This window comes from Micromesistius poutassou (assembly GCF_964030765.1).
Source record: "Micromesistius poutassou genome assembly, chromosome: 16".
Lineage (NCBI taxonomy): Eukaryota > Metazoa > Chordata > Actinopteri > Gadiformes > Gadidae > Micromesistius > Micromesistius poutassou.
This window is the reverse complement of record NC_140286.1, coordinates 2,670,448-2,814,626: the sequence shown is the minus strand read 5'-3', so window position 1 is coordinate 2,814,626 and position 144,179 is coordinate 2,670,448. Positions and strand designations below refer to the sequence as shown.

The 144,179-nt window shown below is 48.8% G+C and overlaps 3 protein-coding genes across 21 annotated transcripts in view; all 3 read right to left on the bottom strand.

The window, feature by feature from the left end:
* The window catches only part of dhx9 (DEAH (Asp-Glu-Ala-His) box helicase 9), a 15,630-nt gene extending 486 nt beyond the window's left edge, over positions 1-15,144 (bottom strand). Inside the window, exons 1-28 of one of the 2 annotated variants that reach the window (XM_084481273.1) lie at positions 15,068-15,144; positions 14,112-14,242; positions 13,792-13,932; positions 13,298-13,412; positions 12,867-13,021; positions 12,426-12,574; positions 10,798-10,844; positions 10,462-10,598; positions 10,142-10,231; positions 9,050-9,214; positions 8,684-8,761; positions 8,056-8,247; positions 7,725-7,866; positions 7,549-7,631; positions 7,010-7,166; positions 6,812-6,909; positions 6,206-6,419; positions 5,899-5,993; positions 5,537-5,610; positions 4,979-5,131; positions 3,694-3,854; positions 3,162-3,273; positions 2,538-2,699; positions 2,157-2,284; positions 1,337-1,566; positions 1,034-1,149; positions 448-648; positions 1-53 (exon numbers count right to left, since the gene is read on the bottom strand). The exon at positions 1-53 is cut by the window's left edge and continues 486 nt beyond it. In XM_084481273.1, the coding sequence (XP_084337399.1) occupies positions 1-53; positions 448-648; positions 1,034-1,149; positions 1,337-1,566; positions 2,157-2,284; positions 2,538-2,699; positions 3,162-3,273; positions 3,694-3,854; positions 4,979-5,131; positions 5,537-5,610; positions 5,899-5,993; positions 6,206-6,419; positions 6,812-6,909; positions 7,010-7,166; positions 7,549-7,631; positions 7,725-7,866; positions 8,056-8,247; positions 8,684-8,761; positions 9,050-9,214; positions 10,142-10,231; positions 10,462-10,598; positions 10,798-10,844; positions 12,426-12,574; positions 12,867-13,021; positions 13,298-13,412; positions 13,792-13,932; positions 14,112-14,222 (3,559 nt within the window). In that variant the 5' untranslated portion in view covers positions 14,223-14,242; positions 15,068-15,144. Of the gene's footprint in view, positions 54-447; positions 649-1,033; positions 1,150-1,336; positions 1,567-2,156; positions 2,285-2,537; positions 2,700-3,161; positions 3,274-3,693; positions 3,855-4,978; positions 5,132-5,536; positions 5,611-5,898; positions 5,994-6,205; positions 6,420-6,811; positions 6,910-7,009; positions 7,167-7,548; positions 7,632-7,724; positions 7,867-8,055; positions 8,248-8,683; positions 8,762-9,049; positions 9,215-10,141; positions 10,232-10,461; positions 10,599-10,797; positions 10,845-10,957; positions 11,065-12,425; positions 12,575-12,866; positions 13,022-13,297; positions 13,413-13,791; positions 13,933-14,111; positions 14,243-15,067 lie in introns of those variants that run through there. The other variant, XM_084481274.1, reaches the window with a different exon arrangement.
* A 682-nt stretch (positions 15,145-15,826) lies between these two features.
* Positions 15,827-55,257, bottom strand: rasal2 (RAS protein activator like 2). Its single transcript, XM_084481272.1, is given in 19 exon segments — positions 15,827-16,927; positions 19,486-19,573; positions 19,748-19,950; positions 20,295-20,501; positions 20,632-21,790; positions 22,430-22,614; positions 23,667-23,868; positions 24,872-25,111; positions 25,689-25,833; positions 27,214-27,358; positions 27,707-28,261; positions 29,115-29,213; positions 29,935-30,088; positions 34,205-34,317; positions 36,751-36,857; positions 46,098-46,173; positions 46,175-46,222; positions 46,685-46,809; positions 54,603-55,257. Coding segments are annotated over 19 exon segments (4,527 nt in total). The 5' UTR covers positions 55,111-55,257; the 3' UTR covers positions 15,827-16,759.
* A 16,045-nt stretch (positions 55,258-71,302) lies between these two features.
* dlg1b (discs large MAGUK scaffold protein 1b) lies at positions 71,303-136,749 on the bottom strand. 18 transcript variants are annotated; one of them, XM_084480746.1, is made up of 26 exons: positions 135,922-136,749; positions 135,108-135,239; positions 125,086-125,249; positions 102,639-102,803; positions 99,534-99,722; positions 90,946-91,038; positions 88,729-88,782; positions 87,658-87,708; positions 86,160-86,284; positions 84,806-84,975; positions 84,007-84,143; positions 83,264-83,408; positions 82,312-82,438; positions 81,610-81,808; positions 80,972-81,074; positions 80,513-80,627; positions 79,917-80,093; positions 79,674-79,773; positions 77,295-77,394; positions 75,378-75,419; positions 74,452-74,502; positions 74,110-74,211; positions 73,601-73,773; positions 73,212-73,321; positions 72,711-72,802; positions 71,303-72,613 (listed from the first exon to the last, which is right to left on the bottom strand). In XM_084480746.1, exons 1-26 carry the CDS (start codon positions 135,938-135,940, stop codon positions 72,507-72,509), a joined length of 3,042 nt encoding a protein of 1,013 aa, XP_084336872.1. In that variant the 5' UTR covers positions 135,941-136,749; the 3' UTR covers positions 71,303-72,506. The 18 variants fall into 18 exon arrangements, with proteins under 18 accessions (XP_084336872.1, XP_084336882.1, XP_084336887.1 ...); XM_084480756.1 differs by having other exon boundaries at positions 77,295-77,391; XM_084480761.1 differs by lacking the exon at positions 77,295-77,394 and adding an exon at positions 76,907-76,940.
* Between the last annotated feature and the right edge of the window lie 7,430 nt (positions 136,750-144,179).

The window sequence follows — 144,179 nt, the reverse complement described above, 5'->3', positions numbered from 1 at the left end:
CTCCACCTCCATCCAGACGGGCCATCTTCGGAGGCCGAGGGCCATCTCCATACCTTCAGAGAGATATTATAAATAAATACATAGACATGTTTTGGCTTCACAGTGGCCGCCATCTATCATCGAGTCGTTAAGCAGATGCTTTTATCCAAAGTGGGTTAACGGTTCATTTTTAGATACTGTTTTTCGGTCGCTTTGAAAAACACCCTAAAAAAAGGTTTACATTTGTACTCGTAATTCTAGTCTGCTGTCGTTTTTTGTGAATGAACAAACTGACCTGGCATGCCTATTTGAGCGTCTTCCACTACGTTTACAGATTTTCTATAAAACTGTTGGAACGGGCAGGAGTTTTGGGGCAGTTTTCTTAAACCTCTGTGTGCGTGTGGGGGGGGGGGGGGGGGGGGCTTCAGTCCCAGCCGTTGGTACACTATGAACACGAGCGTGACGTACCGCTGGTTGCTGATCATGAGGTTGAGTCCCGCGGCGGAGGGTCGCGACACGTGACGGATGACGTTGAGCAGCGTCTGGTTGACGGGGTCCAGCTGACGGATGTACTCGGGGTCCTTGGTGACGGAGACCACCAGGGCCTCCAGTGCCGCCCTCAGGGAGGCAATGGCACCCGCCACGTGGTGGGGGAGCCTCAGCTTGATCCTGGAACCACACACAAGACCGGGTCAGACCGGACCGGAGCCTCTGTTCCCCTTGAAGCCTGACAACGTTACATTGTAGTGCTACTATCTGATTAGTAGCACTACATTCATACAGGCTCATAACATTAGCCCGTAGAAGGTTCTTTAGACCTGACCAAATATACTGAATGATACGACCCTGAAACTAAAGGCCTGACAGTGTCCATTTAATCATATTCTTCTGAATAGATGTCCAGATAGTCAAAGTGCATCTACTGCATGTCTATCCCCGAAATGTTCCAGAACATTTCGAGCATGGAGTCATGTGAACAGGAACAGGGATCCAAAACCCCCCCCCCCCAAAAAAAAAAACCTGTTCAGCAGTTGACCAGCAGGGGGCGCCTCACCAGTCGTCCAGCTCCACCACGTCTCCGTTGGACGTGATCTTCTTGGAGCCGAAGAGGATGAGCTGCAGGGGGCTGACCAGGGTCATTCCCTTGGCCGAGATGGCTCTGGTCCGGATCTGAACACACACACAAAATTTGAACTTGTCGATCAAAATCGAACAACTTTTATTGATACATTTGTAGACCAATAATGTGCTGCAACATTTGTACCGATCTCAGCAATTTTGATGACATACTTTCTGATATACATTTAATAATACATTTAGACATTTTGTAATTTTGAGAGCGCAAATGTCTGCTGACCTTCTCCCCGAAGACGAAGAAGGGAGAGGGGTAGGTCATGTCCTGGCTGCTGAAGGGACAGTTGACGGAGGTCTTGTGGATGAGGGCATTGCGTCCCTCCGTGGTCAGGATCTTCCGCTTCTCCTTGTGGAAGCACACGTTGGGGTAGGAGCCAAAGGTCAACAGGCTGACCACCACGTCCAGACCGTTGTCCGGCCCCACCGCGTTGAACATCTGGCTCATCAGACTCTCTGATAAACACACATGGTTCTCAGGTTAGACACACATGTAGCGTTTGGGTCCCTTGCAGGTATCACTTTCATTCAAAAAGATTTACATTTTTCAAATAATGTATAAATTAGTTAATTGTTATTGTTGGTTTATTTAAAAAATAAATGAATGCTTACCAACATTTCATACCAACTATCTGAAGACTAATACTGGAAAGAAATTAGAATGTGATATAAAAATTCCAGGCCTAATGTTTATGCAAGAAATGCAAGGGAGCTACGATATCTGTGGATGCAGGGGTTTGACTCAGAGCAGAGCAAGCAGGGGACACTGAATGGGGAGGGGGAAAGGAATCGATTCATGCGAGAATCTGGATTCTTTGATCATTCAGTGTTGTCAGGTTGACTTAAAAAATCAGTCCTGTCCTATAGAGGGCACTATAGTGTATTCAACAATAGTCCATTTGCATTGAGGACCAGTGGAACCTACCACATACCGCAATCTCAGTATTTACACAATGGCTTTTAATATTGTATCGTGGGGTCCCTGCTAATTGCAGACCCTAGAGGAGCCCGTGGTGGGCGGGGCAGGGGGGATGTGAACCAATCACCTTCTGGGAAGCCAGAGTTGATAAGGATGTCCTTCAGCTGGACCTTGGCCTCCCAGGTCATCCTCAGGGTTGACATGTTGAGGCGCTTGTGTTCACAGAAGTTCCTCTCCGCTTCCTCGCCATTCAGCCTGGAGACACACACACACACACACACACACACACACACACACACACACACACACACACACACACACACACACACACACACACACACACACACACACACACACACACACACACACAGTATTTGGCAAACTTCATATTGTGATATTGTGATAAACCTCAGGTTGTCTTGAGATAACCATGTGGTGTTTTATGTGGTTAAGATCAGATGTCTGTGGGATGTAGATATGAACATGTGGACGTGAGGGCGCTTCCTACCGGACGTCGTCCCAGGCCTGGAACACCGACAGCAGTGCCACATGGTCCGAGAAGCGGGTGCCGGCGAAGTTGCGGTGCACGTAACCAAGGCGACGGCCCTCGTTGACAAAGGGCTCCGGGAAGCAGGAGGCGGCCGAGATGGTGCACACTGCGTCGCCGACACTAGAGGGTGACATCACAGACCGTCATCACATGACCACGGACCCTGCTCCGTCTACCAATTAGACGAGAAGACTAGAATAGAGTTGATTTATTTGGTTTGGTCATATAATGCTTAATTCATAACACATCGTATAACTTTTAAAGCGACTAGAAGGGCTGCAATAGTATGCAGCCCTTCTGGATGCATTGCTCAAACATAGATATGTCCAGGCCTCTGGATGCATTGTTCAAACATAGATATGTCCAGGCCTCTGGATGCATTGTTCAAACATAGATATGTCCAGGCCTCTGGATGCATTGTTCAAACATAGATATGTCCAGGCCTCTGGATGCATTGTTCAAACATAGATATGTCCAGGCCTCTGGATGCATTGTTCAAACATAGATATGTCCAGGCCTCTGGATGCATTGTTCAAACATAGATATGTAAATGCGCGGTTGTGGTGGGAGCAGGACGCTCACTTGAAGATGCATCCCATGATCATCATCTTGCCCAGGCGCGGCTCTATGGGCAGGCGGGCCAGGATGCGGCCCAGAGGGGTCAGCTCGTCGTTGCTGTCGAGAGCGTCCAGTTCTGGTGGAACATCCCCGAGGGAACATCATCAACAATCCCCAGAGGCTGCTCACTCTGTGCTACACACTAGCCAACCATCGTCTCAATTGTTGTCAAAAACATCCGCTGCTAAAAAGTTACAGCTGAAAACTGTCCAACAGTCAGCTAGAATCTAGATAAAAATTTGCTAAAAGTTTGCAAATTATTCGCTAAAAACGTAACAGTCCAACAGTGCTAAAAACATGCTAACATGCTAAATTGGACTCTTTACCAAGTTCCTGAAACTGAAACGTGTGTGTGTGTGTGTGTGTGTGTGTGTGTGTGTGTGTGTGTGTGTGTGTGTGTGTGTGTGTGTGTGTGTGTGTGTGTGTGTGTGTGTGTGTGTGTGTGTGTGTGTGTGTGTGTGTGTGTGTGTGTGTGTGTGTGCGTGCATCTCTCTACCTCTGAGGGTGAACTCGGCCTCTATGACGGCGTCCAGCGGCGGTGGTTCAATGGCTTTGGACAGGAAGTGACCGATGGCCCCCAGACGCAGCAGCTTGATGCTGAGCGCCACCTCATGGAGCGGGGTCCGGAAGATCTCTGGAGTCATGTGGGGCTCCAGCCTGACGGGACCACAGACATGGGTCATAACTACTACAACCGCCAGGGTCAGAACTACTACAACCGCCAGGGTCATAACTACTACAACCGCCAGGGTCATAACTACTACAACCACCAGGGTCAGAACTACTACAACCGCCAGGGTCATAACTACTACAACAGCCAGGGTCAGAACTACTACAACCGCCAGGGTCATAACTACTACAACCACCAGGGTCAGAACTACTACAACAGCCAGGGTCAGAACTACTACAACCGCCAGGGTCAGAACTACAAGCACCAGGGTCAGAACTACTACAACCACCAGGGTCAGAACTACTACAACCGCCAGGGTCATAACTACTACAACCGCCAGGGTCAGAACTACTACAACCACCAGGGTCAGAACTACAAGCACCAGGGTCAGAACTACAAAGACCAGAACTACTACAACCAAGGTGAGAACTACAAAGACCAGAACTACTACAACCAAGGTGAGAACTACAAAGACCAGAACTACAACAACCAGGGTCAGAACTACAAGCACCAGCGTGAGAACTACAAAGACCAGAACTACAAGCACCAGGGTGAGAACTACAAAGACCACAGCTACAACAACCACAACAACCACACTGGCTCTATGTGTATATTGACATTCCAAGACTGATGAACTCTAATAATAATATATTTTATGATGATTGTACATGGATGAACTATAAAAGCCTTTCTCAAGGTGGAGAATAGTGAACTATGGGTAGCGTTTGATGGGGTAGAGGTGGTGTACTGTGGGTGGGGGTAAGCAGTGTTCAGGATGGAGGTGAGGTGGTGTACTGTGGGTGGGGGTACACAGTGTTCAGGGTGGAGGTGAGGTGATGTACGGTGGGTGGGGGTACACAGTGTTCAGGGTGGAGGTGAGGTGGTGTACGGCGGGTGGGGGTACACAGTGTTCAGGGTGGAGGTGAGGTGATGTACGGCGGGTGGGGGTATACAGTGTTCAGGGTGGAGGTGAGGTGGTGTACGGCGGGTGGGGGTAAGCAGTGTTCAGGGTGGAGGTGAGGTGGTGTACTGTGGGTGGGGGTAAGCAGGGTGGGGGTGAGGTGGTGTACTGCGGGTGGGGGTAAGCAGTGTGTAGTCGGGCGGGGCGTACTTGTCGAAGCGTGCACGGGAGCACAGGTGGAAGCAAAAGCCGGCCCTGACCCGGCCCGCCCGCCCCTTCCTCTGCTCCAGGTTGGTCCTGGAGGCCCAGACCGTGGCGTAGTTGGTCATGTTGTTGTGGGACGTGAACAGCTTCACCTTCTGCCTGCACACACACACACACACACAGGGGTACATGGTCAACAAACACATCAATATAGTTAATACCAAACCAAGTACATGAATACACACACATGTATCGTCAATAAACTCACACACGGTCAAAACCCAAAGTAAATACAGTCAACACAGACACACACACACACACACACAGGGGTACATGGTCAACAAACAAATCAATATAGTTAATACCAAACCAAGTACATGAATACACACACATGTATCGTCAATAAACACACACACGGTCAAAACCCAAAGTAAATACAGTCAACACAGACACACACACACAGGGGTACATGGTCAACAAACACATCCATATAGTTAATACCAAACCAAGTACATGAATACACACACATGTATCGTCAATAAACACACACACACAGTTTCTTACTTGCAGGAGTCGATGACGTACACCACGTCGTTGATGGTGATGCTGGTCTCTGCAATGTTGGTGGACAGGATGACCTGCAGGGGGCAGCAGGGAGCTTTACACCGACCTGACAGCACCATGGCTCAAGGTAAAGTAACATAAACAAATTTGCTGGTACTAAACTGCAACCAAAGGTTTTACACTAATATTCAAATACATAGATTATTTTAATATTTAGTGCCAGCTTTTTATTTTGACTTGACACGAAGGTCAGCATTTATTTGATCATTTGATTCGTTTAACCGTTTATTTTATGGTGTGAATCAGTTAGAAAACGATATTGTGGGTTAACGGTTAAGCGGAGGAGGTTCCCGGGCCCCCACCTTGGTGACTCCGTCAGGAGCGGGGTCAAACACGCGTCTCTGCTCCTCCCGCGGGATCTGGGAGTGCAGCGGGAGGATGCGGTAGCGGTTACTCCCTGGAGAAACAAAGAAAAGAAGATCTCAAAAACTACAAATGGGTCATTTTCCAGCAAATCAGTTAATATATTGATGTGTGTTTGTTATTATTCTCCACTGAGGAGGGGCGTGTTCAAATCCAGGTCAAGAATTGAATGCGTCACATCAGAAAGTAAATAAATGTCGAGAACCAGTCTGTGGGCGTTGGGTGCCCTTTTTTCGCGGTGCGTACCAAAGTGCGGGTTCATCTCCAGGTGCCGCTGCATGGAGTAGATGAGGTTCCAGCCGGGCAGGAAGACCAGCACGGCGCCGGCCACCTGCAGGGTCTCGATGTAGCGGAGCAGTGCCTCCACCAGCTCGAAGGGCGTTTCCTTCTCGCTCATCAGGCCCATGGACCGCTTGGTGTCCACCGTGTACTCCGGCCCGCACAGCACATTGCAGTTGGTCTGGAGGGCACGTGGTAACACATGGTAACACATGGTAACATGCAACAGTTGATCTGGAGGGCATGGTAACACATGGTAACATGCAACAGTTGATCTGGAGGGCATGGTAACACATGGTAACATGTTACAGTTGGTCTGGAGGGCATGGTAACACATGGTAACATGTTACAGTTGGTCTGGAGGTCATGGTAACACAAGGTAACACACAGTAACATGTTACAGTTGGTCTGGAGGGCATGGTAACACATGGTAACATGTTACAGTTGGTCTGGAGGGCATGGTAACACAAGGTAACACACAGTAACATGTTACAGTTGGTCTGGAGGGCATGGTAACACAGTGACATGCCCTTAGATGGTATTTCACGTCACATGGTACAGAGGTTTCCTTACGTCCTCGTCTCCTCCCTCCTCGTCCTTGTCCTTCTTCTTGCGGTCGTTGGGAGGCGGGACGAAGTTGGTCATCTGGATGCAGTCCTCCAGGTAGTACTCTGAGAGGAGAGACCGGTCCACACGTCACACACACACACACACACCCCCACCCACACGACGCTCAGCCAATCACGGGACAGTGCTGCGGCGCGGCCCTACCCTGCACCTCGAAGGTGCGTCCGTGCACCTCGATGACGGGGCAGTTGAAGAAGTAGTCCTGGAACATGGTGGTGTCGATGGTGGCCGACATCAGGATGACGCGGACCTCCGGGTAGGTCTGCACCACGTCCCGCAGGACCACCATCAGGAAGTCCGTCTGCACGCCCAGACAAGAGCTCAGTGGTTGTACTCCACCAGGACGGTGGACACGGGAACAGAGACACCGCGTGGACGGCTATGGCGCGATACTAAAGATACGTCAAGGTGGCGGCCATATTGAAGAGGCCAGGACTGGCCTGGAATCACATACACGTACACAGGGGCCCTGCAGTGTTTCAGTCTTGGCCTCTCCAATATGGCCGCCACGTTGACGCATCACAGCACCGGTCAAAGCAGTCAATGATGAGTCTGTGTATATACTGTACGTCTATGACTACGACACCTGGAGCCATATTGACCTTTATTGATACCAAGACAAAATGAAGAGTGTTCTCAATCTACTTTATGATCACAGTGAGCTCCACTGGATCCAGACTCACGTTGATGTCTCTCTCGTGGATCTCGTCTACGATCACATGACTGATCCCTCGGATCCCCGCCTCCAACTTCCTCAGCAACACACCTGCACACACACACACACACACACAGTCAGTCCAAGGCGGTCCTGCCAATGTGGGTGAGCCCCAGGAGTGGCAAGGACCGGCTCAGACCGTACCCACGGTGCAGAACATGATGCTGGCGTGGGGTCGGGGAAGGACCGACTCGAAGCGAACGCTGTAGCCACAGCTGTTCCCTAGCTCCTCCCCCCTCTCGTAGGCCACGCGCTCCGCCACCGACACAGCGCTGATGCGCCGAGGCTGCACACAGGAAACAGGAAACGCATCACAGATTGCCCGAAACTTAATTAGCACAGATCACTCAGATCAAATAATTAAAAGAAATGTATTTGATCGTTAAAAAGGTTGCCCTCCTGTTGAATCCTCATCTCCTAACCCATCACAAGCCCCCTTCATGTCGGATCCAACGGTCGCCTTAGTGACGGTTACCTGGGTGACCACGATGTTGCAGTCTGCGGCGTGGCTGTTGGTGATGCAGTGGTCCAGGATGTACTGGGGCACCTGGGTGGTCTTCCCGCAGCCCGTGGCCCCCCTGATGATCACCACGGAGCTGCCCTCCAGGGACGACAGGATCTGCTGCTCAAACTTCTTCACCGGCAGGACCTCCCGCTCAGAGAGGATCTGGACATCACACACACACACACAGGTCAGTAGTAGAACACACACACAGGTCAGTAGTAGAACACACACACAGGTCAGTAGTAGAACACACACGCACACACACACACACACACAGAGGTCAGCAGTAGAACGCACACACAGGTCAGTAGTAGAACACACACACAGGTCAGTAGTAGAACGCACACACACACAGAGGTCAGCAGTAGAACGCACACACAGGTCAGTAGTAGAACACACACACAGGTCAGTAGTAGAACACACACACAGGTCAGTAGTAGAACACACACACAGATCAGTAGTAGAACACACACACACACGTCAGCAGTTGAACGCACACACACACACACACACACACACACACACACACAATGGACCTGTCCTGTCCACACTATTTAAGACTAGATTTCCCATGATGCATTAGGAGCGGTGAACTTACCTTGTGCAGGCTCTCGTTGTGCTCACGCTGGTAGCTGAGTTCGTGCTGGAGGTCAGTGCTGATCTGTTCTGGGGTGCACTGGGGAGGAAACACAAACCATCATCATCATCATGTTGACCAAACTTTATTTAACAACCCATGGATCACAGAGAGAGGCTCTGCTCAGCCATCTTAGCTCAACAGTAAAGAACGAAATGATGGTAAAAGGAAGCATGTAAACACAAAAGAGTACAAAAACAATAGTAACAAACATAAATATATGCATATATTCACAAGAATGGCCATAACATTGACATATTCTGTAATTGTATAATATAACAACTGTATAAAGTGGCCCTAGCTCAAGGTGTGGGACGGGGGACTCACGAAGGCCAGGGGCCCCTCATCGATGTTGCTGCTGGTCCAGGGGTTCCAGTTGACCTGGGGGGGGGACCAGGGCACCACCCCCGCCCCGGCCTGCCGCTGGGACGGCTCGAACGACGCCATCTTACCCTGGATCAGAGACACCGGGGGGGCGGCTGGGTCCATGGGCTGAAGACCACAACACACACAGATTAACCATCCAATAGGAGACCAGAACACACAGATTAACCGTCCAATAGGAGACCAGAACACACAGATTAACCGTCCAATAGGAGACCAGAACACACAGATTAACCGTCCAATAGGAGACCAGAACACACATCACAGATGAATTGTCCAATAGGAGGCCAGAACACACATCATAGATGAACCGACCAATAGGAGACCAGAACACACACAGATGAACCGTCCAATAGGAGAACAGAACACACAGATTAACCGTCCAATAGGAGACCAGATATAAACATCACGTATGAACTGTCCTGACGTGTGGTCCCGGGTTTAACTTTATAGTGACATAGTGGAGGTGTGGTCCCGGGTTTAACTTTATAGTGACATAGTGGAGGTGTGGTCCTGGGTTTAACTTTATAGTGACATAGTGGAGGTGTGGTCCCGGGTTTAACTTTATAGTGACATAGTGGAGGTGTGGTCCCGGGTTTAACTTTATAGTGACATAGTGGAGGTGTGGTCCTGGGTTTAACTTTATAGTGACATAGTGGAGGTGTGGTCCTGGGTTTAACTTTATAGTGACATAGTGGAGGTGTGGTCCCGGGTTTAACTTTATAGTGACATAGTGGAGGTGTGGTCCCGGGTTTAACTTTATAGTGACATAGTGGAGGTGTGGTCCCGGGTTTAACTTTATAGTGACATAGTGGAGGTGTGGTCCCGGGTTTAACTTTATAGTGACATAGTGGAGGTGTGGTCCCGGGTTTAACTTTATAGTGACATAGTGGAGGTGTGGTCCCGGGTTTAACTTTATAGTGACATAGTGGAGGTGTGGTCCCGGGTTTAACTTTATAGTGACATAGTGGAGGTGTGGTCCCGGGTTTAACTTTATAGTGACATAGTGGAGGTGTGGTCCCGGGTTTAACTTACAGGCGGAGGGATGGTGACTCCCAGCTCCGTCACCAGACTCATCAGCTGGGGCTCCAGGTCTGGGGCCAGCCTGACGTCGTAGGGCTCCAGCTGGGAACACAACAGACCAGAGATCAGGTCGGAGAAGCAGAGACTAAACCTTGAAATAGCAGACCAGCTGACAAGGAACATGCCAGTGAAAGAAGCAGAAGAAGAAGAAGAAGAAGAAGAAGAAGAAGAAGAAGAAGAAAAAGAAGAAGAAAAAGGCCAACAAGCAGCAGTTGGACTAACGGCCGGCTGGCCCTCAGAGGGCTGAGGTGTGAGGAGGAGGCGGGACCTACGTGTTCCCCCTCCTTCTTCTTGGTGATGCCGGTGTAGGCCTCCACCACGCCCAGGTGGTACAGCTGCCTCACCAGGGACAGAGCGCAGGACTGGGCCGCCAGCTTCTTGTTGGACCCATGCTCCCGGCCAGTCACCTCTGGGAAACACCACGACCACCGTGGTCATCATCATCATCACCATCATCATCACCACCACCACCACCACAACTACCGTCATCATCATCATCATCATCACCACCACAACCACCGTCATCATCATCACCACCACATTCTGAAGTTGTATACAATCAAACTTGACTGGATTTAAATAAACCTGAGTGGAAAAAACTGACTTACTTCTGCCCAGCTGTCTCACAAACAACTGCATCTCTGCTATGAAGCTCCTGAAGAAGGAAAAACACCCACGGTTCATAGGGGGATGCTTAGCGTGCTCCTGTTACACCAGCGGCATTAGCGGTTGAAGTAGAAATAAGAAGGGTGGAGTGGATTCACTCACCCACTGGCTGTCTGCAGCCTGCAGCGCTCCGGTCTGCCCACAGGGGGCGCCTGTATGCTTTTCTGCCAGACTTGAAATCACCAATCATCATCAAGCCCCTGACTGCCCTACGACGAAACGGCCACACCAGAAGTCACGACCAAGCACTGATGGAGCGCACACAAACACCCATGGGACACATTTAGTCCATATAAACGTAGTCCCATGTCTGATTGGCTGTGAGTTCTGGTGCTCCGTCCGTCTTCTCCGTCTGCCTGGGAGAATAAACCTGACTAGCCTCATTACTTGCCACTCCAGTTTGAAATATTTTATATAAGCAAATGTGTATGTTGGGTTTAGTCTGAATTAAGATCATCTGCTAGGCGTACAATTAGCTAACAAGCTCGCGTATGAAAAGCGTGAGTGAGTGAACATTAGCATAAGTTTATTTAAAATAAGCATGTATGTGGGAATTCAAAAGAGCTGGTGTGCACACTTAGTTCAGTGTGAAATAAGATAGCATGCACATTGCAATCAAAGTGCGTGTGATTGGTTTGGTATAAAATAAGCTAGCTTGGAGTTCTGACATCATACGTGGGAGCTGGAGCTTGTAGCTCCCAGAATGATGAGATTGTGGGTCTTGTTGTGCGCTCTCAGTGGTGTGTGTGCAGTCCACACACACACACACACACACACACACACACACACACACACACACACACACACACACACACACACACACACACACACACACCACTGGAGATCTCAAACTCAGTAGCAGTCCAGCAGAAGAACATACAGGCCTTCTCACCCAACAACTGTGATGTGATTATCTGTCTCTCACAGTCTAGAACACACATTTTGTTGAGCTCAACCCTTGTAGTAAAACAAGGTGCTGTAAGTAAGAGGGGTATAGCGATAAAAATGATTGATCGTCATAAAAGCTACTTAGTACTTATTTATGTACTACTACTACTTATTAAGATAGTCTAAAATAACATCTACAATTATTTAGAAATTGCCACAGCGCTAGTAAGTACAATTTGAGAGTTGTAAAGAGAGAGGAAAAGAGTATGATTTCAAAACTAAACAGGAGAAACGTCCTCCTCCCCTCTTCCCCCCCCTCCCCTGGGGATGCACTGGGACCTGTGTACTGTTGGCATTGTACTGATTTGTACTGAAATTACAGCATATACGTTTCCACCTGGCAACTCAGCCTAAGAGTACAGAATCCAAACTGGCAACCAAGCCTTAGAACTAGGCCCTATTTCTAAGGCTAAGGCTAGTCTAGTCTAGTCAAGCCTAGTTCTAAGGCTACCCTACTAATAACTAGAGTTAACCTGACAACCCAGTTTTAAAACAAGAGGGTATTTCTAACTAATTACACTCAGGTGATAGCTCTTAAATCTGACCTACAGCACCGTAACAGTATAAACTCTGCTTGAAGCTGACGGTACGCTGAGGGGTCGCGACCCCGTGCCCTGCTGACCTGTTGTGGTCGGGGCCCACTTGGCTGTATTTATACTCAGAGGTCATCTTCTCCTTCTGGAAGAACTGATTCAGCCGAGCCTTGGCATTCTCCAGGGTCCAGTTGCCATGGAGACCAGCGTTGAGGTCCACCTCCTCGGACTCCAGGGTCTGAGAACACAGGACACGTGTTGATGATTCTACGCTACGCCCCATTGGCTGCTGTTGTCAACCAATCAAAAGCTTGGAGACGAGGTCTGGGTAAGTACAACTGCAAATCTGCAATCTACAATCTACAATCTGCAAATTGAACTGGTTTTCAAGTCTTGGAGAAAGTCTAAACTTGGAAATATTCAGAGTTCCATAATGGATTCAATGAATATTTGATCAATCAGTATGAATCAATGTGTCAATATCAATGTACTTCTGATCTGGCTGCAGTCTTAAACAGGTAGTGACCTACCGCATTGGCTTCCTGTTCGTCTTTTCGAGCGTAGTACTCCTGCAGGTTGGCGCCTCGCTCCCATGGAGCACCTCCTCCTGCTCCCCCTGGGTAACCTGAACCGGGAGCTCCTGGACCACAACCGGGAGCTCCTGGATCACCACCAAGACCTGGACCTGGACACACACACACACACACACATGTTGTGTACCAACAAAGTAAACCATGCACAGAATAACTTTTAGCTATGGTTTTTTATGCAAAAGTTTGTGTGTGGAGATATCAGGATTTTGAATATGGTTACATGAATTTAGGACATGAATTTCCGAGTGTGTGTTTTTGTGTATTTAAGCAAGGGTTAGTGTTAGGGTTAGCAAGTGGGTGTATTTCAGCATGTGTTTTTTTTTTTTTTTTTGTGTATTTGTGTGTGTGTTTGTGTGTGTGTTTCCTACCCGGTTCAGACTTCACCATCATGTGTGGGGGCAGCGGCCCGCTGGTGGGCAGGCTGCCGTATGCCCCTCCATCACCACTAGGGGGCGGAGGGCCGTCCGGTACGCTAACACTGGCCTGACACAGACACAGACACACACACACACACACACACACATTAAAGCCCATCTTTAAGCTGAGTGCTCGACTCACAGAAGTCATTAGGGAAGTCTCAGGAAAAAAGTAATTTCAAAGGATTAAAAATAATATTGTATATTATGAATAATATCCTTTGAACTACTGTATACTTATTACACTGTCATTTTTCATTGGTTGAAATTGAGCCCAGTGATGTCAGAAGCGTTGAGCAGTACTCGTCTGCATAGCGCGTACATTTCAATGCCCAAAGTCGTGACGAACGCATTAGTTATGATCTTCACGATGAATCCTGATCATGTCCATTACTATTAGGACTCGTTCATTCATGAATGAATAGGAGACAGAAGACGAGCCTCACCCCGTGCGCCGGGACATCCGCCGCGTTCATCTCTCCGGTCCGGACCAGGTAGTTGACGAAGTCCCGGGCCGCGTTGGACTGGGCGTCCTTCTTGTTGGTGGAGTTCCCCATGCCGGTGTAGTTGAAACTCTCGATGCGGACCTGGGGGAGGTTGGTTCAATAGGCTGAGCTGTGACATGCACACGCTGAATCTGTGGAACTCATACTGGCCGACAGCGACCACGGAGCGAGTTGAAACAGGAAGAGGGTGGAACATGAAAGGGTTGGGAGCTAATGACCTGAGTTTATAACTTATGTAACCAACCACTTGGTGACCTTACCTCACAGAGAAACTTCTGACGGTTCTTGTTGCCCGCTGCCCGGATGTCGTAGGTCGGGGTGAGCTTCTTCTTTCCGCACCAGGCATACAGGAAGTTCTTGATGTCCGCCATTCTGCGATGGGGATGCACACCTCTGTGGGGAGAACAACCGTAAGCTTCAGCAGCTCTCTCTATTAAACCTAGCAGGTTGGAGCACCCAGCCAGAGTTGGCTTGTTTTCAAGCCAACAAGTATAGCGCAATTTTTAAATCCCATGGGTCTGCCTAGCATTGTGGAAGACCTGTTTGTCTAGCCTGGTAGACAGACAGGTAAGCCATTCACATTGAGGCTGAATGACTATTATTATTACAGTATTATTACATTATTATTATTACAGGCCTGCAACGGACACCGATCCTTTTCCTTTTTTGCCTTCCCAAACTTTAACCATTGCTTTCATTCCTATCGGCAATTGCGCCCTACAACGCACGCATCAAAAAACTGAATAATGACGCCGCAAATACAATATAATAACAGCAGTACCACCTAGTGGTCCAGTTTAGGCTACTGGCATACATCTATGGAATCTTCAAAATACGTGCTAAATACAACAATTAAACACCGCTTAATCCATTTAGAGTTAGGCTAAGATAGAATGAGTATGGGGTCAGGTATAAAATAGGATAACAATATACATAGCTATATTAGTTTATTAGGCTTCAACAGACTACATCATGCAGGCGCGTTCGACCCTAAATCTGATCATGCAAACTGAGACAAAAAATGTTTTGTTACAATGCCTATTCTCGATTAAATTGGGAAAACTAGCAGTAGAAACGAGACAAACAAGATTCATGAACATTGTCCGAAGCGAAGTGGAGAACCTGATGTTTGCATCTTGAAACCCAAACACTCATCTCATGCAGCCCACTTATCTCATGCTACAGTCCATAACAAAGACAACACCATACAACCTACCTTAATATGCGTTCCGATAACTTATGTTTTGCCTTTTACTTTGCTATGCAATCGAACCATAAACAAACAGAACCACCATGCAGACCTTCTTCTGGTGTTCTTTGGTTTTTAATCGCAGTTGGAATAAATTGTCGCCTGCATATCGCCACCTACTGGACCGGAGTCTACAGTTCAACATTATGTTCATACATTCAGATCATTCCGTTATTCAAACCTCTGTTATTAGCTATATATATTAAATTATGTAAACTAAAATATAAACAAAACATTCTGCAGAGCCTTGGTTCTTGATGTATTGTTCTTCCCACTGGGTTTTTGGAAGTTATCCCTGAGAGTTATGAGGGCTGGACACTTCACAGTTCTCACACTTTGTTGGCCAGTGTGCACTCACTTTTGCACTATTAAAAATTCATAACATCAACTGTTTCAATAAATATCAACATAAGTGATCAAATAAGCATCACACAAAGACAAGTCGTTTTCTTGTTTGTGGTTATGAATGACCCCATCATTATCCATAAACAGGAATATGTAACCCAACATCTTAAGATTTAAAAGCTATGGTATGGTTTAAAAAAATATGTATAAAAATCAGCATTGGGTATCCCGCACCCCAAGGTGGGGTCACGACCGGAGGCTGAGAGATGCATGGCTTTAGTCTTACGTCAGCATAAACGGTATAATATAATAAACTATAAGTGACGCATAACCTGAGTACGTGTGGTGAGACGGAGACAGAGAAACAACCGGAAAAGGCGTACAGGCAGATTTTATTCTAAACACCAGACTGTGCGTGGGTTAAACACAGAAACAAAAGTTCATCGGGGAGGTGTCTTGTGCAACGGGGAACAGCGTGTGCCGTGACGCAGCGTAATGACTATGGAAAGCAAAGTAGTTAAAAAATAACTCAACATTTTAACACTTTGACTACGTGTTAAATACCGCACATTTTGCATATTTTTAAAAACTATTTGGCTTTCCACAGACAGACAGACGGACACGGTGACAGTAGTTAGCAACAGGTACAAAATCCACTCGCTGGACTCGATAGCGCGTGACAACATAGGAATAAATTAAAACCTCTAATCAAACGCTTCTCTCGCCGCCTTATAAAAACGTTGAGGAGAAACGTGAGCGGACGACAGTTTGTTTTGTCAGTCGTTGTTCAACCCTCAACGACAACAGAACAAAAAGCACAACTTTGAAATTAAACATAACATAGACATAAAAAATAGTTGATATAAAACAGCTCTTGCGTTGATTTGGTTTGTGTGTAGTTTCTTTTTTTTTTTTAAACACGTCTTCTTGCAGCATTCACCGCTGTGCTTTTTCTTCTGGACAGGAAGTCCAACTCCCCCAGACAGGAAGTAGCTTAACAACAGTCCGCGGGCTGAGTAATAAAGTCTGTTTTCCAGGAGATCATCATCATCTCTATACACCACCTACACCACCTATATACATACATATATTCACCATATATATATAGATATATATATCTCTATCTAGACATTCTTTGTGTGCCCAGTCCTGTCCTAGAGCCCCTCCCCCTGCTACTATCCAAATAGGGGCGGGGCTTCACTGAGATTACACCACGCCCCTCCCCCCTCGCATAGACAGGAGGGTGTGTGTGTGTGTGTGTGGGGCTGCAGGGGCAGAGGGCGGGGGTCCTACACCCTGGAAGACGTGGACCAATCAGCAGCTGCTGTTCTTGAACTCTCCGTTCTCGGTGATGGACAGCTTGGTGGGGTTGGTGGGCGAGAGGCCGTTGCGGAGGTTCTGGATGCTGTAGCGCTCCTTCACCTGGGTCAGCGCCGACATGAGCCGCGAGTTCGCCGCGTCCAGAGAGCTAATCCTCTTTTCCTGGGGGAGAGAGCAAGAGAGCAAGAGAGCAAGAGAGCGAGAGAGAGAGAGAGAGAGAGAGAGAGTAAACGAGCAAGGGTTACACAGGTGAAGCGGTCAGGTACGATGAATCACTGTTGTCAGGTAGGAACACTGTCTGATGGACAGGTGGAGACACGCCCCCTGGGCTGCTGAGTTGCGTCACATGACGCGCTAACGACTAACGGAACACCTCAGTGTTATTTTTCGGTTGTTACCGGACAGCAGCGATTGCTTCGCCTCAAACCGACACTCTCAAAACAGGTTTTGCCTCAAAAAAATGTGAAGGCAGTGAATCATCCACACACCCAGCTGGGGCGGAGCCAGTGAGCCAGAGCCCTGTGATTGGTCCACATAAAGAAGGCCATTAAAACGTCGCCAAGCTATCTTCTCATGCTAACGATTTCAAGAATCCCATCGTCAAGAAATAAGTTTCCAGAAGAGTCTTGCATTACGGAGTAGTGAGCTAGTGTAAGCGTTGTTGCACGTTCCGTTTGCTCTAAATCAAAGTCGAGTTATGTGCGTTCAGTTTCCATTGGCTACGATACCATAAATTAATCGGTATATGCACTGCTAGACACTGGGTGCAAACGAGTTTCAATTATAAAAGCCTTGGCTCAGCAGCACAACTATTACCTTGGCCCATCGTAAAACTTTCGTTGGGTTGCATAAACTGTTTCCGTTTGAACTTTATCGTAACTCTCAACAATACCGGACCTCCGGGGGGGGGGGGCGGGGGTCAGTGAGCCAGCCAGGTCAGGGGTCAACAGTGAAGGGGAAGAGCAGGTGGGGTGAGGTGGGGGGTTAAGCAGTGGAAGAGGACAGGCAGTAAACAATCATAACCAAACAACACCCCCCCCCCCCCCCCCCCAACTGGGGTCTGAGACAGTTTGACATATCGAAACAACCAATACCATTGCATGGGTCAATCAACACATATAGACCAATCACTGCATACTTCGCCCCGGGTCTAGTCTTGCTCCAGCCAATATAGAAGGGAAGAGAGTGTGGGATGATGCCATCACAGTTTGGGATTAAAACCAGTGAAGAGGGGGAAAGGTGGGGGGCGGCGGGCGGGCATGGGGGAGGGGTGGTGGTCAAGCGGGCTTGTGCAAAAAAAGGAGGGGGGGGGGGGGGCTACGTTCTTACTTGCCTGATTGGTTAAGATCAGATCCCCTACTGACCTGTAATTCAGCAGGACACAGGGATCAAAATCACCTCATCTGACCCACAGAACCGGCCGGGTTCCCCCGCCACAGGAACCCAGAGTGGGCGGTTCTGTGGCAGGGAACACCCTCTCAGGTAGCGCACACCTGAGTTATCATGGAGTAGAGGGAGGGTTACGTGGTAGAGTTCAGCCATCTCTGTTAGCCACGCCCGCTCTGTTAACCACGGCCACTATGTTAGCCACACCCACTCTGTTAGCCACACCCACTCAATTTAAAAAAAAGTCAATTAGCCCCATGGTTGGGGTTCTGCCATGTTCCCGTCGTGGGGCTCAGAGCTGTCTAGTGTGCGTGGTGTACTGGGGTTAGGGAGGGAGTGGGTCAGGTGTCTCACAACAGACAGTACACTGTGAGGCTCTGGCTCCCTCTACTCACAATAACCCTAAAGGGAATTAGCTTTAGCGTTAGCATTAGCGTTAGCTTTAGCATTAGCTTTAGCTTGCAACTGAATCCTGGTCTGCACTTGAGGAGAGGGGGGCGGGGCGGTAACCTCCCAGGAGAAGCCCAGGAAGAGGGAACGTTGGAATGAACACCGAGCAGGGAGACTATCTTCAGGTCACACATTTAGATTTAAATGAGTTATGTTCAAATGTGCCCTCTTCTCTGTGGTTTAATCACGTAATAGAACAAGACAACAGACCATAGGACACCAACAGGTCCAACAGATCAGTATTTATATCGCTGGCGGGAAACACACTAGGTGTTCTAGTCTAGTTTCATCTGGTAGGATAGCCAGAAGGTCTGCTAGCTGGTCTACATGAGGCCCTGATGAGACCCAGAGTCCTGGTCTACAGGAGGCCCTGATGAGACCCAGAGTCCTGGTCTACAGGAGGCCCTGATGAGACCCAGAGTCCTGGTCTACAGGAGGCCCTGATGAGACCCAGAGTCCTGGTCTACAGGAGGTCCTGATGAGACCCAGAGTCCTGGTCTACAGGAGGTCCTGATGAGACCCAGAGTCCTGGTCTACAGGAGGCCCTGATGAGACCCAGAGTCCTGGTCTACAGGAGGCCCTGATGAGACCCAGAGTCCTGGTCTACAGGAGGCCCTGATGAGACCCAGAGTCCTGGTCTACAGGAGGTCCTGATGAGACCCAGAGTCCTGGTCTACAGGAGGCCCTGATGAGACCCAGAGTCCTGGTCTACAGGAGGCCCTGATGAGACCCAGAGTCCTGGTCTACAGGAGGTCCTGATGAGACCCAGAGTCCTGGTCTACAGGAGGTCCTGATGAGACCCAGAGTCCTGGTCTACAGGAGGCCCTGCTGTAACCCAGAGTGTAGCGACGCTGAGGTGATTCCTCTCAGGGGTCAGGGGTTACCTGAGCATCGATGATCTTCTGCTTGGCGTCAATCACGGCCTGCATCTCTGCATGGTCCCTCCGTAGCTCCTCCTCCACTGCCATCAGCCTGGACACACACACACACACACACACACAATAAAGTTTATGACGTTTCGCAATAAGTGGCGGCTGCGTTCCATGATGGTCTCCAGTCCATCCACAGGAGTGGAGCTAGAGAGCCTCCTGCTCAACCCCCACCACCTCCTGCTCCTCCTCCTCCTCCTCCTCCTCCCCCTCTCACCTGCAGTTGATGCCCTTCATCTGGCTGTCCTTGTCGTCCTGCTGCCTCCTCAGCCGCTCCTCGCTGTCCTCCAGCCGGCCCTTGTACTCCTGCAGGAGGCGCTGCATCTGCTGCTCCTGCGCAGCCAGCCGGCGCTCGTACTCCTCCAGCCTCCTCCCGGACCCCCGCAGGCGCTCCTTCAGCTTACAGATCTCCTGCTCGTACTGGAGGGAGGGAGGGGGAGGGAGGAGAGGCAGATGAGGAGGAGAGGGAGGGAGGGAGGGAGGGAGGAGGAGATCTGAGAACGAGTGACTGTAGCCGGTACTGGACCTAGTTTGTAGTCCAGTGCTGGAACCACTGGTGCCAGTCAGAGTAGAACCAGTAGAACCAGGACTACTGGGTCTTTAGAAACCCACCCCGTCTCTCACACAACTTTATAACTTCCACCCACTCACACACCAGTCTCTCTCTCTGAGGGGAGAGCTCCCTCTCTCGCTGAGTGAGTGAGTGAGTGAGTGAGTGAGTGTGTGTGATGGTTTCCAACACCACAGCACCCAGTTCTCCTCACCTTCTCAGCGTTTCGGCTCTCCTCCTTGCCACCTCCTACTCCTGCTGCTGCTGCAGCTCCTCCCCCTGTTCCTCCTCCTCCTCCTCTGGCCGCCTCCTGCTCCTCCTCCTCATCATACTGTCCGTTGTTGAGGACCCAGGCGGCGGTCCGCTCCACCGGTGACATAGTGACCGTTTCTATAGCAACCGCCTCCACTGGAGACTGGACCTGAGAGAGAGAGAGGGGGACAAGGCTGCTGTGAGGCTCCGGTTCTGCGGGTCCGCTTCCCTGAGGCGTGGATGTATACACATGGAGTGTATATATGCAGTGTATATGTGCATGGCGTGCCTGATATTACCTGCTGTCTCCTGAGTGCTGGGACCGGGCTCTCCATTGTGCCCGGCTGCCTGGGGGACTGACCCGGCAGCGTCTGTCCTGCTGGGGACGCCGACGGCGCCGCTGCCACCGCCGCCTGCCCCGACGCGACCGCCTGCCCGGGTACCATCTGCCCCGGCGACGCGTCGCAGGGCGAGGCGCAGGCGGGCTCGGTGTGCGTGCTGCAGCTGCTGTGGGCGGAGCCGCTGGGGGGGAGGGGCCTGGCCGTGCGCGCGCTGGCCGGCCGGCTCTGCTCCACGCGGACGATGTGGGCGGTGCCCGTGGCGGTGCTCTGCCGCGGCACCGCCACCGCCGTGAGGGGCGAGCCCTGGGCGGGGGTGTGGGCGTGGCGCCGGGGGGCGGGGCACTCCTCGCTCTGCGTGCTCCGCCTGCTGCCACTGCCGCCGCCACCCCCGCGGCCGCCCCCGCCGCGGCCGCCGCTGCCCCCCCCGCCAAAGTCCTCCAGGCTGCTGCTGGATGCCACGCGACCCCTGACCCCCAGCTGGCTGCCAGCGGCGCTCAGCTCCTCCGAGCTCTCGGTGGGGGCGCGGCTGCGGGAGGTGTGGGAGCTCCCGGTGCTCAGGTTCTCCGAGCTGGAGTCCTGCTGCTGCTGCTGCTGCTGCAGGGGCTGGGCGTGGCCGGGGGCGTGGCCGGGGGGGGCGTGGTTGCTGAGGTGGTAGACGGGGTTCTGGAAGGAGAGCGGCTGCAGGCTGCGCTGCTGGCTCAGCGGCTGGTGGAGGGGCCGCCGCACCTGGGGCGCGCTCTGGGGGAGGAGCCCCAGGTCCCGGGCGGGCGGGGCGGGCCGGGCGTGCGGGCCGAGGGGGTGGGAGTGCGGCGGCTGGTGCCCCACCGGGTGTCCCACGGACACCTGCGAGCCGGCCCTGCTGAGCCTGGGCGGGGCCTCCTGGAGGAGCAGGGGCCCCTGGGAGCCGGTGCTGGCGGGGTGGGGGTGGGGGTCCTGGAGGTCCACCAGGGAGAGGCTGCGGGCGTTGGGGGGCAGCGTGGCCTCGCGCTCCTCCTGCTCTGAGAAGCTCATGCTGAGGGTGGAGGGGTGCTGCTTGCCCAGCAGGGGGCGCTGGCCGCCGCGGCCATAGGCCGGCTCCACGGGCTCCGGGGGAGGGGACTTGAGGCTGCGCACCTCGCTGTGTGGGGACGGAGACATCGTTAGAATGCTGGCCATGGAGTGACATCACTTCCTGTTTGTAGCCCGCAAGCGAGTTGAGGAATGTTTCCAAAACCAAACTAAGTGCCATATTAACAAAGTGCATATAAATAAACGAAGTGTCCAATAGCGTGTTGATGCACTGAGGGCCAATAGGAATGGACATGTTGATTGAGTGAATGATGCTCTGGCCAGTAGGAATGGACTTTGATAAACAGTATTGGACCAGTATAGTACAGCACTGAAACTTTGGTGCAGTGTGAATTTATTGAGCACTTGATAAATTAACAATGTTGAAACTTTAACAGCCTCTCATTATTATCAGTGCCAAATTGAATCTCCAAAGATTGCTCAGATCTCTCCCAACGACATGAATAGAACCCATGTCCTCATGACATGGCGGTCATCAAGTACGGAGCCTATATTTAGAAGACTCAGTTATCTTTAGAAAGTGTCAACGGAGCCTGTACCAGCCATCAAATGAATCTATTCATGCTGGAAACACACACGTCAAGTGGTCCCCTAGACACTGAACACACAGCGTGTATCTGCCTTCAGCCGTGTGTCTGTCCGCCCGCATGTCTGTCCGCGCACACGCATGTGCATGTGTTTTGTTTACCTGTCTGTGGGCTCCTGGAAGATGCGGTGCAAGCCAGACGATAGGCTGCCGCTGATGTTGTGGGCGGAGCCCCGGAGCGGATGCTGCATGGGGGAGGGGCTGGCAAGGCAGCGGCTCATATCTCCCAGTATCCGGGGCAACGGGCCCAGCTTTGCCACAGTGGCCTGCAGGAAGGAATTTTCACCCTGGGGTTTCCGAACGAGTGTGTGCGTGTGTGTTTTCAGTGTTTATGTGTGTGTGCGTTTTTACAGTATGCGTGTGTGGTTTGGGTTTGGCAGAAACGGAGAAGCACCAGGATGCGTTGGTGACAGGGTAGGGTAACCATGGTAATGAGGAGGGGGGAGAGGGGATGGAGGGAGGGGGAGGGGAGGGAGAAGGAAGAGGAGAAAAAAAAAAAGGAATACACAAGGAGAACTTAATGGAGGTGTGGTCAACAGACAGCCATGCTGCTACAACTTCACAGAACCACGCAGAACCGTATAGAACCACAGCAAAGAACCGCACAGAATCAAGACTCAAACTCAAAAGGCACAATACGATCATGCTGGTGATGAGGGCCCGGTGTCATCAGACTTCCTGGTAGTCATGGCGACCGCCAGAAAGTCTACCAACACCAGATCCAGGCAGGCTGTCTCTGATTGGTCGATGACTAGCAGTTGACTCAAATTGCTTCACATAGAAAGTCGCACACAGGCACGCAAAATGCAAATATACAGGCGTGCACACCAGACATGCACACTAACACACACACACAAACCAAAGCACACGTGCACAGAAAATTACACAGAGGGACACAAGCACTAACATGCACGTACACACATCCACACAAGCCACATGACAACACAATGACAACAAACAAGATGTGTGTTGATGTGCTGTCGTTGTGTGTGAGTGTGTGTATATGTTTGTATACATGTGTATATGTGTGCATACGTGCGAGTGTGCGTGCGTGTGTATATGTGCATGTATATGTGTGTATATGTGTGAGTGTGTGTACATGTGTGAGCACATGCATGTGTATATTTGTGAGTGTGTGAATATGTGTGCGTACGTGTATGTGTATATGTATGAGTGTGTGCATGTGTGTGTGTGTGTGTGTGTGTGTGTGTGTGTGTGTGTGTGTGTGTGTGTGTGTGTGTGTGTGTGTGTGTGTGTGTGTGTGTGTGTGTGTGTGCCCGTGTGTGCGTGTGCGTGTGTGTACGTGTGCCCATGTGTACGTGTGTGTATGTGCGCGTACCTTGTCCAGCTGCGTCACCACGTCCCAGAGCAGCGTGTGCAGGGTGGACAGCTCGCGGCCCAGGTCGATGTAGCCCTCGAACCCGGGCATGTTGGACAGCGTCTCCGCATTGGAGATCTCAGACAGGAAACGCATCATCCCCGCCCACTCGTGCTCCAGGAAGTCATTCATGAAGGCCATGTACTCCTCCTTGTTCCCAAACCTGAGGGAGGGAGGGAGGGAGGGAGGGAGGGGGGGGAGAGGAGAGAGAGGGAGGGAGGGAGGGAGGGAGGGAGGGAGGGAGAGGGGAGGGAGGGAGGGGAGAGAGAGAGGGAGGGAAGGGTGGGGATGGGAAGGGAGGGAGAGAGGAGGCGAGAGAGAGAGGGAAGCACGGGGGAGAGGAGGGGACAGAGGGATTTAGAGAATAAATAGAGACAGAAAGAGACAGCGGTGAGAACAGAAAGAGAAGGAGACAGAGAGACAGAGATACAGAAATAGAAAAGAACGAGAAGCAGAGCAGAGGATGAGAGTGTGATGTGAGACGAAGAGACACAGGGGGACAGGGAGGGAGCACAAAGATCTCTGTTTCACTCTGAGATTGACCAGCGTTGTGTAATCCAATGACCTGTAATCACATCTAAACACATCTGATCTGCGCTCAAGAGATCTGATCCAATCATGTTTCCTGCTGCCGTCAATAAAACAAACCAACAGCCCATCTCCCCTCAGTTAAAAGTTCACTGTAAGTACGGTGAGCCCAATAAACCGAGGTTACCCTGTAAGCCCCGCCCTAATAAACCCAGGTGACCTGTAAGCCCCGCCCATTCAACCAGGGTGGCCATGTAAACCCTGCCTTCATTAACCCAGATTACCATTTAAGCCCCGCCCTGAACCGGCTGAACCTGTCAGCACCGCCCATCAAACCCATAGACCTCTTCCCCCCCACTCTGTGATTGGCCAGGGACCTATTCTTTATTCTTTATTCAGATCCCCATTAGCTTCCACAGCTGCGTTCACTAGTCTTCCTGGGGTCCACATAAAACACAAAAACAATACACACATATAAACATACATACTGTACAAAATCCTATAAATATCACAAAAGTTAAAAACACTGTATATATATATATATATATATATATATATATATATATATACACAACACTTCAATACATTGTACAAACATCATTAACCTCTCAATAAAAAAACAAAGTCCTAGGACCTACTTGGTGAAGTTGGCCAGGTTCTGGATGACCTTGGCGATGAGGGTGAGGTTGCGGGAGGTCTGGTCGTCGGGGTACTCCTGCATCAGGTTGAAGAGGGAGGGCGCCATGATGGCGGGGCACAGGAAGCGCAGGAAGAGGGAGGCGCTGATCAGACGCTTGCTGATGTCCTGGGAGTGACCGCGGGCCACGCAGCGCTGGCGCCACGACGCAAACACCTCCTTCAGCTCCCGCGGGAACACGCTGGGGGGAGAGAGAGAGAGAGAGAGAGAGAGGGGTGAGCACATCACAGTACACAGACAACACATGGAGATAGAGAGAGGGGGAGAGAGAGAGAGAGGGGGAGAGAGAGAGAGGGGGCGAGAGAGAGAGAGGGGGGTGAGCACACAGTACACAGACAACACAAGGAGGGAGAGAGAGGGGGAGAGAGAGGGGGGAGAGAGGGAGAGAGAGAGAGAGGGGGGGGAAGCACACAGAACACATAGAGGGAGAGAGAGAGGGGGGGGGGACGCAGTACACAGACAACACATGAAGGAACACATGGAGTCACCAGCAATAACCAGAAACCTAATGAGTTTACAAGGGAAAAGACTGTTAGCATGTTAGCTTTGCAAGGCCAGCTCAGTGTGTGTGTATCAGTAGGAGTTGATGATCTTGCAGAAGGCCAGCTCAGTCAGTCAGTCAGTCAGTCAGTCAGTCAGTCAGTCAGTCAGTCAGTCAGTCAGTCAGTCAGTCAGTCAGTCAGTCAGTCAGTCAGTCAGTCAGTCAGTCAGTCAGTGTGTGTGTGTGTGTGCGTGTGTGTGTGTGTGTGTGTGTGTACCAGTAGGAGTTGATGATCTTGCAGAAGGCCAGCTCGCAGCACATCTTCAGGTTGCTCTGGTGCTCCGGCAGCTCTCCACTGGAGCAGCGACCCGGGTCCACCTCACAGTTCTCATCCGACTCATACAGAGCCTTGATGAACTCTCCTAGAGAGAGGGAGAGAGAAAGAGACGGGTAAGAGACAGACACCTAGACAAACTCTCCTAGAGAGAGGGAGAGAGAAAGAGACGGGTAAGAGACAGACACCTAGACAAACTCTTCTAGAGAGAGGGAGAGAGAAAGAGACGGGTAAGAGACAGACACCTAGACAAACTCTCCTAGAGAGAGGGAGAGAGAAAGAGACGGGTAAGAGACAGACACCTTGATGAACCCTCCTAGAGAGAGGGAGAGAGAAAGAGAGAGAAAGACGGGTTATAGACAAACATCTTGATGAATTCAGAGAGGGAGAGAGAAAGACGGGTTATAGACAAACATCTTGATGAACTCAGAGAGGGAGAGAGAAAGAGAGAAAGACGGGTTATAGACAAACATCTTGATGAACTCAGATAGGGAGAGAGAAAGAGACGGGTAAGAGACAGACACCTTTGAAGACGACATATCTGGCAACGCCTGGTGACGGATCCTTTGTGTCTGAATGTGGAAGCTTACAGATGTGTACTCTGTCCCTGGGCTCAGAGAACCTGACAAGGCTCAAACCGTGGCCACACTCTTTCCCACTCTCCTCATGCTACTGATCCAGAGCAGTTACTTAGCCGTTACTTAAGTATCTCCACATCTGAAAGGGGCTTCTAGGAGCAGCGAAGTGGACCAACTGCTCAGCATTCAGTCAACATCTAAATCCTTATCACAATCTTCATTCTAAACCGAATGTCAACGTAATCTTAAATCAAATCAAATCCAAAATCGGTTAACATGGTTCTAACGAAACCGACGTCCAAAGCCGACCCTCTAAACATCTTCTTAAACGCTCCGACAGGAAATTGTGACATCTTCCGCTGCCAAGCCGATCAATCAATCACTTTGATTGGCTCGGCTCCACGAGGCTTCTCTTCATGTCATGTCACCTCTGATACAACCACTAGCGGTGCCCGCTGGGAAACGATAGAGTGACATCATAATAAATAACCCTCTCTCTCGTCGATCAGAGAGTTCAGGTGGTTTCCTCTCCCAGGTAATCAATGCAGTATCAGGTAGGGATGCAGGCAGTCCATACTGGGGACCGGGGACAGATACTGGCCTAAAATGCTGTATCGGGTATCGTTGGCTGGAGTCTTTTTGCATAGCTCCAACACTCGTCCTTGCATCCCTCTTTCACACAACGTTCCTTAAATTGCTAAATCAAAACCGGCTTTTCAGCCGAAAGATAAAAATAAAATAAAAAGGCATCTCTACATCTCTAAAACGTTTGGAAAGGGGCTAGCCTAATATTAAGATATGTAGTTTAGGAAACTCGGATCGGTACTTGTTATCAGCCAATATGAGGAGGTTGCTGTCTATGAGGTTGTGCGGGTGGTGGCCCTGCTCACCCAGCGCGTCGTGCAGGTACTTCTGCCCCACCAGCTTCAGGTACTCCTCGATGGCCTTGGTGGCCAGCGTGTTCTCCCTGAAGATCAGCACGTCGTGGTCCGCACAGCGGTCCACCTCCGACATCACCAGGTCCGTCAGGAAGTCCTGCGCACACACACACACAGGAGCCACAGGAAACTCACAACACTGAGCAAAATATTAATCTAAGTACATGGTAAAGTACAGTAATTTATATTATGCTAGTTTACTATGCTACATATTAACACAATGCTAGTATAGGTGCTTGCTAGACCACGATGCTATTACACTGTGGTAGCTCTAGGTAGCTTATACAAGGGTAACATTATACCATGCTACACAGTAACCGCGTGCTAGCTCTATGTAGCCTCCTCGTTAGCTTTAAACCACGCCACACAGTCACACCGTGCTAGCTCTATGTAGCCTCCTCGTTAACATTAAACCATGCTACACAGTCACACCGTGCTAGCTCACCTTGGCGCGGCCGGTGCTCTGCAGGATGTGCACCAGGGCGCAGGCCATCTCCTCCTTGTTGCGCACGCTGATGACGGGCTCCAGCACGGAGCACATCATGCCGTAGTTGTTGGTGATGAACTCGGCAAACTCCTTGTACTGCTCCATGGGCAGGATGCTGATGCTCTGGTAGCGCGACTTGATGCGGATGGACGGCCCGCCCCCCTTGGCCTTGCTGGTGGTGGGCGTGCTCACCGGGTACCACTTCTCCACGAACTGCCGGCCCGTCACCGTGGAGACGGGGATGTTGACCAGCCCCACGTAGTTGTTCTTCTCCTTCTTCTTCTTCTTGTCGGCGTCGCGGTAGATGTGCACGGTGAGGCTGTGCACGGGCGGCAGGCTGGAGAAGTCAAAGTGCTCGCCCCAGAACAGGCTGTCATGGCGCATCTTGCTGGTGGTGCGGGCGTATAGCGTGTCGTCCAGACACAGCTCGCAGAAGTACTTCTTCTTGGCCGGGAGGTCCTTGGCCTCGATGATCCACAGGCGCAGCAGGTTCTCCACGCGCCGGCAGTTGTCCTGTCGGCCGGAAAACGTCCATACCGCTTAAAATGACAATCTCCCTTACAGGGTCGTTCCAGGGAGGTCCCACATGGCACCAGTCCTATGCTGACATGCATAGTACCTAGGGAGGTCCCACATGGCACCAGTCCTATGCTGACATGCATAGTACCTAGGAAGGTCCCACATGGCACCAGTCCTATGCTGACATGCATAGTACCTAGGAAGGTCCTGCGCAGCACCAGTCCTATGCTGACATGCCTAGTACCTAGGAAGGTCCTGCGCAGCACCAGTCCTATGCCAACATGCATAGTACCTAGTAAGGTACGACGTTGCGACGGTCCTATGCCAACATGTCGTTCCTTGCTCTCTCCTACGACCCAGTGCCCGCCTTCACTGTGCTGTCCATAAAGGACCAAATCCGACATTAAAACATACTAGACAAAAATGATCATGTTTAGGTCGTAAAGGGAAACCCTCATCGAATTGGTTCCATTTCCCTGATTCCATTCTGTTCTGGTGATCCTATTGACTCAATAATACATGTTCCAGATGTCTGTTCTCTGTGTGAAGGGTGATGTTTTGATTTGATTTCCTTTTGCAAAATGTATTGATTCAGTTTTATGTTTTTACAGATGTCTTCTTCCTAATACTCTTGTTCCTTCCTTCACCAACATCCATCTCATCCCTGATCAAGTTAAACCCACTTCAGCTACTATCGACAAAGAGGCTCTGTTTGTTTATCAGTGTTCTAGCTTTATTAGCATTCTGAATCACTCTCAAAATGGAGGACAGTTTCATTGCACCGACTCATGCTGTGTTGTTGGCACTGTATGCATACGATATCCTGTGTTTTCTAGACATCTCCTACCTTGTTGGGCTGGATGGTTCTCCTCAGGTTCTCCATCCATTTGTCCCTCTCAGACATGGACGTGCAGCTGAAACACTTGGTTCCTCCAGAGTAGGTCACCTGTCACCCAGAAACACGTGACTGTTAGTGTTATGCGTGTTATAATTTACTGTGCAATTAACCTGCAGCTAACGATCCACATACACCTAGCTGGTGACAGTACACAATGCACTGCACTCTTGAATACATCCCTTCTGGTTGTCAAGGCAAAGTCGATAGCTTTTCATTATATTTATTTTATCAGTTTGTACGTTTGTGAACGTACAAGTTTGTACGTTTGTATGGTACAGTAAAACCATACTACAGTAGAACAATCTCACAAAGCTCAAAGAGACTTACCTAAATAAATAAAAGTTAAATAAAAAGAATACATATAATATACCTGTGATTCTAAATTGTTCACCACACAGAACCCAACCATTCATTCTCCAGATGCGTTCCCCTTCAGCTAGAGAACACCTGTGTTCACGAGCGTGCCAGACTAACGAGTGAGGTACGCAGGTGAGGTACCGTCCCATTATGTACCTGCCCTGGGACCGCCAATGGAAAGTCAGCGCGTGAAGGGAGCAGAAAAACATAGCCTCACTACATTCACGCTCTGTATGCTTTGCTCCGTGGATACAATAGGATTGCAGTTGTTGTTTGCGTTGCAAATCCACTCTGTGTGTGCTCTGGGGGTTAATGCCCTTTGTACATTGTCCTCTGAACAAATAATCAAAATTGAAGGAAACTGAACAAAACCAAACTGAAGGTCCAGCGGGGCCAGGAAACGGAGTGGTACCTCGAAGCAGAACTCCTGCCCCAGGATGCTGCTGTGCAGGGGTTTGATGTACACGTGGTCCTCCATGGCCAGGTCCAGAGCCTCCACGGCACTCCCAGGGCTCAGCAGAGACTCATGGGACGAGGTCTCCTTCAGTTTGGGCAGCGCCCGCGACCTGCAACACCACACCACACCACCGCCGGTTAGGACCAGGCACACAACAACACAACGTAGTACCAGGCCAGAGACCGAGGCGGAGCTGGTCCACACCAGAGGCCCCACGACATGCTAGAATCGGACAGGGACAATAAACTTTAGTTTATTGGCGCTGTGGCGCTGGTCGACACCACTGGAGGAAGACGAGAGGAGAGGAAGCCGAGACGAGTCGGGAGGAGTAGTAGCGAGGGAGAGGCTAAGAAAAAAGTGTCTCCTGGTCACCAAACAAAACTCGACAACTCTACTTTAGTGGTCAGAAGCAAGAGACGGCAGCAATACCTACGAAAAACAAGTGCAGAGCCAGGAGTACGACGCTCCCCAGAGCATCACAGCGTATCCCACGGCAACCTCCTCCTCCTGCTGGCGCCACTGGGAGACCACGTCTCCCACCTCCCGCCCGCCCACCCCCTGCGGTGCTCTGCTCCTCCTGTCAGGACCCCCTCTCAGAGCCTCCAGCAGGACACGGTGCCTCAACCTCCTGCTCTCATCTGCTGCCTCCAGCACCGCTCCTCCAGTAAACAAGCCCATCGGCAGGCCAATCACGCGCACCCGCGGGGGGTGGTTACCATGGGGATCGACCCAGCTGGGAAACAGATGCTAGGCGGTGGGATGTGACGTGCAGGTGAAGCACACCCGGGGATGTTCACCTGACTAACGAGGCTGGACTAAGACTGAACACACCTGGGAATGACTGACAACTCTGAACTGGTCCTGCTGTGTTGTTATGATGGGAACTATTGAAGTGTTGGGATGAGCCAGCAATAACCACTGCCTTATCTGCTTGTGATGTCACGTAAACACAATTAAGGCACTGAGGTCAAACTAACTAGACTGATTCAAACTTAGAACTGACAACTGACCAAAACAGAACCTACTTCATCAACCCAACACAACTAAACTGACATTAACTAAAGCAAGCCAACTGATTGAAACTAACTTAGTCAACAAACACCAACCAAACCATCTCAAATCAAACAAAATCAAACAGAACCAATAACTAACTTGTTTTTGTCGTAGCATCAGCATCTGGATTATGTAATGTGGGATTAGTGTCAGAGCAACACACACACACACACACACACACACACACACACACACACACACACACACACACACACACACACACACACACACACACACACACACACACACACACACACACACACACACACACACACACGGCTACTGCTGTATTCTCTGTATACCTCCTCTGATGTATGAACTTCCTGCTCCGCCCGACGCCGCTGTGGCGAGGGGAGGCGGGATTTAAGAGGACCCCACCCCTCTGTGTCCTGCGACATTGTCTCTGCTAGCAGCGAGAGGTCGGGCGACAGCCCTGAATGCACAACCTCCTGTGTGCCCGGCCCAGATCACCAGTAGCGAGGGGAGAGATCCCTGCATGCACATTAGACCTCCTGCATCCCTGGTCCAGATTACTACAGACAAAAACCCTCAAAACTAGATGGACTCAGGAGAACACACACGTGCACAATACATCCATCCATCCATCCATCCATTAATCCCTATACCCATTTATCTATCCAATCATCTCTCTCTCTGTCTATGTGTCTCTCTCTCTCTCTGTCTGTCCATCTGTGTGGTTCTCTCGCTCTCCCATATCATTCCAGCCATGTATCGATCTCTCTATCTTTAGCGGTCTATTTGTCTTGAACTATCTATCCGTCTGTCATCCATCCATCCAGGTCATCAACTACTGTTGTCTGTGTTGACGTGTGGTTGTCATGGTGCTGTATCTAATGGGAGGGGGGGGGGGGGGGGATGCTGGGCCCGGTCCGGTACGTCCGGCTGCATTAAGACAGAAACCTGATCTGGTCTGCTGCAAAGAGAAGGACGCACTTCTACTGCTACCGAGACACACACAAACAGGCATACACACACACACACACACCTATATCCGCATCAACAGAACCTCTAACTCAATGCAACAATCTGCAGCTCACTTAGCATAACCAGCGGTACCAACTCTCAGACTCGGCTGACCAAGCTCCAACAGTACTGACCCCAGCCCCTAACCCAACAGCAAGAACAGGAACCAGGAATGGAGCTCAGCACGAGTCGGCCCGGTTCTGGCCAAACCTAACCCCCCTGTCCCCCCTCCAGTGCCAAGCTACTGGTGCTACACAGAACCACATCTCACTGATGTCCCCATCATACTCCCAACTGCCGCACACGCACAGACAGACACACAGGGTCCTACCTGAGGGACAGCTGGGCGTTGCGAGCCCTCCTCAGCAGAGAGGAAGTAGCCTCCATCACACACTGCTGCTACACACACACTGCTGCCGCAGGCACTCACTCAGAGAGAGACACACTCAAAGAGAGATAGAGACTCAAACACACACTGACGCGCAGAGCGAGAGAGAGAGAGAGAGAGAGAGAGAGAGAGAGAGAGAGAGAGAGAGAGAGAGAGAGAGAGAAAGGGGGAGAGACCTTAGATCGCAGCTACCGGAGAGCATTATCCATCCATCTGACATGCTCTCTCTCTCTACCTTTCTGCCTCTGTATGTGAAACACACACACACACACACACACACACACACACTAAACAGGACTGCGTGCCAGTGATGGACTAGCTCTGTTGTTTCTACAATTATCTGCCGCCCGTCAGATCATAAAACTTGCCTCCACCCCAGAATGCCCCACCCCACTACCTGCCCTGAGATGACCTCCGTCATGCCTGTGACAGATGAACACAGAGGAGGTCCCACAGAGGTCACACAGAGACACAGAAGCCTGGGTTGTAGATTCAAGACAGAAGCACTCTGGGTGGCCAGTGTTGCTAAAGTAATATTTAAACATAATGTTGATTTATTTATCTCTTTATTCATAAAAACGTTTTCACCAGGTTAGTCCTGGGTTCTTTGATTTGAATATTAATATTAATAATGAATTAGTATTATTCGATTAAGCTTTGGTTTTATCCACAGCAACTTTGGGTTCGAACACGGAACATTTCGGTTAGGTTCGAGAGACTAAAAAGTAACTTCCGCACAAGATCAAGGCTGGCTTGTTTGTGGCTGATTGAGTAAAGTGTTCCTCCTGTTGAGAGGAAATAACATCCTGGCTTCAGACCAGCAATGGCGAACCAGGAGCCTCTTCCTTTGTCATCAGCTAACGAACAGGAAGTGGAGCAGGAAATTAAACTTCAACTTCCTCTACAGTGACGTACCAGTTATCAAACAAGAAACTTTCTAATTACCACAAGATCCTCTCTATATGTCTTGCTCATTATCGCTCCTCCTCCCTCTCCCTGGCTTTCTTTACAATTATCGTTCTCCCTCTCTCTGAGTCTTTGTTGAGCTCTCTCGCCCTTACTCTTCACCTTAATTGACATCCAATAGCGCGTTTGCTGCCAAATATGGATCTGATGGGAAAAGTGTGATTACAGCAGTGAAACAAACGAGCTTCGTTAACGAAGAGGCGGTGCCGCATCCCAACAGCATTTAACTTCCTGTTTAGGGGCAGACCCTGAGAAAAGGAGCCATGTGACCTGATTGGATGAGAGCGGGAGCACCCTCTGCAGTCAGCTGGGTTATGATTGGTTAGAATGTTACCTTGTTATTTTCCTGCTCATCCTTGTCGATGCAAACTCAGACCAGAATGTGTTTCAGGGGAAGTTAGGATGATACGATTGCAGGTCAAATAGAATAACGAATGAAATGTTGTCTCTCAACATTTCCGCATGGATGCGTGTCAGGCATGTACCGGGTGTGTATTGGATGTGTGTCCTGCGTGTACCGGGTGTGTATTGGATGTGTGTCCGGCGTGTACCGGGTGTGTATTGGATGTGTGTCCGGCGTGTACCGGGTGTGTATTGGATGTGTGTCCTGCGTGTACCGGGTGTGTATTGGATGTGTGTCCTGCGTGTACCGGGTGTGTATTGGATGTGTGTCAGGCGTGTACCGGGTGTGTATTGGATGTGTGTCAGGCGTGTACCGGGTGTGTATTGGATGTGTGTCAGGTGTGTACCGGGTGTGTATTGGATGTGTGTCCTGCGTGTACCGGGCGTGTATTGGATGTGTGTCAGGCGTGTACCGGGCGTGTTTTGGGGTACCTGTCTGGCTCAGCGGGTCTCAGTGACGGGAGTCTGAAGCTGGTGTTGCGGTCCAGTTTGGTCTGGCTCCGGGTCCTCTTGATGGAGCCCTTCAGACGTTTACTGAAGAAACCCTGGAGGAGGAGGAGGCAGAAGAGGAGGAGGAGGAGGTGGTGGCAGAAGAGGAGGAGGTGGAAGCAGAGGGGAGGGGGGGGGATAGCGGAGGAGAGGGGGAGGAAGAGGGATGAGGTGGAGAAGAGGGGTGAGGTGGGAGGAGGGAGAGCAGAGGGGGCAGGAGAAGAGGGGTTAGAAAGAGAGAGGAGGAAGAGAAAGAGGAGGGAGGGGGGGGAGGAGAAGAGAGGTGAGGAAGAGGGAGGAGGCAGAGAAGAGGGGTCTCTTTGTCCCCATCTCTTATTCTGACTCTTGAATTGTATGCTTCTAGAATGTTTCACTGTGACTTTCTAACCACTGACTTTGTCAAGTGTCTTTGAGCAGAATGAAAAGTGATCTATAAATAACATGAATTATAAGCACAAAACCTACTGTGTAACTATTAATACTACCCTAGATAGTACTCCATGTATGACATTACACCTTGTAGTACAAACATACAGGCCGGCAGACCCAGAGAGAGAGAGGCAGACAGACAAACACGTGCCTGACAGACAGACCGTTTTCTAACAACTAGGCCATTGTTGAAAAGTAGAGCACAATACATCTGGGGATAGGTGTGTGTGTGTGTGTGTAACTTTATTGTTTTACCTAGGAGGTGAACCAGAATAATTACCGTTATGACTCACACTGGCGCTACTGATGTCCCTGTGGTGTGTGTGTGTGCCAGTCTGTACGGTAGAGCTGTTAATACTGTAGTATTACTGCAGTATTCTAGTAGTATGGGAGTACTGTGTAACATACTGTGCTACTATTGTAGTACTATGTTAGTATTATTTAAGTTAATACTGTAGTATTATGCTTGTACTATGTTAGTAATACGGTGCTCTGTTAGTACTGAGGTACTTTATTAGTCTGCCTTGTCCCTGTGCGTGTGTGTGAGTCAATCTGTGTGTGTGAGCCTCAGTATGTACTGACTGTGCCATTATGTTAATGTGGAGTGTATTCTACCAGTACGACCTGCAGTGAGATTGCTTTTGCGTGGTCTTGTGTGAGTGATGAGGCTGGTTTGTAGATAGGAAGTGGTAGATAACCCTAAAATGGTAATCCATCCTGTGGTTGCATGATGGGAGTGCAGTCTGTGTCTGTGTGTGTGTCTGTGTGTGTGTGTGTGTGTGTGTGTGTGTGTGTGTGTGTGTGTGTGTGTGTGTGTGTGTGTGTGTGTGTGTGTGTGTGTGTGTGTGTGTGTGCGTGCGTTTGTGTATGTGTCTGGTTATGTATGTGTCTGGTTATGTGTGTGTCTGGCTGTGTATATGGCTGTGTGTGTGTGTGTGTGTGTGTGTGTGTGTGTGTGTGTGTGTATATGGCTGTGTGTGTGTGTGTGTGTGTGTGTGTGTGTGTGTGTGTGTGTGTGTGTGTGTGTGTGTGTGTGTGTGTGTGTGTGTGTGTATATGGCTGTGTGTGTGTGTGTGTGTGTGTGTCTGGCTGTGTGTGTGTGTGTGTGTCTGTGTGTATATGGCTGTGTGTGTGTGTGTGTGTGTGTGTGTGTGTGTGTGTGTCTGTGTGTGTCTGTGTGTGTGTGTGTGTGTGTGTGTGTGTGTGTGTGTGTGTGTGTGTGTGTGTGTGTGTGTGTGTGTGTGTGTGTGTGTGTGTGTGTATATGGCTGTGTATGTGTGTGTGTGTGTGTGTGTGTATATGGCTGTGTATGTGTGTGTGTGTGTGTGTGTGTGTGTGTGTGTGTGTGTGTGTGTGTGTGTGTGTGTGTGTGTGTGGCTGTGTGTGTGTGTGTGTGTGTGTGTGTGTGTGTCTGGGTGCGTGTTCATGTTCCTATGATTGAATTTCAACTGTAACTGCAGCACCAGACATACTGAATCAAGCGTCTCCAGAAGCTTCTAGAGACACAGACCCAACCGGGCCGATCCGCTGGCATAACCCGATAAAACACTAAACATGAAGTCACAGAGACGCCGGTTCAATACCAGCGGGCAGTCAATTGAAACATTTTCTGCTCTCTCTCCCTGCCTCTCTATAAACGTGGGTGTCTCTCCACCCTCGTTGCGGGCCGTTTAGCATAAAGCCCCAGCAGAGTCAGGTTCTGAATCTTGATTCCTACGTATCGAGATATAACGCCGGCAAACACGACTAAATAAAAGTCCAACGCAGAGCGCAGTGAGAGACGGTCATCCTCATTGATGACTATGTTTCTTTTATATCATATTGGTACTAGTTTGGTTTGGGTGCTGGTATGGTCATTGTACCGGTGATACTGGTAAACTAACTGGTATGGTAGTTGTGCTGGTTTGATGTATTGGTAATGTCATTGTACCATCATTGTAGTGGTGGAACTGGTAAAGGAGCTGGTGTTGGTACTGGTATAGTTATTGTAGTGCTGATGTCGTTCTGGTTAACAAACTGGTATGGTAGTTGTACTGGTGTTGGAAATGGTAGATACTCACTGGTACTTTGAAGGGGGATGAATTGGGGTTGTCAACGGCAACACTCTTCTCTGAACCCCCCAAGCCGGAGATGCTCCTCCGTCTTGGAGAACACTCCGAAGAAACTTCTTGAGAGAGAGGGAGTGGGAGAGAGAGGACACTTGTCATTTATAATAAGGTCTGCAAGGAATGAATAAGTCTTTCAACATTGGTGCGGTGAAGAAGAGGCAGACAGACAGACCAATCGACAGGCTGACATACAGACGGACAGACAGAGACGAGAGGACAGACAGGCAGATGACATTGCACATCAGTAGGAGCGTGGGCCCGCGGTGGAGATATCTTCTTTTGGGCCGCAGTGGATATGGTGTGCTTAGGATTTGGTTAGCCCTTCAGTTAACATAACTGCTATTACTAGTACAGGTCTCGATGCCATCTTTCATTCCTTGCCGTCAGGCAAAAAATTATATTATTGAAAAATGTATCATGATAATTACCTAATAATGTGCTGGTGCTGTTAGCGCAAATCTAGCAGGTGTTTAGCACAAGTCTGTCTGGAGTTTAGCTGGTGCTTTTAACAGGTGTTTAGCTTAAGTCCAGCTGGTGTTTAGATGATGCTGTGAGCAAGTGTTTAGTTAAAGTCAAGATGGTGCTGTTAGCTGGTGTGTAGCTGTTAGCCTGTGCTAACAGCTACGCTGTTGAGCTGATGATGTTGGCCGATGTTTAATAGCAGTAGTTAGCTGGTGCTTTGCAGGGTCTGTTAGCTATTGTGCAATTCTGTTCAGCTGGCGAATGAGGGAATGTGATTCTTCAGTTTAAGTAGCACCATTAGCAGATATTTGGCCGCTAGCTGTTGTGTAGCTGCTGCCGCTATTTGGCGCTAGTAGCTGCCGTTCAGCCGATGTAGAACGTAAAGCAACACTCCGCATGGATCCTCCCTGCTGCTATTTCTGCCTTTCCTGTCAGGAGACCACGGCTAAGTGTGTCAAGGTCATCTGTGTAGCCCAGACGCCCGGCCCGAAACCAATTCCCCACCCCCACCCCGGTCGTGGGGCCCCTGAGCAAGACAATCTATCGGCTGGCAACTCAATCAATATGACCTCTGCAGTCCCCTTGACAGGTAAGGGACAGGGAGGGGGTGGGGGGGGGGCGGGGAAAGCAGAACAGACAGATGAGACCCCCAAACAGCCGCACCATCATTAGCCACCCCAGTCCTCCACAGCCAGGTTTGGGGGAGGGGGGCAGCATTACAAACAACAGTGTGCGAGTGGTGTGGTAGAATCCAGGAAACCAGGCTGTGCACAGGGACCCAGGGATGGAAGGCAAGTAGTATTGATTGGTGAACGTTTTTCCATTTTTGAAATCCAGTCTAAGTGCTGGCTGGGCCTCTCTAGCTGGGCACCTTCCTGCCCAGGGTTGTATTTCTGGTTCTGGCTCTGGTTCTACTGGTTGTGGTCCTACTGGGTCTGGTTCTACTGGTTGTGGTCCTACTGGGTCTGGTTCTCGTCCAGGATAAGTGTTCGTGTCTGGGCAAGGCTCCAGGACCGTATCGATCCAGGGGTCTAAATTTAGTCTGCCGGTTCTTCCTTGGAGCCGAGGGAAGGGCCGGGATGTCTGGGCTGGGAGGGTTGACCTGAACACTCCTCCTCCTCCTCCTCCTCCTCCTCCTCCTCCTCCTCCTCCTCCTCCTCCTCCGGTGGTGGTGGTGGTGGTACCGCTGGTACCCAACGCTTTCACTCTCCCAGGGGCTCTTCGACTTTTTCATCCCGGGACCTCAAAGGATTTCCCCAAGGATTTTGTGGGTCAGGTGGGCCCAGCCACCGAACACTGTGAACCCTTGGGAGCACGCCGGACTAGGTGGTCCTTGCGTTATGGTTCCGAGGGTTGCCCGGCCTCGACCCACCTCCGACTGGCGTGCTCAAGGTTTGATGTTTCTTTGGGATACCTTCTAGTGTACGACTAGAGGTCGGGGAGCACTCTCCTGCCGGAGACGCAGCCGGGCAGAAACATGCAAGAGATTTACGGCAAGAGTTCACGGCAGGACGATGGAGGAGCAGCCTCATGAAAATATGGAGCCTCAGGTGGCGTTTGTGCTGAACACTGCATGCATCAGGATGCAGCAGCCAGGACACAGAAGCTACGACCTCATGCACACAGTGCCACGTTTATCGCCCCCAGAGAGAGAGCGAAAGAGAGAGCGAGAGAGAGAGAGAGAGAGAGAGAGAGAGAGAGAGAGAGAGAGAGAGAGATAGAGATAAAGAGGCAGAGAGAGACAGAGGGCAGAGCAGAGAGCAGACAGAGAGAGAGCGACAGAGGGAGAGAAAGAGACGGCAGAGGAGTAGACAGAGAGAGAGAGAGAGGGGGAGAGAGACAGAGAGAGGGCAGAGAGCAGAGAGAGAAACTAACAGCAGAGACACAACAGAGAGAGGGGGAGGGACCCTTGTGGTTTGTCCCATACTGCCATGCCTGCATCCAGGACATGCACACAGACTGCTCAGGCATGACTAGTCGACCAGTTAGTCAGGATACTGACAATGACACGAGAGAGTGAGGGAGATATTTGTAGAGAATAGAGCGAGAGTTGGAGTGATGGGAGAAGGCAGAGAGAGGTTGAGGAAGACACAGGACGAGTTGGAGACGGCAATGAGATAGAGCTACAGATGGAGGATGAGAGACACAAGAGGGTGACTGAGTCATAGGGTCTAGAGAGAGAGAGAGACAGAGGGTGCAAGCAAGTGAAGAGGATGAGGGGGAGACATAAAGAGAGATAAGATTATGATAGAAAGACCAGCGGATGAGACAGAAAAAGACAGATGACCGAGACAGAGAGAAATAGAGAGACAGGGAGAGACAGACAGAGAGAGACAGAGAGACAGGCAGAGAGAGAGAGAGAGAGAGAGAGACAGACAGAGAAAGGGTACCTCGGTCACAGCTGTTCCCCATCATCTGAGGAGAGACGGACAGAGAGTGGTGCGTGATTGGCTAGTCCCAGTGTCCCGCACAAGTCAGGCGAGGGGCCAGTCCTGCGTGCGAGGGGTCTCTGAGACCCCGACCGGCTTGTGTACCAGAGAATCCTGCTGCCGTGGTCCCCACATCCCGCCTCCACCTCCACCTCCTCCTGTACCACTCTCTCGCTGCTCTCTCTCCAACTCCCTCTCCCTCCAGCTCTCCATTCAGCAGTAATTCTAACCCTCCTGCTACCTCGCTCCTCTCTCTCCCTCGCTCCCCCGCTATCGCTCTTCCGCTGTCTCTCTCCCGCTATCTCTCTTCCCTCTCTCTCTCTCTCTCTCTCTCTCTCTCTCTCTCTCTCTTTATCTCCCTCACTCTGCTGTTGGCTGAGGGGACTTTACCGCATTTATTCAATCAATTACTGGAACAGTACTATGCCCTGCTCCTCCTCTCTACTCCTCCTCTCTCCTCCTCTCTCCTCCTCGCTCTGGGTCTCTGACTGCAGAACTGTGCGTGCACTCGTTCTGTTGCTCTCCCTCGACCCGCCTCCTCCCTCTCTCTCTCTCTCTCTCTCTCCTTCTAGCTCTCTTTCTCCCTGTGTAGCTCTCCCCTTTTTTTTCAGCGTCTCTCCTCCTGTGTGCCGATCTTTCTCTCTCACTTACTCCTACTCCCTCCCCTCTCATTCTCTCTCTTCTCCCCTGCCGTCCCCTCTCTCTCTCTTTCCCCCTACCTTCCCCCCTCTCCCTCTCTCTCTCTCTGCAGCTGAGTTGCGGTGGACCTCAGTCGACCGACACGCAGACAAGCAGGACTAGCGAATGCTTACTGATGATAACTTCCTGTCCGGTTCTGATGTGGGATGCCCGGGGTATCCAGACCCAGCTACACTCCCTCTGCTGAAGATGGTATGTGTGTGTGTGTGTGTGTGTGTGTGTGTGTGTGTGTGTGTGTGTGTGTGTGTGTGTGTGTGTGTGTGTGTGTGTGTGTGTGTGTGTGTGTGGGGGGGGGGGGGGTACAGTGCAGCATCAGGTAGCTAGTTTATCAGCTACTAGTTTGGCAGCTTGGTCCGGTGGTCCTCAGAATATTGCTGACGGATCACAATCTCTCCATCACTTAAGCCCCGCCTCACAAACCCCCAATGTCAAGCACCGTCAGCCCATCTGATTGGCTGGGGACCAGGGGAGTTCATTGGGAGAACCAATCAGAACACGGTGTGAGCGTGAGCCAACACTAAAGCCAAGTTTATTGGTGATGTATTTGGGAACAAGCGATTGAACAGTACAATTAAATAGAAACTATTGGACGCAGCCAGTTGGGTGTTTATGTAAGGACCTGAGTGAGAACAGGCTTCTCCCTCGTTAAGATGAATTCATTAATTAGGCCGGTGGAACCACAGGACCAGAAACAGCTGGCCTCAGCAGAATAGAACCACCAGCCTCCAGTGCTACCCCACCTCCCCTCCTTAACGGGACTCACTGACGTGCTGGGTGGGTAAGTATGTACTATGTATTATGGTAAATGAACTATAATAATAGTCATTTTAATGAATATTCCATTAGTCATTTAGCAGATGCTTTTATGCGACTCACAGGAGAGAGTTCAGATACTGGTCATTAATGAGCAGGTATGAGTAATGGCATCTTTGCTCTAGGATGCCTGCAGGTAGCAAAGTCATCAGGGATCGACCCCGGTTGCTTTCAACTGGGAGTTAACAACACCATCCTGACCCCGGCATTTGTGTAACAAACCCCAAACTAGACAGTTATTCCTTCATTATTGGCCTGGTGGGCCACCAGGACACAGATGGTGAAAATGATGTATGAGAGAAAAGCTGAGATGAAAGGAGAGGAGACCTCATCAGGGCACCTCTAACACGTCTCCCTGCTGTGGTACCATCAGAGTTAACCAGCTGCATCAGCAGCCCCTCATCAGCGTATCTCCAACACGTCTTACAACTGCGGTACTATCAAAGTAAATGTTGAAGGATAAAACCAGCTGAGCGGAGCCGTGTCCAAATGACGGTATTATCATCACCAACGTTTGAAATAAGTTGGTGTCATAAAATCCATGAAATATTCATGTTATGTCTCTTAATGTGTGTTTTTGTGGGCCTGTCTATCAATGTTTTGTTTAGCAGACAACTACTGAAGTTCCCTCACAGCAAGGATAATCAATTATTCATACTCCATTTTCCTATATTCTAGATCATTTATGACATCTATTTTTTCCCCACCTTGTGCAGGCTACAGAAAGAGCGGAGGATTCTGGGTAATTGAGTATTTTTTTAACCAAGGGATGTGGGATTTAATAACACAGACAAGGCCATCCTCGTCGCTACATTGCCCTCAGAAGACACTTTTAACTTTTAGCGCGCGCACACACACACACACACACACACACACCCCATCACTGTAACCATATACGTGCCCAACCCTCATGCAACTGTGATTGAACTCACTCCTTTGTTCGGGTGGTTGTTTGTTTGTTAGTCAGGCATCCCATAATACTGTCTGGTTTGTATAAGAGCGCTGGTATCCAAGCGTGGGATTAACATGGGTGGATGCGTCTCTGTAGGAGTATGAATGGACATGATGTCACAAGGAAGGAATGCATGGAATTTTAAACGGGCCAATGGCAGAGCTCCAATGTAGGCACCTGTCATGCAGTGGCTACAACCATCTGAAAAATGGAAGTCCAAGTGTAAACAATCCACATATCTATGGAGGTTCACAAGCAGGTTAGGGGTTTGATTCCCTGTGAGGATGTTGGAGCAAGGCATTGTCTGGGGAATCTGTTGTTCCAGCAAAGTGTAGTTACCTTTTATAACTAGTACATTCCAGGGACACAAGAGACTCGAAGATAAACAACAAGTTGAAATACTCAGTTAATAATAAAAGACAACAAAAGTACTTGTGAAGCTGTCCATCTTATGTTAAGTCAACTCACTGTACCAGACATACCCGTTGAATCACAATTCTGCAGCAGACTAGGCTGGACCAGAAATGTTTATTTTGACGGACCCACCTGCTAACGAAGCCTTACATTGTACTTAAATGAAACGGTCATTGTCACAGCGCATTAATCTGCTGCTAAACGACGTATTGTGCTTGATTAAACATGCAGGCCCACGGTGGGCATTCAACCCAGTGTGTAGGTCGCCCAGTCCTGGTAGTTGTGACACAAGGACCTTATTGTTTGTACTGGAGCGACAGATGCAGGCCAGTCTAACTGCCGCGGTCCGAGCCCATTAATACGGTGCAGCCGACCGAAGATATGCATCATCAATAGCAAACACGTAAAGACTAGTATTGACTGATATGATGAGATTTAGGACGATGCGGGATTAAAACCACACACAACACAAAACACACACACACACACACACACACACACACACACACACACACACACACACACACACACACACACACACACACACACACACACACACACACACACACACACACACACACACAGTTTTGCAATTCTGGACGCGTTTAGTGAAGAGTAGGCTCCAACCGGCTCGGTGTGCACAAGTGCAACGCGGTAGTTTGCCATCCCCCCCTCAACATGGTGCTTGTGGATCAAATCACGGATACACGCTGGATATAACCACCCCCAGTCTGATCCTATTATCGTAGTGCGCAACACGTCGCAAAATACACTTTATAATACCCGCGAATATCCGCGCGGTGACGCAACGAGCGCGCTAACCGCTGCAGGTTGTTCGTGGAAAACCACAAAAGTTTTTGCAACCTGCAGCCCCGCATAGATCCACCGCGGGCATTCTGTGGATGTCGGTTCTCACTTATGTACCCACTTCAACAATAAAAGGGAGTTACTTACCCCAGAAATCCATTTTCCAAAAAAAAAAAAAAACACACCTCGTTCACATGCCTGTTTTAACCCACACCGCAACTACTCTCTCTGCGTCCGCCAGAGACCTGAGCCGTAAAACTCCTGTCAAGTCAAAACACACAGGAATGCAGAAGAGCCAGCGTCTCCGCCAAGACGTCCTAAGCTAGCCCTCTCTCCCACCCCGCGCGCGTGTGCGCGTGCATGCGTGTGTGTGTGTGTGTCTTTCTCCTGGGCTGACAACAATGGACGCCTTTTCATCCCAAGACACCGCGGAGGAGGACAGATAAGACCTCTATTTCAGCTCGTTGGTGTGGACTAGAACAACAATAACCCGGATCTGCAAGGACCCGTCTGAGCTCCCAATCACTCATTTATTTATTTTTAAAAAGTAAGCCTTCAACTCAGAAGAACCAAAACTAAAGACACCAACGATGAATCTCGGTTATGGAATATTTCACAGGTAATGACCGGTCTCGGGTCTCTCGGCGTAGCATCGTAATTACAGGCCGCTCTGTACAATTATATTGTATCACAACAATGGACTGAAATGACACGTCTCGAGACTCTAGCCTCTGTGGGCTGAAAACGAGTCGGTTGGTCGTTTCTCCGCGGTGGACATTCCAGAAAGGGTTTGCTTTAGAAAGACCTGCTGCCCGATTAACATAGAAATAAGACGGGGGGTGCGGGTGGGAGTGACGGGGTCAAGGCTGAATGAATGGTCTGCCTGGTTACAGTTGTTTCACACACACACACACACACACACACACACACACACACACACACACACACACACACACACACACACACACACACACACACACACACACACACACACACACACCTCTCCCCAAGATGTTGACGGTTTTTCTTTTTACTTTACTCCCCTTCCCCCGGCCCTCCAGAGAAAGTCCCATCTCTCCCCCGGGGGGTCATCCCAGGGCCCCCCACACCCTTGTGGGCACACAGACTAGCTTTGTCCTGGGTTGACCTGCTCGCCTTGCTCCACTCGCCACAGGCTAGCTAACCCACGGCCTGGGACCCAACCCACGGCCCCCCCCCCCCAACCACCACTAAGTACAGCCTCTGTCTCCCAGTGATTCAGCACTCCCAGTCCCAGTGTCTCTGGCTCCCAGCTGATGCCCCTCTATACGGTCCCAGGCTGGGTACACAGGTGCTTTTAATGTGCGTTATGAGAGAGAGAGAGAGAGAGAGAGAGAGAGAGAGAGAGAGAGAGAGAGAGAGAGAGAGAGAGAGAGAGAGAGAGAGAGAGAGAGAGAGAGAGAGAGAGGTTGACTTTAGAGGGGGATCTCCGTTTTAGTTCCAGGGGATTAGCTGCGAGAGAAAGAGGGAGGGACTTCTGTTACATTTGTCAAATTCCCAGTGAGATAAACTCTTACTGCTCCTGTTGTTTTTCTTGTCACGTCTTATTCGTCTCGCTCTGGGGACAGCGGTTAACTGGTGTACAGCTCATAGGAAGTAAGAGACCGGGGACTGTGAACTGCTCCACACAGCTCATAGAAAGTAACAGTGTGGTCTATCTTTATAGTCTGTCCGTCTCCAGCATGGTTTGGTACCAGATCTACCAGGATACAACACTAGAACTCATGACCTCGGCCCATGACCATGGGCCCCAGATAGAGAGGAGGACCCCAGATAGAGTGGGGGGCCCCAGATAGAAGGTAGGGCCCCAGATAGAGGGTAGGGCCCCAGGTAGAGTTGAGGGCCCCAGATAGAAGGTAGGGAGGGCCCCAGCAAGGGCCCAGCAAGGCCCCCAGCAGACGGAAACAGAGGTGTGCTGACTGAGTTTGTACAGTGACCTCATCCGTCCATCCTTCCTCAGCAGTAATCCAGTAATCCAGCCGCTGCAGTAAAACTGCGAGCATGGCAGGTTTCAGGGTGTGGTTGGAATGTTTGCGCTCAGATCTGCTTCCTAAACTCCTCTTATCAAAACATGTGAGTGGAATGTACACTAATAAAGAAAGGATCGCTAAATAGAGCTGGGACTTATGTCTGTGATGCTTTTTACATTTTTAAAAAACACACATGACCACAAGTCCACGTTTGTGAGCGTTTCCGTGAAAATGCTCGATCACTGAGCGTGTTGCTTGGTAATACTACTTGTTCAACTAACAGTATCCAGGTTATTTCAGCACAGAACAGCAAGCAAGACAAGACACGGACAGCCAGCAGAAGAGAGGGTCAACAAAGGGACATTTACGGTAGCATTTGACCAATTAGTTCATTCATCCAAAGTGACTTCATTGAATTCAGATGCAAGTCATTATGGAGCAGAAGGTTAGAAGGTTACAGGACATCTAGCTCAAGGATGTCTACAGGGAGACTAGGCATTGGGAATCTAATTGAGTACCTTTGGCTACAAGTCGAACACAATAGCCACTACAATGTAATGTTGAGCTCTCCAATTTAAAATAAGAATTTCTTCAACCATTTATAGAGTGAGCTCACCGATACAGCAGCTAAACAGGTCTCTCATTAAAGATAAACAAGGAGTTATTTTCATTCAGCAACTGTAGGACTGGCGGGGCCGGTGGCAGCAGTCTTACCTGGCATTGGGGCGCCCTCTGGCGGCTGATCAGGGAACTGTCCATCAGACGGCACGCTGACTGTCCTCCGCAGACCTCCTGCTCCTCGTGGAGTCGGTAGGGCTCTGCAGCCCGTCTGATTGGCCCTGGAGGATATCAATATCATGTATTAAATAATCATCAATATAAGATCTATTAAATATACATCCTATATTTAATATACATTTACAATATGCAATACAATATGTCATGTATTAAAATATACTCATTATATCATATAATAAATAGACAACAATATGTAATATATACCATATATTAAATATACATCAATATGTCAGTATGTATTAAATATACTCAATATATTGAATATTAAATATACATCAATATGATATTTCAGATTTCAGAGAGAGAGAGAGAAGAGAGAGAGAGAGAGAGAGAGAGAGAGAGAGAGAGAGAGAGAGAGAGAGAGAGAGAGAGAGAGAGAGAGAGAGAGAGAGAGAGAGAGAGAGAGAGAGAGAGAGAGGAGAAGGAGAGGAGAGAGGAGAGGGAGAAAGAGAGAGAAGCTCTGTCTCTCATATTAAACATGAGAGACCGTGGCCATGTGTTACCTGGGTCTTGTTGAGCAGCAGCAGGTGTGTGTCTGTGAGGATGCAGAACTTTCTCTCCCAGGCACCAGGCTCCGAAACGGACGGCTGACCACAGGACAACCGGTAGGCGACGGGCCCCTTCACATCTACACACACACACACACACACACACACACACACACACACACACACACACACAGGAAGAAGAACACAGTGGTCAATATCCAAGAGTAGAAGAGTATTTGGAATGCGCACGAATGCGCACAAATTTCCTAAGAAACTAACAGCAAGTAAGAGGGTCAGAGGTAATACAAAGACCGGTCATGCGAGAATCAAAGGCCAACTAGGTCTATTCACGCATCAAAGGAAAGCCAGCATGACTTCCTCCATCCTTGTGTCGCCACGACAACAGTCAATCCAACTCTACTGGCAATGGTAGTGAACCCAGTGCTGGTAGAACAACTACCACCCATAATGCATCACTCCACACACTGGGAGCTATGCCCTAGAACAACCTGAAACCACCTGACCCCCCGCTGGGGCTTAGAACCCAGCATGCCCATTTCGAACACCAAAACCAACAACAACCCAAAGGCCTTGAACAATATCTTTTTGACGGTCGGAGTACCGGGACAGGACCAGCATGGGATTCACCAATACGCACAATACTGAGGATATGATTAGAACCGTTGGCAGGGCAGGACAGAACTCAGAAGACCCAGCCACACAGAATCACCCAGAATGAGTGATTATTCTCAGAATGAGAGATATTATTCTCAGAATGAGTGTGATAGGATGAGAGTGAATACTCAGAGTGATTATTCTGCATGGTCTCCTGTATCCTAAGACCAGAGGGTGCTAACTTTGATGTGAATCAGCCGTCTGCATCTTAAACCCAGGATCACAAGATCCTCAGCAGTGGGCCCGCCTGCCTGACACGCAACACACTACACTGCCACTCAGGTCTGCCGTTAACCAACAACAGACCGCAGTACATGCTGTCCACCTGCAGAGGGCAGTGTGGCGCATGCTCACCACGACCGCGTACTTCTGTACTGGCTGTCTTGAGCGATGCAGAGAACAGAGGGCGATGGTCTTAGGTTGGAGGTCACGGACCTTTCGTCAAGAAGCTGCTCTAGCGAGAAGTGAAGTGGATGTTAAACATCGTTGTTTTATTTTACTAACGAGATAAGATAACATCCCAAGATCCCATAAGGTGAATGTGGGTGCCACTGCAGAAAATACAGCACAGTAGTAGACATTTAAATAAAGATAAGAGAAAATGTAAATTATCTAAATAAAACTACAAAAGAAAAACGCAGAACATACAGTTGGGTGAACAGGTAGGAAGGCAGACAGACGGACACAGTGAAACATGCAGATGGACAGGCTGGTCTGACTTATACTGCTGACTGGATGCTCTATGATGTTGCTGATGATGGTGGTGGTGAGATGGGCCTAACCCGTCCTAGGTTGACCTGCTTCGCTGAGTGTCACCATGGCGACAGCGGAATGTTCCATCATTTATTAATACCTTGTGGCGAGGCTTTGAAGTCTCAGCAACACGTCAATGGAAACGTGAGTGAGTGAGTGGGTAAGTGAGTGAGTTGCCTGCTGTTTGAAATCGAAGGGCAGTCAGTCAAGTTTAAAGCCAGGCAGGATTGTAGCCAGTGTGATGTGGCTACGTAATGATGACTGGCCATGGATGCCATGTCCATCTGACAACACACACACACACACACAACCTCAGATCAGACCCCCCCGACACACACACACACACACACACCCATACATACACACAGTACACAAACACATACTGGTCCGGTGTGAATCTTCATCCTAATTAGCTTATGTCTCCCATATTAAACCAGCAGCCTGTACACTTCCATATACTACAATACGCCCTGGTTCTCCCCCACAGTGGAGGCCTGGGTAGAGACGCAGGCAGCTGGCCTATATACGTGTGTGTGTGTGTGTGTGTGTGTGTGTGTGTGTGTGTGTGTGTGTGTGTGTGTGTGTGTGTGTGTGTGTGTGTGTGTGTGTGTGTGTGTGTGTGTGTGTGTGTGTGTGTGTGTGTGCGTGCGTGCATGCGGATGTGTCTGTGCTGTGCATTTGATGAGAGCGGCCTATTTCTGTCCGCATAGTAAATCACCCGAGTGGTCCTGCAAGACACTCACGCACGCACACCAACACATGCACACCCACACAGTCACACCACACACACCTGCTTTCATTCCCAAGGGACGAGCCAGCAGGACAGCTGACAGCCTGCAGCGCACATTTCTCACACCCCCCTCCAGCGGTAGTGTGCGGGCCGGAGAATTCAAGTGTTCGCCCGCACAGTAAAAACTACAAACGTTGGAAACGCCACACCAAGCAGCGACGCCAGAGGCAGTTGTTTTGACCGAGCGACAGCAGGACGGTTTTTACTGTCGCTCAGTCGAAGAAGCGGGAAATTAAACGTGCGTCCGAGTTTCTATAAATCTCACTTGTCGATTCGCGACACGGCGCCGACAGTGTTTTGGAAATGTTTCAGTGACGCTTTTAGGGTTTAGGGTTCAGGTGTGGTTTCCAGGACGGGGCCTAGGACTGGGTCCTGACGAACGAAACCCAGGAGGACTTTGGACAGGGAATTGTACCAGGACCGTCGAACCGGTCCTAGGGTCCGGTAGGGGCCTGGATGACTTCAAAAGTATAGTATTTGTTGGGGTCATGAAAATGTAAGACCTTAAAATGGAGTTGCGGGTCAAAACAGCTTCAGAACCCTCGGCCTAGCCGTGACAACATCCTACCACCGAAATGTCCTCTTTCTTCCTTGTTCAGGAGACCAAACAGTGACTCTATAATTTGTTATTGTTGCTTATTTCTCCTTCTCGTATTCAACTGGTTCCTATTCCGCACACCATGCAGAAACTCTGTGGTTTATACAAACATAAAACGCAATCTCTCCCTCTCAAACACGCAAACGCAAGTGGAGTTCTGCGTAACCAGTGGCAACACCGACGTCCCACCTGACCTCGGCGAGTGTTGGAAATACAAGGATCCACAGTCCTTCCTGCCCAGGTGTCATGTGTTCGACCCGCTCGAAACCATGGCAACCTATTCTCCCATCCTTCGATCGGAACCCACCAGAAACGGCACTGGAAAAGGCCAATGATTTAACACAAAACACGACAGTTTGAACAGGATTGAACATTCTCCATCTGTCTGTCTGTACAGAAAACATGAATGTGATTCAGAATATCACAGATTGATGCAGAGGAAGTTGTTTCCGTTTAAATTGTATGGGGTTTAATTTCATTCTGAAGTGTAGTCAGAATTTTTGTGGATTCATAAATCGTATACGTTTATTTCAGTTACAAACATGACTCCACTTACAATACTTTAGAGTTGAGTTAAGCTCCATACAATTCATCTGCACAAAAATAATATATAATAAATAGAGGTAAGGTGTAAAAATATGAAACGTAAAAGTACGGTAAGGCAGTTTGAGGGCAGTGATTTTTGGCTCAAGGTTCTTGGTCCAAATGCAGTACGTTGTGCGAGTGTGTGTGTGTGTGTGTGTGTGTGTGTGTGTGTGTGTGTGTGTGTGTGTGTGTGTGTGTGTGTGTGTGTGTGTGTGTGTGTGTGTGTGTGAGCTTGTGCGTGTGCGCTTGTGTGTTTGTCTGGTAACCAACAGTGCCCAGTGTAAGCCGGAGCTGGTGCCCTGTGAGAGGTCGGAGGTCGTGGGTTATTAATAGCGTGGTGACTGGGGTTTCTGGGCAGAGGTTGGCGTTGGTGTGACCTGCTGCCAGCCGAGAGGAGCTGAACAGGAACATGGGAAGAGCTGGGATGAGTCCCACTGACTCACTTGGTGGGAGGAGCCAGGTGGGAGTGGGAGGAGCCATGTTTGAGTGGGAGGAGCCAGGGTGGGAGGCCCCTGTGTTCAACATAAAGAACAACACTGGGAAAGCATTGTTTTCTGGGTATTTTTTCTAGGTTTAATCATTAGGTTGAAGCATTGTTGGAAATGGTAATGAAGTTGATCAACGCTAATGCTATTTCTAACCCTAAAAATAGCAGTTTGTAGGATTATTTCTAATCCTAGAAATAGCAGTGGGACAAAGCAGTGGGCGGGGCCATAATCAGAGTGAGAGCCGTCCAGTTGGGAGTGAGGGGCTTCTGTTCATTAGTAAAAAGAAATTTCGGATAGGTTTAAAGATTTAAATGCTGTAAGCAGCAACTATTACCACTAATAGTTGATGAATGACTGGATGTAAGTCATGATGAATGTTGCACCAACCAGCTGATGAATGACCTGGTGGTGAGCAGCACAGGTGCAGACTCACAGGAACCAGACGACACTGGAAACCCCCACAGGTGAGTGCAGTGAGGTCATCACCGCTGCCTCTAATTGGTTCTAAATCCCTTGGGGGCGGGGTGGGCAGGTAAAGACCACACCTGCCTCCCACTGATCCAGTCCCCTCTACAAACACACAACCTCGTCTCCATGACAACCGTGAAACACAACAATCCCTCATCAGCTTTATCAAGATGGGCCCAGCCAGCAGGTGCTCTGTGTGTGTGTGTGTGTGTGTGTGTGTGTGTGTGTGTGTGTGTGTGTAGGGAGAGAGAAAAGGGGACAGAAAAAAGAGAGACAGAGAAAGGTAGAAAGACAGAGATAGAAAAGGAAGGTGGAGGAGAAAGATGTAAAAAAGGAAAGGTAGAAAGAGAGAGAGAAAGAGAGAGACGTAAAGAAAGAGAAAGGTAGAATGAGACACAGAGAGACAGCGACAAAGAGAGAGAGAGAAAGACAGACATAAAGAAAGAGAGCCAGAGAGAGAGAGAGAGAAAGAAAGAGAAAGGTAGAATGAGAGACAGAGAAACAGAGAGACAGAGAGAGAGCCCCAGATCACACGGCCTCGTGTGATAAGTAAATCCTATCTTCAAGGGGAAGAAAACCGCTGATGTCATCAGATGTTCCCCGCAGCCGTGGGCGGGGACAGTTATAGGTTAACCGGGACAGACCATTAAGCTCCAAGTCTGCTCAACTTCTCACACCAAAAACCAGGTCGAGCTCTGCGTCGTCTGCAGAGGGTAAATACCACCGAAAAGGATGTCTAGGACGTTGCGGCCAAGTCAAACACGTTGAGGTTTAACCCATCCCAATCATCAAGTGACACCTCAAACAAAGACAGCTAGTAATGACAGCAAAGTATAAAGTTGATGGTGTGATTCCAACAGTTTCATTATACAGACGAGAAGAGAGAAATATGACAAAGCAGACAAAAACAAGCCAAACAATCCTTTTTTCTTTGGAAGAGAACTTGACAAAAAGGAATGAGGAACTGGACTGAACTAACACACGCTCTCGGGTTAGACCTGCCCTCATCCTGGTTAGGTCTGAAGTCCTTCATATCATGGCTCATCATTGTACCAATGTTACTGAATTGCTAATTCTGGATTTCATCCATTTTCAAGCAGCACAGCACAGCACATTGTTAAATGTGCTCCATGATTAAATGTAAATGTTGACTCGAAACACAGACTCTAAATAAACCGGACCCCATTCCTCCATGAGTTAGATATTTGGCACCACCATTCTGGCAGCTGAATCTGACTCCGGGCCAGCAACGGCTGGTGGTCTGCCTGGCTGGGCTGGTCCCCGGCCAGAACCGTTAGTCCACCCGGGACCGTCTGGTGGGGGGGGGGTGGGGGTCAGAGGACCAGGGCTGGCCCGGTGCCCAGCAGGGCGGAGTTAAGCTTTGTGAGGTAAATTACCAAGTGCTCCCAGCCTCCCCTTTTGTGAGGTCACTGGCTTTTTCTTTCACTCTCTGGCCGGGGTCATTTGCATACAAAAGAAGCCTAGGTCAGCTCCTCCCCTCCCTCACCCCGGTTCCTGTTGTGTGTGGTTGTGGTTATCGGGTCGGCATTGAAGTCTTGCTGAAAGAAGGTCGGTAGCACGACGCTCGAAGAGTAAACACACACACACTGCCGTTAAGCAATAATTAAAAGCCTGGTCTGTTTACCAAGACGGTGAAATGAGTGTGGTGAGCTAAGCACTGTTCAGCCAGCTGAAGGTGTGTGTATCCAGGAAGTTCTGTTTACAGAGAGAAGTGAAACGTGTCCTCAGGTTTAACTCTACCCAGCATGCATTGTGTGGGGAGAGGGAGAGAGGCAGAGAGAGTGGTAGAGAGAGACGGAGGGAGAGGGAGAGAGAGAGAGACAGAGAGCCTAAATAACAATCAGTCCTCATAAACCACTAACTTCTCACTATTTTCATGAGGTGCAGGATACACACACACACACACACACACACACAGTTAAAAGTTAAATATACACATAAAAATGCCCAAGCACAAAGTAAACGCAGCTAAAGCTAAAAAGCACTATACACACACAACAAAGCACGCTCAGCAACTCACAGTAAAACAGAAAATACTAAATTAAGCACGCACACATAATCGCAGAATTACACAAAAATGCACAGACACACACAATAAATAAAGACACGCACAAACACACAGGCACACAGGCACCCTTAAAGTGGAACACACCCACTGAAACAGACACAACCCCTCCCTCTGTCTCACATTAGGGTCCGGGCTCGAGGTTCTAATGATCACTCCTCTTAGAACCCGGCGCTGAAGATCTAATTAAACATTCCCCTGCGTGTGCACACACACACACACCTCACATGCTCAAATACCTCATGCACACAAATCTCACGAGCACATGCATCACACACTCACCTCACGTGCCCACATCTCACACGCACATGCATCACACGCACACGCACACACACACACACACACACACACACGTGCGGGCAGCTCCCTGGACCGTCGTGCAGTGACTGAGAGGTAAATGATTACAAGGATCACTTCTTTTCCCCGCTAATAGATCATCACCATGGTTACAGAACTCTCTCCATCTCCGCCTAAAGCAGCACGCCATCCCACCCTGAGGAGGGATGGGGACTGGGGGCGGGAGGCCTTGTCTTCTACGCCTAATGTATGCATTTTAAATTTCCCACCTGGGATCAATTATGCATCATCTTATCAACGCAGAACTCCCTACCTCTGGTTCAAAACGCGAGAGAAAGAGAAAGAGAGAAAGAGAAAGAAAGAGAGAGAGGGAATGACAAGCAGTACCGGTACCGCAGGTCTGAATGGAACCTGCGGTCGCTAGGTGCTTCGGCTACACCTGGAGCATCTTGGTGGACGGAGCTGGAGCTTGCACCACAGCGTATAGGGTTTTCATAGGGCTGTCATAGGGCTAGCGTATTTATGGACCTACTGCGGGGCTGGGTGCCTGTCTGCCTCCCAACCCTTGAGCTGCCCGCTATTTATCCAGGATTCAAAATGTACCCTAGAGAATGCTGTCTTTCTGATCTGCCCCAGTGAAAAAAGACTAATGCAGTTCGTCATTTGGTAGAAATACAGCACAAATCTCCACCACCTCCTTAAAAGGTGGAGGCGGAGGAGACGCCAGGGGACAGTGTGCTGGAATGAACTAAAGGTGCTATTTACATAAAAAGGAAGTCTGAGTCCAAAATAGAGACGGGAGTGTCTTGTCTGTGCATCAGCTGTGAGAAACGGCCCTCACCATCCATGGCATATCAGGTAGCATGTGTAGAATGAAATATGTGCTTCCAAACAGGGCTTCTTCTGCAAACAAGCTCCTGGATGCCTGCAGCTCCAGAGTTTCATATTCCAGCACCTGGCTCCTATGTATGCGCAACAACTCAAGGTTGAATGCTCACTAGCAGTTGAGGAAAGCAACCAAAGCTATATCCATCACAGGACAGTCAGACCCGTCAGAAAGAATGGAGGAGAATACAGCAACTTCCCATTGACAATCCTAACACTCTTGTCTTACAACTTGCAGTAGAACCACAGCGTGATTACACAGCATGCTCAAGCCACACTCTCACAACGCTAACAACAAGCTCTCCTACCAGAACCGCCCCTGTCCTCTTCCAGGTCCTCAGAGACACTGAGGAACCGACCGATCCGCTGCGACCACGCCGACAACCGTCTCCCGACCAGCGATAGGGTGCTCCTCCTCTCTGCTCCGTCGAAGTTCATCTTGTCCAGCCGGGGTCCACCTGGACCACTACCGCCTGGTTCTGACTGGGTCCTGAAGTAGGGGATGAGGCGGTGCAGGGAGCCTGCCCGTCTTCCATCCCTCTGGTTCCTGGAGAACACGGGCGGGCTGGGCTGTGGATCCATGGGGGAACTTCCAAACCTCCCGGGGGTCGATTCCCGGTCTTCCCCGGACATCATCGTACGACGACCAGTCCTCCGTGGGTACCAGACCGGCTGGCTGGGTTCGGGTCGGGTCGGGGGGAGAACGCTGGACCAGAGATGCTTCTGGTGGTGGTGCCAGCGGTATGAGCTTCTGACACAACCCTCCTGGTCGAGACCTCCACAGGTCTCTGGGACCATGGTCCCTGGAGCACTCATGACTACTGCGCTCGCGAGGACTTCCTGGTTTCAGCCGATGAGTCTTCTCCAGCGTGACTGGTGAGGTGAGTCACTCGAGAGACGTCTGGATCTATGATCGTACGTCATTACCGTCCAAACTCACTGATAACATGAACGATAGCATAACAGTCTTCAGTGGCGGGTCGGAGTTTGATTTGAGAGTTCCTCTAATTAGAGAAGTCTGGAACAAAGCCGTTGCTCAACTGGTGAAGCTCTTCCTTGGAGGAAGTGGGGAGTCTGATGAGTGCGCATGCTTCCTCTAGCGCCGTCCAATCGGGTTTCACCTGACGCTAGACCGAGATACTGTGGTTTCCCTTTGTTGCGCAGAACAACATGCTGCAAAAAAGTCTGGCCGATAACCGCTAAATCAGTTGAAGAACAACAAGATCTAAAGAGCATTTGTGTTAACCATGATGAAATATGAAACAGGGCAAAACCCTTGTCAGTGTTATCATGTTGACTGCTCTCTGACTAAACATTCACTCAAACTAACAGAATAGAGGCCTCTCATTCTTTTACCATTATCCAAGCGCTCACAGTGAACATTTCTGAGATGAATGGCATTAAGGAGCGGGCAAGGATTGGAGCATCTTGCTCAAGGATGCCTACAGGCACACTGCGGACGTTGGGGCTCAAAGTGGAACCTCAAAGCTTTAGGCAGGGCGGACAACACCGGTCCCTAGACTACCCCCATGGGCCCAATTCCAACTCAACTCAGCTCAACTTGTCCTGGTTCCTGGGTCCATGCACTCCGTGAGAATGAGGAGACCATGAATATTCATGAATATCCCCCCCCCCCCCCTCCCCCCGTAGACCTCGGTCCTCTGTTCCAATCAGGAGGAGGCGTCCTACCGGGTGCAATGAAGGGTGCCCTTGCTTTTGTTACCGGGATGGGGTGTTGGACTGGGGGGGGGATAGAGAGCAGGACTCACCACAGAGGGCCGTAATCCAATTTATTCCCAGAATACGAGGACTTTAACTCTGTGGAATCTGTGTATTCAGAGTTGGATCAGGAAGGGAAAGGGAATGAAATCACTAAGGCTTAAGGCTTCCTGGCAGCCTCCTCCGCTCTGGAGTAGACACATTCAAAGACTCCCAGGGGAAATATGCACACTCAGTTAGTAGGAATACCATCATGGACACATTATTATTTATCAGACACAAATTGTCTGATAAATAATTAAAAACAATACATGAAAACAGTTGATTATTTTACCAGTGAACAGAAGTAAAGCCAATGCCAGCACAACAAAAAAACGATACATTAAACGTTTCAAACTATAAAATACACAGCCCAAGCCTGTAACATTAACTAGGCTTCCATGTTTAGTGTGAACTATGACTTGTGAAGCTACGTCATGTCAGTCCCCTCCTCAGCTGCTCAGCATGTGATGTTCTGGGTCCGGCAGAGCATCACATCTACAGACTGAGACCTGAACCGGCTTAACCTCCACTGAACCGGCACGTCCAGGCCCGACCCACTGGCTGGGACGGCCCCGCAAGCTCCATCACCTGCCCGGCTGCCCGCAGCTTCACAAACACCAGAGAGAGAGAGGTCTATGGCCAAAGAAAGAGAGAGACAGAGAAAGAGAAAGAGACAGAGCAAGAGGGAGAGATATCGAGGTCTCCACTGAAAAGACTCATGTGGTATGGCTGTGCAGCTTTTGTGTGTAGAGCGTGAAGTACCTGATCATGGTGGAATCTCACTATCAAATCATTCAGCAGAAACCAATCATCAACAGTATTTATAGTGGAAGTACAGATACTTCTCAATGAGCAGGCAGGTCCGCGTTTCTTGCCATGGGCTTTTCTGCGGTAGACGTAGGACGTTTGGGATTGAACCCAGAACCTCCCAGCCTGGAGTCTTAAAACATTTAGACCATCCGGCCTCATTTGAGTTCCAAGCCACACGCACACAGACAGACCCAAGTGACCCCAGATGAGCGCCTTTATCTGACGCATGTGTGAAGTGGTCTGACATGTGTGGAGTTATCTGGCCCACAGACAGACCTGCTGGACAGGAAGAGAGAGGGGCCTGCCAAGAGCTTCCTGTTGACATCCGAAACCAGGAAGAGGGGAGGAAGTGGGGAGAGAGGAAGAGAGGGAGGATGCGAGGGAGGGAGGGCATAACTTAGCGTCACTCTGCAGAAGGGCCGCGTGTGTTAGCTTACCTCCAGTAGCCAACAGCCTAACCAGTTTGATGGTTTGATGGTTAATGACTCAAAATTGACATTATAATATTGATTAGTCACAGTACAACCAGGCATTTGATTGTACACGAAAGCGGCCCGGTATAACTAACGCTAAATCCTGTTATGCACTGGGAGCCACCCAGTACAACTATACACTTCTAAAAAAGCGGTCAGTGTCATACTGGGAATTGCCTTATGAAATGAGAGCTTTGAAATCGATTCAACCCGGGACATTTTATTGATAAACAAGGCTTTTTGGAGGGCAGTATGGCACCGACCACATAGACGATACGTAAAAACTCTGACGGGAACAGGTCCGTTCTCAGTAAAACCACAATCCTTGTCTTTTGATTAGGGTAAAAAACACTCATGTCTCACTAATGGCACCTTTGGCTAAAAGTGGAACAAGGAGTCCAGTCCAACTGCAGGTAACATCTGGTCCACACCTCTCTCTCTCTCTCTGCAGACTAGCCGTCTGGCTGGAGGCGAGAAGAGACGGACAAGAGAGGCTCTCACTTCCGAGGCCTGGTGACTAACTGCATTTGCATTGAGCTGGACCAGGATGAATCGCAGAGGGCAAGACACAGGGCACTCTGTTGTCTCCCCCCCCCCCCCCCCCCCCCCTTGGCCCAATCGACACCGTGGCGCAGGAGAACCCTGGTGAAAAGGAACACGCCGTCAAAGGAGAACTTGTGCAAACTCCGAAAAACTCCCCAACACTATGGGGCTTGTCGTGAGTATGAGGACACACACACACAAAAGGACGGGGCTCGTGATCGGTCAGATGCTCATCCAGTAAACACGTCTTTACTGGTGCCAGGCTTCCTCTCTGGGTTGAGCTGGGTAACGTTAACTGGTGTGAAAAAGAGAGAGAGATATGGGGGGGGGGGGGGGTGCAATATGTAGCACTATGAACAGTAGCATTAACAATATTAGCCTGTAGGGCAGCTGAAGGTATAGGCGGGTGCTAGCGCTAGTGGCTAAGAATGATTCTGCCTTGACTCTGCATTAGATTTTATTCGCTGAATAAAATCTAATGTAAGCACTGGCTAGCACTTGGCTTAAATGTCTTGTGTTCAGTTCTGCCAGGGCCTTGCCACGGTATAGGTCTTCTTATAGCACTAGCTAGTTCCTGGGCAGGAGATATGGTCTTGTCTCATCGTTGACATGTCTGGTATAAATAACGGGAAAGAAGAAGAATCTCTCAGAGGACCACCCTGCCTCTCTGTGGAGGACGGCAGCACGACAGACTCCATTAGCGCCCCCGCAACACCTCGGTAACAGTAGCTAGCCTCTCCCCGGAGCTAGCCTAGCATGGCTAGGCCAAACACTTGAATCCTGAGGAGTCGCAGAGGAAGTCCATATAGAGACGTCCGCGTTTCGGAATAATGCTCGTGAGTCATGTTTGACATCTGTGACCGTCCTTTAGTCATCAGACCCCCTCCGTCAACCTTTCACCCCTGGGATGAGTGTGATCTGGAATCTGATTGGTTGACGGTAGTACTTCTCACAGTGCTTCCCTCTGGATCAGGCCGTCAGGTCCTGCCAAGTCTCCCACCAGGGAGAGAAGCCCGCTTTGTGTTCGGACGAAATACATTCTGATGCAGTTCCTCACACACATGTCTGCAGCCGGTATATGTATTTCTCTCTCACACACACACACACACACACACACACACACACACACACACACACACACACACACACACACACACACACACACACACACACACACACACACACACACACACACACACACACGTGGATGTTCCACATTCAGAGTGTTCTTTTGCCACAACGCCCAGTCAGGACAGAGCTTATCCCATTGCTTAAAATATGTATGAACCTTGTTCCCAGCTCCACTGTGTCCATTCCGGATGACCTTCTCACGACAACCAATCAGATCGCCCCACAGTGTCCAATCACAACAGAGCCTTCTCTTCCAATCAGAGTGGAGCTCTACTAGGAGACTTACATTAGAAACCATCATGGATTCTACTGTTTGAACCAGGACAGCACCCCCACCTCACTAAAAATAACCTCAGGCCATAGAAAGACATCTGTGTGTGTGTGTCTTCTAAAACCATGATGTCTGTTCTGCGTGGTTCTGCAGGAACTGTCATCTGTCAGTACTCAGAACCCGCTACTACCACTTCCCCCCCCCCCCCCCAAGCGCCTGAGTCACACTGAGCATGGCGTGGAACTACCAACCACAGGGGGACCATGTGACCTGTCGGCCAACTTGCTGTGGTTTTTCCACTGGTCTGTGGTCCTGAAATAGATGCCGGCTTATTTTAGACCAGCGGGGTCGTGGTGGTGCTGGTGGGCAGGGAGAGTAGGGTCCGTTTCAGCAGGGGGGATATCCTGTCCTGATTAGAGCGGGGGTGGGGGGGAGATGAGAGAGACAGAGAGACTGAGAGACAGAGAGAGCGAGACCGGACACCAGGAGAAGAACGCTCCACTTCCTGTCCACTACAGCGGTTCTATTGTCCTGAGGACGACACACAGAGACAGCACATGGCACGAAGAGAGAGAGTAGAGAGAGAGAGATCAAGAGAGTGACGGGGGAGAGAGAGAGGGAGAGAGAGCAAGAGAGTGATGGGGGAGAGAGGGAGAGAGAGCAAGAGAGTGACGGGGGAGAGGGAGAAACTTATTTTGTATTTGGACAGCCCTAATTACAGTGTTGACAACACACTAATTGACAACCGTCCTAACACCTTTCTGTTATATTGTTAGTCCAAGTCCTTTTTCACTGTGTGTTGTATTGTTAGACTTGTGATGCATTGTTATGGACTATTGAGCTTTCAAGAGTCAAGTAGGTGTAGCTAGTGTAATAGCTTCCTTATCTTTGAATAAATAATCTAATTTTACTGCTTGTCAGTGTAAATGTACGTTTCCCATGCCAGTAAAGCTTTGAATTGAATTGGGAGAGCGCTACCTGATCTACACACAACACAAAGAAACTAGTCAGCAACACACTTCTTACATCCCACTAGAACCAGTGTCATACAAGGATCAGAACAGAACCACACAGACCCAGGATCAGAACAGAACCACTTTTATATAAACAAATGTTACTTTTACTCCACCCCCCACCCCCATATTATTTATTTCTGGACATCCGTTGCCCAGATTACATATGAGGACAAATGCTTCTGTGTGTGTGTGTGTGTTGTGTGTTCCAGCTCAACGGACTGACCAGCTGATCCTGCACATGGGACGTGGCCCCACCCCAACAGCCTCAATCTACCCATAAACTCCACCACACTCTCTCCTCTATCTCTCTCCTCCACCATCACTCTCTCTCTCTCCTCCTCCACCACCACTCTCTTTCTCTCTCTCCTCCACCAACTCACTCTCTCCTCCACCATCTCTCTCTCCTCCACCAACTCACTCTCTCCTCCATATCTCTCCCTGCTCCACCAAGTCTCTCCCCTCCATCATCTCTCCAGAAACCTTAATGAACATCCATGGTGAAAGATACACACCTACATCATTAGACACCACTGCTCTCTGGAACATCACAGACACCAGCTGCTAGAACCAGCAGCCGGTACAGTGAGCCTTGCAGACCCATCAAACCATCTGAACCAGAACAGAACCTTTACCGTGCGTTCTGTCACGTTAAGATCTGAATAATCTAAAGCGAACACTTCACACAGCCGTTTCCCAGAGGAGAAGGCCAACGCCTCTTTACATTGCTTTTTTTTTTTTAATTGTTTTTCCATGTGGGAGGCAACCATGCCAGTAACCATGACAACCACTCAAAACACACACACACAGTGATGCCGATGACAACATGGACAGACTTCCTGGTGGGGCAGAAAACGCAGACAGATGTTGCAGGATGGAGAGCCAGATGCTGAATGGGGTTGTTACCTGTAGGGCAGACTACCCTACCACACACACACTCCACTGAAACACTAGATGTTTAGGGTAGAACTGGACCTCCAGATGAATGGTCACCTGTTGAGTAGACTAACGTGAGAGAGAGAGTACAGCTACTCTCGTTTACCAGATACACCTCTACACGTTTAGTGCAGGACACTACCTGTAGTAGATTAGGCTAAATCCCTCAACACCAAAACCTTGGGTTGGTCTACTCTGTAATCCGTGTTAAAACCGGAGACCAAATGAATCCTTGATGACTTCATCTTTGGTCTCGTCAGATACCAAGTGACTTTTCACCGCATGCAACTCGTTAGTCACACCGGCGCACAAGGAGGACACAACTCACACGTGAAGCCAACATGCAGAACTAATAAATAAATGCTGACAGATATACATACATGTAGTCTAGTCAATACGTCCATGGCGCGACCGTAAACGAAAAGCGATCATCCCTCTCCATCCCCCCCACCCCCACCGGATGGTGACCCTGCCTGTCCAGGAATCTGGGCGCGAGCGGCGGTGGTGAGATCATTCAGAAAAACGGTCCGCTTACATCACGGTGTAGTATCGACCGCCCGGTCACACAGAGACACGAGTGGGTGAGGGAGGGGAGATGTGAGGGCTCACATCCTCACCACCAGCCTGCCGGCTGAGAGTCGACACAGACACACTAACACAGAACAAACCCACCATGTGTTTTTAACACAGAACCACCTTGTCTTACTCTCTCAGGTCCAGGGACGCCGGGACAAACAAACGATCGCATTGTTATTAAATAAAATTCGCCTGAAAGGAAAGCAGCGGATCTGTAGCCGTGTGGAACTGGTTTAACAAGACAGAGCCAAGGCGACACTTTCGGGGGGGGGGGGGGCCGTTAACTTAGGAGCCCAACAGTTTTACACATTTTTTACACTTCTCCCTTTAACTTTCTAAACCATCTCGTGAGTGAGAGTGTGTGAGAAGGACAGAGTGTGTGATGTTGGTTTATTCCTTCAACTTGTTGTCCAGACGGTAAGTCAGCCGTCATGGCTTCCTTCACCTGACCAGCGGCTCCCCTAACCACCGCCGTCATACGCCTTCCCAGTGAATCTCCGTTAAACGAGAGTATCTCCGCCTTACCGTAAACCCGGAGCCAGCCCTGTTGCTGGCACACTGTGTCCTCCAGGATCCGTTCCACCAGCGGGTCCACGGAACTTAGTCCCCCGTGAACAGAGTCCACGTCGCCCGCCGCCGAGTCGGTCTCCATACTTCCAAACCCACCCCTTCTTAATCCAGTGAGTCACAGGAGAACCGGGAAGAGGACAGGACCCACCGGGCAATGGGCTATTTGAGCCAACGATGAGTTAGGGTTAAATGGCAGCGTTGTTCTCCGTCCTGGGGGGAGTTTCTCCTGTTGGTCCGGCTCCGGTGCACCCAGCTAGCCGTTAGCTCAGAGCGGACTGGCGGACTCGCCAGCTCCGGCTCATTGTTCACGTTTATCAGTTAACCTTTAGTCCCGAACCAGGGGCCGACCAAAGAACCGGGACCGCCGCCTGACTCCACGTCCACAAGTGCCCTTCCGCTAAATTCCGACAGTGGTGTCCGGAGTGTGGGGCGTCATGTCGGCGAGCAGTGTTGATGTTGACTCGGTGCTCCACGATGGACCGTCTGCTCCTCTCTCCCACGCCGTGCCCTGCTCCGGGGGGCGCGCCCTACTCCGGGGACGCGCATCCTGGTGGGGGAGGGAGTGGGGTTGCTGACTGAGGTGTGTGTGTGTGTGTGTGTGTGTGTGTGTGTGTGTGTGTGTGTGTGTGTGTGTGTGTGTGTGTGTGTGTGTGTGTGTGTGTGTGTGTGTGTGTGTGTGTGTGTGTGTGTGTGTGTGTGTGTGTGTGTGTGTGTGTGTGTGTGTGTGTGTGTGTGTGTGTGTGTGTGTGTGTGTGTGTGTGTGTGTGTGTGTGTGTGTGTGTTACAGGGAATATTTGAGTGGTTTTCAGCTGCTGAATAACAGCCAGGCCCTCTCGTCACCGCTGCCAGAAGCTTTACAAGTGGCGTAAAGTTATTTAAGTTATTTTAATACATTTTAAAGTGAATGATCACCCAATGAAAAATTGTGTGTGTGTGTGTAATAATCATCGAGGCACTAGTCTAGGGCTATAACAGGTCAAAGAACATGGGATGTGGTGTGTATGTGGTGTGTTTTGGTACCTTTAAAACTTGTTTTTCATGTTTCATTCTCCCTTCCACATTAGAGAATTGCTACTTAATGAATGAACGCTAGCTACTCGTGATGTGAACTGAAACTGTTTATTCTTGCTCTCAATGCACTTGCCAACTCCTCAAGTCGAGATGTTTCTTCCAAGTTCTGGGAGAAAGAGCTCTTTGTTCTGCGGTCCATGTGGGACACTGCGAGGGTCACGTATTCTGGAGTGTAAATAAGAAAATGGGATTAAAGTGAATTTGTGTTGCATGTGTTACAACCAAGAGGGGACACAGGAAACGTTGAGAATGAATTCTGAAGCGGGAGACGTTGCGGTTTTATTTGTCGTGGTTGCTCGATGACTTGTATATCAGTGTCTAAATAAACCAAACGAATGACCGGTACCACACCGATGTGCCAGAGAAAGAAGTGGTTCAGGTAGATGTCATGAACCTACACCAACTCTGAGGGGAGAGGTGTTAACGACGTCTGCCCAACGCTGCCTCTTGGTGGCCGTTTGCAGAAACTACACCCACCGTCATTAATTCACATTGAATGCTTGTTCTTGTTGATTTTTACTTATTTTTAAAAAATAAATTTGTTGACCGACTAAGTATTTTCCCCTCATGCAATTCCATATTTCAATTACAGCCATGTTTTCCAGGTTTGTTGCTTCTGGCGGCAGATTACTAACCGTCTAGAAAGAGTCCGTTGGCCAACCCCACCGAAAGGCAACGGCTGCCAAGGACTTTACAATAATCCCAGAAAGACCTCGTAATTAAACACTTCAGCATGGCTTTAACCACACAGCCTTATGAAACGTGTATCTGTTAACATGGTTTATTCAGAATTTAGTTTCCATAAAAACACAGAATATTTCAGTTTATAGGCCTGTCACATCACACTCTGATTAGGTTACTCGGCCTAAACCTACGCTTTTTCATGCTTATTTTTTGGGTTTATATATCTTACTTATTTAGACTGATAGAGACCAGTACCCATGTACCAGCTCCCTGACCAGGACTAACCACTTACCATTATGTATTATGAAACATTATAACACTACTCTGTTTCTTTACTCCAGGCTATAACTGCAGTAAATAAAGACCCTTTCCTAATATAACCCTTGACACACACACACACACACACACACACACACACACACACACACACACACACACACACACACACACTATATACTACTACTACTACTACACTACACTACTTATAAAACGGGGGGCCTAAATCAAGCGATCTGATTGGTTCCCAACCGTTGTATATTGAGCGTATACGCACAGCTATGACGCCCGTTCAGTTTACAGAGTTCAGTATCACTCCGCGCCTAACTCTAACTGTTGTTTATGTATATATAAAAGCGATAGCGTAGTTCACTGAAGCCTAAAAAACATGTTGATTGCTGGAGAGGGTGGAAATGTTGTAAAGCAATAGGCACAACGTCGGCAATTTAGCCTACTATCGAGTTCGAGTGAACTCGATAGAAGGCTAAATTGCCGGCGAACCAAGCTACCGTCTGAAGGACGCTACAGTGTGTTGCATAGCAACCGCCGTACACTTTGCCGGCAGCCAGGAGGGACTACTTTTTTGTATTCGTTAAAAAAAAATGCTTTTCCGACTTTCTAGCTTTTTCAAAATTTCAGTCAGTGATATACGCTCATTATACCACAGTGAAGGGGGTCGCCGCCCCTCCGCTGCGCGTCGGGACGGACAACGCCCCTTAACTGTGGTATAATGAGCGTATACCACAGCCTGTCGTGATCTATTGCTTAATTATATGCAACACTGTTGCTATGCAACACTGTAGCGTCCTTCAGAGAGAAGGCTAGGCTAGAGACGGCCTACTATCGAGTTCACTCACCGTGTGCCTATTGCTTTACAACATTTCCACCCTCTCCAGCAATCAACATATCTTTAGGCTTCAGTAAACTATGCAATTGTTTTATATAGAAATAAACAACAGTTCAAATTAGGCGCGGAGTGATACTGAACTCTGTAAACTGAACGGGCGTCATACCTGTGTGTATACACTCAATATACAACAGTAAGGAACCAATCAGATCGCTTGATTTAAGCCACCAGTTTTATATGACAATGCTATATTACAACACTATAACAATATCTATAAGTACTTTATGAAACAATGATATAAGAACACAACTAGCAATAACTAAATCATCTCAATATAAATGAACACAAACACATTTTTTTCTTTTTAAAGAGAAAAATAAATTCTCAATGAAAAATAAATAAATTAAAGCTGCGAGCAGCGTTTAAGGTGCCAAGCCTGAGCCGACCGCCACGTGACGGACACGCTCTTCAACGTAGCCTACAGTCACAAATAGCACGGCGTTCATTCAGCAGCATTATTCAAGTGTAGGCTACTGTCCAGTTTTGAAGCAGATCTGATGAATTCCCTAGGAGTTTGTTTGTTCAAATACAAGACCACGGAATTCAAAATGGCCAACTTTGACAGCACGCCACGGACACGCCCTTCAACGTACAGTCACAAATTGTACAGCGTTCATTCAGCACCATTTCTTTTACTATACTGACCAATTTTGAAGCAGATCCGATAAATTCCCTAGGAGATCATTCAAATACAAGGCAAAAAGTTCAAATACAAGACCAGAGAATTCAAAATGGCCAAATTTAATTGCACGCCACGGACACACCCTTCAACATAGTTACAAATTCTACAGCGTTCATTCAGCACCATTTTTTGACTGTACTGACCAATTTTGAAGCAGATCTGATAAATTCCCTAGGAGGAGTTCATTCAAATACAAGGCGAAAAGTTCAAATACAAGACCACGGAATTCAAAATGGCCAACTTTGACGGCATGCCACGGACACTCCTTTCAACGTACAGTCACAAATAGCACGGCGTTCATTCAGCAACATTATTCAAGTTTACTGTCTAATTTTTAAGCAGATCCGATAAATTCCCTAGGAGGAGTTCATTCAAATACAAGGCGAAAAGTGAAAATGACCACAAAATGAAAATGGCATGGGCCCAAGAGGCTTTTCTGTAGGTCATGGCACGTTATACGTGCCTACTGAGTTTCATATTGGTGAAACGTGGCGCAGGGGCTGCTTTTTAAAGTTCCTGTAGGGGGCGCTACAAACATGACAAACACGATTTTTGGTATGTGAGCTACAGGCACCAGTCTACACGTGTCCAATTTCATATTCATAACTATTACGGTCTCCACAGAGTAGAAGTTTGTCCAAATTTGAAGATTTTTAGCCTATGGCGGCCATGTTGTTTTGCCAATCGACTTCATTTCACTTGAGCAATTGTAACTTTTGTCCCCAGCGGCCATTAAGTCGGTCCCGCTCAAATTGTGGCGATTTTAGTGACAGGCCACGCCCATTTCGATGCCACGCCCCATTTGAAAATATGTCGACTTTATCTTGTTCAGAATTTGATTCCGAGCAACTTTTGTATTGGAGTCAACATCATTAGCCGCGTTTACATGGACACTTCTGTTCCGAATAGATTTCTAATCGGAATAGATCTATTCCTGTCATGCGATCCGAACGTACTGTATACATGGCATTTCCAAAAGTGGTAAGCGAACGTTCTGTCTCTCGCGCACACCTGACACATCTGGACCGGCGGCGACTTAATGGACGTGTTATCACTATTTGGCATTTTTATGTATTTTGTTGGTTTTGTTTGTATCGTTTGTTGTATCGTTTGTATCGATCAGACGTCTAATCGACGTTGGTCATGGAGGTCGAAACTACGTCGATTTGAGGGGCTGATATGAAAGTTTTTCTGACGTCGGTCTTTTGACCGACGTCGTTTCGACGGCTCATAGACGACATCAACCCACGTCGTTTCGACGTTGTATAGACGACATTTCAACCTACGTGAAATTTACTTTTACTTTGCTAAGACACTACATACCCACTTAATTATGAAAAAAAAATAGTATTAAGCTACATTTCAGTTACCTTGTAGTATGCCCCAATTTACGGTTTTCAGTATAGCTACCCACTAAACCTATAACAAGCAGTTCTTGTGCTGCATGTAGATAATTAAACATTTCTCAATCTGTTGTAAACATATTTACAACCATTAGACCAATTCCAGCCAACATTACCTCAAACCGTGTAAACAAGTCCAATAGACGTCGAGTCGCAACGTGACTTTATTTCGACCCTTTGCCGACATGAGACATGTATAGATAGAACCAAATGTAGCCTATAGAGCATTTGGTCACGTCAAAAGGATGGCAACATTTGGCTACATCTATAATATTTTGTTTAGTTATGCATACTCTATCAATCAAGCATTAATACATGTCCTATTAATCTTCAACAAAACACAGATTTCAGGGTATAAAGTGCACTATCCAAAACATTTTATTTATACCCAAGTAGGCCTACATCTTCTTTAAACAACAAAATGAAAACTTATTGGGACCAAAATCCCCCATCCCCCCAGTCCTTGCAGGTGAATGTTTCAGGTAAACTCATGACTGCTTCGATTTCTGTATCTGTGGCCTCGGGATTCCATCTCTTCACAGCAGCTGGAAAGAAAACACCAGTACAAGGTTTGGTGAGAGTGAGAAGTTTGACTGGCCAAAATACACAAGTGTTTGGCTCAGTGGACGAAGACAGCCTCACCATCCAGTGCCCCAGCCTCAAGGGCTAACTGGTGGCTACATCAAGTCCATTTAGCTACATCGGACGCTATCACCCCTCTCGCTATGAATAATGAGAAGAATGGGTCCAAAAATTGACTAACAGTTCACAGGAGTAATGCACGGGGAAAGGGCTTTGCCACCCGTGTTTTATTCAAGAACACACAGCTACCGTTAGCCCTGAAACGGGACGCTGCTACTCCGAGGCTTGGAAGTAGCAGCGTCCTGTTTCAGGGCTAAGCTAACGTTAGCCTGCTAGCTTCCCGCTCGTATGTAACATTACAAATACGAAAACCCGCTATCCATGAGGATACACCATGTGGCCTCAAATTCAACAGTTTAGCATGCAAATAATAAAAGGGTAAGGGTAATGTCTCTACAGTTGCATTTTAAATTTCAGTGTCTTTTCGAAACTCACCTGCAACTTCCGCATGCTGCTGAGTGCCGAACTTGACGGCGAACTGATATCACCTGCGCATGCGTTGGAGGGATTACGTGTTGGTGCGCAAGGAAAAATAGTTCCTAAATGGATGGAGTAAATGCTGGAATAAAACATTTTAGCACCTATATTGGCCATATACATGATAGCATATTGCGTTTGGAATAATAACACTTTTAAATAATACTATTAATGTGTAAACATTACCGTTCACACTAATGTTACAAAGTTACATCGTTGTTAAGTTAAATAGCGATATAAACAGTGTTTATTCAGTTACACAACTGTCAAACAAGCTTTCCTCGAAATCACCATTTCCGTAGCGGCATATATGTTTTCATGTCGGCAAATGGTCGAAATAAAGTCACGTTGTGACCCGGCGTATTTTAGACTTGTTGAATGCATACATGTTTGCTGGGAGTGTTTATTCGGTTACACCACTCTAAAATAAGTCTTCCTTGAAATCACCATTCCTCTAATGATTATGTTTTCATGTCGAAATGACGTCGACTGGACTTGTTCGCTTCGACGCAGGTCGAGAAAATGTTTGCTGGGCTGTGTAAGTCAAACGTGTCAGAATAAAAAAACACAAAAACAACATTTCAATAGGCTGCCTCGCACTTTGTGCTTGGCACCTAATAAAAGTAAATAAAAATCACACATTCCCTCACATAACTATATTATGAACTTTGGTGTTGTTGTCGACCTTAGTTACAAATCAAACAAGAAACTTTTACTTTGACATACATTACACCTGATACCCCGGAAGTAGATTCATGTTATGTTGTTGGGTCTTCCAGAGGAAGAGACGGACTCCACTGCCCCGATCTCACAACACCAGAAGTTTATCACTCAGGCAGGTGACTGATCTCCTTGGTGAGATGATATTCAGATATCTGTTCTCAGCTCTCATCAAGAAGTCGGATGCGGTAGAGAAGCTCGCAGAGTCGCGACCCATGCGCCGGGCGGCTCAGCTGACCGCATACGCCGCGATTAAGGCGCAGCTGTTCGGCAAAGACGCGGCTACCAAGGTCCTTAAATCGAACACAGTTCGGCAGATCCGACAAGAAACCTTCGAGCTTCCACGGAGTGTCGGCGACATGGGAAGGAAAGCCGGCCGGCTCAAGGACAGTTTGGTGAGAGACGTGAAAGACGGCGTGAACGTCGCTTCGAGGCAGATTAAACGCAAGGGGCGTTGAACGAATCACCCAAAACTGTTTCCAACTCAAAGACACATTGGTTCGGATTTTGGAGTTGGACTGAATGCATGAAGGGACCCAGTTGCGACAATGAACTACTGAGAATGAACTCTGAAAATGCCTAAAAATACCACCTGCTGCTCTCATGTGGAAGTCATTAAACCCAAATCAAAACAGTAATTGTGGACTCCTCTGTACAACTATGGGGGGGGGGGGGGGGGGGGGGGGTCTGCAGTCTAAGCTCTTTATGTGGGGAAGTACTGGTCCCGCCCGGCAGGCGAACTAGCAGGCGCTTGCTGCGTCGCAAGCAAGTGTCCCTTTGTAAACAGTTTGGCGCAACAATCACCGGTTAAAACACAACCAACTTGAAGTCATTGGTAGACGAGTCATCCCAAAATTCACGCAAAGATAATCACCCTTAAACATTTTTTTCTTTCAAGATAATCTTATGTGTTTTTCGCTAAAATTGGAATACAATACAAGCTGAAAGAAACCACCGCTGTCCTGTAACGGTACCGGAGCTCTGTGCTGTCGACATCACAGCGGGGCACAGAAACACAGGATTCATTTCACTGTGGTTTCTGTGACATGATAAACACTAAAAATGAATACTAATGTTTTATAAAGAAAGCTATCTTAGTGGGAAAGCCACGCAACAGATAGCCACGGTTACATACAGTAATGTTCTTATGACGGGAGAAAGGAGCAGAAATATAGTATAGAGACAACTTGGAGCTGTGTGTGCGCGTATGTTTGAGTGAGAGACGGGAGTAAATGAGAGACAGAAAAATCGGACCCCCTCCATTCTACCTCACAGGTACAGAAGGCCTCCGACAAGGATGGGCCACTGAGTGCAAATAAAGCTAGTGCATCCCAGAACAACAACAGACCAAGGAGGACGCGAAAAAAAGTTTAAAAAAAAATTACATTTATAGAAAAAAATTATAGAAAAAAAAAAAAAATTGACCTGCGCGCACATCTTTTTTTTTGGACCTGCGCATCTTTTTTTACTTTTTTTAATAATCAACAATAAATGTGCCATTTTTACTATAAGAAAATGTTGTCTTTTCCCTTTATTTTCTTCTGGGAGTACACCAGAATGCTTCATTTACATGTTAAAATAGCTAAATTTGGCTGGGGGGGATGCCCCCAGAACCCCCTACAATGGTTTAGTCTGTCACCTTTTTCAACCCTTATGAGTTTGCAGGTATGTAATAAAGGCTACGACTGTTAAGTGACAAATATGCTATTAAATGTGTTAATTTATTGTTTTTTAACCGTATGGACCCAAAGTAATTTAACGTAGTTAGTATATAGACCTCAAATGGGTATACTACTACATTTATGAACAAAATGCATCTTTTATGTAAACATGTCAAATCATTTCAAGGGGTCCTGGGCCAATAGTACCTGTACAGGTGATGTATGAGAACGTTAGGGAACACCTGGTGATCAGCCTTTAATGTAGCGGCATCAGTATTTACAAGTTGAGTAACCCCAAGCTCTGGTCAAAGCATGTAGACAAACGTATGTATTCATAAAGGAAACAAGTTAAAGGTTAAACGCTGTTTTGATTGCAAACACCACAAGTACACCCCCACAACTTGTCTTGTTAACTTTTTTTATTCCGATTAAAAAAGAAAATTAAAAGACAGACGCGGTGGTGATAACAGAAAAGAAAAATATATATATATTCATATTCAAATATCTTTATACCTTTCTATTTCATCTTACGATTAACAATGCAAAGAAAATAAATCCCGTAGTAGTGCTCAAGTCAAGTTCAATATAGACTTTTATTATAACAAAATAGGCAGTTTACCAAGGGTTGAATCTCATGTACAAGGATCTTAAATCTCTGTGTTTGCATCAGCGTTCGGCAGCCCACACAGCGATGGACGCCTGGAAATGGCGGTTCCTTCTCCTAGCGCCTCAACGACTTGGGACGCCGAAGCGCTTTGATGGTGAAAGAAAACAGACATCACACAAAATGGCCGCTCCGCCAGCGTCCACCTGCTCCTGGGGGGGGGGGAGGGAGGGGGTGGTCGTCTGCACAGTGATACACCCGCTCATCTGGTCAGAACTTGAGTCTCTCTCGTCTCTGATCCCGCGACCTCTGACCTTGTAGCGTTGTTCTTGCGTGAAATGTGTCTGACCCGGTGGGGCGGGGGAGGGAGTGTCCGGGGTTCGGGGGGTTGAAACGTCTCCTTAGCGACGGTCAGGAGGAGGGAAGTGGGCCAACAGTGTTAGGTATTAGAGGCCGGGTCCGTCACCTAAAGCTCCACTTGTTCAGAAACGACCAGCAGGGGGCAGTCTGAGTGTGTGTGTGTGTGTGTGTGTGTGTGTGTGTATGTGTGTATGTGTGGAGGAGAAGGAGGTTAAAAAGAGAAAATTAAAAACTAAAAAGCGCAGAAGGAAGATGACGAAGGACCTCGCGACCACGTGCGGGAGGAGACCAATTTGCTCCGCCTCCTTCTTCTTCTTTTACTTCCTGGCTCCTGAGAGTGAAACTCCGCCCCCTTTTGTTAAAGTTACGCTAAAAGCCCCAGAATTAATTAAAATCAAGAACGATAAAGGAAAGAAAATGGAAAGTCCTCTCCCTTAAACATTATGGAAGCGTACCGTAGTCTGGGGGACCTCTGGCAAGGCCCTGTGTGTATGTGTGTGTGTGTCTTTATGTGTGTGTATATAAGAGAGAGAGGAGAGGTTTCCATATGCAGCAGTTGTCTTTAAAAAACAAGCTAAATTATAAAGAGTTGAGCGGTGTGTGTGTGTATGTGTGTGTACGTGTGTGTGTGCGCGCGCTCCTCATAACTTCTCCTTGGACTGGATCCAGATGAAGGGGCCGGACTGGTCCTCGATGATCTGCTTCACAAGGTCGTAGATCTCTTCCAGGGTGTCTCCCTGGACCACCGCTGGAACGAACACACACACACACACACACACACTATTAGACTTGCCTTTACACACAGACACAGTACCCCCTCTGGGGCGTAGGGGGCGCCGTCTCACCTGTGAAATGCTCGGTGAACTCCAGCTCCAGCTTGTTGGCTCGGTCCAGCGTCTTCCTGCCCTGCTCCTCCGTCAGACGCTTGTTCATCTCCCTGAACACACACCAGGACAGGCTGTCACGCTGCAGCCCTCGGCCTGCATACTGCTGCAGGGCCCTGGGTACTGCGCTAGTACCAGGGCAATACCGGCATTCGTTGTGGTACTATGGTAGTCCTGTTTCTACTATTGTAGTTTTTACGGTAATATTATGGTTATACTGTGTGTCAACATGTACTATTTAAGTATTATGGTAGTAAAATGGTCATACTGTGTGACAGTGTGCAGTATTGTAGTATTATGGTCGTATTATGGTGCTATGGCAGCACTGTGGTAATACGGTGCGTCAGTGTGTACTACTGTAGTATAATGGTGGTATTATGGTACTATGACAGTACTATGGTAATATGGTACGTCAGGGTGTACTACTGTAGTATAATGGTAGTACTGTGGTCGCCCACTTACATGATGTTCTCCACAGTCTTGGGTTTGATGAAGACAGCGATGGGATGAAGGTGAGCCAGCTGCAGCCTCTTGATGGCGTTCCCCGACACGTCCAGAATACAGTGTTTCCCCTGGAGACACCATCACAGCCGTTACCATGGAGACACCACCACCACCGTTACCATGGAGACACCAACACAACCGTTACCATGGAGATTAGACCAAGAACTGGTCACCATAGAGACACCGTCACAACCCGTAACCATAGACACAATAATCCAGTTGTGATTCAAAGCCAAGTAGGTCAATAATAAAAAAAATGAATTTAAACAACAGATTGAAAAATTTATAAATTAATTAATAAATAAATAAGGAAATGGGTCAAATTTAAGGTGTGTTCCCAGTCCCACCTTCTCGGCCACCTGCCGGACCGACTGGACGCTGGTGCCGTAAAGGTGGTTGTTGTACTGGCCCGCCTCGATGAACTTATGGTCCTGGATGTCCTTCTCCATCTGCTCCCGGGACACCATGAAGTGGTAATCCCGGCCGTCCACCTCATAGTCCCGCTTGGGCCGCGTTGTGTCTGCCGCACAACAGAACCTCGTTTACACTCAGAGTTCCCCTCACTTAACGCGCGGGTCGAGTGTGAACAGCAGTATTCAGTAACCTAGCAGTCGTGATGGCAACCAGCGGTGTGGGTCCCCCAAGGAGGGAGCCCCAATCAAAATATGACAACACTGAGGTCCACTTTTAACATCAGGTCAGAACATGGAGCCCTCGCCGCTTCCTTCCAATCGGAAACATTCCCAGAGGTAAAATCCAGTAGTTAACATTTCATCCTTTTGGAAATCTAATCAGACACTAAGATTAATGAGGTAATAAGGGGGAGTGGCCTAGCGCTGCGGGGGGCGGGGCTTACGCGGCACGCAGGAACCAAACTTGTCGGGGAACTCTGAGATGAGGTCGTCGTTGATGCGGTCCTTCATGGGCCCCAGGATGATGACCGGCCGGGTGTAGTTGACTGGCGGGGAGGAGACCAGCGTTAGTGCCCAAAGAGTCTCAGTGCCCCAGGAAGTGACAAACGAGGGTCAGTACAACAGGAAGTAACATACAAACCAGCGTTTGTACAACACCATAACCGTTTTGTAACAAACCATTGTAAGAGCAACAGGAAATTACCCAACAAACCAGTGTTAAAGCAACAGGAAGTGCAAACCAGTGTATGTTAGATAATACCTATAAAAATCCTAATCAGACTCACCTTCGTGCTGGGTGACTGGCTCATAGGACAGGACGTACTCCTCCTGGCCACCTAAGGAACACACAAACACACACACACACGGTAAGGTTAAAGCAATACACACACACACACACACACACAAACACTGAGCTTAGAGCAAACAAAGACACACACACACACAGGTTACAGCACAACACACACACACACACACACTAAGGTTACAGTATAACACACACTGAGGTTACAGCAATCCACACACACACAGGTTACAGCACAAGACACACTAAGGTTACAGTATAACACACACACACACACACACACTGAGGTTACAGCAATCCACACACACACACACACACACAGGTTACTGCATAATCCACACACACACACACACACACACACACACTAAGGTTACAGTATAACACACACACACACACACTGAGGTTATAGCAATCCACACACACACACACACACACACACACACACACACACACACACACAGGTTACAGCATAACACACACACACACACACACACACACTAAGGTTACAGTATAACACACACACATGGCCCTGAGCAGCAAAATCTCCAGTCATTGCAGTTACACATTCTCTCTTTGGCGCGCACACACACACGCACGCACGCGCACACGCACACAGAGGGAGATGGTGACGTGCACTGCAGGGTGAGTGGTGTGTGAGGTGAAGGACAGGTCATGCTGTGATTTCCCTTAAAGCCGTCTGCCATCCTGGTGAGAGCCATCGGTTAGTGGTTAGCATTAGCATCAATCTAGCCTGCTGCCGCTGATTCACAGACGCCGACATACTCATCCACTTAGGAGCCTTAGGGCTCAGACCATTAGTTAGTTTTAAGGGGCCGGCAGGCGTTGCCGTGGTCCCTGGTAGTTAACAGCCAGTAGAGTTAGTCAACGGTTTGGTGGGAGAAAACTTACGGTAGCTACTCTCACTATCGCTGGCGTTAGACGTCACATGGTCTGGATTCACAACAAACAAACAAAAACAAAAACAAAGAAAACAACAACACGGTCAGGGGGTGGAGGAAAGTTTCCCCCGTTCAAAAAAAAATCCCACAATGCATTGCATCGTTCCGTCGCCGGCCAGAAGACTGCGGTGGGCGGAGGTTGTAGTGAAGCAGGGAGGAAATAAAGACACAAAGTCTGGGTAAGATGACATCACCACCACCCAGAGACACCAGGTGAGGAAGACGGAAACGCATTACAGAGTGAGACCCACTACCCTGCAGCCTGCCCCAAAGACACCTGGGCAGCACAAGGAGTTCAACCCCCACACCAGTCATTTGAAGGGTAGATCTGCGATCATTTTTAACTGCAGGTCGTCCTGGTTTCAGCATGGAGCTCTTACTGCCAGCAGAACAGCATTAACGGTATGGATGTGTGACCTATCCTTCACCTCCTGATCACCAGCACACACATTATACACACCGACACAGACACAGAAACACACACCAACACATACATCCTGATACTGAAACACACACCTACACATACTTCCTGACAGTGAAAAACACACCCACCCACACACACATAATGACACAGAAACACACATACTGACACAAGGAACAGGAATTAACTGGTTGAGCGCTGCTTCATGCTAGTACTGAACCAAGCGTAGAAACGGACCAAAAGTTAAAACATCCAACTACTATGACCCAGAATCGAACTTCGACGTTCCCTCCATGGAGCACCTGGTCTGGGACATGTTCCCCCATGGTGCTATTGTGTCTTGAGCTTTTTATACTATGTTTAGAATTACGTTTCGCATTTACATTTCTGCATAATATAATACGTCATATTAGGCATCTTGCTACAGTTACCATATATTTTTGGTACGTTTTGCAAATTTATTTTTGAAACATCTTTAATTCCTTTTACCATCCTCTACTTTCTGCTGTGACACCATCTCACTCATTTCCTGTCTGGGAATAAAAGAACATCTTATTTTAGATTATTTTATTTTATTTCACCTAGCCAGTAGCTGTCCGCTATCTGTGTCTGTTGCTAGCTAAACAAACTTTAGCGGAACCTGACCAGATTGATCACAGTCGCAGCTCGCTAAATGGCGAGCGAGGCTAGTGGAAAAAGATTTCCTCTACGCCAACACAAACAGGTGTAGCGATGATTACACAGCAGAGCAAACAAAAACCTTTCTTCCATTTCCACACGTTTTGATCCAGCACTAGCTAGCCAGCAGCGCTCAGCTGACAGAAGTGAAGTGCTTGAAAATATTTGGGCTTAAACTCAGGGCTCCAAACATTTCGGTTTGCTAATGATTTTTCATAAAATACACCAGTCCGAGCAAGTATACTTTTCTTCTTTGGATTTCTTCCAGTTTTATTTTGGAGGTCTGGTGACCAGTCCTTTGATCAGCGGCCGGTAGGGGGGGGGCGGAGTCTACCAACAGCGGGCGTGGCCGGGTAGAGGGGGAGGAGTTAAACACTTACTGTGGTTCTTGTTGAGCATGTCATCCGAGGTGTCCTGTGGAATAAGAGACATGGGAGGAAACAGCCAAAGAGACACTGGTGTTATTGGAGGTCAGCCACAGAGAGAGAGCGAGACAGAGACCGAGAGAGAGAGAGAGAGAGAGAGAGACCAGCAGACACTGGCCTCCACGCGGTGGCCATTTTGGATCAACGCGAGGTGAACCAGCCGAGCCAACTGTAATTCCGGGCTTCCCGTCACTAAGAGAGACTTGTGGGAGTGATTTGGGGGGGGGGGGGGGGTTTGACGTTGCCGTGGCGACGGAGGCTCCCGTCTCTCTTGCCGTGGCTGACCCCGGCCGTGTTGTCGAACCGAGCGACCCCTCCCCCCCACGCGGCGTGCTGTACTTACGTTCCCCGTCGCTGGTCTCCGGCTCACTCGCGTCCTTGCTCTTGTAGAACGGAAACTTTCGTGAAAAAAGGTTCTTTTTACGCTTGTCATTGAGTGACTGCTGGTGGTGGGGGGGGGAGGGGGAGGCAGTGAGGGAGGGACGGGGGGAGGGAGGGAAGGGGGAGACAAACATGAGGTGGAGATGGAAGACAATGATGTAAGGACCGCCACCCCCCATGAGAGAAGTCAAGGTAGAAGGACGGAAGGTCACACGTAGATTACCAGAGTAGATCTAACCTCTACTAGATCACTGCTTTCACTTTGTTGACTATGTCTTCATTTATTAACTATCATCACCATAATCTCCAATGCAAAATCACACATGGAGAGATATCTGATAAAAGTTCTTCCAAAGGGGCTCCTGTTACTATAGCTACAGATGCAATGGCCTTTGGTGTCAAACCTGAGGACCAGTAGAGGCCAGCTAAGTTCAATCCCTCTCGTCTAACATCTAAACACTGAGTAGCTCTCATCTACATGGAGCACTCAGATGGTTGTGTAGATGCATTGGAGCAGGCCTGCAAGAGGGCCCTACAGCGAGGTGTGAGGTGAGTATGGGTGGGTGAGAGGGCGGAGGCAGGTAGGAGGAGCCAAGGTGAGAGGTGGAGGTTTAGAACGTGCTCCTCCTTCAGGGTGGAGCAGAGCCATTGGTGGAGCAGGAGGAGGAGGAGGAGAAGGTAGGGATGGGTAATGACGTGCAGGTGGCATGCAGAGACGAGAGGAGAACCTGGACTTAGGTTAGGTTAGGTTGCATGGGGAGTAGGAGGAACCTGGGTTGAGGTTCTGTTGGATGGGGAGTAGGAGGAACCTGGGTTGATGTTCTGTTGGATGGGGAGCAGGAGGAACCTGGGTAGAGGTTCTGTTGGATGGGGAGCAGGAGGAACCTGGGTAGAGGTTCTGTTGGATGGGGAGCAGGAGGAACCTGGGTAGAGGTTCTGTTGGATGGGGAACAGGAGGAACCTGGGTTGAGGTTCTGTTGGATGGGGAGTAGGAGGAATCTGGGTTGAGGTTCTGTTGGATGGGGAGTAGGAGGAACCTGGGTTGATGTTCTGTCGGGTGGTTTTAGGCAGGAGACAGGTCGGAGGCTATGGGTTGAAGGTCTTCACTGCAAGTTCTATAAGTTCACTTCCTGTCCCATCAGATCTACGATTAATAACTCAACTCTACAAAAGACCCGTCTTGAACCTAATTTGGCTAAAGCAGGTGATAGATAGTGTGGGGCCAGAGTGGTAGCCTTCCAGCTGTTTCCAGGTTTGACCCACAATGACAATGAATTTCAAACGACACGGAACACTGAATCATATCTCACATATCTATTCTTAAAATTGATTGAACTAAAGTAGTTTCAAATAAAAAGTTAAAATATTAGGGAGATGAGTCGGAACAAGAAAGAGAGGGAAGGGGGGAGGTCAGTGAGGAGGGTCATGGGAGGTGTGGAGGTGCACAGGGGTCGTTCGGGGGTCACGAGCAGACAGTCAGACGTCAATGGCAAGCGTTATCGAGGGGGGAGGGGGTGTCACTCATGCATGTTTTGGTATCCCCTCCCCTCGAGTGGCATGTTAGGGGGGGGGGGGGGGGGGGCGCAGCGCAGAGTAGCGGCGGCGGTGGTCTGGCGACGCGGGTTACGAGAGGACGAGGTGCGCCACCTGGTGGCGGTTTGAACGCACGCAGGGAGCGCTGAGACGCTGCCGGACACGGGTTATGACGAAGAAACGTACAAGTAGAGGAGGGAGGGGGGTGAGGGGGAAGAAGACGATCCACACACCATGCTGTTGATCTGCTGGGACGACTGCCCCCTGCTGGTGGGCAGGGGGCAGTTCAGTCCACTTCAGAATTTACTAGCGTAGATTGAAACTGGTTTTGTATAATTACAAATATGGTTGGATCTTTGTGTTATCTTGATTTTTGGCATTACACAGTTGTTTTAAATCTAAAAAGTGTACATCAATAAAAAATATATATACAGTCACTGTAAAGTAATGGAATTAATTTAACCATTTAAACACTATAAAACAATACATATAAGGAGCACTGTTTTCTACTGCTGTCTAGCAACTGTTAGACCTGCAACATAATACCATCTACAGACAGGGCAGGAAACCGGTTCTAACACACGGTTCTAGAATGTGATACAGGATATCCTGGTGTCTGGACTGTATTCTAGAGTCTGGACTGCGTTCTAAAGTCTGGACTGCGTTCTAGAGTCTGGACTGTGTTCTAGAGTCTGGACTGCGCTCTAGAGTCTGGACTGCGCTCTAGAGTCTGGACTGTGTTCTAGAGTCTGGACTGTGTTCTAGAGTCTGGACTGTGTTCTAGAGTCTGGACTGTGTTCTAGCTCACCAGAAGGTTCTGGACGGGAGGTTCTGGACTCACCCCTCGGTCTCTGGACTTGGCGTTGAACTTGACCGTTTTGAGTCGCGCTCTCTCCTTCTTCTCCACCCTGGGCACACAACCAAGAGTGTGAGACACTGTGTGTGTGTGTGTGTGTGTGTGTGTGTGTGTGTGTGTGTGTGTGTGTGTGTGTGTGTGTGTGTGTGTGTGTGTGTGTGTGTGTGTGTGTGTCTCTCTCTCTCTCTCTCTCACCGTCTCTTGCTGGGGATGACCCCCACCTCCTCCGCCTCCCCCTGGGGGGTGAGCTGCCGGGCCTGCCACCACTCATCGTCCGAGGCGTTGACCACGTGGAGGATGTCCCCGAACTTAAAGTTCAGCCCCTGGCTAGGCAGCCCCGAGTCCTTGGTTTTATCGTAGTCAAACAGCGCCCTGCACAGAGAGACACACCATGTCATGCACACACAGTCAAAGGCAGAAACACACACACACACAGGCAGACACACAAACCAACACACACACAAACCAATACACACGCAGGCAGACACACACATACACACACACGCAGGCAGACACACACACACACACACACAATGTCATACATGAGGTCACACAATGTCTAACGACCCAGCGCTGGGGCCCCAGGTCCCAGGTGGTGGGGCTGGGTCCAGGCTCCTCACTGAGATTACTGATTATAAAGATCCATTATTCATATTATTTACTATTGACTTTACTATATACCGTATGATAACACAATACATGGAGAGCACATTCATTTTTCGGCCCTCATCTGAACGAATGTCCACTGGACGGCGGCTCTGGCCCTCAGACAGCCGCGGTGGCGCTGGTACCTGACGTAGAGGGTCCTCTTCTGGCTGGTTCTGAGCGAGCCCGACCCAGAGCTGATACTGCTGCTCATCATCTGCTCCCGCAGGTCATGGATCTTGGCCTCGAAGCGGCTGTACTCTGGAGACACGATGACAAGGTGACCAGGTGAATGAGAACCAGGTGTGTACAGGTGTGTGAGGACCAGGTGTATGAGAACCAGGTGTGACCAGGTGTATGAGGACCAGGTGTGACCAGGTCTATGAGGACCAGGTGTGTACAGGTGTATGAGGACCAGGTGTGACCAGGTGTATGAGGACCAGGTGTGACCAGGTGTATGAGGACCAGGTGTGTACAGGTGTATGAGGACCAGGTGTGACCAGGTGTATGAGGACCAGGTGTGACCAGGTGTATGAGGACCAGGTGAATGTGTGTTGAGATGTGGGCGGTGTGTAAGCCCAGGGGGTCCAGGTAGGGGGACCTACCCTCCGGTCTGTAGTGGGCCACGATGGTGACGGTCTGTCCGGCGTTCTTCAGGGCGGCGGCCGCCTGCTCATGAGTGGCGCTGCGCAGGTCCACCCCGTTCACCTGGAGACAGTGTGTGTTACAGTGTGTACTGTAGTGCATTAGTGTGTACTTTAGTGTATTAGTGTCTATTAGAGTGTGTATTTGGTTTTACTACAGTGTATAGTATAGTGTATTAGTGTGTACTATAGTGTATTAGTGTGTATAGGAGTCTAATCAATTGTGTATTAGTGTGTATTAGTGTGTATTAGTGGGTATTAGTGTCTATCAGATTGTGTATCAGTGGGTATTAGTGTCTATTAGATTGTGTATGAGCCTTATCATCATTGTGTATTAGTGTGTCTCAGTGTCTATTAGATTGTGTATTAGTATTTATCAGATTGTGTATTACTGGGTATTAGTGTCAATCAGATTGTGTTGAGGTGCCTATCAGATTGTGTATTAGTGTGTATCAGATTGTGTATTAGTGTGTATCAGATTGTGTATCAGTGGGTATCAGATTGTGTATTAGTGTGCATCAGATTGTGTATTAGTGTGTATCAGATTGTGTATCAGTGGGTATCAGGGCCTGTGGCGTTGAGGTGTGGTCAGTGCTTACAGACACCAGGCGGTCTCCTCTCCTCAGCTCGCCACTCAGGTCGGCCGGTCCTCCTGCGAGGATGAAGGAGATGAAGATGCCCTCTCCGTCCTCTCCTCCCACGATGTTGAAGCCCAGCCCCGTCGCTCCTCGGTGGAGGACCACCTTCCTGGGCTCCCTATTGGTCAGGACAACACCGCCCAGCTGTCCATCATCTGGACTATAGACCAAAGACTCAATCACGTTGATCTCCCACCACCGTCAGCATGATACTAGTATGTCACAAATCCCTCATTCGGTCACTTCTCCGTCATCCCTCCATCAATCTGTCGTATTATCTGACCATGTAGGGTTGGTGTTGGGGTGTAATGCCATGGTGGACACACTAGAGTGTGCTGTGGCTGCACACAGACACTCACTCAGCCCCTTCTAACCACTCAGTGCTAAGTGCTGGCACAGAGAAATAGAGAGACAGACAGGTAGGGGAGCTTGTCCACATCTATCTATCATCCTTCTATCCATCATCCATCCATCCAGACATCTTTCCATCTATCACCCCTCCATCCCTTATCATCCCTCCATCCATCATCCATCCATCATCCTTCTATCATCCTTCCATTCCTCCATCCATCATCCCTCCATCATCCATCCATCATCCCTCACTCAATCATCCCTCCATCTCTCTCTCTGCCCTCCCTGACTGACGGATGACATTGGGCTCACCTGGTGACATCATCGTCTCCCAGCATGCTCTTGGGTGTGGGGGAGTAGCTCCCCGAGGGGGCTGGAGGCGGGGGCTGTCCCAGGAGGGCGGGGGGGCTGATATGGTTCTCCATGTGTGTGGAGTAGGCTGAGAGAGCAAGAGCGAGAGAGCGAGAGAGAGAGAGAGAGAGCGAGAGAGAGAGAGAGAGAGAGCGAGAGAGAAGATAGAAAGAGGGAGAGACCAGATAGAATGAGAGAGAACAGACATAAAGTGAGGAGAGGAGAGGGAGGGCGACCGGAGACAGAAGAAGAAAGAGAGCGATGGGGAGAGACAGAAGGAAAGAGAGAGAGAGGAAAAGTGATAGAACAAGAACAAGAGAGATGGACGTGCATATAGAAAGAGAGGAGAGAGAGAGCGATCAGAGGAAGCAGGTCACTCATTGTACAGAACAACGTCAAAGTGCCTCCACAGTTATTGGTGAGAACCTGAGTGCTCTTGGAGTGGTGTCGGGTATCTTGACCGGACCCTTAGCCCTCCACCCCGTGGTTCAGACTGTAATACCAGTCTGCTTGTCTTCACTCTGAGCCCTGTGATTCGGTTAAGACACCGCAGGGAGCGCTAAGTCCTGTCCCCGCTGGACGCCCTGATTACCGGGAGGTCGTTGGAAGACAAGCCAACCAGAGCTGGGATCTAAATCTCCCGACCTCCTGAATGACCCATATATAAAGGGCTTTCCATACCACCGCTAATTAACAGCAACATGTTCGCCTTCATTTATGTTAACGTTGCTACTAATCATTTTGGATACGTAGATATAATTTTGGTATTTTTTTCCTATTTTTGGATATCCCTTTTTAATTTGTACTGTACTTTCTGCCTGGCCACCACCCAACAAGGGCTCCGTTACCGGAGCAAGGGTGCCTGTTTGAAGTCCTGTTTTCAGAGGCCCGGGGAAAGCGGAGGTCCACTCACAGTTGGTGATGTCTGGCGGGGCGAAGGTCTCGTTCATGAACACGCTGTGGGGCTTGGCCACCTTCAGGTAGACCACGTCCGGGGTGTTCTTCAGGGCCGTGACGGCGTGCTCGTGGGTCACCTCCTCCAGGAAGGCGCCGTTCACCTGGAGACGAGACCGGGAGGCTCACAGACCACGCTACAGAGCACTAAAAGTCACACGGGAACCGGCGCTCCCGGGCCGGTTCCTGGGTGACTTTGTCGTGGTGGTGGAGTTGTTGTCGTGGAGCCATGGTCTTATTTACAAGGGTTTTCAAATGGATTCATTTTAAGAACATACTAAATACACCTGAATGTAAATATGCACCGCTGGAAGTTCATTCAATACATGTCTCCTAAAATCTCAGTGTAAGAGAACATACAGAATTGTACATATTATACATTTCACACACTCAGTTTTATAGATGGATGCATCAAGTCAAGAGGAGGAGAGGAAGTACATTCCTTTCCCGACAGACAGGAAGTATACACCATTTTCTTAAAGACCTTACTAACAGGAAGTACATACTCAACCATCCCTCACAGACAGGAAGTACAACATCAATGTTCCCTTATAGACAGGAAGTACACCATCACCCTTCTCTTACAGACAGGAAGTGCACGCTCAGCCTTCCCTTACAGACAGGAAGGACACCATCACCCTTCCCTTACAGACAGGAAGTGCACGCTCAGCCTTCCCTTACAGAGAGGAAGCAGAGACTCACCGCTAGGAGTTTGTCTCCGATCTGCAGGCGGCCGTCTTTATGCGCGGCCCCGCCCTCGATGATCTTGGTGACGTAGATGCTGTTGTCCCCCGGGATGTGCTGGTTCCCCACTCCCCCTGCTATACTGAAGCCCAGACCTGGGGAGAGACCAAGTCCCAAGAGGGGGGGGGGGGGGGGGGGGGGTGTGTAACACATTAGCTCCATCTCCACAGGACCCAAACAAACAGTAGCTGCTTCTTCTGAGGCTTCGAGAAGACGCTATTAATAACATCATTAACAATTTAACATCGGTACGAAGTGCGGGGGAAAAAAAAAAAAAAGACTCGGCAGACAAAGCATATTTTATCGTGTTTCCTTGGAAACCGGGGCTTTGTTCTCGCGTCTGGGTGTCTTAGGTGAATATTCAGAAGGCCCAGAGGGATTTTCGCTCAAGCGTCTTGGCAGAGGCAGAGATCGCTCACTGTACGCTGATTAGAAGCTTCTAGACGCTGCTCTCTGTGCCAACTCGGACCAATCAGCTCTTAGATAACATCACGGTTTGCTTCGTGTTGTGCATCAGGAGAGCACTGGAGACTTAGAAGGGTTCCTTCAACTACTTCATAAAACGGGGTGTTCTCTGGGCACATACTGGGCAGATGGACAGTACGTAACCAGTGTGTATGGACTGGGTGTTAGGACACAGCTGAGGACGCATACCAGCTAGTTTCAGCGTATACATTCTAGGTAGATTAAGGGTATACATTGAGCATCTTAAGGGTTCATTATCAGTATCAGCTAGGTCTACCAGGGTGGGGGGTACCTTTGGGGCCCTTCACCAGCTTCAGCTCCATCAGTTTGTCCGACTGGGGCTTCCTGCGGCGGACGTAGAGCGGGACCAGAGAGCCCGCCTCCTTCAGCGCCTCCACCGCGCGGCTGTGCGTCACGTCGCACACGTTCACGTCGTTCACACGCAGGATCACGTCGTTGACCCTGAGACAGACACACACACACACACACACACACACACACACACACACACACACACACACACACACACACACACACACACACACACACACACACACACACACACACACACACACACACACACACACACGTTAGCACTGACTGAGACACGACACACGTGGGTGTGTACCGATCATGCCCTGCACTTGAATATAAGATACTTTGGCACTTAGCACTCCAGCTAGGTTGAGATGCTACTTTCACCGCTGCACTCGATGCATTCAACTCTAGATTATTGACATGCCATCGTTCCAAGCTAATTCCAGGACGCACACTTAAATAGGTATTCCATTAGCATGAGGGGGAAATCCATTATGTTTCATTACCTTACAGCGCACACACAGGTTTATCTCAGTTTGCCGAAAGAGTGTGTGTGTGTGTGTATACTTGTGTGTGTGGGGTTGTATACGTGTGTGTGTGGGGTTGTGTGTGTGTGTGTGTGGGGTTGTGTGTGTGTCTGTGTGGGGTTGTGTCTGTGTGTGTGGGGTTGTGTGTGTGTCTGTGTGGGGTTGTGTCTGTGTCTGTGTGTGTGTGTGTGTGTGTGTGTGTGTGTGTGTGTGTGTGTGTGTGTGTGTGTGTGTGTGTGTGTGTGTGTGTGTGTGTGTGTGTGTGGGGTCGGTCTATGGGAGCACCTGTCCATGTGAACAGCCTTGTGCTGCCCAGGAACAGACTGTCTGTCAGTACCTGGATCAGGTGTAGCGAACTGTCTGCTCATTAATAACCCAGAGAGATATCAGCACCATAGCAACACCACAACAACACACTCACCTGACGACCAACAACACAACAACAACATTGAAAAACAGGGTATGTTTGATATAGCAGAAAACACTTTAAAAAAAGAGTAAAAACAGGGCATTACTCTTAACTGTCAGCAGAAAATGCATGACAACAGGCCATCAATTGTACAAGCTGTTGACCCAGTTTCATTCCTATGTGTTATACCAGGTGCTTGAACAAACCAGCTGAGCGAAGACACTTTAACAAATGTGTGTGTGTTTTGTGTGTTGGTGTGTGAGTACCTGTGCATGGCAACGTGTGTGTGTGCAGGTTTGGTGATTGTAGTTGTCTGATGGCAGGACTGTGTGTGTGTATATGTGTAGTGAGTGAGTGAGTGAGTGAGTGGGTGAGTGTTTGTGGGTACTCACCTGAGCCGCCCGTCCTGGGCCGCCGCTCCTCCAGGGATCACCTTGGTGATGAAGATGCTGGGGTCCTCCCCTATGTGGGGATTATCGGTCCCTCCAGCGATGCTGAAGCCCAGCCCAGAGTTACCCTGCAGACAGGACCGTCCCACAGGGTCAGACTGTCCCCCAGAAACACTTAGCACCATGCAGAACCACATGGTTCCCCAGAACCAACACACACACACACACACACACACACACACACACACACACACACACACACACACACACACACAGAGAGCTGTTTTGTTGCATGCACTGTCTTGATAAAAAAAACAAAAAAACAACAACATAAAAATTAGGTCAACATGGAATAAAAAAAATCATAACCTTACTTTCAGCATAATCTGAAGAATAAACACCTCGGGCGGATTATGAAACAAATACAAAAATGGCTCTAGTGTATATTAAGTGTGCGTGTTGGAGCCCCGTGCGCGCGCTTACGTGTGCGCATGACAGCAGAACATGGTTTAGTGCGGAGGCATAAACAGCAGGTCCCAGTGCAGCAGCCTCACGGCGTGCTGAAGGGCTCACTAAATCACCATGCATCCTGCACACATTTCATCCCCGCGCTCAAACCACTGATCAAAGCCCTGAATCTTCTTTAATAACATGTTGGGAGAGAGGTGCTCTTCCAGGAGTGGGGGGGGGGGGGGGTTCAGGATACTCAACACAACGGCGCGGTATAGCAGTGTAGCAGCACAGGAGCAGGAGTCTATCCTGAACACCGACTGCAGTGATTGCTCGCCCTCTCTAGTGTGCGTGTTCCAAACAGGAACTGATAACCAAAGCTGTATTCTGGGTTTGAACGAGCAGTCTTAACCCCACTGTGTATACCACCAGTGCATCGCCCTCGGACGGCAATGGGAGTGGTCCAAGTATCTGGGTTCGTCAGATTGTTGGTCAATGGGGATCAGAGTCACCCCGGTCCGGTCCCCAGACTTAAACCTAATGGATAGCCATGGATGAGCCGGGACGTGAACTGCCCGAGCCGTGGTAAGCCAGAGGTGACGTCGAGGCAGCTCTGGTGTACGGGTCACGGGGTGACGTGGCGCATGGCGCACACCTCAGACATTGTAAAGCGCCTAAGGCAGAGTGCCAACCAACTGCGCCTCCACACCAACGTCACACCCTGACGGCGACTATAAATCCCGCTTTAGCTTTTTCCGGCTGCACTCCCGTGTTCTGCAGTGTGGGCTGGTGGCATGGGCTGGTTAATATTGAGGGTGCTGACCCTCAATATGCCCCTGGGCAGGGTCCCGTTCGTCATATACCCTTGTTCTTACCGCAGCAGGTCAGTAAAGGAGCGTCTGGGTACACTGGCTGCAGTGGTGTGTGGACAGGAGTTTTCAGTCGCTCAGGACCTCAGACGCAACACCTTATAGGGCAGTGACAGACTTCCACCAGCACACTGAAATAGGTTTTAAACACACATTTTGTTGTCATTTTTGGCAGTACTCACTCTTTCCAACGTTATCTCCTCGTATTCATAATCCGCTTCTGTTCCGTTCACCTGGAAGACAAGACAACAAAACCTGTCCAAAACCGTCTACCATAAACACCCAAATACATGCATAGCGTACACACACACACACACACACACACACACACACACACACACACACACACACACACACACACACACACACACACACACACACACACACACACACACACACACACACACACACACACACACACACACACACACACACACTCCTCTCTGGTCCAGCCCCAGCAGATCTCCTGAACATGAACCAGTAGGGCGGACGACATGCTGTCAGAACTGAATGTCCCGGCGCTATGGCTCCAGAGACCTGGTGCCGTAGCGGAGCCAGGCCCAGCGGACTGCGGACCAGCTGGGCTTCCTGCTCCTAGGGACCGGGGGGACGACCAGGCCAACAGCTGGTGGCCTGGAGGTTTGCCCTGTGTGTGTGTTTGTATGTTTGTGTTGTATACATGCATGTGTGTCTGTCTGTGTGTGTTGTATATATGCGTATGTTGTGTATGCGTTGTATACGTATATGCTGATGTATGTGCGTGTTGCATATGTGTGTGATGTGCGTGTGTGTGTGTGTGTGTGTGTGTGTGTTTTATATGTGACCGTGTATGTGTGTGTCTGTGTCTGTTTGTGTGTGTGTGTCCAGACTGCAGCAGAGAGTGTGACACTGAGAGTGACCAGATTAATGGCTCCCCCCCCACCCCTCCCCAAGACCCCTGGGAAATATAATCAGCCAGGGAGGAGAGGGAGGGGGGTGCATCTGTCTTCTCCAGGGGACTGGGGGCTGTCCACACACACTGATTTACAGAGGAAGGGTCTGCACACACACACTCGCACTGATATGCCGAATGCATACACACATAAAAATATGATTTGTGTGTGTGTGTGTGTGTGTGTGTGTGTGTGTGTGTGTGTGTGTGTGTGTGTGTGTGTGTGTGTGTGTGTGTGTGTGCGCGGATGAGATACGTATTTATGTCGGCGGTGTGTATATATGTGTCTGTATGAAATGTGTATGCGTGCCAATGTACTCACATATGGAGGCGTGTCCAGGCTGTCCGTGTTCACCACGACGGGAGGAGGGTTAGCCTACACACACACACACACACACACACACACACACACACACACACACACACACACACACACACACACACACACACACACACACACACACACACACACACACACACACAGTGTTACAAAACATCTCCCCTGCTATATCCCATCATCATCGTCTTCATCAACATCCTCATCCTCAGGAAGTCCTCTGCTCGTGGGATGCGGGTGCGGGACTTACGGTCGTCATGGAGATCAGCGGATGGAGGACCGGGAAGAACGGAAGCAGGAGCTTAACTGGAGACCCTGAGATGGGTACGGCCCATCACACTGAGAAGCTCTCTCTCTCTGTCTCTCTACCCTCCCTCTCTCACTATATGTATCTCTCTCTGTCTGTGTGTCTCTCTACCCTCCCTCTCTCATTATATGTATCTCTCTCTCTCTGTGTCTCTCTACCCTCCCTCTCTCTCTCTCTCACTATATGTATCTCTCTCTGTCTGTGTGTCTCTCTACCCTCCCTCTATCTCTCTCACTATATGTATCTCTCTCTGTCTGTGTGTCTCTCTACCCTCCCTCTCTCTCTCTCTCTCACTATATGCGTGTCTCTCTCTCTCTCTCTATCTATCCTCCCTCTCTCTATATCTCTCTACCCTCCCTTTCTCTCACTTTATGTACCTACTCTATCTCTCTCTGTCTGTGTCGCTCTCCCACTCTCTCACTAGCTCTATCTGTGTGACTCTCTCCCTAGCTCTGTATGTCTCTCTCCCTCTTACACTCTCTCTATTCAATAAGATTTATTGACAAGAATGTATGGAAACAATGCTGCCAGAGAAATAACATTCCTCCAATAAAAATACAACCCGGAATGAAATTAAATCAAAACAACATAAACAACTCTTATCCAATAACACAACAACAAATCATGTCATAGTGGAAACATTCTGCTTTTCATCGGCTAATGTTTGGCTATCGGCTAATCGCGCATAAATATATATATTTTTCGTAATCTATCGGCTTCACCTTCATCACCTTCATATATTTCTATATATTAGAAATATAGCCCCAGGCGTGATTAAAACTGAGATGTGATTAAATATCAGCCATTTCCAAATTGACCCATTACTGACATCATACGTGGGAGTGTCCACCCAGATGTATGATTCATGGATCCCAGCCCTCCCAGTAGACTGTTCAAACTGGTAGTCATCTCTATCCATCTAGCAGCTGCTGGTAAATAAGGGGGTCTTTAATAGGACTAGATGGACCCAGAGACCGGGACCTGGACCATGTCTTCTGACCGCACCCTTCAGCACAGCAGTAAGCACTGCGCTGTAGTGATGTACTGGTGGCGTGTTGTAATGTTATATTGTGCCAGCCGACCCAGTCAGACAGGTGGAGGAGATGGATGGAGGGATGGGATGAGTCTCTCTCCCTCTCTCTTTCTTTCTCTCTCGCTCTCTCTCTCTAAAACAACAACAGCAGCATGATGATGTGGATGTGTAAGGACAGGGAGATGAGCAGAGAAGTTGGGAGAGGAGAGAAGATGGAGAGGAGAGCAGAGGAGACAAGGTGAGGAGGGCCAGGAGGAGAAGGGTGTAGGGGAGAGGAGAGACAGAGGAGCAGGGAAGGAGAAGAGGGCAGAGAACAGGAAAACATGAGCAATGGAAGAAAACTGTCAAAGAGAAGAGAAAGGAAGGAGCGATGGAGGTGCAGAGGGAATGATGAAGGAGAAGAGGGGAGGAGCCGAGGAGAAGAGACGATAGTGGGCCAGGATATGAGAAGAGAGAGAAGGGGAAAATAGGAGGGAAAGACATGGAAAAGAGGAGTTGAGGAGAGCTGCGCAGGAGAAGATGGAGGAATAGAGAAGGGAGAGGAGGGGGGAGAGAAGAGAGGAAGCAGGAGAAGATAGAGGAGAGGAGGAAGAGGAGGGGAGAGAGAAGAGAGGAAACCGGAGAAGAAAGAGGAGGGAGAGGAGGGGAGAGAGAGACCAGAGGAAGACCAGAGGGGAGAAAAGAGTAGATGTGACAACAGAGGGTGAGAAGAGGGGAGAGAGGAGCAGGAGGTGAGGAGAGAGGAGGAGGAGAAGAGGGAAGAGAGGAGGAGGAGGAGGAGGAGGAGGGGTGAGAGAGGTGGAGGGGAGGAGGCGAGGAGCGCGTGCAGACGAGCGGTGGTGCCGATGAGGAGGAGGTGAACCTGAGGTGGCTGATGGGTGCTGCTCTCGGCCGGGACGGGCGACACGGGGACCACGGGGATTATGGGGGATGGGGGCAGGGCTCCCTCTGCCTGCTGAACAACGGCAGGGTCACCGGGTCAGAGGTCACACACACACATGGCAACACACAGCAGCATCACAGTGGATGAGTGAGAGGGAGAGTGTGTGTGTGTGTGTGTGTCTACTTGGATGAGTGTGCGTGAGCATGTTAGTGTGTGTACATTCAGGTTCTGGTTTCTACTCCATCTGCTGTGGCCGTTCCTCCTCTCCCAGGAGAGAGAGAGAGAGAGAGAGAGAGAGAGAGAGAGAGAGAGAGAGAGAGAGAGAGAGAGAGAGAGAGAGAGAGAGAGAGAGAGAGATACTGACAGCCCGTGATTGAACAGCACCGCCTCAAATGATTGACAGCTTGTATGACCCAATATGAACAGTCCCTTATTAAATCCCTCCCCCCCACCGTCACTAGAAGAGATGAGGTTTTTTGGTCCTTAATACACGTCTGCCTTGTGTACCTAGTACCATTGAGACTGAGGGTGGTGTGTGTGTTGGGGTCGTTAGACAGTTGCCCTTTTTGTTTTTATCTGTTGAAAGGTCTCTCTCTCTCTCTCTCGCTCTCTCTCTCTCTCCTCCAGAAGGTCAAAGGGGTTTTAAAACTTTTCAACCGCTATGTATTCTCAGCGTTATGGCGATATCATACATGAAAGGCTGCCGTACCCATGTGTGATGTCATGTCATAGCCATCAATGCACAACACCAGGCTAGTGCCTACATAAAGTATTTAACACTAGCATCGTGTTCAGCACTATCATCGTGATCAGCTCCAGCATCACGTTTAGCACTAGCATGGTGTTTAGCATCGTGTTCAACGGTAGCATCTCTTTCAGAACTAGCATCATGTTCAGAACGTTCATGGTGTTCAGAACTAGCATGGTGTTTAGCACTAGTATCCTGTTCAGCACTAGCAAAGTATTCAGCACTCACATGGTGTTAAGCACTAGCATAGTTGTCTTACATTCTGATTATGTTATGTGAGTTCCCAGTTGAAAACATTGTAGTAATTAATTTATAAAGCTAATTAATTCATAAAGTTGAATTAAAAACTCTTGGAAGTCAAACCCTTGCTTCTTGTAGGCAGTTTGTAACTTCACAAGCAGAACTAGCGACACATAGACAAACATCCATAGTCCATCCCAAACCGGCGCTGGACTGGGCTGAACTGGATCAATACAGGGTCACCAGCAGCAGGCCTGCGGTCAAACTGGGACCTCTCCCACTCCGACCTATGTTACACAAGCAGAAGAGGAAGTGGAGGAGACTCCACTACCACCACCACCCCCCCCATCCACCAAGCTCCACACACACCAACACAAAACCAACACATCAACAGCACCTCCACCATCTCCCCAAAGCTTGACATCCACACCCATCAAGCGTCATCTGCATCACCCCCATCACCATCTCCATTTCTCTTACCTCTGACCCTCCATAGAAAACCAAACGCTGCTAAAATTAGGCCAGCCTGATCGACAGTATTGATCCAGCAGGCCTAGTTCTGGACACTGCTCACAAAGCTTTAATTGCGTCTGCAGTGAATACACTACAACGCCACAACAACCACGCAAACAGACAATTGCATTGGAATTGTCCACAGAGTTGCCAAGGTTTTTGGACTTGACCATATTGTTAATAAATATTGTCTAAATATTAAATACATTTTGTAAACTGATATTATATATATGGGTCAAATGTTTCTCTGATGAGATACGCGTGTGTACGACATGTGCATGGATGTATAGCGTGAACTCATGTATACCGTGCGAACATAGTTACCCATCTCTGATTCACATCGACTCTCCATGATGAAAACTGTGAATGTTGACCACCAACCATCCATCCGTCCATTCAGACCACGCTACCCACACCACTCTGTGACCCCGGGCAAAGGACATCCCCATATCAGTTTCCTTCTGGAACATTTCCTCACCAGACAGCAGCTCAACAGTAGTGAGTTCCAGTTCCTCAACCAAACACTAAAGGCGTTTAATGGACGCCATCTATAACCACAGTACTGCACAGTACCATACAGCGCATACACTTCTCAGCATGGGGGGGGGGACCCCTCCATACTCCGTGCCAGTTGAGCCAAACAAGCTCCAAGCAAGTGACAAACAACAACTGAAAACAACACAACCATCGTCGAACACTACAAACGTGTTGGGGAACTACAAAAGGACACACTCGATCGATCCGCCGGCACCCCCCACTCCCGACCAAACACCCCCTCCGCCCGAACCGGATACCTTCAGGTGGGGGCACACCATGGGGGGTACGGGTACCTTGTTCAGGTTAGAGGGCACCCAGGGGATGTGGGGTCTGCTGGCCCCCTTTGGGGGCCGGTTGACCTTGGCCGTGCTCTTCGTCTGGCTCCTCTTCACGCTGTCCCGCAGGTGGAGGAAGCGACTGCGGGCGCGGCAGGACGCCGGCAGCGTGCACGCCGTGAAGCTGGACAGCGAGGCCTGGACCTGCGGCTGCAGGGTCTGGGTCTGGCTCTTGATCTGACTCTGGTTCTGGAGCTGGAGCTGCGGGTTCATGGACTTGGAGTTCTGGCGGGTCACCGGTTGGTGATGTTGTGTTTGCTGCTGCTGCTGTTGTTGTTGTTGTTGTTGTTGTTGCTGTTGTTGTTGCTGCTGGTGGAGTTGGATGGCGTGCTGGCGCTGGAGCGGGTGGAGGTGGGCGAGGGACTCCTGCAGGTCGATGCTGACCTGGGCTTGGCCGTTGGGTTTGACTGGCGCTTGCTGGCTCCCGCCGTTGGCCGCCTTCAGGACAAAGTCGGGCCTCGGGTGGTACGCGGTCATGCTCTCTCCGGTGGGTTTCCCAGAAGCACGAGGAAGATGAAGATGAGGCGGAGAAGGTACAGAGGACTCCGGTGGAGGCAGGGGGAGATACGAGAACACCCTGTCCGTCTGTCTCTGTCCTGCAGAATAGTTTCCCCTCTCGGACGCCAGACGGAAACAAGAGCCAAAGTGTCTCCCTGCACTCCAGCTTCGATACCTCCCGCTGAACATGTAGAATGGATCCTCTCTCTGTCTCTCTCTCTCTCCCCTCCCTCTCTCTTTTGTTGCTCTGTCTCTCTCTGACCCCCCCCCCCCCCCCCCCTCCGCCCCATTATCTCCTTTCCCTCTTGCGCCAATTAACAGGAGACTGCGCGCGCTGTGGCACATGTCAGCACAGGGGGGTGCAGGGGCTCATCGTCACACAGCATGAATAATCAATACAACACACACTGACACACACACACAATGCCCCGGTCAGACACAGATGTGTGCACAAACACACACACACCGTGCTCCGGTCAGATTGCGATGGTCATAAAGTCAATGCAAAGAGGGCGCACTCTTTTGCGAGACGGTGGGTGAACTAGAGTTTGCGGTCCCACAGACCAGCCTTTAGATTAATATCTAGAGGCAGATAGGGGATACCAGGTGTGACGTGATTAGTCGTTACAAGCCGTTTTGGAAATCAGCCCTTTAACACATCACAGGCGTGCGTGTCCACCTAGATGTGTGACGGATAGATGAGCAGCAGTTTGTCCACTGGGTAGGCTGATAGACCGATCTATCCAGCACACATCTAGGTGGACACGCCCACTTCCTGCCCCATATGATGTCATATGGGGCAGATTTCCAAAACGGCTTGTAACGGCTAATCACACCACACCTGGTGGCATGTCATGGCACCTTTAAAATCCCCTGCTGAAAGCTTCATCCACTCTCACCGATGAGTTTCCCCTCAATAGAAACGCCCCGTGCAGCTTTTGGTTTCCGTCCCAGCCTCTTCGCCATCTTAGTCTTTCTTCTGCCAAGTTCTGCCATAACATAGTAGGACCGCCGGGGCCCCGATAACACCATCCTAAGTGACAACAGGTGGAGCCATTGGTGTGTCCGGTGGGTCAGGTGAGGTCAACACCACCCACGGTCCACCCCTGGGAACACGGTGGGAGAGGTAGAGAGGTAGAGAGGCATTGGGTCACCGGTAGTTTGTCTTTGTTGTCAAACTGCTGATCACAACGCTAGTGAGCGCCTTGTTCAGACCTGCGGCTCTATGATACGCATGGTTCCCTCTCTGCTTCAACACACCCGTCTCTCTCTTCACCGTCCCGTCCATGAGGGTACCAAGAAAATAGAAACGGTTATTGGAGAATTCTGTTTCGTAGGCCTGAGTCCACCCTGTGTTCTTTAGCGGTGCCAACATCGTACGTGCTCACGTGCCCACCGAGCATATTTCATCCGTTGAGTCCGACTTTAACTGCTTCTGGTCGACGGGGCAGACGTGGTAGAACCTCTGTGACAAACGACTCCACACCGGGGGCTACCTCCGCTCACCCTGCGCCCCACTAATTAACGTCCGGGTGATTCATGGAAGGGCAAATGTGGCCCACAACAACCTACATGGTGACGTTGCCATGACAACCAGCACCATAGGGTTTCGGACTAAGAGGATAGAAGGTCCAGTGTGGTGGTGGTGGGGGCGGGGCATGACACCAAAGGGGAGGGGCTTAGACAGGAAGCTGCTGACTCTGGGACGTGTGTCGATCAAGTGTGAATGAGAATTGGATTGGTCCACAGAATGTGTCAAGCCACAGACACGCTTTATCAGGAAAACAGGAAAACCGATTCATTTGTACTATTCTGGGGTTGCTTTGCATATTCTATATATTCTATATACAACTTCAATTACTTTTAAATGATATATGCAAGAAAATCCGAACATGATTGTAAACTTGAGCTTTAAAACCTAGGTTTAACTATAACTGGTCATTCATGAGACCAGTTTGAAACCATACACACTATATATATATATTCTTCCTCTGTGGCGTTTGAATCAAACGGAGACCATGGTGCGGCAACATGCATCGTGATCTATCCACTGTCTTTATCATCTGTCGTCTTTTATTTCATGCAGTAAATTGTTGTTTTAATTTACCCAAGCAGTACAGCCCTCCAGTCAGCCAGGTTGATGTTAAATGGGTTCATAAAAGACAGGCTGACGTGAGGCTTCGGGTCTGTTCTAGACACGTGTACGTCAATTGGAGACACTGTAGCTACAGCTTTTATATAAAGACAGAGAGAGAGAGACAGCGAGAGCGAGAGTGAGAGACAGACAGATAGAGAGGAAGAGACCGACAGAGAGAGAATTTTACGGTGTGCAACGTCTCTGCCACGTCCGTGGAGGATGTAAATATGGAGGGTAGCGCTGCGTGTCAGTAGCCAGGGGTTGCTAGGCAACGGCGGGGAAGGCTTCTGCTACTGCAGGGGTTGGTCACATCTGCCCTGAACGCTGTGTCGTGCACACAGGTATCTCCCTCACCCCCCCCCCCATCCCAGAACCCCCTGAACCACAGCAGTCAAGACCCCCTACAGGCTGGTCCTGGTCCACACATACCCCCACTCACCCCACCAGCACCTGGTCCATCCAATAATACTGTAGACCATACCACCACACCAGTCATAACACAACACTATACGTCACCTGTGATGTATGACATCACAAAACACTAAACCCTGCATGCGTGACATCACAAATGCAGACCAACACACGAGCAAGGGATGTGGGACATCCCAACTACAGAGCCCTAGGATGTGTGACATCACAAACAGACCACCATTACACTCACTGAGATGTGTGACATCACAAATCGGTTACCACCTTGAGACCAACTGGGATATATGACCCGACAAACACAGTCTACAATAACACAAAGAGAGATCTGTGATGCCACAAGTCCAGTGTAGGACGCAATCAACACAAATACAGATCAGCTGCGACCACAACACAACACCACATAATACACATAACACAACACCACATACACACAACATGACAAAACCACATGAACATCAAATGACAACAGCACATAAACACAACATGACAACACCCCTTTAAGTTAGCACAACATGACACAACACTACACAAACAACAACACAAGACCCCATAAACACAATATGACACAACATATTAACACAACATCACATCAACACCACCTCCTTCTCAGGTCTACCAGAACCTTCTACGCATCCCAAAAAAGACCCAAGACACACACACACACACACACACACACACACACACACACACAGGTCCACTGAGCCGCGTCCACACAGCAGGGTGCCCACGACTCCCCCGGCTGGATCCCCACATGTGTGCGCCCACTCATGCACGCGGCACGAAGCAAGGCGCGCGCACGCATGTGTGTGTGTGTGTGTGTGTGTCTCCTTCACACACGCGTGACGCAGACGTGTGTGTGCCCGGGACACGACCGCTTCCACAACTTCCACAGATTCCTCCACCGCCTGTGAGCAGGTGGTCCTGCAGCTCACACACACACACACACACACACACACACACACACACACACACACACACACACACACACACACACACACACACACACACACACACACACACACACACACACACACACACCATGGCTCAGCTATTCCGGGTCCCTGGCGCTGTGTCTGTACCCCCCCACCCCCTGCTGGCGGAGGGTGCAGGAGACCTACCAGGAGCCGGCGGTGCAGGGTCTTTGAGCGCCGCAGTGTGCCCATAATGCGACGGCCCATCTTTTTAGCGTACCACACGGAGCTGAGCATGCTGCTTGTTGCTGCTGCTGCAGAGACGCCAGCTAGCTCCCCTCTCCTAGCACAAACACCAGCAGCAGTGGTGGTGGGGGGGGGGGGGGGGGAGGGGGGGTAGAAGAGAGTCTCTCTCTCTCTCTCTCTCTCTCTCTCTCTCTCTCTCTCTCTCTCTCTCTCTCTCTCTCTCTCTCTCTCTCTCTCTCTCTCTCTCTCTCTCTCTCTCTCTCTCTCTCTCTCTCTCTCTCTCTCTCTCTCAGAGAGCAGACGCGATGGAGAACGCAACAGAGAGAAAGAGAAGATGGATAATAGAGCAACAGGGAGAGAGAGAAGATAGATAGAGCAACAGTGAGAGAGAGAGAAGATGGAGAGCGCAACAGAGAGACAGACAGAGAGGCAGCCTTATACTAGACGTGATGCGAGTGACACTGCAGTGGAACCAGAGTGAAACTGGAGTCACAACAGGTAAGGGGAACGGAGTGAAACTAGAGTGAGAGCGCCCCCTGCAGTCTGTCTACCACACACACACACACACACACACACACACACACACACGCCGACACACGCACTCTCTCTCCCCCTCCCGTTTCGAGACAAGTCATGTGGTTGTTAACATGAGGCAGCAAGAGAACAGCCTAGAAAAAAGCTGACCTCATGCTGCTCGGTGTGTGTGTGTGTATATCTCTATTCTATTCTTAACAACGTCTTAACCCCCCCTTAAGTCTCTATGGAACCGCTCTCGTCCAATCACAAGGCAGCCATGGGTTTTAGTGACGAGTCACTTCCTGGTCTCTGGACACTTCCTCCTACTGGAATCCAGGAGCCACTCAATATATTCTGGGACAGGAGAATGAGGTGGGTGAGAGAGAGAGAGAGATTGAGAGAGTGAGAGAGTGTGAGAGACATGGTGAGACTGACTGTCTAGAGATCCTTAGGTTCTTCTCTAGAGGTGCTGCCACTCCCCCTTTCAGCCCTGCCCACTTCTGACCACACCCCTTTTTAAAAAACAGCACACCTCTGCCTTTTAACAGTTCCCCATCAATGCGCTAATAACAACAGTCAAACTCAACTATGGACCACAACCTGGACAATGTAAAAACAATATGCTCAAAGCACCAGTGAAGCATATTTGCATTTCAGCAGTTTAAAGTCGATAAAAAACAATAACGTTATTGATGAAAGTTACTGTTATCTATCTAACCATTGCTGTTAACAGTGCTATGAGCATTCATTATTCTCCAAAAAAGTCTCCCTTGGAGTGGTGTTATTACCACATAATACATTCCTGACATAGCTTACGTAAGAGATTACAGAGACCATCATTGAAGAAAGTACATTTCACTGCTGCGATGGTTTCAATGAAACCACTGCTTCTGTCAAAGACTTCTGGTTGAACAATAACAAAATTAGGCCAGACCAAGTGAACACCAAGCCACAGAAAAACACATATGACCTGAATCTCAAAACAAGAACCTGATGCACCTGTACTGGTTTGGCCGGGCACCCACCTCCACACCCACAACCACAACAGGCTAACGGATGTGAGGCAATAGAACTACGGGTAAACACTAAACAGGTGTTTAGCTGTACAACTACAGTACAACTACAGGGAAACAGGTGTGTGGGGAAGAGGAGCAGGAGGGAGGAGGAGTGGGGAACAAGAGGAGGAGAAGGAGGAGACGCGAAGAGAAGAAGAGGAAGAAGAGGAGTGAGAAGAGGAAGAGAGGCGAAGAAGAGGAAAAGGAGGTGTAGCGAAGAGGAGGAGAAGTGGTGAAGAGGAGGACAGGCCGAGAAGAGGAGAAGAGGAAGAAGAGGAGAGGGACGGAGGAGGAGGGGTGAGGAAGAGGAGAGGGAGGGAGGAGGAGGAGTGGGGAGGAGGAGGAGGAGGAGGAGGAGGAGGAGGAGGAGGAGGAGGAGGAGGAGGGAGGAGGAGGGTTTACCTGGATCAGCAGCTGGCTCGGGTAGGGGTTGGAGGAGCAGAAGGGGAGCGGGCTCTCCGGGGGATAGGGGTTGGAGGAGGTGGAGGGGAGGGGGCTCCCCAGGGGTCGGGGGGAGGGGGGAAGGGAGGCAAGCTCCTGCTGCCCACCCAGCAGGGAGGAGCCCTCAAAGATGCTCTCCAGGGAGGCTACCTGTGACAGGGGGGCGGGGCCTCACACAGGTGAGTCTCACACAGCAAAGGTTAACCGGGGACAGTCTCATTCAATCAGTGGCAGGTTAGCAGAGAGAGAGAGAGAGAGACAGAGAGAGACAGAGACAGAGACAGAGAGAGAGAGAGAGACAGACAGTGGGATCGAGATAAAGAGCGAGGGATGGATGATTCAAACTGAGGTTATACAAGAGAAGAAGTGGAGATACTGTTGAGGAGGGGGCGGTAACACCAGCCAGGATGTGAGTCACAATCACAACAGAGCATGGAACACAGAAACACGCTAGCTAGGTAGGCTAGCACACACACACACAAATAAGCTAGGTAGCCGGCTAGAAGCTAGTTAGCCTCTAGCTAGCAGCTAGCGCTCCTAGAGCCAGCCGCTCGTTAGCCTAGCTGGCAGTGATGAGTAGGCTTGGGGGACCTGGAGAGCACACAAACACACGGTCCTTAAGGGCCCACCTCCCCAATGGACCGGGGGCCAATTAGGATGATTTGGTAGACAGACTGGCCCTGGCCCCTGGGAGAGTTACCTGGTAATTACACTGGCTCAATATGTTTGTGTGGTGAGTGGGTCTGCTCCAGAGGTAGCACCACCTGGGTGCGTTGTGTGTTTCTAAAAATGCTAATATCCTTAAATAGTCTAATGTCGAAGTTCAAATCTTAAGCCAAAGGATGTTGGATATTTAGAAGATCAAACCAATTACTTAATAAGTATTCACCTCTGACTAGTTTCATGCAACTGTAGTATAATTATATTTAATTTGTTGGCCCACAGGACAAACCGTATTACACAACAAGCACATTAGAGGATGTAGTCAGCCAGCCCTGACATTTAGCCGACAAACCACTGGTACACACACACACACACACACACACACACACACACACACACACACACACACACACACACACACACACACACAAGCTAAGACACAACAAGAAAACACACACACACACACACACACACACACGTCGCTTTGAAGCTACAGGTAAACAAGCACGGGTAGCTATGGCACTTCAGATAACCCACGTAGCTATGAAGCGCCATAGCTAGGAGGCACAGGTAAATAGGTGTGCATTTATGAAACTACAGGTAAAAAGGTGTGTTAGTAATGGAACTACACATAAACAGCTGTATGGACATGAACCTACAGGCAAGCGGGTTGTGGAACTACAGGGGTGTGGATATGAAGCTACAGGTAAGCAAGTTATAGAACTACAGGTGTGTTGATATGAAACTACAGGTAAGCAAGCTATAGAACTACAGGTGTGTTGATATGAAACTACAGGTAAGCAAGTTATAGAACTACAGGTGTGTTGATATGAAACTACAGGTAAGCAAGTTATGAAAATATAGATGTGCGGACTTTAAACTACAGTTGTGCACAGCTACACAGGTATGTATGTGGTATGGAACCATGGCGATGGAGAAAAACTGAGCCCAGACCTGCCTAAACAGCATTATAACAACCAACAGCTGACCAACCAGGTCTCGCCAGTCTCCCAATACTATGTACTACGAGTATGTAGATTTGGAAGTTTTGGATTCTAAATAAATAGTTCTGTATGTATACGGATATTCAGTCGTAAATGGATAACTTGACTACAACTTTAGAAAAATGACCTCTTACTTTCTAAATTGTCCGTTTTAAGAATTACAAAATAAATGATTGTATCCAATAATCATATTGGAGCTTATAATAATGTCATTCGCTACAGTAGCTGAAACTTTCAAAGGGGTATTTTGATGAGAGCATTTATACAGTGGCCAGACTCCACGGTGTTGATTCAAAACCATTAGAAACACTATTTTACAGTTTACTACCGCTGGCCAAGTTTGTGTTCGCATATTACATGCTTACAGAGCACCATCTCCGGCAACGTGATAGGTCGAAACAAATATAAAGCAAAATAAATAAAATGCCCCATTTACCCAGAATAGAGCTCGGGAGTTGAGATCGCTACTACAAAATGACAAGACACATTTTCAACAGACTCTCAAGTTAATGTCAGCGTATGTCCACTAGATGGCAGCAGAGCGCCACTCCTCAGAATTCAGAATCCCTTGATTCTGTGAAACATGTAGACCGACTCTGTGACCTGTATCTACATCCACGGTAGGTTGGGGCTTGCAGGACACACAGACAAGCTGGGCCACGAGCAGATGCATGTAGGAGCCAGAACACGGATGCTGTCGGGTGACATGTATGTCAGGTCATGTATGATGAGTGTTTAGTGTTTGAATGAAGTACATGGAGAACACCACACAGAAGATAATGACAAACATCTCCCTCTTCTCCTCTCATCCAACCACTGGATGAGAAAAGAGGCGTGTGCGTGTGTGTGTGTGTCTGTGTGTGTGTTTGTGTATATATATATATATATATATATATATGTACACACACAGTAAATACATATACACATGTGTCTGGGCTTGAGTTAGTTCGTAGTTAGTTAGTTAGTAGTTTTTTTATTTCATCCCACAAATTGAAGCCGATCAATCAATAGTGTCAAATTAATAACTGATTGATTGCATCTTTGAATTGAAAAATCTGTAGACCGTGGACTACAAGAGTCCTGCAGTAAACAGGAAGGGGTTGTTTGATTTGGTCGAAAAGTGACACCAACGCCCTTGTACGGAAGAAAGAGAGAGAGACAGAGACAGAGAGCGAGCGACAGAGACAGAGAGACAGAGAGCTAGCGGGTATAAAAGAGACACTAGAGCAGTAAGGACAGAAAGATGGAAGACAGAGAGAGAAAAGGACAAGAGAGAGAAAGTGAAAGAAAGAGCGAGAGAGAGACAGAGACAGAGAGACAGAGACAGAGACAGAGAGAGAGAGAGAGAGAGAGAGACAAAGGGGGCCCGGGTTATCCTGTTCCTATGGATACCACGTACCTTCATGGGGGAGATATGTGCGTGGGCGACGTAGCCATGGACGTTCTCGATCTGGGACAGGCTCTTCTCGGCCACCTGGACCAGCTCGGGCCCCGGGGCCTCGTCCATAAGCTGGGGAGAGCCGGGCTCCTGAGGGGAAGCGTCCTCATCGTGGTGCCGGTACTTCTGCAGGACGGCAACACACACACACACACACAGGGACACACTCAGAACAGGGACTCATAGTGTAGGAACGGGCTAGCAGAATGGAAGCTAACGCCGCACAAGCTGGCTAGCAACAACAGGCTAGCATAATGCAATGCGGCTAGACACCACAATAGCTTAACACTAGCTAGCTAGCATGACTAGCTAGCATTACATTAGCTGAGCACCAGGCTAGCATAACACAAGACTAGCTGGAGACCAACCTAGCATAACACCAGCCTAGTGGAAAAGCAGGCTAGCATGACACCAGGCTAGCATGACACCAGGCTAGCATAACACCAGACTAGCATGACACCGGGCTAGCATGACACCAGGCTAGCACGACACCAGACTAGCATGACACCAGGCTAGCATAACACCAGACTAGCATAACACCAGACTAGCATAACACCAGACTAGCATGACACCAGGCTAGCATAACACCAGGCTAGCATGACACCAGGCTAACATAACATCAGGCTAGCTGGACACCATGATAGCATGACACCAGGCTAACATAACATCAGGCTAGCTGGAAAACATGATAGCATGACACCAGGCTAACATAACATCAGGCTAGCTGGACACCATGATAGCATGACACCAGGCAACCATAACAGCAGAATATGATAAGGGCAGACTAGCATAACACCAGGCTAGCTGGACACCAGGATAGCATAACATAAGGCTAGCATAACAACAATGGCTAGTTCTAAAGTTCTAAAGAGCATAGGTTCTAAAGAGCATAGGTTCTAAAGAGCATAGGTTCTAAAGAGCATAAGTTCTAAAGAGCATAAGTTCTAAAGAGCAGAGGTTCTAAGGAGCAGAGGTTCTAATGAGCAGAGGTTCTAATGAGCAGAGGTTCTAAAGAGCAGAGGTTCTAAAGAGCAGAGGTTCTGAAGAGCAGAGATTCTGAGGAGCAGAGGTTCTGAAGATCAGAGGTTCTGAAGAGCAGATAATCGAACGAGCAGAGCTTATAATAAGAGAGGCTCTAAGGAGAGAAAAATCATCTAACTAGAGAAATGATTGTCACAGAAACACTCAAAAAACGTGGCAAATAGTTTTTGGCAGAGATGTCGATTAATTCAGAAAGAACTGTCGGTACGACCCCAGAACATTGTTGGTCTGTGGTCCAGGACACCCAGGCTGCTGTGGCCTGGAGCCCAGCTGCAGTTTCCAAAGCAACAGTGTGATAGTCTTGGCTGAAAGCCTGCCCCCCTAGTTCAAGGAAGGTAGATCCACCTTGACACCTTTCTCTAGATAGAGATGGAGCGTGTGTGTGATTGACAACTGTATGACAACATGGGTTTGCTTTTTGTATTTATGCAGAAGATAAAACATGTATAACAACCTTTGATGCTCAGACAAGCCCTAAATAAAACAAACTATTCTTAGCAACAGTTTGGTACAGCCGTGAATTTAACATAAAATGTACTGCAATAATTAATATTATCAATAGCAACTGTAGTAGTACTCTAGCACCTAGGGCTATCACGGTATGATTTGAGGCATAGACGGTAACGGTATTATATCACGGTATGTTAATTTTTTCATCTTTAAGGGGGTCTCTCTATCTCATAAAAAAAGTTGGCGCACTGCGCACATAGCCTTACCATGCACAAAAGCGCCGGTATTCCTAACCTCTTCTTTAAATTCTACCTTCACATTTCACGTGTTTCCCCGAAACGTTCTTTGCTACGAATCTCTTTCGTACGTCGTTCGTTGGTAAGGTTTGTCTGAAGCGCTCGTAGAACCTTCTTAGCTCTACCGTAGTGAAGTTTCAGCTCCTGAAGTCTCCGCCACTGTACAGTAACCTTTAGAAATCCCTGTTGCGCATGTTGATTCACATCCGTAGCCAATTGAGGCCAAATTAAAGGGCATGTTTGAAGTAAGGATACTGTCTCAGCTATTCTTTATTTTGGGCCGTGGGTACAGCAGGCAAGGTCAGCTCGACTTCAAAAATGAACAAAACTGTCTTCTAAATTAAGGAAATGATACTGGGGAACAAATTAACTATTATAAGCAACAAGTGAACAAGTGAATAAGCAATCAAAATACTTTTTGCAACCACCGCCTCTTTCCCTTGACATTTAGTTTTCACCTTAAAGGTCCCATGGCATGCTATTTTATGGATGCTTTAATATAGGTGTTAGTGGGCCCCTAATACAGTACTTGAAGACATTCAAGAAATTCAGCCTTGGTGCAGAGTTACAGCCACTACGAGCCAGTCCCACAATGAGCTCTCCACAAACGCGCTGTTTTTAGAGGCGGGTCAAGGTGGAGGGTGGGGGTGTGGTGCTGAGCAGCTTGCGGCCACGGTACCATGCGCTAGTGTTTACAGTGGAACACTGAACACTCCGGTTGCTCCGGCGGGAGTCCTGGAGCTCTATATCTAAATAATATCATATTATATTTAGATATCTATATAATATATTATCATGGTCAAAAGCTGTTTGCGCCTCCGGATGATATTATGAATCTCAAACGACTGCGTCGGGTTCTCAGACGCCTCTGGTTCTTCCATGTCAATATTAAGTACAGACTGAACTGCGAAATGGAGGAGAAAGGGATTGTTGCCCGGGGTTGTCTCCCGCTGGAGCCCCGCTGCCCGCTGCCACAGTAGCGGGAAGCGGGGCTCCGACTCATGCCGCGGCTCATGCCGCGGTTCCCAATTCCTTCTCAACCATGGCCGAGATATCCCCCACTACGAATCTCGTTGTGGAAATACCAGAGACCAAATTGGAGCTTTATGCAAGCTTGCCTTATTGTGTTGTGTGTTATGCGCCATAACACCAACAGCAGAACGGTTGCTTTAGTGTGTGTATACACACACACACACACACACACACACACACACACACACACACACACACACACACACACACACACACACACACACACACACACACACACACACACACACACACACACACACACACACACACACACACACACACTGGTGGGCCAAATTCTCTGGGTGAGCCAAGCAGAGAAAGGGGAGCGTTTGAGCGTTCATTTTTTCAAAGGTGGAGCAAGATACCTACTGCTCGTTTTACACGTAATGCAATTTTTAGTTACTGGGGACCATAGGCAGGCTAGGGGGACTCATTAATGTTAGAAAATCTCATAAAGTGAAAATTTCATGCCATGGGACCTTTAAATATGCAACAGATGTAATTAATGCAACCTGGTCTCACAGGAATCCTTGAAATGAGTCGGTCTACGTCCCATTTACAAAAAATAATGCCCATAAAAGGTTTTAATATTGAGGGCTGCCTAATATTCGTTCTAATATTATATATTTTAACGAAGTTCAGAGTCAAAGCCCTAACCCATACACAGGTAAACAGTGACGTTGTTTGTAATCTTGTTTTTGTCGTAAGCTTGTTTTTGTCGTAAGCTTTGGAAAATGCCTGCGGAAGCGATGTCTGAGATGCAGAGACAGCTTCACGCTACCAGCGTCTGTCTCGTACGGTGTGGAATGAGAGCTTGTGAAGGGACCATACCGTATTCATACCGTCCTTACGCAATAGCAGACTGCCTGAGAAGGCAGTGTCGGTGTCAAATCTGTCCCTGGGAAAAGTAACGTTGTGCAGAATTTAAAAAGGAACTACGTTTCTTTAGTATTTTCCCATACCATATTTTCAGTAGTTACTTGTTAGTTAGTAGTTAGTAAGTAGTTAGTAGTAGTAGTTAACTTTTTACATGAACAAGTAGTTACCTAACGTGTTACACACAACGTCTACCGGTCACACCGGTGTCACAGTATCGTCAAAATCCATACCGTAGCGCAAATTCCCACCGGTGTTCTGTACCGTTCATACCGTACACCGCTACGCACACCGAACTGGAGATGTTTTGTGTGAGTGTCCGCTTGTGTTGAATGACCTCAAAATGTCGCCCTCTTGCAATGGAAATTTCAATCTCAATGAGACGTCGTGATAAAATACATTTTAAATAAAAAATGTAACCATAAATTAAGCAACACATGGCAGGTCATTAGAAAAAGGGGGGAGAGTCGTCTCCTAGCAACCACCCAGTACAAGTTCTGGTACTTTCCTGATCTCAAATTAAACAGAAGCGATACCCATTCAATTCAAACAGCCTATGAGGAGTTTCTATTTCATAGGATAAGAGAGAGCATGATAGACAACTTTCTAATTTTCCATGTACCGCCATAATAAAAATAGTCCTAAACTCCCTTTACAGAGCGGTTCGGCTGCCCGTACACAATTCAGAGCCTTAGATTCCTGTTACTACGCCCAGACCAACGATGGGGTCACTTCCTGTTCTTTAAGATAACAACAATGGTCTCCCCTTTTTAGAAATCCAAGTCAGTTTCAGGCAACAGTACTCCCTAGCAAACCCTGGTGATCACACACACACACGACATTGTGAGGTACCACTTTTATCTAAGGGGGGGGGGGGGGGATTCTGCATCGACCATGTTACTGAAGCATTACTTAACAGGTATACAAGTATCAGATGGCGAGAGAGAGAGAGAGAGAGAGAGAGAGAGAGAGAGAGAGAGAGAGAGAGAGAGAGAGAGAGAGAGAGAGAGAGAGAGAGAGAGAGAGAGAGAGAGAGAGAGAGAGAGAGAGAGAGAGAGAGAGAGATATCCTAGCAGACAGAGAGCCATGCAAAGAGCAAGATAGATATTGTGATAGAGCTATATTAGTGATAGAGATGGAGAAGAGATAGAGGGGATAATGGGGGAGAGAGTGAGAAACAGAATGAGAGAGCTATAAATAGAGATGGAACTGAAGAGATGGAACGATGGCGATGGAGAGATGGAATGACGGAGAGATGGAGGGAGTTAACATGAGCAAGAGACAGAGAGAGAGACATTCAAAGAGAGAAAGAGAGGGAGCAAGAGGGAGAAAGGGGAACGGAGTGAGCAAGGGATAGAATAGGAAGTGGGAGGTTTCTGGCAGATGGTGTATTTGCCTCTTGGTGGTGCTTCCGGTTCCTCATCCTCCTCCTCCCCCTCCTCCCCCCGCTCTGAGAACGCTAGCTGCCAGCCGCTCAGAGCCTAGCTCTCTCCTCACGAGCAACGCTAATAATAGCCTCACACAGGAACCAGGAGAGGAGGTGGAGGTGGAGGAGGTGGGGTTGTGCACGAGGATTAGAATGAGGAGGAGAGGAAGAGTTAAGGGCAGAGAACACAGGAGAGAATGGTTGGTGTGTGTGTGTGTGTGTGTGTGTGTGTGTGTGTGTGTGTGTGTGTGTGTGTGTGTGTGTGTGTGTGTGTGTGTGTGTGTGTGTGTGTGTGTGTGTGTGTGTGTGTTGCAGTCCTGAATTCGGAGCCACCGGGCTTACAGCTGCCTGCCTACTGCCCCACTTCTCCTTAAAAACAGGTCCTCTTGAGCCGTCACTAACGTGCTTCACCTCAGAATACCTTGTATACTGATGCTTGGCCACCAACCGCACGGTCGCACTGACGTAAGCCCAGAGGCGCAGCTGGGGTCAAGACTGAATTACCAGCCTTGACACAGCCTTCTCACAGCCTTCTACGGAGTTCTTCAATCCCACAGATTAAACCACCGACCGTAGTCCATGATCCGCCCAGAGGTCGGCAGTACAGCACTGATCCCAGAAGACTCTCTTGGCAAAAGGTCAAGGGGTCAAGATGTCCTACCCTCTGGTGCGGATCCCACTGCCCATTCATTGGTCCACCGTAATCAGGCCTCACGTGGAGACTGTCATGAAAGGGAGGTTTCCATTGTGTTTAAACGTAGCATGATTTGCAATCAAAAGTCTGGATTTCACCGTAACGTGAAAAGGACGTATAAACATAACGATAACATTGATGTGTAATGTACTGAATATTTTATACCTTTGCTCTGCTAATACTGACAAGACCAAAATATGTTTGATGCCATTTCTCTAGTTGTAAATACTCAGTTCCTGGTAGTCACCATCACAGACTACACATCGCCCCCCAGCACTTACCGCTAATTATAGCCACACACCATGAGTGGAGAAGAACCAGCTAGATAGCTTCCCACACATGCCACATACAACATCACATACAACATCACATCATAGAGAGGGTGTAGGATGTCGACAAGGGCTTTCAAAGGCTAGCGCACGGATTGTGTTTACATCTTTGAGGCTGTTCTCCACAGCTGAACCGTGGGGGGGGTGGAAACTGTAAAAAACAGCACACAAGACTATTCATTCTCGTTAAAAAGGTGACTAATAAAAATACAGTTTTATGTGAGTGTTTGGACAGGAGGAGGTTCGTTTCAGGTCCACATCTGTTACCGTTTGCCAGGGTATATCACAAGACGTTCTCTGTAAACTTGAGGTTTTTGAGGCAAACAACGTTTAATAGTTCTGCTTGTTTCGCCGCTAATACAGAGGAGGAAACCAGCCCACATCAGGAGGCCAACACAAGAGAACCATTACATGCAATTGTAAAACAACATACAGCCTTACTTGTAGTCACCGTGAACCAAAATTGACGCAATAAAGGCCCTCATGCATGGTTCATATGGCAACCACAGCATCCCATGTCCACAGCATGGTTACGGCAAAAAGAGACTTTAAATGCCCACATTCACATCATGAATGCCACTTAACAGTAACGATACGCTCTGCTTGAGTCAACTTTAGCCACTTTAATGTAGCCTGAAGCCCAGCTCAAAATAACATCTGAGAATGTTGACCAATGTAACACGGATCAGTAGGCTAGCATAGTTCAGGTGGCTAATGCATACCACAGAGCTTGCACGGAAGTGTGCTAGCCTTACTGACATAGGGCATATGCATAGCAGAGCACAGCTAGTTAGTTCCACTAAGGAGACTAGCACAGTTCAGGAAACTAGCACAGGTCATAAATCTAGCATAGGTCAGTGAAGCCAGCACAGCTTAACAAGTTAGCATAGGTCATAAGACTAGCATAGGTCGGTGAAGCCAGCAAAGGTGGGGAAGCTAGCGCCGGTAAGTGAAACTACCACAGGTTAGAGGTCAGCGCAGGAGAGAGACTAAAATAGTCGCAGATGCTGACAGATGCTGAGGTTCAGGAAAGCAACCGTGTGTAAACATGATGAGTCAGGAGTTATTCGTGTCAGTGAGTCAGCCAGAAGTCTCCCTATTGGTCAAACAGACCCAGGCGGCGAGATGTCATCGCACAACAAGCCTTATCCATTTAAAAACTCCACTTTGATACCAAGGAGCTATAAACCATCCCTCATCTTCTGAGTGACCATCATTTCATTGTGTTAGGTTGCAGCTCTGGCTACCCTGTGAAGGGCTTCCCCTCAGAAACACACACACTAGCGCGCACACACACGTGCTCATACACCCACGATTCACACCGGGCCTTCACATTGGCCCAAGCCACAATGATGGACATGTCAGTGGACCAATCTAGACGCAGCAGGATTATGAAACAGTGTCAGCACCGTTGACAGATAGCTGGTGGGGGATTTTTCTCACCACGGCGCTTACAAAACACCTTGACAAAAAGATCAGCAGAAACACCACAACAGCCTCTCTGTGGCTCTCTTTTTATCCGAGGAGCGGATGTGGTGCTGGGAGATTCTTATTCAGGAGCTCAGTGAAGAAAGACTATATCTAGTGCCACGCAACCCAGGGAACCAGCAGTGAAACACCTAGTGCTTCAGTCAGGATACATCCCCCATCACACCCTACTACAGCTACTCCACGTCTACCTGACAGGGGACCTACCTGCTGGATTACCTTCATCCCTTCTTATCCATCCACATACATGTCTGCCTGCCTTCTCATCCTTCCACATACATGTCTAGTCTACCTACCTACCCACCCCTCACCGACCCAGCAGGCTCTCTCTCTCCGTCTACCTGTCTCTCAGCCTACCTGCCGCCCGCCCACTCGCCGACCGACCCACCCGCCTCTCAAGCCTACAGGCCTGCCCACTCACCTTGCAGCCGAACATGAGTGAGATGGTTCTGTGGGTGCAGGCCAGCTTGCAGTGGCAAGACACCGGAGAGGAGCACTCCACCTTCCTCATGCTGGGGGAGATCTTCTCCATGCACCTTCTCCTCCTCCTGCTCCCAGAGCGCTGGAGGCTCCTGCTCCTCCTTCGGACCACCCCCCCGCCGCCTCCACCAGCAGCAGCAGAACCACCACCCCCCCCCTCGCGCCCCTCTTCCCCTCCGCCCACAGCGGCACCACCTGGAGGGGGTTGTGAGTTGGAGCTGCCTGGCCTGACCATCCAGCTTCATTCCCGGGCAGGAGCACAACTCCTCCGGCAGCGCTGCTCCTCCTCCTTCATCATGCGGCGACTCAATCCACCCACTTCCTCTTCCTCCTCCTCCTCCTCCACCTCTACCTGTCCTCCCTCCCTCCCGCCCACCTCAATCACTTCCTCTTCGGAGACCTATCAGCCCTCAACCACTCAGCGCCTCTCCCGCTCGCTACCTCCGCCACTCGCGCAGCGTCTCTCCCACCCTCTCTCCCTCCGTCTGTGGTCAGTGTGTATTAACACACACACACACACAAACACAAACACACACACACACACGTACAGACACAAGCAGCGAGGGTGGGCCCACTCTTATGTGAGCAACGGGCTGAGCATCTCCCCAGGGGTCTGATTGGTGGCGAGAGAGAGAGAGGGGGGGGTGGGTGGAAGAGAGCGAGAGAGAAGGAGAGAGAGAAAAAGGGAGAGGGAGAGGGAGAGAGAGAGGCGGGGGGAGAGAGAGGGGGCGAGAGAGAGAGGGAGAAAGTTGGGAGGCGAGAGAGACACAGCGCGGAGCTGGTCACATGACTCATCTAACAGAACGCAAAACAACGAGGGCTCCCGGTGAATCTGACGTAAAATCCAGATGGAAAGGGGGGGGGGAGGAAGAGAGAGAGAACGAAGGAGAGAAAGTGTAAGATGGTCACATGACTCATCTGAGGATAAGCGGGCGACAAGGATGGCGGAGGAGGCGGACGGTGGTAGCGAGGCGGTGGGGGAGAGAGGGAGGAGGAGGAGGAGGAGGAGGAGATGATGCTGGGGAGGGGGTGGAGGAGAAGATGTTTGAGACGGGGGGAGGAGGAGAGGATCAGGAGGAGGAGATGCTGGGGAGGGAGTGGAGGAGAGCAGGCTGTGTCGGTGGGGAGGTGGGGGAGGACCCTGAGCCCTGAGGAAGAGTGCGATGAAGCACTGCCTTATATAACCCAGCATGAGAGAGGGAGCGAGGAGAGAGAGAACCAGGGGAGGGGAACACAGCCAATCAGGAGGCAGGGCGGAAGTGGACGACAAGCTGATTGGAGGCCACTGTGACCTCTCTCAGTCGTAGTACTGTGCGTGTGCGTGTATGCGACTGTGTGCCTTGAGAACATGTACACTTTGGTACACCGACTTTCAGGAGTAGTTAGCCTTCTAAGAACAAGAGCCTGCTTCCAGGTTGACAGAAAGCGGAAGTCCTACTTCAAAATGCTTCAACAAGCAATATTTCCCATATCAAAACAATGGCTCACGTACTACATTATATTTGAGCGTGGGTTTGCGGATATCTCTCTCCCTCTTCAAGCACCATGAGTCTCTCGCTCTACCCACTCATCCATGTCCTCCCTTGTGCCCTAATGGCCGACTCTCTGACTAAGGCAGGCAGGCAGAGAGAGAGAGAGAGAGAGAGAGAGAGAGAGAGAGAGAGAGAGAGAGAGAGAGAGAGAGAGAGAGAGAGAGAGAGAGAGAGAGAGAGAGAGAGAGAGAGAGAGAGAGAGAGAGAGAGAGAGAGAGAGAGAGAGAGAGAGACTGGCAAAGGCAAGGGGCACTATGATTGTATTATTCCTGGATCACTCAAGACCTTCTGGCCAATAGGAGCTGAGTGTTCCCAGCCTGACGGTTCTAATCAGAAGGGATGGGGGGAGAGAACGATAGAGAGAGGGACGAGGGAGAGAGCCAGAGAGGGAGAGGCCGGCTAATAAAGCGTCAATTAAATAACAAAACTCAATACAGGATCTACAGTTTGGACCACATCCTTTTGGGCTGTTTATATATATATACACACACACACACACACACACACACACACACACACACACACACACACACACACACACACACACACACACACACACACACACACACACACACACACACACACACTATATATGGGCAATTCTACGGTACATACTGACACGAACACGGTACAGGTCCAACATAACCCCTAGCAGACTGACATACTACAATAGTACCAACATAGAACCAGCGTACTAACAGACACACGCATATATGGTACAGGGCACCCTAACATGGTACCACAGTACCAACATAGCACCAGCATACTAACTGACACACACATACACAGTAAAGGGCTAACAGAATCGCTAGCATCCTAACAAAATACTACAGTGCATACTTTTAGACAGAGCAACCAGCGAACACAGCAAAAACTAGGATCCCCAGAATGTGTTTAACAAACATACAACACCCCCTAGTGGCCAATAATAGACATAGAAAGTCAGAGAGACCAGGTGAGGGAAGGAAGATTTAGACATCATTTCAAGACTCAAAAACAGCACCCCTGAGTATAAGCTAACAGAAAATGTATCTTGTAGCTACAGACAATACTAGCAATGAACCAGCAACCTTATGTAGTCAACTCAATATCATGTTATGTGTCATTAACATTGAGTAAAATAGTTATTAAATATTTTTGGATACCATTATGAAGAGTGTGATAGAGAACAGATGCATGGATATGTATGCTGACTGCATGTCGTATCTACCACACATGAAATATTGCCTAAAAACTAAAAAAATTAGTTTTAAAAAAACTAAAAATATTGAATAATTAGGTTACTCTTGAGTTGTCCATTATTGACTTCAGAGCCAGGAACATCAGAAAACGAGACAATTGTACTGTTCTACAACCTTCGAAGTCCAGGAAATTATAAGCTCAGTCATAAGCATCAAAATACTTTGGAAATCGACCCGCCTACTACCAGATCCCACCAGTAGGGGGCAGCCGAACACGAGGGGATCAGGAAAGCATCTCTTCTCCCACTCCCAAAAACACCCACCACTTCCCATGGGCAGGTATTAAACATTTAGATCCCTTGCGAGATATCATTAATTTAGACATACATTTACATAAAAAAATGCACTGGCCAGGTTTGCCTGTGGTACGCAGCTCAGACGCCAGATAGCCAACCCCACGTCCACCACTTCTAGAGAGCTGTGGGTGGATCAGGTGGAACTCATTCACCAGCTGCTCAATTTATACACTAAATCAATGAATGGGAATCCTATTTGAATTAAAAACACACATACCAGTGACACAGAGCCTGGGATCTCTGGCTTAAAGGAGCCCTATGCTAGGTGCTGTCTTATGGTTCTAGAAGGTATTTCACTCCTGATTAGAACCTGCAACGCCAACTTCGGCCGCCACGGTCGTCGACAGGGTTTGGTCCAGATATAAGGGTGCTGTCTGAGACCGAGCATTTCAGAAGCAACAGGGAACATCTTGGAGAGTGGGGGGTGGGTGGAATGGGCCAGGGGGTTGTTTGATTAAAGCCTGAGAGACTTTCCCTCGCTGCTTCTGGAAGAACGGAGATAAAAGTCAGTTCACAGTCGTTCACAGCTATCTGACACATTACTCCCTTCTGGACAGATTTAACTAAATACATATGATTATGTTTGCCCACAGAGGTCAAATTACAAAGCACGCCGGCAGTGTGGCTTTGAAGCACCTCCGCAGGAGCTGGAGCTCTTATCAGAGGGTCGGCCCCTGTGATGTTCCGTCTCTCCAGTAAATCTCAAGAAGAACAGTAAAATCTCTGGCGTTTCCGCTCCTCTGATGTGAGCTACCCTCCGCCATCCCTCAAAGCCCGGGGCTCCGAGCCAACATGCCTTTCCCTGGCTGTCTGAGCGACACGCTAACCTACTGCTCATAGGTCAGTAGGTCTAGTGGTGGACTCCAAGCCCAAAAGGTTTCTTGGTTCGAGCCTCAGCGGCCTCCCCGGTCGGACTGACGTCCGCGACACCACATGTTACCTGCTGTACCTTACAGACTCCTTTCACGGTTGTCATATTTTTTTGTTGTTGACGGTCTTGTTGAATGTAGGCACCTCAACCCAAACAAATTCCTTGTTTGTCTTGTTATCTGAGCTATACTAGATGTCAGGTTTCCTTATTCTCCACCTATCCTTGGACAAGAGGCTACGATTGCTGGCTCGAACCCCACTTCCGCCTTCCTCAAGGGCCCGTTGTTCAACACACCAAACACCAATTGCTAGGTGGTGGTTGCCTGGCGGTCGATGTGAGAAGCTAATTGTCAAGCGATTCATGCGGCCCCAGCAGTTAGCATAGCGCTGTATAAACACAGTCCTCCTACCTTATGAAACCTTTCATACTGGAGACCAAACACACCATATATGCTCCAGCAGAACCTGACAGCTAGCATAATAATGATTACTGCTCTGCCACCAACGGGGAGCATTACTCATGTATTCTGTGACTCAGGGCTTCCAGCAGACTGTTCTGTTTAAGAAAATGTTCACGTCTCGTTTGGCCAGCAGTGAGGCAAGCTCTCACACAGTTGATGAAGTTGTTTGATTTAATTACCGGTATCGGAAATCCACTCATCAGCCTGCAACCATTAACCTGCCTAATGTGTACAGCTGTGAAACCAAAAGGAAAACATGTGGAGTCAATAGACAGCTGGGCAGCCGTGCTGAGAGACTGCAGGCCATGTATGTGTGGAATTACTTGAAAGGGGGAGAGAAAGGGAGTGTGATAGGGAGAGGGAGAGGGAGTGTGGGAGAGAAGGAGAGAGACCGAGAGAAAGGAGGAAAAAACAATGGATGGAACGAAACTGGGAAGACCGATGAGAAAAAGGAACAGGATCAAGACAGGCCAAGACAAAGTTGCTGATGCTTACAAAAAAAAGAGAAAGATGCAGAGAGGGCAAAAGAGAATCATTTTACCCTGTTTAGGAAAACTTTTCTCATAGACCAAAAACCTTCCACGACTCGTGAAGATGGCCAGAGAAATCTGTCGGGGGAGGGCGAGTCAGACGAGTATGACATGAGCAGGCTATGGTGTGGGAAGTGTTTGAGGTAGGAGGTGATAGTCAACCCTCTCTGTCATAGAATGGGTTATGACGTAGGTGTGCTGAGTAGGAGGCTGTTGAGCAGCAGGGGAAGGTGGTGGGTGGGCTGCATGACGTAGAACTTTGTATGCATGCTGTAGATCAAGTGGTCATTGACTAGGGGTCTAGGGGGGGATTAGGAAAAATAATTGATTCTTCGATGCATCGTGATTCTCTCTAGAACGATTCCGTCTCGATGCAGAAAAATTAATAATCTGAAACTTTTTTTTTTAAATAAAATTTGTGCGCGCTCTGCACAGAGAACCGACTTTATCTAATATAAAATATTAGATAATATAAAATATTAGATAAGGTAATTCGTCTGTCGATTGTCTTTAATGATATAAAAAATATATTTGTTGATTTATGTTTAAAAAAGGTCATGATTCGGGCGCCCCGGTGGCACACTGGGCTAAAGCGTGTACCACATAGGCACAGTCCTGAACGCAGTGGTGTCTAATATAATGCTGCATGTCCTCCCCTCTGTCTTCCACACTTTCCTCTATCTCTCTCTATAATAAAGCAGACAAAATGCTAAAAAAATAAATCTTAGAAAAAAGGTCATGATGACATTGTGTATGCGTGTTTACTAGCCCATTTTTCTGGAATAAATTAGATTGCTTTGAATAATATGAAAGTGAGTGACTTAATGACCATGGGAGGATGTGGGTCCCAAGGCCAAAGCAGTTGAGTGGAACTGGAATTGTGTAAAAGCTAAATGGTAAGGTGGACTGCATTATACAGTAAGTCACATTTCTGACCACTTGCAGCTCTGCACAATGAATGCGCCTATTTACCAATTCATACACACATTCACTCATTCATACATGCATTCACCCACCGACAGCTCTGTCAGCCACGCAAGGCAACCGCCGGCTAAGCCGTAAAGGTTAGGTGTCTTGCTCATGGACACCTCGACACTCTAACCAGCAACCTTCTGGTTACGAAGGAACCGCTGTACCTCCGCTCGTAGTGAGGGAGAGAGCATCACACAGGATGGGAAGAGTGTTCTGGTCAAGAGGGTATTACATGTAGCAGGGGTGTTGGGTAGGCGTGGTACCGGCTGGGGGTCACATAGAACAGGTATCCCACAGGAAGAAGAGATGTTACAGAATGGTAGCCCATGTTTTAAACATGATATGAAAATTAGCTGAAATATTTAATCATCGTAGCAGAAACGACCACATGACCCGTCCCGGAAACCAAACGCTCCTTCTCGTCCCACGGGCCGACCCTGTGGATCAAACACTTGCCTCATCTTTACTCCTATCCCGTCTCCCCATCACCCAGCACGGCCCAACATGGGAATACCCGTTACAGCCTCACGCAGCAGGCTGCAGCGGACCCGTCGCTCCGGCAGACCCGACAGCTCAGTTTAATATGCAGAAGAACACAAACAACAAGAGGATACGCCTTCACCTTGAATACAAATATCTTCCAGGGCAGTGTGGAGAAAGGGAGAGCGAGCCTGACAGAAAGCCTGGTTCATGTCGAACAGGGGAGGTCAGCAGTTCTAGTGGATGACAGCCGAACCCCAACACCTGAGCTTCCAATCTCGCTCATCCCTCAAAATGACCACAAACAACACATGACAACACACAGCCGCTCTATGGGATGAGATCCAGATTTTAGTTGATCCATCCATTGTTGATAAACGGGCTCTGTGGAAGCCTGCCAAGTGGGTTATGTTGGACAGGACCCATCGTGGAGAGGCTAGGGTCGGGAAGGAGGGTAGGACCTTCATTACACCGTTTCCGCCTGCCTACCTGTAAGCTTCCTTGAGTCAGATAATCACCCTTGAGTCCTCCTTTATTACCACACATCGCTCTGGACAAAGGCGTCTGCTAGAGGGCTGAAGAATAAGTGTAAGTACGTTGTTAGACCGTGCCGAGAGGAGAAAATATGAGGTTTTCAGCTCTTTCATAAAGTAGAAGCCATATTCAACATCTCACACACACACACACACACACACACACACACACACACACACACACACACACACACACACACACACACACACACACACACACACACACACACACACACACACACACACACCAGAGGATAAGCACAGAGGCAACATCCCCCCACCCACATCCCAGTATTAAAGACGCAGGACTGTAGGTGGCTGAGTGGGAGACCTCACACCCCACGGTGTGTGAGTGCTTCAGAAAGCGTTTAAGAGCTCTGTTGTGATGACACAGGCAAGGTTTGTTTGTATTTGTTACCAGGCATGATGACAAATTGAGTGCAGAGGTGTACAAACAGTTGGTTAGTGTTGTACAGTTAGACCAGGTGACCGCACCATTTGTACACTGATCTCAGACTAGCAATGTTCCTGACGACTCATTTCACAGATGGTGGATTTGTGAACCACTAGTCTGCTAGTCTAAAAGCAAAGTGTCTCCAGATTTGGCGTTGAATCCTTCAGCGGGAGCGCATGCTTGTTCATACATCCATGGTTCTTATTCTACAGACATTTCTGATCAGAACAAGGCATTTAAATGTAGTCAATGAAGACAAACGCACAAACGAAGGCTGGAACAGCAGCCAGTTTCTCTCCAGGAAATATTCTAATAGATCAATTATAAGATGTTTTGGGAAGCTAAAAGTAGTTTAATGTTAGTAAATGATATTATTAAAAGAATGGTGTAATTCTATGTATGGCGGGCTTCCACAATTACTATCTCGGTAGAAGATGCTTTCACAGATATACATTTTTTATAAATTAAAAGCTTCTAACCGACTAGAATTGGTGCCGACTAGCACGACTGATCATGAATATCCCTACTTTCGACCAGTGAACAGTAGTGAGCAATGTTACCATTCTGATATTACACAAGCTATAGTAGTTAACAGCATCACTACCCTGATCTCACACCAGCTAACCATAGTTAGCCGATTCCATCCCAGGTGTCATGAGCTATTAGCCTCACCGACCAGATCTCAGACAAGGCAACAGTAGTTACCTGCCTTACCCAACCTAATTTCAGACCGAGTGACATCAGCTATGGGGGCCTCACCCAAACGGATCCCAAACCAGGGCACAGCCTCAGTAACCACTAATGATGCTCCCCTGTCAGCCGTTCTGCTGCATTGTGCTGAGGTAGCCTTCCAAGACAAGCTCCATGGCCGGCCGTTTCCTGGCTGTCTTTGAAATGCATGAAATACACCACAGTGCTCAATTATTCAAGACGCTGCAGCTGCAGCTTAGACGGCCAACATCTAGGTTAGTGTTAGCCTTAACCTTCACCACCTCCCTGGAACCAGGACCCAGAACAATCCCCTTCCATTTGCTCATGATGGATATTTGTTATCAATTTTGAAAACTGTAAAACTGGACTGGTTGTTCTAGGCCGTTCCCAGTGTCCACCAGTTGAAGACCGTGGCTTTAGCTGGTTGTACTCTCTCACTCACTTATTCTTCTCACCTCTTCAGCTTTTATCCATTCCCCTCCCTCCCTCCCTCCCTCTTTCCTCGACTACCTGGAGACTGGATCCAACACGTAGGCATGCTGGGGGGAATAGAATAACAAAGGGAAGCGCACAAAGTTGGGTCAGAGAACCCACTGATGCCTCCTACCTGGTGGGTATACGTATACACTACCTATTAGCTGGTGTGATCAGGCTAGTGATGCTACTTGCTATGGTTAGCTTATGTAACATCAGTAGAGCAACATTGCTAAATACTGTTACTGCATATTGGTGTGTGTGTGTGTGTGTGTGTGTGTGTGTGTGTGTGTGTGTGTGTGTGTGTGTGTGTGTGTGTGTGTGTGTGTGTGTGTGTGTGTGCGTGTGTGTGTGTGTGTGTGGTGCTGAAGCTGAGGATGGGGTCAGGTCCACCATGTCCTAGTGACACAATTACATGTGAAGAAAAACATATTTACATTCATCCAACTTTCATAACAAACAAGATATAGATCATTAACACTACAATAAAAACGAAGGGATTATGGATAACTCATATATTATTCAGTTTGTGTACCAATTAAATCTGAAACATAGGACCGTCTCAAGTTCGTTGAAATGCACTTCAACTAGAATACCACCAGTTCAACCATTTAGTAGGCTACAAAGCAACAACACGCTTATTGGAAAATCATAATCAAGGCGACACGAAATATCAAAACGGCCAATCACAAATCGCTGTTGGATAGCCGCTACACGGCTCAGCCACAAAAGTTGTTCCGGTAATTAGAGAAGTTGGACCCGGCCGCGCGGCTCTGGACGCCAGATAAGTTGAGGCGGGAAGGATCTGCTGAGCGGAACCGCGCGAGCTCGCGTTGAGAGCTCCCTCTATTTGTTCAATGACTGACACGTGCCCTCAATGACATCGGTGCAAATAGGACAGCGCGATGAAGTGAGATGGGAAAATCTCGTTTCAATAAGAAATGAAAAACTCAAATCTTTTTTTTTTTTTTTTTTTTTTAAGTTATAGTTGTAAGTAGTGAGGCTAGTAAAGTATGCTAGTAAAAGGGTAATAAACACTCGAGAGTTGCAGTTAACTGAAGATAGACGGAGGCAACGGTCGAAACAGCCAGTTCTCACCAACACGACAGAAGTATCAACTACCACGACAGAACCAAAGTAGCTCATTCACATCGACAGCCTAAAGACTAATCAACAGACCCAGTGAAACCCTTCGTGTGTTCCGGTCATACCTTGGTTGTGACAATGCAAATGCAATCCATCCTGAAGCACCGGGAGGGAGCCCCGCAATTATCAGCATCTCGCGCCTTTCCTCCGCTGTGCTATGTGCAGGACGGGGGCAGTCTAGCTCTCTCTCGCTCGCTCTCCCCTCGCTCTCTCTCTCGCTTTCTCTCCACACACACGCACGCACGCACACTTTTTTCTGAGGGAAAAGTGCTTAGACACCGGAAATACTCTCATTTTTCGCTTTTAGCGTAATTGGCCGTATCCTGAATGTTACGGACTCGCGTGGCGAGGAGATTGAACCATCAGGTCGCGTGCCACGCCACTTCCAAACTAGCGTCGCGGTGAGCCTACGGCCAGAACGGGTTAAACCCCCTCATACCCGGGGGGCTATCCGCCACCATGAGGATCTACTCTGGGCTAAAAAAAACGTTCCGTCACTGACCACAAATCGACTGCAATAACCATTTTGGTTTGAAATGTGTCGCCCCGAGGTTTGGAACATGCCGAGGTCCGGGTTATTTGGAAAAGCGGTTCATAATTATTACCCTCTTTATACACACATTACTATAACCATAATGTGATTTTCCACCATCCGTTTGAATCCAATAACACCACCACGGGCTACAACAGCCGTGCAAATCGCTCCTAATTATCAAGCACAGTCAGTACTACGGTGTTTGTACCGTTAGATGTCGGCTGGAGAGTGGAGACCAATAGCAGCTAGATTAGCAGCAGCTAATGGACCTTGCTCTACTTCATCACATGGGCGAGTTGATGAAGCAGAGGAGGAGAAGAGTGGATGACGCTTCTGTGTGTGTGTGTGTGTGTGTCACAGGAGGAGATTGCCAGTGACCGATCATAGAAGCTGTTGGCCGCCTCCCACACACATACCACGCAACCATCATCATCCTTATCATCACCACAACCACTTCATACATCAGCCAACCGACCTGCTGGTCTGGGGGATGGTGTGTGTGTGTGTGTCCTAAATTCGTGTTGGGATGAATGTGTGTATTTGCATGTGAATTTGGTTGGGAGTATGAATGTTGTCGTGATTGTGTTTGGGTCACTGAATGATGATATCTGAATGATGACCATTTTTATTTTACAAATGTGATGACACACACACACACACACACACACACACACACACACACACACACACACACACACACACACACACACACACACACACACACACACACACACACACACACACACACACACACACACACTAAATCGAACACATTCAGTGACAGAAAGAGACCGAGAGAAGGAGACAGAGGGAGATAGATAGCGCGAGAGAGAGAGGAACATAGAGAGGGAGAGACAGAGAGATAGATAGAGCGAGAGAGACATAGTGAGGGAGAGATGACAGACTGGTCAAGGCCGTGATTGGAGTACTCCTGTATCACTCAAGTCATTCTGGCCAATAGGGGAGAGAGAGACAAAGGTTTATTGACCACACAGATGACATCACCGCCAGCGCTGCCGTGTGACCACACTCACCAGGTGGGCGGGGATCCGCGGGCAGCGCCATGCCGCGCCGCTGGAGCTGAACAACAAACGAACACCCAGACACAGAACCCACACACATCCCACGGAACCGGCCGGCACGGAACCAGCTGGAATGAGCCGGAAGTGAACGAATGCGCTTGTTGTTGTTGATGGTGGTGGTGTTGGTGGGTGGTGGTGGTGGTGGTGATGATGTCACTGTGAATGCTGCTTGACGTCGTGCTCGATGGCGGTTAGTACCGAACAACAACACAACACGCACAACTTGACGCAGAAGAGGAGCTGAACGGAGACGCCCCGACAACCGGACCGCACGAAAAAAACGAGCCGCCACCAACCGACGGGTCCAGACGGCCAGTACAGCACCTGTCCTTCAGACTGGGCCTCCCAGTCCCCCCCCCCCCCCCCCAGTGCCCTGCTGGGCTGGTTGCTCTGGTTCTGCCAGCCAAACCACTGTTCTGGGCCCAGTCTGGCGCACAGGACGTGTACTGGCCGGGACCCGTCAACCAAAACCACAACAACGACCAAAAAATAAAAACGTAAACACATTGAACCATGAACGTTGAACCATGACCTATGACCCCCGAGCCCCGTTCTGTTCCCGGCGGGAATGGCAGCAGAATGGAACAATGGACAACACAGCGACGTGAAGACGGAACCAGCGCCTAACCCCCCCCCCCCCCACCACCCCACCTCCACCCAACCTCCACCGCCAACAGTCCCCCATCACCAGTACTTACGGATCCGGACGCGTGGTCTTTACCCTGCGCCAGTGCGTGGAAGATCTCCTGTAGGAGGGCCGAGTCCTACCCGTAGCGTTTTACCAGCCAACCCAACCCGTGGGAGGAGGGGTGGAGAAGGAACGAGAGAGGGAGAGACAGAGAGAAAGAGAGAGAGAGAGAGGGGTTGAATTGAATGGAAACAAAGTGCACAGCTGGAACCCGCTCTAGGACGGGTTCGCGGCTGTGTTGGCGGTAGGTAGGTGGGCGGGCGGAGCCCTCCGCACAGAAGAGGAAGAGGCCCGTTACAAGCCCCGTCTGTACCGTCAGGTCCCGTGGGTCGAAACCGTCGCACCTCGCATCGAAACTCATTCACGGTAGAGGAAGCCCTGTCTGGCCGGCACTCCTGCCAATAACGATGCTTCACGAACCAGTGTGAATACCAGTTCTCCGTGCGACATATGCTCTGTCCCAGTTTGGCACGGAGAACACAGTGGCTCCGGTGGGGGTGAAGGATGGTAGAGGGACAGAATGGGTGGAGACAAGCTGTTCTTTCATCGCACACTGCCGTTCAGAGCGGTCGCTTGTGTTACCAACGACCAGCGAGACGGCAGAGATGTGTTAAGAGAGGAGAGAACCGGCACGCTTCTACTGTGAAGCTGGCGAGGAACACCTGGCATGCACACACACACAAAGTCATCCTGACACGCACACACACAAAATCATCCCTGCCCCTATGTGCACTTGTACACACACACACACACACACACATTTAGTCACCCCAACACACACACCGAGAAAATCACCCCAACATGTGTGTGCACTAGCACACACACACACACACACATAAAAAACACTCCCAAGACACACACACTTACAAAACATTCACAAAAAAAAATTGAGCTGTGGAATGATGAGGTGTATATGGGAATCCTCACAATCCCAGCATGCATTGCTGCAGGGGGGCCAACCACCACGTAAAGCAAAACACAGTTCACCCAAATAAAACCAAATAAAAATGAAAACTTTGAAGGTTAAAATCCCCACACAAAGCCAGGCGTCTGGTCTTAGTGTCCCTGAGGGGTCCCTAGGGTCCAACCAAGCCCTGTTAGGATTTGGATACATGAGGCGGGAGGTGATTCTATGAGGACAGAATTCAGACCCCAGAAGCCACACACACACACACACACACACACACACACACACACACACACACACACACACACACACACACACACACACACACACACACACACTGCATGGGGTGAATGACAGCCGTTGTAGAATGCAATATGGACGACGTAGGAATCAGCTCTGTATTACTTTTGAAGGAGAAAGCCCTGAGGTTATGAAACGTTATCGTCTGAGAACCGCTGCTGAAAGGAAGAGCGTGGTGTTGTTCTTCACTACACAAGGGTTTCTGAGGCTGCTTGTGTATCCGGTTTCGTTTTGTTTCTTTAACGATCTCCTATCTTTAAGTTCGAGCTCTAGTGCCTGTCAGAAGCTGTTCAGCGTCCCACACCTAGGGGGTGCCAGAGACACCCTGTGGCCTCAGAGACTGAGTGACACCGAGACAGTGTCAGAAAGTTGAGAAACTGAAATGTGACAATACCTCCTTGAAATAAACTAGTGTGAATGAAAACACCTTCTCTGGGCTTATTTTTGTCCTGACAGGATGAAGATGGGTCAACCAAACACCGGTTAGACAGCCAGTTCTGATAAAATATTTTCTACACTGTATGAATCATAGCTATATAAACAGTTCAGATAGAAATGGTAAGACTTTAAAACAATGTCAGAAACACAGCAATCAGCTAAAAATCTAAAATACAAATTGGTCTGTAACTTTGCTGCTGTCAAGCTCAAATTGTTACATGGTACATACTATACTACACTTTGATCTGACTGCACTGCTACCTTGATAGCGCTGTTAGCTGAGAACGGTTCACCAGAAATACAAGTTTATTACCGTTTACGCGATGACAGATTAACCGTTACCCATTTACTCCGTTACCCGACAACAATGTTACCGGTACGCACCGCTAACCAACTGTACTTTATCAGTTAACTGACAGTTAACAGAAACTAGTTAACTGACAATACATTAACAGTTTTATTCACTCATTTTTCCACATAAAATCCTAGTTCCCTTGACAACCCGTAACCAATCACTCACTCAGCGCCAACATCGATTAAAACCCACAAGATTGAGCCAAGAGCAGGAAGCCTCAACAGGCATCGTCCCGCAGGGGGGCCGTTCTACCTCCAGAAGCCCGGTACCAGCCGGCACGGGGGGCCTCACCTCGATGCTGGTGCTGATGCTGGGCAGCGTCTCCGAGGTGCCGGTAGGGCTCTGGAGGCTGGACAGGTCCCACAGGTTGACCGGCGGCAGGGGCTCCCAGCTTCGGGCTGGGTCGGCACATTTCTGGCTGTCCAATAAGGTCACTTCGTAGAACTCCTGGATGTCTGCGGGGGACAGAGGAGAGGTTTGGGGTTGGAAACTGCTGGTAGAGAGCGGGGAGTTCTGCCGGTGTTTATCAGAGAGAGAATACAAAAGATTGGCCTTTTGCTTTAAGTTAAAACATTAAGTGCTTTTTACCCTTACTGCAAGAGCATGAAATGCCCTTTATCTTGTTTTTTCAACAGTGGGAAACAATGTATAATCAGAATAATTATTATGCACGTAATGCAGCTGTTACACTGTAGGCAGAACTAAGAAATTACAGTGTTTTACGATTGAACCCCAATCACCCTATTAACACAAAAATCTGTGTGTGTGTGTGTGTGTGTGTGTGTGTGTGTGTGTGTGTGTGTGTGTGTGTGTGTGTGTGTGTGTGTGTGTGTGTGTGTGTGTGTGTGTGTGTGTGTGTGTGTGTGTGTGTGTGTGTGTGTGTGTGTGTGTGAATCACAGCTGTTACAATAGTCTTCAGGTTTCAGTTCTGTGTCAGAATGTTTCTGTCCCAACAAGAACTGGACCTCCCATCAATTGTTTGTGTACTACAAACCAAACGTTTAGGAGGTGTCACACACATACACACACGACGATACAGGAATGTACACAAAGATACATTACAAAAGGCAGTTGTAAATGTAGATGTGTTTAATCCAAAAAAGTTCCATGAAGGCATCAACACTAAATATACCTCATTGGGTATTCAATAAATAAAGTTGCTTCAAACTATTGAATTAATAAATATATAATAGGGTCTTCATCAAACTAAAGCAAAGTCTTGAGCCATAGCTGGTCTAATTAGGTCCTCAGCTGGCCCAGGTCAACACTAACGTGTGCGTGTGTGTCCACTGTGCCTATTCATTCAGTCCGTGGGGCTGCCAATGTGCTCATGAGCCAGGCAGAATGGTTGGAGAGCAAGATTTAGCGACAGTTAAAAATATATTTTGAATATTCATAAATCGCACACTCATTCACACAGGGATCATACTAAAGACGTTTTTTGTCTCTTTGCTTTGATCTTAGTAACACTTTAAAAAAGGCTTCAGATACATTAACAGATCGAGAAACAGGAGATGTGTACGTACGTACGTACGTACGTACGTACGTACGTACACATCTCCTGTGTGCACTCTTGGGTTCAAAAGCCATCAATTTAACACGCACGCACGTACGTGCGTGTTAAATTGATGGCTTTTGAACCCAAGAGTGCAGCATGCTGACAGACTGAGATTGAGGTCCTGCCAGGAAGACTTGACTGGGGTGGGGGGGGGCAGAGGCCCGGCTGAGGCCAGAGACCCCTCCGAGTAGTGTGTATAATGGCCTCTCTTTGACTAAACAGCACGTCCCACCAGCCAACGACAAGGCTGCTGGTCTCAGACGTTCCCGACTGCAGGGAAGGAAGCGCTGCAGAGAACTTTCCTGTCCCACCTGCAGTCCGGATCCGACCAGTGACCAAAACCTCCTGCATGTTCGTTCATTTGCTCCCATGAATGTCAGTGATAAGTGCCAGCTCACCATGTCTGTAAGTAGGCCAACACATGACCTTTATGAGGTCTTTCAAACCTTAGTAAACATATGTTAAAAAAATATATGAACAATGCAGGGGCGTGTCAGAGGGGCGTGTCCATGGGGGGCCTGAGGTGGCCAGTCACACCCCCAGGCAAAAGTGGTTGGCCACAAAGAGGGCCACCACTATTAAACCAGACAAATAAAAACAATCAGGACAGTTTGTAAAATAAAGCATACATTCTCCTCCACTGCACGAGACGGTGCAAACTCTTGAACTCGACCCAAGGCCTGGACCAGCTTCCTGCCCACAGTGCCCACCGGTCCTTTATTTAGCCCCGCGAAGAGAGCGCTGAGCGGGGCCGACCCACATCGTCCGGGCTTCCTCCAGCCTGGCACACAAGACGTCCTCATAAAGCATCCAAGCTTTCGTTCCAGCCCACAGTGGTATTCGTAGAGCGGCTCTACCGCCGGCCCGGCCCCACAAACCCAATCAGCTCGCCAACTTGGTTTCCTGCTTATTTTAAACTGGCCCGAAGCGGGCGGCGGACCAGGAGTTAATAATAGATTTTATTATTAGTTTTACTTTGTGTGAAACCTTTACTCAGCCTGTCTCTTGTACATTAAGGATCCTCTTTTTCCTAAGAGACCCAAATGAAATGGCTCCATGGACCAAAACAAGAATGGGTACAGATACAGGACTACTGTAAGCAGAGGTGAGGCTAGTCCGACTCACAGTTTAACAGGTACAGGGATCGATGCCCAATGTACGCAGCCTAACCTGTAGCGATCCCTGAGAGAGATGACGTCCGGCCCCCCTACCTGCTCCGTAATGACACGTTTCTGAAATCTCTGTTAAAGGTCCCATGACATGCTACCAGGTGTGGTGTGAAAATCTGAAAATCTGTCTGTTATGACATCACAGGTGGCCGTGTACACCAAGATGTGTGCTGGATAGTTCAGTCTCCCAGCAAACAGTTCAGTCTCTGTAGCAAACGATGCTCATCTATCCGTCACACATCTGGGTGGACACGCCCACCTGTGATGTCATAACAGACAGATTTTCAAAACAGCTTGTCACGGCTCATATCACACCACACATGGTGGCATGTCATGGGACCTAAAACTGTTAGAGGTTAGGGCTGTAATGGGATAGAGGAGTCGAGGTGTTGGTCTCGTGATGCAGAGGGGGGGGGTTGGTGTTAGGGCTGTGATTCAGTAGTGTTTCCGCAGTGTAATGGTCACATATCGACCCTGATGTTGACCAGCCTCGAGCAGGTCTCGGCACTGACCTAAAACGGGAGTTCCCTCATCCCATTTCTCCAGTATTTCCATCCCATAATCTCCTCTCAGCCAATCTGTTTCAGGTGAAGACTCCATTCCTGATTCAACCAGACAGGAGCAGAAAAACGTTACAAACCCTCTCGGCTGCCCAGGTCTCACATGCACTCTCACACACACGGGCACAAGAAAAAGGAAGCAATTTCAATCTCCAAAGCATGGTCATCTCCCTGGCAACCAGGAAGGACCAACGGACTGGTGATGTAACACATGGTGCCCGCCAAAAGGGTTTGGGGAAGGAAACACAGAGTCTGGCTTTCAAACTTTTGTGGCTACCACCCACTGAAAGACACACACACACACACACACACACACACACACACACACACACACACACACACACACACACACACACACACACACACACACACACACACACACACACACACACACACACACACACACACACACACCGGACAATGCAGCACCTATCGTTTAGCATCCAGAAACAAAAGCACCCGTCACCTCGCCACTACATACAACATCACAAATCACTTAGCAACCAGACGCGGCAAAGACTCTTTGCCTAGCAACCAGAAACTACAGCGTCAGCACCCAGCAACAAGACCTAGCGATCAGACACAGCTCAGCACTCTTCGCCAAGCAACCAGACACAGCAGCATCCGTCACTTAGCAACCAGATACAGCAGCATCCGTCACTTAGCAACCAGATACAGCAGCATCCGTCAAGACCCAGCAGTGCGATGAGCTCTTTGTGGCAAGTCCAGAACTTAGAACCAAGACGGCCACTAGGTGGACCATGCCGATCGGGCCGGCGCTGTTGGCTCTCGAGGGACACCTTGAACGCGGTTCTGTATTGATTTCCACTCAAACAACAAGTCACAGCGGAGTAGCGTTACACCGCATGGGGCACACCGCACACCACAGAGGCCTCCTGGGTCGGCTTAACGCAGCTGAGTGCACCTTGATAGTGTTGGTCCCCCGGTACGGACACATCCAGACGAACGAGACCACCCTCTACCAGCCCTGCCAGGCACACACGGCACTAGCAACACAAACACATTACTGTAAATACATGTAGACATCCAGTTGCATACCTCAAACCACACACACACACACACACACACACACACACACACACACACACACACACACACACACACACACACACACACACACACACACACACACACACACACACACACACACACACACACACACACACACCAGTGGCGGCTGGTGATAACAATTGTTGGTGTAGCCCAAATCATTTACGTTCAGATACATTTAAATGGTTGCTGGCAGTTGCAAGTACGGTCTATCACACAATTAAACGAGGATAAACGCTATGTATTTTTGTTGATTTATTTCGTATGCATAATAGTTTATTCAAAGTTGGCAGATATCTTCAAGTGAATATTTCACGGCGGGGCGGCGCCCTAGTGCCCTCTATTGACCAGCCACCACTGACACACACACACACACACACACACACACACACACACACACACACACACACACACACACACACACACACACACACACACACACACACACACACACACACACACACACACACACACACACACACACACACCTCTGTTCCTTGAACAGCATTTTCCAATAAGGACAGAGGAGCTACTGTAAGAGAAGGCCTATTAGGACTGCTGATGTTATCTGGGGAGACGATATACCAGGACTACAGTGGGAGAACATTGTTTCCTTCAGGACTTCAGAAGTTTTCTTGGTGACTTTTAAGCAACGAAAACAAACAATGATCAACTTTCGTGTTTAGAGTGGATTTACTGGAGGAGGAATGTCTTAATGTATTTCTTAACAGGGCTTGTCTAAAGTTAAGGGGAGTCAGGGGTGTATTGTCATCTACTGTGGGACTGAGAAGCCCTTTGAGACCAGCTGTGATAAAAGGATGGTCCAAATAAAGTTTCATTCATCAACCTTTCGGTAAGCGTTTTCGCCAGGGCCCAGTACAGCTTTACCCACAGCCTCTGGGCCCAGTGGGAACACCATGAATGAGACTGAACACATACAGTACTTTGCCAAATTAACCTTGATGTCAAAATTAAAGGGGTGTCAGTTTTCAATCAGTGACTGACAGGACATGTGATGGGTCAATAAGTATTTGGCTCTCAACAAATCTGAAGCACAGGTTTAAATAGAACCGCTTTTGGATTACCGCCCAGAAGCCACAGCTGCCCGGTCCAGTGCTGGACCTGAGCCACGGTGTGAGGAACACTGGACTAGATGATCCGTCCAGCAGGTCCCGTCACAGACTGAGACTGAAGACACTCCTACTGGCCCAAGTAGGTCCAGCCTGGCCCAAGTAGCCAACGAACTCGGTTCAACCTGTTCACAAATTTCCACCACCAAGTGGGATACACTTAGACACAATTAACACACAGAGACACTGACCTATCTAAGGCTGTGTGCTGTGGATGAGGAGAGGAGGAGATAAAGAGGAGAGGAGGGGAGGAAAAGGAAAGAAGAGTAGGAGATGAAGAGGAGAGGAGGAGCGGAAAAGGAGAGGAGATAAAGAGGAGATGAGGAGATGAAGAGGAGAGGAGGAGACGAAGCCGAGAGGAGGAGCGGAAAAAGAGAGGAGATAAAGAGGAGAGGAGATGAATAGGATAGAGCCCTGAAGATATGATGAGCGATACTACAGAGGAAAAGAGGAGAGAGAGAGAGAGAGAGAGAGAGAGAGAGAGAGAGAGAGAGAGAGAGAGAGAGAGAGAGAGAGAGAGAGAGAGAGAGAGAGAGAGAGAGAGAGAGAGAGAGAGAGAGAGAGAGAGAGAACATGCTGCTAGTGAATAGACAAAAGGAGAGAAAACGATAAAACAGAGAAAATGGAGGGATGACGGAGAGAAGAATGAAAGGACAAATGATCGAGAGAGAGAACATCCCACCAAATCAGCTTTGGGCTCACTTTGGTTAATGCTCCATTTGTTCAACTAAATGAGGATGCTTTAAGTGAGAGATCAGCGATACCGACACCAGCGTCAGAGAGGAGCAGGGTAACAGTGTATAGTGTCTGTCTGTGTCTGTCTGAGAGATACGATGCCTCTAAGCCATTCGAGCCGTGGCCCGGCGTGCGCTCCTCTGTGGAACTAAGAGAAGAACGTTTCCAGCAGACCGTTCTACACAGGGCTCCGTTCTCTTCTCGGGTCGTCGCTCAGGGACAACAAGCCGCGGTCTCAGCCGGCATCTCATCGGCACACGAGTAAACAACTGCAAGGATTCGTTTTTTCTAGCCACACTTTTGATGCCTGGACAAACCAAGCATTGTCCTGTCTGTCTGTCTGTCTGTCTCCCATCTCTGTCCTTCTGTCTCTCTCCCATGTCTGTCTGTCTCCCTCCCTGTCGGCCTGTCCGTCTATCTAGCGTGTACAGCAGAGTGGGACGGTAAACCTACTGCGGGCATGGGATTATGAACTGGGGGGTAATCTTCGTGTCTACACACAGATTACAGACTGCATACATATCTTGAAGAGAGAGGGGGGGGATGTGTAGCACCAATCTATTTTTCATTACAGCCTCAGTGGGGGTGATGGGTGAGGGGGGGAGGGGGGGTTAAGGGAGACAGATAAGAACTGGGAGAGGCTGGGACAGTGGTTTTTACATTTTACTGGCCCAAGCAGTTGGTGATCGAGTGTCTATATTGAGCAGCCTGCACACACACACGTGTGTGCAGGCTGCTTAATATATGTGTGTGTGTGTGTGTGTGTGTGTGTGTGTGTGTGTGTGTGTGTCATGCATGATGCATTGAGCTGTCTGCGGAGGTCTCCGCTTCTCAAGCTACCGGAGCAGAACTGAAGAGCAGTCAAGAAAAACTGGAAAGGAAAACAAAAGAACCAGCTTACAGCCAAACCAGTGAACAACATGACCAGCTTACAGCCAAACCAGTGAACAACATGACCAGCTTACAGCCAAACCAGTGAACAACATGACCAGCTTACAGCTAAACCACGGAACAACATGACCAGTTTACAACTAAACCCCTTAACATGACCAGTTTAAAGCTAAACCCCTTAACATGACCAGTTTACAACTAACCCCCTTAACATGACCAGTTTAAAGCTAAACCCCTTAACATGACCAGTTTACAACTAAACCCCTTAACATGACCAGTTTAAAGCTAAACCCCTTAACATGACCAGTTTATAGCTAAACCCCTTAACATGACCAGTTTATAGCTAAACCCCTTAACATTACCAGTTTACAACTAAACCCTTAACGCAATAAATTGATTACCATTATAAACCACTGCATAACATAGTACTAACACTTACACGTTGTAAATGGCAATGTTATTAAGAGTTTCAATTGTTATGGTGCTGTGTCGGTGTACTGACAGGCAATGCATACTGAACCATTTAACATACATACAGGAAGGTGACGATGGGTTCATCCAGGGGGGGTTCAAGTAAGGTTATCAGACAGGTGTGTTCAGAGGAGGGATAGAGGTCAGACAGGTGTGTAGAGGTCAGACAGGTGTGTAGAGGTCAGACAGGTGTGTAGAGGTCAGACAGGTGTTTTCAGGGGAGGGATAGAGGTCAGACAGGTGTGTAGAGGTCAGACAGGTGTGTAGAGGTCAGACAGGTGTGTTCAGAGGAGGGATAAAGGTCAGACAGGGTTGTAGAGGTCAGACAGGTGTGTAGAGGTCAGACAGGTGTTTTCAGGGGAGGGATAGAGGTCAGACAGGTGTGTAGAGGTCAGACAGGTGTTATCAGGGGAGGGATAGAGGTCAGACAGGGGTGTGAAGGTCAGACAGGTGTGTTCAGAGGAGGGATAGAGGTCAGACAGGGGTGTGAAGGTCAGACAGGTGTGTTCAGAGGAGGGATAGAGGTCAGACAGGGGTGTGAAGGTCAGACAGGTGTGTTCAGGGGAGGGATATCAGACAGGTGTGTAAAGGTCACGTAGGTGTCTAAAAGGTCGGCTAGGTGTGTGTATATACACATCAAACAGGTGTGTAAAAGTCAGACAGATGTGCATGGATCATACAGGTGTGTTCAGGGCAGGGAAAAGGGTCAGATAGGTGTATGCAGGCGAGGTTTGAGAGGTCAGATAGGTGTGCCTATCTCAGCCAGTTGTGGCTCTGGAACTGATAAGGTTAAGGTTAAGTATTCTGCATACAAGAACACCATCAGCTAAGCTTCTTCTGCGAAAAGGAATCAACCCTGTGTCCTGTGGACGGGGAGAGCCATACTCCAGCCCATAACGTCCATACTAGTGTTAAAAGCGCAGAGAAACAACAAGCAGCAACAACAGTAAAAACGAAAATAAATCACAGCTGATGACCCTGAAGTTCTTCAGCGATTTTGTCATCTGAAAGTCAGATTCTGATCAAGACACAACCGTATCAAAGCAAGAGCCAGATTCATTGTTTAGTCTTCAGTAGTTCAGCAAATACCTGAAATCAAATCACAACGTTTTCAGAAGCTTCACTTGAAACCATGACCTCACTAACATTTAGGTGGCACAAAAAAGTGTCAAGTTTCCATCTCAGGAGTTTCAGATAACAGGACTGGAACTATTCCCTCCAGCCGACTCAACAAACAGCTGGCCAGCCAAAGGAGAGGGCAGTCGGTCAGCCAGTCAGCCATCCAGTCAGCCACCCAATCAACCACCCAGGCTAACAAACAAACCAGCCAACTTGTGAAACAGCCAACCAGTGTGTCCAACCACCAGCGAGTCAACCAGCCACCCAGAACGCTGTGGGAAACTCAAACAGGCCAGGCAACATTCCTGATGATGGGTTCGTTTCCCGGCTGGCTGCTGCTGCCCGTTAACCCTGGAGCTGTGAGCCGATGTAACGGTTAGAACCCACACAGTAACGATTCACCTCTCAGAGAGCCACGTAAACAGCCACTGGGCCACTCCTCATTATGTACATCATCCACCCCACGCTTGGCTGGGGTGGATACTTACATTTCTGGGAGGGTGAAGGATAATAATCACCAGTTAGTTTAAAGTACCAGGTTAGTTCACCCTCTAGTGCTACGGGTGTTTCACCCCCAGCTGAAAGGTTCTGGGTTCAATCCCCAAGATCCAGTCTACCTGTAAGCATCCTTAGGCATGCTTAACGACGCCAAACAAAGGTGACTTTAAGTCTCTTTGGATCAAGTCTGTTTAATGGCTTCAGGAGGAGCCGACCAATCAAACGCCTCACTGAGGGCCAAGAGCCAATCATCTGCCAAACCTCTCCCATCCTATTCCATGTGAGCGGCAGGGCTGTATGTGAGAGTTAAACCCAGCTACCAGTGTGACCACAGCAATGAACCACTCCCTGGCCATTGACCACACGTACACAGGATGCTTGTCCTTGACTATCTTAATAACATTCAATACAGTGTCATTGAAGAACAGCAATAAACAAGTAACACACAATACAGTGTCTTAGAAGAACAACAATATACAAGAAAAAAAAAAACAATACAGGCGGTCATTCAAGAGCCACAATATACAAGTAAAATACTGCATCTTTGCATTCTGGCTCACTGCTCAAATACACCCCCTTCACTCACTCTCACACACACACACACACACACACACACACACACACACACACACACACACACACACACACACACACACACACACACACACACACACACACACACACACACACACACACACACACACACACACTTAAGTGTGTGTGTTGTCCAAGTTTCACAGGCTGAGTTTATGACCCAACGCGAGCATGTGACATCAGTTCCCAGTTAAGCCCTCCAACCCGGGGCTTGTGTCCGTTCAATGCTCTGCTCATAAACAAAACTTCAATGTGAAAGTACCGACATAGAGTCCGTAGCAAATTAAGCATGGTCGCGGTCCACCCCAGTCTTAAAATAGTAGCGAGGCGTTGCACAGGGCTCTGTGTATACGTCTGTCTCTGAACCCTATCCAGCCAGGGCCGCTCACACTCTCTCATGTCCCCTCACAAGGGGACCAAAGTGTGAACACTGAACACACTGCCTTGATTGAGGGACAAAGTAGGAATCAAACCGCGTACGACCAGACAGCAAGAGACCAGACAGACACACGCTTACCTATGAGGGCCTGGAATAGATTGCTCTGGAAGATGTCGATGACCCGCTGGATTGAGTGTTTTAGCTGCCGGTCGTCCGTTTGGCTCAGTTTGGTCTGGTACGCCTCCAGAAGCACCAAGGCTCTCTGTGCATCTGGGGAGAGAGGTGATGATGATGATACGACAACTCGCAGGGCAAAAGATGAATGGGTCCTTGGTTGAACCTTAAACTAACTGAAAACAAACTGGATCAAGTCTGGATTATGTGATGCGTTTTTAAATGTATGAAATCAATGCCGAAACTTCGAAGAAACACTTGAACTATGCACACACACACACACACACACACACCAAAAAAAACGTATTATAAGACTTAGAGTATGAAAAATCTATAGTGAAACTGGACAGAAACGTGTAGCACTAGTGTCATTAGTAAAACCAAACTAGCTGAAGTGAACACTGGCTACTACACACTATTACAGCGACTTTGTGTCAGTAGTGACAACGTCACCGGACGGTGCCGGAGTTCCGGTTCCGTATAGAAGAGCAGTCGGCATCACCGCTCCCCTAAAGATGTACCAACTCTCTCCCAGTCAAGGTGCCCCATAAACTACTTGGTTAGCACCACACACACACACACACACACGCGCACCACTTTAAAACCCACTGGGTTAAACAGGGTGTCTCAATCAGATCAATAAACCTTCGTAACCCAATAAGTTGGGTAACGACACGTTACCCAACTTAGGCTGCGTGTTTGTCACTTGTGTGGATGTTTGTGTTGGCGGTGGTTAGCAGCAGTGCTAGCTTGCTAGGGAATAGTGGAAGCCGCTTACCTTTCCTTCGCACTGGCATGGTTAGGACTGGCACGGCACTGGGCTAGCTCGCTAGCCGGGCTAAACCGAAACACACAGGATGACAAAACGTCTCCCCACGACACCAAGAAAACACTTTCACTCCTACCCGGGCCGTCCAAAGTCTGCCGTGTTCACCCCCGGAGCTTAGGAACCCCCCTCCTGTGACAACCAGAGCCCACAAGTTCACTTATCTGAACACACACTCGCGAACTAAACTCTCCGCGTCACGGCAACACGGAACATAAACTGCAGGTCCCGGTGAACGTTTGTCTTCCGTGTGTTGGTCTGCTTAAAGGCAGAAGCAACGCCGAGTACCGTGTGGGCTGACAGCTGCACTTCTCGGACTGACAGCGGCGAGGTGGGGACGCCACGACACCACATATGCAGCTGGGAGTCTGAGGATCTGTTAACTACGAGCCCGTGTCTCGCTGCCGTTTAGTTCCACACAAAACAGTGACCGGGGCGGAGAGGCTCAGCAGTGCAGCATAATACCCGCCAGTCCGTGCATGCATGGGCATGGGTGATATCGGTGGAGCGCAGGGTTGACAATGCGGACTAGACGTCGTTTGCAGCAGTCGTGGCTTCCAAAAAAAACCCTCCCAAACACGCCAATCCAGTCCGGAGTCTCCAACACGCAAACTCAGTCGGAGCAGCAGCCCCGTTTTGGCTAGTGTCGCACTGTTTCTACAAACTTCCACCGCCGCACTCTTTGTTCGCAATAACGGCCCGTCTTGCAGTCGTGTCAAACTTATCCCCTCCTCCCTTTTTTTTCCTTCCCAGGTTGAAAAATTCCAAACTTTCCTCCAAAATGGCGCCTCGGAACTAGACCATTGTAAACCATGTGATTTCAGGCACTGCCCTTGACCGCCCAGTCATAGCTCACCTACAATAACTTCAGAGTAGAAGAACAACTTTTTTTTGTGGGGGGAGGGGGGTCCCCACGAAACATCAATGGGAGAACAGAAACGCCCTGGGGGGGGGGGGGGTAAGGGATACATCTAACGCTGGGTGTTCAGTATCCGATAATGAAACTTGAAATCCAGTCTCACTAATAGGCCTAATGCAGAGAGACCACAATTGAAAACTCAACCCACTTTCTATAATTGATGTAAGCTTATATATTATACCTATGCTACGAATAAAGTGATGTCTTCTGTTCTTATTTTGTTCTAATTATGTCTTCAGTTCAGCTTGCGTTCGTGACAGATCACATACTGACACACACATACAGCGACAACAGTATGTCTGGTAGACTAACATAGTAACACAGTACTAACATAGTACCACAGTAGTAACATAGTACCACAATACTAACATAGTCCTGGGTAGAAGTGCGGGCGTTCTGTGACTAGCAGTAGCTCAGCAGCCTGATTCTGGGATGCTAAGATAGCTAGACCATCTCAGAGTGACTCCAGTGGAATGGAGGACTATATTTTTAGATGGTCATGTTTTATGAATGATCTTCCTGGGCTCTTATTGTGGATGTCTAGTCCCTGCTATTGCTCTCTCTCTCTCACTCTCTCTCTTGCTCTCTCTCTCTCGCTCTCTCTCTTGCTCTCTCTCTCTCTCTCTCTCTCTCTCTCACTCTCACGCGAGCAGAGTTAAGGTGGATATACTGGCCGACTTGTGTGTAAACGTGCAGCCCCCCCCCCCCCCCGTCCCCCGTCCCCCGTCCCCCCCATTAAAGTCAGACCCTTGATGTCATGTCGGCAGATGTTTTCTTATAAGCTGTGATTTCCTGTTTCCTGTTTCGTTTACTGGCGCACCGCCCAGCTGTTGGTTTGGATAAGAGTTCAGAGACCCACCCTGGGGGGCACATGAGGGTTTGCTGCTCAACAGCACCCGGGCAGACCCGTCGCTCTCTTCCAGTGTTCTTCTGGACTGCAGGATGTCTGTAGAGAAGCGTGTGTGGTATCTATTTGTGTGTGTGTGAACCACATGTGCTTGCTTGGTTAATCCTCCCTCTGGATCAGAACCAGTATCTGTGGTGTGTGTGTGTGTGTGTGTGTGTGTGTGTGTGTGTGTGTGTGTGTGTGTGTGTGTGTGTGTGTGTGTGATGGACATGGTTTGACATGGTAATATGATTACTGCAGATGTCAGATAGATCTGGACAACATGCTCATAATTAATCTTGGCATAAATCTGGGCTTTGGCAGTGAGGGGCTTTGGGACACACACACACACACACACACACACACACACACACACACATTAAAGACATTCATAGATACGCAGACACACCCATCCCTCACCTATACACATTCATATTGATAAAGAGACACACACAGATATATACAAAATCACAATACATACCCAGTCAAATATTCTCACACACACACACACACACACACACACACACACACAGGACACACACTCACACACACACAATCAGACTCTATCTGGAGGTATTAATCCTGGTCAGTTAGCCAGCATTCTACAACATAACATCTAATTACATTCAGTCACAACATTAGCAACAACACGTCCTTTATCATGTGAGAACCAAGCACAGACTACATACTGGGACATGCCTTGCTCTGAGGCACTGACTAATGTTGGAATTGTAGGAAAACCAAGAGAAGGACAACAGGTTCTAACATGAATAATTACGATGAATGATTATTAAGAGTTATTTAATTAAAGTCAGCATTATATGGAATTATGTGAATGTTAATAATATGAATAAAGGATTAGCAGGAGTAGTTATAGCATATCATAGAACAGTTTAGTAGTGTATTGGTAGTTTAGCATAGTATTGAAGGGTAGCATTGCATAGCACAGAATAGCATTGTGTTTTGTAATGTAGCATTCTGTCACATTATGTAGTGTAGAATCATGTAGAGCAACACCTTGTAGAGTAGTGTCATGTTAGCAAGCTGCGTGTAGGATAGCGTAGCATGGAGTAGCCACCACGTTAAATGTTTATTCACAATGTTTCTACAATGCTGTCTCTGTCCATCCTCAGCAACAAACCCTCACTGGTCATCCTGGTGTATCACACGCACACGCACACTCATGCATGCACACACACACACACACACACACACACACACACACACACACACACACACACACACACACACACACACACAGCCTGTGTCAAGACAAGCCATTGTACGATTTTTATACTTGCCAAAACAATGGGGGGCTGTGTGTGTGTGTGTGTGTGTGTGTGTGTGTGTGTGTGTGTGTGTGTGTGTGTGTGTGTGTGTGTGTGAGAGCTACTGCAGAGATTACACAGCAGTTTCTAGAAGAAGTCCCAAGCAGTGCAGCCCACCAAGACAAAATGTAAAGGATAAAAACATTAATATGTGCAAAGATAGTATACATAGACCTTTAAGAACATACAAACATTGACAAAAGCATGAAAGGCCATACTTTATCTTTATCAAGTCATCAAAGTCTGACTCACACCTCACGTCACATGACCTGTGTCCATCGTCATGCTATCTGACTGCTCGTGACCTGTCACTCACAGACCCCTGTCCTGGTTGTGGGCCGGGCCCCCCACCCCCGGCAGGCCCCCAGGGTCCCCAGGAGGGAGAGCTGGAGGGCGGGGCAGCTCTGTGTGGTCCTGGGCCGTAACTCCACCCAAAGCAAACACCGTAACGCTGCAGCCGTCACACGATATACCGATGCCCCTCTTTTAATTATAGTACAGAGTGTGTGTGTGTAGAGGGTATGTGTACGTGTGTGTGTGTGTGTGTGTGTGCGTGAGAGAGACTGATAGACAGACAGACACAGAAAGGAAGAGAGAGAGAGAGAGAGGGAGAGAGAGAGAGAGAGAGGGAGAGAGGGAGAGAGGGAGAGAGAGAGAGTCCCAGAATCTTTAAATAGAGGACCAAGAACGAGCGGGCGGCGACAGGAAAACACACACAGACACACACACACACACACACACACACACACAGCTAGGTACTCCTCAATCTGGCTGACTCAGCAGAAACACAAACACAACCATGGCAACAGTTACACATAGTTAGTTACACAACCCCCCCCCCACAACACACACACACACACACACACACACACACTGCACCACTACGTGGATAGGTTGTACTGCGGAGCTCCAAGTGTTCACCAGTAGAAGACTGTGGTTGTACTGGGCTGCTCCCAGTTAGACCACACTAGACTATACTGAACTAGATTAGATTAGACTAGACCAGACTAGACTAGACCAGACTAGAGTGAACTAGACTAGAATAAACTAGATTACATTAAGCTGGAGTAGACCAGACTACACTAGACTAGATTAGACCAGACTACACCGGACCAGACCAGACCAGAGCTTTGAAGTCTGGACCCTCTGATGTCAGCTGGCGGGCGCCCTGTTCTCTGTATGTAAGGGAGATATGCAAATTACGTATTCTTAGGCAAATCACGCCGTTCGATTAAAGTATTCGTTTCAACTGTGTGATTGAATACATGAAGCGCGTTGAAATGAAAGAGCCCGGCTCCAGGCGTACCCAGCAGCTCTCATTATTCAGCATGAACTACGAGCCGAGATGAACTTCCATTCACAAGACATGTCATCATCTTTGTTTAACCATTATGTAAAACAGCACTGTCCCTCTTTAGTCCACAGCCCAGTGGACTAAAGATCTAATCATCCGTGACATTAAAAATCTATAGTGTCAATTCGAGAATCAATACAGCAATACAGGAAAACTGAGACGTGTGCTTCCCAAGTGTATCAATACAGTCTTACGTGAACCTCATCAATTCATTAGGGGCGTAGGAAGAAGATGTTGCCATGGTACTCTTCGATTCTCATCCTCATCCTCATCCTCATCCTTATCCTCATCCTCATCCTCATCCTCATTCGCTTATCCAGGGTCGGGTCGCGGGGGCAGCAGCTCAATCAGGGGGCCCCAGACTTCCCTTTCCCGGGCCACATTGACCAACTCTGACGGGGGGGTCCCGAGGCATTCCCAGGTCAGCGTTGAGATATAATCTCTCCACCTAGTCCTGGGTCTTCCCCGGGGTCTCCTCTCCACTGGTCGTGCCTAGAACACCTCCCAAGGGAGGCGTCCAGTGGGCATACCAGATGCCCGAACCACCTCAACTCTTTGATTCTACCAATCTAAATGATGATATGTACCGGCTCACTGCGGTCAGAAAACAAGCTGGTGGGGACTCACACTCGCGGAAACCCGCGGAAACAAAACAAAATGGACGTCCCCAAACCGCAGAAGAGAAGACCGGAGCGGATAATCACCAACCAATCACCAACCTGAAGCAATGAAGAACACTATTTAAAGTTGCACTAAGCTACAGGCAACCACCTCTCAAAATCACAGTATCAGATATCAGGATGTAAACCTCAAACCTGTTGTTCACCACTCTGCTCCCTCCCTCCCAATGCTTCTCCGCCATATTCACTAGTACGCTCTATGCACAAATGTGACGGACAGGCAAGATGGATTCCCCCGAATCCATCAGGGAAGAGGGAGCCTGGTCAGAAATGGGCCAGGAACGATCTAAAATGGAAATAGGTTTAAAAACAGGGCAGCAGGCGCAGTCGACCAGAACATATGTTCTAACAGGGCCCTTCACCCTCTGATACCTGATGGATGGCTATGTGGTATTTCTAGCAGATAACACTCAAAATAGAGCTCTTGAATCTTCCCACAGTACCTTTAATCGACCCTGAACGTGTCCATTCTCAAGGGTTCCTCGTCCCTGCATATTGCGGGGCCTGTGACGCCCTTCCACACTGGAGCTGTGATGAGGGGCTGTGTGCACACACAACGTGGAAGGGACCTGGGGCTGGCGATGGGTGGTCTGGTCGTTGATCCAGGTCTGTGAGCCTCCATCTGGTTGGAGCCTCCATCTAGGTGGAGCCTCTATCTGGGTGGAGCCTCGCCTCACCAGAGAGAGCGCCAGATGGCTGAGGCCTGCTCACTCCACGGGTCACACAGCTACCCACGAACACGTCGCGGTCACGTGATCGGAACGTGACGGCGTAGGCTCCTCCCACCTCCACATGACCTCAGAACGAAAAACACTCTAAACTTAAGCGGAGAACTGGTGTTCTTTACAAAAGAGGAGAGCTGCTGGTTTGATTACTCTGTATGTTCATACTTACAGCGTTCCCTAGTTTACCACAAGTTGTGAGTGTGACAAGGGCAGGTGAGGCAATGGATGAACATGAACATGCAGGGTTCCATTGCACTGCAGCCAATCAAGACACCAGCTGATGTCAATCATCGTATCGGACTCGTATCGGAGTACAAACCTGTCAACTCTTGGCCCGCCCTGAAGGCCAAGGCCAAAAAGCTATGATTTGTTAACAATGATGATTTCACATTAACTTTAATGAGAAGTTAAGATATATGTAATTTGAGACATTCTACCATGAATATTAATGAGGTACAAAGCATTGGCATGGAGTCTGCAGAGCAGAAGGTTGCACTATATTATATATTTTTATATATATTATGTATATATAGCCATATATAGGCTAGATGAAGGTATTTACATATATAATGTAATAAAACCATCTGCTAAATGTATATGTATATATAGAGTAGATGGTTTGTGTAAGAATGTGTGTATATAGTTCACACACATAAAATAAATCTTTGCATAGTGAAAGAAGAGACACTATTCTTTCGCTATTGGTCATTTAGCAGATGCTTTATGCGCCTCAATGCTGTGCAGTGAATTCAGATCCATATCTTTAAGGAGCAGGTAGGGGTTAGACAGTACAGATCCATGATTTTAAGGAGCAGGTAGGGTTAGACAGTATAGATATATGTCATTAAAGAACAGGTAGGGGTTAGACAGTACAGATATGTCATTAAAGAACAGATAGGGGTTAGACAGTACAGATCCATATCTTTAAGGAGCAGGTAGAGGTTAGACAGTACAGATCCATGCCATTAAAGAGCAGGTAGGGTTAGACAGTATAGATATATGTCATTAAAGAACAGGTAGGGGTTAGACAGTACCGATCCATGCCATTAAGGAGCAGGTAGGGTTAGACAGTATAGATATATGTCATTAAAGAACAGGTAGGGGTTAGACAGTACAGATATGTCATTAAAGAACAGATAGGGGTTAGACAGTACAGATCCATATCTTTAAGGAGCAGGTAGAGGTTAGACAGTACAGATCCATGCCATTAAGGAGCAGGTAGGGTTAGACAGTATAGATATATGTCATTAAAGAACAGGTAGGGGTTAGACAGTACAGATCCATGCCATTAAGGAGCAGGTAGGGGTTAGACAGTACAGATCCATGCCATTAAGGAGCAGGTAGGGGTTAGACAGTACAGATACATGTCCCTAAGTTGGAGGTAGGGGTGGGCTGTGCCTGATTTGGCATGAGAAAACGACTGTTTGAGCTGATGAGCTTTCAGAGAGGGGGCGTGGTTAAACACGAGTGTCATCGGATATTGTTGAGTCCCCCTGTTGAGTCTCAGGGGCCTACGTCAGATGTCCCCCAGTGCTCTGGTCTCTTGAGTAGGATGATGGTGATATCATCATCAGGGCTGGGTGCTTCTCTTGTCCTCTCTCTCTTCTCTCTTCTCTACTCCATCTCTCTCTCTCTCTCTCTCTCTCAAACACCGTGGCCTTGTTTAACCTCATCTAAAGCCCAATGTCAAGGGATAAGGACACACACAAGCAGCGAGAGGGAAAGGGAGAGTGTGTGTGTGAGAGAGAGAGAGAGCGAGAGAGAGAGAGAGAGAGAGAGAGAGAGAGAGAAAGATGAATGACCTCTAATCTCATCAGCTTCCAAAGTTCTCCTCTCTTTCCCTCTCTTTCTCAGAACGAATGTCAACAATGAAACTATATATAAAGTCTTATATATATTCTACCCATAGAAGACTTGAATAGCGTTCTCATGCTCTTCTTTATGTCGGTGTTTGTGATGAGGCTCTCCATAGCGACGCGGTCTCCAACGAAATAAAACCCTTCGTCTGCTGACCTCTAGTGGACATTTGGCATTGCTGCAAACTGACACTATCGCCTGATTACGCACTATTCAGAATTACTTTTTATGAAAAATGTTTTTTTGTGTTTTCAACACGACTAACAAACTAGCGTAAATAAAGTAATAATTGCCATCCTGTATAAATTCCTGATCAAGATTCGTCAATCAAGGGAGAGAACGAGAGTTTTAGGGACCTATTATAAGGTCCCATTTCAACGGCCGCGCGTCTTTTCGTGGGTCTCAAAGTGACTGCTGACCGCACATCACGAGGGTGAAACTAGTTCGGCGGTCCGATCACC

Coding starts and splice junctions, on each gene's coding strand:
- dlg1b (XM_084480746.1), bottom strand. Junction 125,250..135,107: donor TCTATTCCAGGCCCTCATAG/GTAAGCGTGTGT, acceptor TGTCCCCCGCAG/ACATCCAGGAGTTCTACGAA. Junction 73,322..73,600: donor TCCGGCAGGTGGCCGAGAAG/GTGGGACTGGGA, acceptor TGGTGTCTCCAG/GGGAAACACTGTATTCTGGA.